The 118,706-nt window shown below is 38.2% G+C and overlaps 1 protein-coding gene across 5 annotated transcripts; it reads left to right on the top strand.

Moving 5' to 3' along the window:
* The first annotated feature begins 18,438 nt into the window (after nt 1-18,438).
* On the top strand, nt 18,439-90,268 carry LOC308702870 (uncharacterized protein). Of its 5 annotated transcripts, XM_081386005.1 has the most exons (20): nt 18,439-18,567; nt 19,237-19,356; nt 19,648-19,797; nt 20,453-20,602; nt 21,822-21,974; nt 27,461-27,610; nt 30,804-31,019; nt 36,717-36,932; nt 47,656-47,862; nt 48,501-48,650; nt 54,432-54,584; nt 56,341-56,493; nt 56,756-56,905; nt 60,580-60,732; nt 61,021-61,170; nt 62,751-62,900; nt 64,708-64,857; nt 65,227-65,376; nt 73,735-73,884; nt 89,699-90,268. In XM_081386005.1, the coding sequence occupies exons 1-20, from the start codon at nt 18,483-18,485 to the stop codon at nt 89,713-89,715; spliced, it is 2,973 nt and encodes a 990-aa protein (XP_081242131.1). In that variant the 5' UTR covers nt 18,439-18,482; the 3' UTR covers nt 89,716-90,268. The 5 variants fall into 5 exon arrangements, with proteins under 5 accessions (XP_081242131.1, XP_081242132.1, XP_081242133.1 ...); XM_081386006.1 differs by lacking the exon at nt 56,341-56,493; XM_081386007.1 differs by lacking the exons at nt 62,751-62,900; nt 64,708-64,857.
* Nucleotides 90,269-118,706: the final 28,438 nt, after the last annotated feature.

A 118,706-nucleotide genomic window follows, 5' to 3' on the forward strand; every position in this document is an offset into this window, starting at 1 on the left:
ATCTGACCACCAGGTTGTGTTTCCCAACTGACTGGCCAGCTATAGGAGTGTGGTATGCTGCCATGTATACTTTGAGTGTGGACAGGGTGCAACCGCCGTCCAACAGCTCCTGCAGAAATGAGAGAATGGAAGTGATCTCACAAGACATGGAGTCTATATACGCCAGGCTAAGCACTAGCCGGAAAAGATCTACCAGGCGTCTTTACGCACAAAAATGGTCTCAGGTGCCCTAGCCTCAAAGAATGTGTTCATGACCTTTTGGGAGAGACGTGAAGGCTCCTGTCAAGAGGCCACAGATGGAGGCTCCACAACTCGGGTTGGGGATGCCAGATTGACCCCTCTGCTGGGAAAGGTGGTCCATCCTCAGCTGAACTACTTCTGGGAATCATGGCTGGTTCTGCCAGATTGGTGCCACGAGTAAGACTGAGCATCTGTCCCCCCTGAATCGGATGATGACCTGAGGGAGCAGTGCTACTCAAAGGAAGACATGAAGGCACAGAGAGAGCCACCCATGGATAATGCATCATTTCCTTGTAGAATATCGGGCAGTGGTTGTTCTCTTTCGATGCAAAGAGATCCACTTCTGCCTAGTCAAAAATGCTCCAAATCATACAGACAGTCTGGGTGTGGAGTCTCCACTCCCCTGGAGGTGGTGCGTCCTGGGGCAGAATATCTGCTCCTATGTTCATGGTGCCCGGTACATGTGTCACTGAGCACACTACTGAGAGGAGATTGTCCTGTCCCCACAGGAGGAGGGGGCCTTCTGGAAACCAAGCCCAATTCCACTCCCATCTGATACAGATGGGGCAATTTCCAGAGGACTAGGGCTCTGGTGTAGCCATAGGCCCCCAGGAATGTGATGCGTTGGCTGGGGAGCAGCAAGCTCTTGCTCAAGTTGATCATGAACCCCTGAGATCTGCATGGAGCAGAGATCTGCATGGGGCTAGGGACAGTCCAAATGGTAGGGCCCAATCCCAGTCCCCTGGACAGATCATCAGGAGGATTTGTTTCAAAGTTAACATTCTGAACGGCCATCTTATCAGAGCGCGGTTCAGACATCTCAACACAAGGATTGTCCTGAGTCCGCCATCCTTCTTGGGGATGAGAAAGTAGCGGCTGTAAAGGCCTGACTCGCTGTGGGGACTTTTCCAGCATACCCTTTGCTAGCAGAACCTGTACTTTGGCTAGGAGAACATGAGCGTTGGCATCAGAGACCTAAGTGTGAGTCACACCCCTGAATCGGGGGTCTGCAAGCAAATTGGAGCGACTAACCCCTCTTTATTTTCAGCAAGAGGGGGTTTTCATTTCAACTGTGGCGGGGAGCTGACGCTTGCAGCAGGATTTGTGAAGGTGTTTGTTTTTTTATTTGACTCGCTTTAACAGCGGAGGGGTGGGGTGGGGTGGATTATACTCTCTTCATTGGTCCTAAATATTTTGAATGGTTTCTTTTATTTACATACACTTCCTGTCTTTTTATGTCATTTAACCATTTGGGTCAATGCCATAATCATATATCATTGTACAATGGAATTAATTTTTTAGTCATGCTTGGCTCATAAAGTTGCTCATTTATGTACTTTTGCCCATTTGTTACTTGTCTTCTCTACGTCTTTCTCTACTGGTAAGTTTCCTAACCAGTATATTTTAGCGTATATATTTGCTTAGCTCCCTTGTGATCGCGCCTTTTATTTAAACTTCAGCATGAGTTCTTAATCAGCATCAGACAGGCGCGCAGATGGCACTGGGGACGGGGGGGACATGACCCCCCCAGATTCATAGTGACCCGATCCGTCCCCCGCCCTCACTATCCCTACGAAACGCGACAAAAATCGGTAAAACAGGGGATTAATCAGTGTTTTCGCTATACATTATGTGTATACACTATAGCCTACATAAACGTGTTTTTGCCAAACGGATTTAAATCCGATCTTCAATTCCCGCGCTTGGTCCCGCGTCTGTGACTTACTTTCACTTTGATTTGCGATAGTTTGCTTGATGAATATGTTCAGCTTCTCGTCTGCGGCGATGCTGTTCCAGTAGCGTCGCCATATCCGGCTATAACATTACATATAGCCTATAACACGCTCTCACACGTTAATTTTTTAGCATTTTTGGAAGGAGTAAAATTTACATATATGGTTTCAACAACCAGATGCATTTACACTTGTTCAGTTTCGTCTGGGATCCGGACCAGACCTCCTCCTGAAGTGGTTTGAGCGATCGGATTCAAATCTGTCTCGAATGCGTTTCGGAGGGCATTTACACCTGGTCTTTTCACGATCGGATAGCTATCCCATCACAGAAAGCGCATGAAGTGGCCAGGTGTAAACAGCCCCTATTTCTGAGCTGAGCCGGTGATTTTCTGAACTGAAAAAAATTGACTGTATAAATGTCATATAAAGGCGATGAAGAGACAAAAAAAATCACCTCGTTTTTTCAAAAACCAAACAATTAGTATTATTATTATTTGCACATAGGTTCTTTGCTTTTTTGTTCATAATGATAGACTTTGTATGCTGAGATAAGCAAATGTTAAAAAAAAACATACTTTGCTAAAGACATGAAGTTTTGGTGGGTGATTGGCAAACTAGTCAAATAACAGTCTGATCATGCATTGCTAGTGGTGATCAGGTAGGCTTTTGTTTACCTTTGGTCATTGTTGTTTATCCATGATTTCAAATAACAATCCCCCAATGGCTTTTTAATGCAAATCATTAGCCCAAATTATGCAAAGTTACTACTTGAGCACTAGTTAAAGCCCAAATTACGAAAATAACGAATTGAGTTTAAATCATTTGCTGACAGCTTGGTCCCCCCCAGTTAAAAAATTCTATCTGCGCCCCTGGCATCAGATGATAGTATTAGAAGCGGAACCCTCCCCTTATGACAGTTATTTGAACTTCTTTTTCTCTTTTTGCTTCCCTCAGTTTGCTCTTACCCTGAATTTTTTTTTATATCAATGATTCTATTTCTCTGCACATATCTACATCAAGTGTTCCCTCTGCTGGCCATTTTGTGTTTTTAATATACTTCTCTTTTTCTTTTGGTTAGAATCACCTGTTAATGCTCTTTAAATTTTTCTTTTGTTGTTGGTTTGCTATTATCTTCTTAGTTGCTGGTTGGTTATTATTTTCCTTTTCTTTCTCCAGACTCTGACTTTATCCTCTCAGTTTGTCTAAGCCCAATTCCACTTCTCATAATTGTTACTATCAATTCACTTGTTTGAAAGTATCAACTTGGGTTATTTCCCCACTCGCTAACCTGTGAATTCACATCTTTCTTCTTCACCTCACTACTCGTGTACATGGAAATATGACAATCTTTGGATTGCACAGAATTGTTACTCTTCCTACTCCCTCTATCCTGTATCGAATTCCATTCCTTTATACTACCAATAGATCAACTGATATCTTTAGCTGATACTAAGTGTCTCCAATATAGTGATACATGCACACCACTCACACAGCATTACACACACTGCTACTTTCAACAGCAACACAGACACAAAAATGCAGACATTTATCTTATAACATCAACATCTACACTACAATGCACAATTTGATACATACCAGTCACACTTATAACCACAACATATAACATATAAACAGACACAACCCAGCCCAGGTCAATAGACTAACACATTAAATGTTCCAACACGTGACCTGTCCGTTCAGTCCTCTCCCATGGCGCTATTTCGAGAACAGTGGAGACGATCAAAATCTCCCCCTGTCAAACCATCAGCTGTCCCCAGCCAGCACACAGCCCCGGCCGGTTACTTCATCAACGCTGGTGTCACCACAAGAGGGCGGTATCCACAGGATTTTGCATGTGCCCTCTACACATAAACTGTACAGCTCTATTCACTTATTGTGTGTCAGCAATTAAAAGTAAGGTTAACCTTATTTCTGCATAACTTAATTCTTAATATAGGCTTAAGCTCTGAATTTTTGGATTGTGATTTACTTTAGTGCCTTTCAAGTAGGCTACATGACGGTGCACATGTAAAGTTGTTGACTTCTATTTTAAACTTTAAAAGAGACAAATGGATCTAAGGAGAAAATGTGAGCCTAGTGTGTGACGTTGTTGAGGTGTCTTCTGAAACTTTAAAGGAGACCATTGTGAGAATGTTATTTATTTATTTATTTTTGTCTCAGGAGACAAGTGTTAGAAGCAGGAGACTCAAGCTAAAGTCTCCATTTGATGTTAATGTAACCTAATTTATGTCAAGCAGAAAATGTGATGTGAAAGACCACTTTTTTTTCTTCCCTCTGGGTAGTTTCAATCTCATTCATCCACACCATTTCAGTCAAACACAATACATGCATTGTCATATTTTAAGTTTTTTGTTGCACAATGATTTACGTTTTTTCTCGATTGCTAACACACAATTCATGAAACTTTTCACCATTTTCTCTCAACTATAAACACAATCTCAAAACTACACACCAGCTTGTTCAAACCTCAAACTTTCACTTCCAATTCAAATATTTCAGTCAAAAACATATTCTCTTTTATCAGAATCAAAACCTCTGATGACACACAAAACACAACAAATACATAGACTGCGTAAAAACACACCAGTGAGATCAATTCATAACACTGTTGCGAAAACCTTCTTTTGGCAATCAGGAATCATTTTACAGCTCAATGTCTATAACAGTATACAACATAAATAGAGGGGTGCAGATACACAGAAACTCAACAGTAAGCTTTGCGAAAAGGTTTTTTCATTACTTCTGAGCTATGAAAAGCACTACAAAAGAAAATTTCAAATACCAAAGAATTAAATGAGCTTGGTATGCAATACAATACAGTATACTGTCAATTATAGTACAGTATTAAATAAATAAATTCAGCATCCTCGGCCAAATTACATTACAGTATTGGTGTGCCATACAGTAGCCTATAACAGTTTCTTAGTCTTCTGAGAAGACTTTCTCTCCCTTCCCTGGCAGTCGTCTCGCAGTTCTGCAAAAATACCACATCCAAGTAGTACTTGGCTACAAATTAGTTTGACATTTATGAGTTTGAGGGTGTACAACATGTGCTACAGTATTTACTGTATAATGAAAGTTATCTCATCTAATGTACTGCTACTGTGTACTGTAATTATACTGTATGTGCAAGTAATTTAAAACCCTGTAGGCCAACTTTCCTCATGGTCATTCATTCACGCACAAGAACATGGTCAACTATAGTGTCCAACTTTGTATTTCATCAGGAACAAATGTCTTTTTATCCCATCCCTTTCATTTCCCATCCTCTTCCTCTTTGTTTCCCACCTAGGATTCATTTTCCAATGCACACAATCACCTGTGTATTATCCTGATATTCTGATTATAGTGTGTCAGTTTTGCTACTTAATGTTTACACGTGTGCTATTTGAGTTCACAGTGTGACACTTGAGGTAATTATATTGTGTACTTGTGTTTTCTGAATGAGAGCATGAACCTGGGTAAAATTAGGAAATTTTGTGTAGAGTCTTGAAAGAGATTGCAGCAAGACAATGCAATAAGAGATGTTCTTTGTTTCTTTTACCACAATCTCAGTTTTGACTATTTTTCTCTCAAATATTTATCATGTCTCATTTGTGTCTACTTTTATTTATCTTAAGGAATTTTAGGAGAAATACATTTGAAAGGCTGTCGATACTAAAAAGAGAGATACTTTATATGATATTCACAAGATCAGGGAAAACTTGAGCTTAGAAAAAGCAACCACTGAGCATTTTTTTTTCTCTGGGGTAGGCAATACTTCAACATAACAGAAACTCTTTTAAATGTCAAACATAACTGCACATGAAACATTAACAGGTCTTTCCCTTTTCTTGAAAAAAAAAAAAAAAAATCAGTCCTTATCCTTATCCCGTCCTTTAAAAAAGTATGCTGGGTATGCTACAGCACGCTAGATCTGCCGGCCTTCCAGCTGTTCAGAGCGGATCGCAATGCAGAATCAGGAGGGAAATTGCGTGGCGGTGGGACATGCTTCTACATCAACAAAAGGTGGTGTACATAAAAACATTACTAACTACAAGACACCAAACCCCAGCACTGTGGAGAATCAACAACTGGCCTGACGATTTTTATTGAAAAACCCTGTCTCACACCCCACACCCATTCTGACCTTCTCTACACCCATCAACCCCCCTCTCCTCCGTCTTGCACTTCAGGTCTGTGAAGAAGAAGTGTCGGGTCTTCTGGAAATAGAAGACATGGAAAGGACCGGGCCCAGACGGTGTTACACCAGCCTGTCTGAAATCCTGTGCTGTCCATGAGACAGGGAGTTCATAGACGACCTCCGTGGTTGTGTCAAGGCTAACAGGAAACTCAGGGACGACCCCCATGGTCATGTCAGGAGAGGCGGAGGGTTCTAGGGCGACCAGTGTGGCATGAGCATGAGCACGCTAAGCGGCTCAGATAGGCCAGCCGAAAAAAAATCATAAGGGAGATTTCCCCCATTTAAGTCAAATGGGTCAGCTCAATAAAGTCTCTCACGTAGGCCTACTCCTCGATAGGATGTTTTTCTTTGGCGGAGACGCATGATCCTCGCTGCTGTATTGTGGTCGGTTGTTCTGTTACGTGCAGGCAGGGATGAAGAGAGGTGAGAATCCAGTTGCAGCAGTATTTACTGAAAACAAAACAAAGATGATCAAACAGTGGGTTAAAACTAGTCATGAAGCTTCGAAACCTTTACGAATCTTTTGTTCTGAATCAATGGTTCAGAGCATGTATCAAACTGCCAGAGTCATGTGATTTCAATAAATGAGGCTTCGAAACACTTCAAAATTTCAATGGTTCACCGCTGGGGGCGTGATCTCTGAGTCACTAAAGGCCTGTTCACACCGGGACGAATTTCGCGCGCGATATTCGCCGACATTTAACGCCTCGTGACTAAACAAAGGGCGCCAATGTGAGTGTGCACACCGACGCGGAAAACGTCACGCGTAAAAGCGTAATTTTTTTCAAAACGCCTCGGGTTCGTTTTTTTGGTTTGACGCGCCGCGTCAAAAAACTATCCGACTAATGAGATTGGCGCTTTTGCTCACGTGTCTGGAGCTTCTGAAGTTACAGTAAAACACAACTTGAGGGCGCTCAAACACAAAACGGTCTTGCCAAGCACACATACGTAACGGCGAAGAAGATATAAGCCGAGTAGCGTCTAAACACTGCCGGGAAGAAATAAGACGAGGAAGATGCAAGGCAAGATGAATGTAGAGCTGCTGCTCTCGTTGGTGTCGGAACATTAAGAACTATATGACAAACGTGACAGCGACTACTAAAATCTTGATAAAAGAGAACTGTTATGGAGTGGTATTAAGCGCCATCTAATGTAGGGGAATGAATTTGCATGTTCACTCAGCCAATCAGCAGCGAAAATCGCTTGGGTGTGAACACAAAAAACGCGTTGAAAAACGCTGGCGAATAACGCGCGCTGGTATTCGTCCCGGTGTGTACGGCCCTTAAGAACCAATGAACTAGTGTCTGTGGGTTTTACCCATGGTTTTACCTGATCTCTGATCTTTTTATAATTTTTTTTGACGTTTTAATTAGACATTATTTTAATTAAAATTAATAATGGTAGATAATAGTCTCTTATTGGCCTGTTCAGCTGAGCCTTTGTGTTGTGCATGTCTGCATGACTTAGGAGCAGGTTGGCAGCAGAGAGATTTTCACACAAATAGGTAAGACTGAAGGAAGAACCCTGGCTGACCAGGCAGCAGCAGTTGCCATCGCATGAACGGCAGAAATCTTCACTGCTCAGGCATGTCATTTGCACGTTAAATCATCTCACTCACAGCTCACAGATAAACCCAAAGTGCAAAATCTGTGGATTTGGATTTGATCTAAATTATCAGATGGATAATACACTCCAAACCTTGCTTCCTTATGTAGTCACATAGATATACAGTGTGTCAGACAATTAGGCGTTTTTAAATGTGTTCTTGTTTAAATAATATGGGCGAAGGGTTTTTAGAGGAATGTGAAAGAAGTTAACACATGCGTGATGTCAAAACTTGATATGTCATCCGATTCCATTTTGTTGGGAAAAACCCTGCACCCTCAGGACGGTTTTTAGAATTGCAATGACATGTTATGACTCTTTCTAAAATTCAAGGGTTATCAGAATGTTTTAGTAGTTAATAAACTCTTAATGTGGGAAAGAGTTAATCATACTCTGAAAACAAGATTGGCAAACTATGGAATAACAGGACCAGCATGAGTAGATGCTCTTCCATTAGTTCTGCGAAGTATCCGTTCATCAGCTAACAAAGAAACTGACATTTCGAGATTAAAACAGCTTGAAGAGTGCCATTGCCAGGCACTCCAGATTTTGCTGAGGCAGATGAATTTAATGTCAGATTCTCTTTTGATGTATTGTATGGTTTTGACTGAAGCAATACAAAAGGCACAAAATCAAGGATGCATGGAAACTGCCTCTAGAGGGGGAAGATAGTATTGTGCCTGGGAAAATGATTTACGGAAAAATATTGCAGCATTCAAGTTTAGAACCATGATGAAATGGTTCCTATGTAGTTTTATTAGTCACCACTTCAGCTGTGAAATTGTTAGGTAAGACTAGATGGACATTAGTCATTATAAATGAGTTTGTACGCCCAAATTTTAAATGAGACCGGCGAAATGCTGTGGATGGAGACATTGGGAAGAACCTTGTCTTTTAGTGACTTTAGGGCCAACCTCATGATGAAGATTTGGCAGGTGGGGACTAAGATGTTTAGCCTACAGTTTGGTCGCCAGCTAAAAGGTCTATGTGGTCTTTGTTTATCTCTAGATGGAGACAAAATAATTCCAACAAAGTTTAAACAAATTTATTATTATTATTATTATTTTTTAAAGAGCAGACTGTTCTCTTTTTATGTTTTCGCAGATCGATGTCGGTGGCCTTCAAGAAGTTTGCTGAGAGAGCCCTATCGAGGTCCGAGGACACTGTGGAAACAACACTGGCAATCAGAATAGCACAACTTCAGTCAGAGAGACAAACTTAAAAATCTTCAACTTCAAAATGGTTCCTCTGTAGGAACAGACTTATGTTCAAAATATGACCTCAACTCCTGCGAGGACTACAGATGATGCAAACTCTGAAACTAGGACTAATGCTACATTTCTATAAATTGTAATCATTATGTTCACAACTTGTAATAATGACTTAAATGAGCTCAAATGAATACATTGTTAGCTAACTTTGTGATTTGCACTTGGACACAGTCACCTCTGATAACAGATCACTCTAAATTGTAATGTAGACACATGCATTTTCTGTAAAGCTGCTTTGAAAAGATATGTATTATGAAAAGCACTACAAAATAAATGTTAATTGAATTGAATGAACAGAGATATTCTGGCCTTTAAGGTCACAATTAGAGACACTGAACATTTTGTCACATGACAGAGCAATAAGCAATGGGCTTTACATCCTTTTACGTTTACGTTTACATCCTTTTAAGTTGTACTCTAACTATGTGCACTCAATATTTGTTTTTTGCTTTCAATCCACATACTTACAGGGGTCCTGAAGTTCAAATCACATAGCTGCCATATAGGGTTTAAGCCTGAATCTAGATTAAAGCCATATTAATAATGTTGGATAGCTATCAAACTGAATGGTGAAACCAGCTAACATGATGCTTTTCTTTACTGTGTTGGTTCCGACTGATAACTGAGCTACTCCATGGATGGAACTTCACAGTGGAGATGTTAATTCGCCATTGTTTTAGCTCATAAGTCATAATGCCAAGGTGCTCAATATATCCAATTGCTAAGTATGTTAATATTTCCCTCAATCATCTAAATCATGGCCGCTGTATTACCACTATGTGATTTGTTAGTTGGACAAGTAACATGGGCAGAATTAACAGCACGGTAACTGATTTGGTGATGGAAAGCCACCCTGCCATTCAACAATCTAGGCTGCGTTTCCCATACAACAACGTAACTCGCTGCTTAACTACAATAGTTCGAAGTAATCAATTAGCTGGTTACAAATATTTCCTGAAACCATACCGTCGCAAATTTGTAGTTCAACCACGTTAGTTTATGTTGTCACGCCGAAAGTTGAGTACAAGTTCTTTTAATTAATTCGTTTGAGTTTGAATTAATGCCATATGATCAATTATGGACATGGCTTCTAAGGATTAATTCTCATTTTGCTCATTTTTTTCAGTCATAGGCTTCTTCTTATACTAGAGCACGTACACACATGTGCACCCCTTCAAAACAGGCCATTTAAATTTCTTGACAAACTAAAAGACATGAATGAAATTTGGAAATATAAGTGTTACTGTATTTGGTTTATCTTGTTAATCCGGAGGTCTATGGGTTGATGGTAATTCACTAATCAGTACTTGACACTTACTTATTTAGTGTCAGAGGATGGTTATGTGATGGTTACACAAATAATTAAATCTCAAACTGTTAGGAAGGTTTTTATCATTTTAATGAGTGATCAGTTTACAAAATGAAGTACAGGCACAACACAAGACATTTGAGGCCATAGCAAAAACTACATGTTCTATCCCTAACATTTCAGAGAAAGTGCAGGTAACGAGGAAGATTGTTTTACAAAATCTAATGGCTCTTGATATACTAGCCTCCCAGAGATAGGATGTCCAGATTTCTCATGGTGGAATAGGGGACGGGATGGACAGCCCCTCCCCCTATCACATATTTCATATGATACATTTTATGTCACAATCTTCAGTCACCAGACCAATGACCTTGTACTACATTTCACATAATCCCTCCTGGCTCATACCAGCACACGCTTCACAATCATTCACACCTGCCATCAATCACCTTCATCAGCTCCAATCTATTTAAGCCTGCTTCACTCACTCATCAGGGTCTGGTCTTATTATTCTATCCTGATTACTTACCTGTGGATTATGATCTGTACATCAAACGGTCTCTTCTTCAGTCTTGTGTGTGTCACTGTCTGCCAGTCCTTCAGCCACTTCTCTCCATAACCTGCAAAAGATAAGACGTTCATTCACATGAATGAATGAAACGGTATCACCAGAGCTATCTGAAATCCAGATACTCACCTGTTTATAACCTGTCTTTCAATAATCTTGAAATCTAATGCTATCTTCTGTTCCTTGACTATATCATATTGTTGTTTTATTTTTGTCATTTAAAAAAATAGGACAAATATTATAGTTCCCAATTAAATAAACTACATTTTTAAGGTACAGTATAGATTTATTTAACATGTATACATTTATTGAACATCTTTTGTTGTTTGATTAACATTAATGACACAGACAGGTATTTTAGGCTTATCTCACGTCACGTTAAAGGGTAACTCTCGCCAAAATGCAACCTAGGGTCTTTTTGTTAATCTACCCGAGGCAAACTTTTGTTTAAAAGCATAATTAGAATGGAAACGCCACTTTTAAGTTTGACCGTATTTTCATTTTCGGTCAAATTGCCTTTTGAATGGGAGTGATTGGGGCATGACTATGATAGCATCAAAAATCGCTATTTTTAAAACACTAAGAAGGCTCGACACAACATGAAACTTTGCTCGAAGTCTCACCAGGGGCTCGACTATTTTTGACTGTCGAAATGCCGGCGGACACAGCTAGTGAGTTGTTCAAAATCTTTCTTTTTAGTAAACTCTGTGTGCACAAACAATGTTCTCAATGCTCAAGTTCATGTGTAGAGCCCCTGGTGAGACTTCGAGCAAAGTTTCATGTTGTGTCGAGCCTTCTTAGTGTTTTAAAAATAGAGATTTTTGATGCTATCATAGAAGTGCCCCAAGCACTTAGCCCGGGTTTCCCCATGCTGCCTTGCGCACAACGCGATTTTATTCAGGCTGCTGCTAGGCAGCCTGGATGCCATGGACCAGATTTTCGCCTCAACGAGGGGACCAATCACAGAACGGGGAGGGAGCAGCAAGACAATGCCGACGTCTATGCGACACACCGGAGCAGTTTGTTTATATCTATGGATATACCTTCTACCCTCATGTTTGTCTTGCACAAACGGCAATAGTCGCTGAACGCCATTGTGTACACATAAATCTCTGACCCATCGTCTTCTTCCTCGTTGAATTTCTGTTGCTCTACATACGTCATCTGGTGTAATTGAAACGATTGGCTATGAGCGTACAGGCGCATTTGATAGACATTCGTAGCGCCCAATAAATGGCTCTTGGCATTCGTAAACCACGCCTCAAATACGAGAAAATGAACATGTGGTTCCCAGACCATGTCTCAGTGAGACGAGGTCTGACGTTAGCCAGGCTATCAAGCAATCCCATTCAAAAGGCAATTTGACCGAAAACGAAAATACGGTCAAAATTAAAAGTGGCGTTTCTATTTCAATTATACTGTCCCCTGGAAAAATGAGACATATGGTCACCCTACCCAGGGAGGAACTTGCAACTGAGTGTTGTTCACATATCCCAGACAACACTGGAAGAGCAGTGCAAAATTTAGCTTAAGTTCTGCATGATTAGGTAGCTAAACTTAATAATCATCATGGTCTTTTCTCCTCTGAGTGGGACACATGGTTTGGGTAAAAATTGGGGCCACTTTGGTATCATTTGAAAGGGCGTTTATTAGTAACAGTTTCAGGAGTGTTTCTCATCTTACTCTTATACATTACCATAAGAGTGTTGATTTGTTTTGAGACACTTGACTGCCGTAAGTCTCTCATCCAATGTCAGACACATCACCTCTACTGACGCTGGTATGCGATATGACAGAAGACCTGTTCTTTTAAAGAGCATGTGTGGGTGTAGGTAAGGGTGTGGACTGGCCATCCAAACTTTTCAAAGCATGTTTTGATGATGATGATGATGATGATCATAAAGGTTCGGTTGCATTTACGCAATCTATGTAATCAAATGTTTTCATATATGATTAAGAGAGGGGGGATTTAAGGATCTAAGGGTTTTCAATAACCTGTTTTATTTTAAGAAAGCAGCCATAGATATTGATGTTTTATTTTCTTTGTTTTTAATTTAATTTCATAATCATTTATAATCATTAGTCATTTATGTAGCTGTCATTTGATTTATCATTTATTCATATTATTCTTATTTGATTAACATAATTTATTTATTCATGTTACTTTACATAATTTATCAATAATTTTATTATTCATAATAAATTATAATTATTCATAATCATAATTATTTTATTCATTTGTCACTTGTTTTATATTATTTTATTTGTGTCCTTGCTCTTGTTGTCTAATCTTATGATTGTGTGGTTTGAAGGGATGTTTTTCTTCATGAGTTAGAGATAAGAGAATGTCTCCATTTCAAGGTTTTTAAAGTCACAGGACGATGTTGTGAAGCAGTAATTTTCCACTGTATTCCCTTTGTATAATAACACTTGTTGGAGTTGTACTCCGATGAAGATAGAGCATTGAGTGGTGTAACATCTAGACGAAATCTGAGCATTGACAAAGCATTGAAACATCTAAGATTATTCAATAAACTGAATAATAATTTTATTATCACTTTGTCTCCTGCTTCTGCTCTTCCCTGGTTTACTCAGTCAAACTCTCAGGCTGATAGATAAAATATCACAACACAAATCCTATATTATAAAATCAAAAAAGTTAAAAGTTAGTTTAAATTAAAGTTTTAATGTCTGAGCCAAATCATTTTTGTAAAATCTTGCAGACCATTTTACAAATCCATTGCACACAAATTCAGATACTTTTGTATAGTTTAAACCGTAGAAGTCGAACGATTGATCAGTTTTGCCGATTAATCCACACCGATAACAGATTGCTGGAACAATCAGTTATCAGCAAAAAATACTGATTGTTTTTCCAGGTTGAGTCTGTTGCTGGAGAAGATGGTCAAGAAGGGTTCACTACAGGTCAATTTACAATATGAGAGCTGCCTCTAGAGGTGATATGCCTTGTGGTGTTTGTTTTGACGGGAGTCTGTCCGCTGCACAGAGCAACACTTTTGATTTTAAACATAGACAACGAAACAATATGTGCTCAGTACACTACCGTATGTGTTTTCATATCATTATAAAGTAATTAAGTTGTTGACTAGATGCTGCAGTGGAGACTGAGAGGATGCTAACATTATAGCCTACCTCAAGCGGTTAAAACTATGTGACAAAAACACACAAGCCGACACAAATGTTTAATGTCACGATTGATACCATCTACTTGAATTAGTTTATATCATGCTGGTCGCTTTTATGCATTTGTTATTCAGTAAAGTTGCATAAAGCTAGTGACATGAGAAAGCAAACTATCAAATCAGAAATGCACTTGATTTTGGTTATTTTTTATTATCACTATAATACTTTTTTATCGTATTAGATAATCAAGTGTTCTAAAATAGAAGCAAATGTGTGGGGGTATAAAAATATAGATATGTGTCTAACATCAATGATATGGCCATTTTTAAGCATGACTTTTCGGACATTCCATTTGTAACATTAACTAAGGTTAATACAAGTTTTTTTCATTATTAATTTCAAAATTTACTAATACATTTTAAAGTTGTATCTCTTAGCATTATTTAAAGCACTATGAACTAAAATGAATGAAGATATAATTAATATAATAATATTTATTCATTTTAAAAATGTACAGTACATTTTCATGGTTCAGTACTGTTTTAAATTTTTGTAAAAAAGTTCAGCACTATTTTATGCATTGTTTGTTTTCATTCTGTATCAATTTTAAAAACTATCGGTTGATTAATGGTTCTTGGTCAGCATGGTCCAGCCCAGTTATTGTCATCTGTAAAATCCACTATCGGTCGACCTCTACTAAACCGATTACTATTTTTCCCTCTGTGTTATTTACTATATTTTAATTTGAATATATTTATTTACTCACTTACACTCACATTCACACACACACACACACACACACAGGGCGTGCTTTTCACCCATGCAGACCAGCGCCCCTAGTGTAAAGCGAGCGGCCTCGTCCTTTTTGGATGATCTGAAGAGGATCTTCACGATGACAGTCTGTCGTTGGCGGCTTCTGACGCGGGGGATTGGATGGGCTCAGTGGATGACCCCGCCCTCCCGGCGTCTAGAGACACGAGCGACACCAAGACTGGTATCGACGTCAAACTTTTCTGCCTCCTATCAAAAGCTGTTGAGGAGCTCGGACTCGAGGGGTCTGCCTCAAAGGAGCCCACACGAAGCCGCCTGGATGAATGGTTCCTGCCAGGGCGCCAGCAGGCCCCTTGTCAGCGAGCAGCGCCGTTCTTCCCTGAGGTTCACGACGAACTCACCAAGTCGTGGCACGCCCCCTACTCGGCCCATCTACGCACTTCTACATCCACCACTCTCACTACCATTGATGGCGCCGTTGAAAAAGGCTACGAGAGGCCCTTCCCTCTCGAGGAAGCAGTGGCTGTGCACCTCTGTCTGCCCACTACCAGTGGATGGAAAGCCAAGGTGGCTCACCCATCAAAGCCATGCAGGAAGACTTCAGCCCTCGCCGGCAGGCTTTCGCGTCCTCTGGGCAAGCGGGCTCGGCTCTACATACCATGGTGGTCCTCCAGGTATTCCCGGCCAAACTCCTCCCAAATGCAGCGAGTTGTCTCCCGAAATGATTCAGCCCCTAGCCACCCGGGCCGAGGCTTGGAAAGACGAAATTCAAATTCAACACAAGTGATTACGGTGTCTGCTCTTCCCGATTCAGAAAATGAGCGTCAACTACACTTATTCTGCGCTGTTTGAGCCTTATGCTCTGGCAATTTCAGGCAGTCAGAGCAGCTCTTCATATTTTTCAGTGGCCGCACCAAAGGGCTTCTGGTCACGAAGCAGAGACTATCCCGTTGGATAGTGGACTCTATCGCGCTGGCTTATGCTTTGGTGGGCCTTCATAGCTATCCGATCACAGAAAATGCATGAAGTGGCCAGGTGAAAATAGCCCCATTGAGAGTCAGCATATTGAGGTTATCAAAAGGCCTCCATCTTCCTTGGTCATGGCTCTTGAATTAGAGTATTGTTAGGCCTCCTCTCGCTATAGAGTCATTCTATTAGAGGCCTCTCCTCCTTTGAGCTCTGCCCATTATTGTGTCAGGCTGCAGGCCCTGTTATGTAGCTTTATTGACAGGTGTAGGATGTAGTGTATTCATCCTATGAGCTCAGCCATAGGCTAAGTGGTAAGGCTCTCTGTGAACCTCCTTGGCTACTGCGAGCGTTGCTAGGCCTCCTCTCGCTAGAGAGAGTTATCTTACTGAGGCCTCTGCTTCCCAGAGCTACGCTAGGATAGCAATTGCGAGTGGTAAGCTCTCTGTGAGACTCCTTTCAAGATGTCCTGAGCATGGGGCATCGTTAGGTCTCTCGATTTAGAGTCTCGTCATGCTGAGGCCTCTGTTACTAGTGCTCAGCTAATGTTTGAACTCCCAGTGCGAGTCCCCTTTCGAAAGGGAACGTCTCAGTTTACGCATTGGTACCATGGTTCCCTGAGAAGGGGAACGAGATGCTGTGTCCCTTTGCCATGCTTCCGGTATTCCTGCACACGTCTCCTTCAGCTGGATGACGTATTTCACAGGTGCCCTTTTATTCTCTTTTTTTATACACCAGCCATCTAGTGGTCATACAAAGTTATGCATTCAACTAGATGCACATTACTGTTAATGCATGATCCGTTTACACTATAAAGCAATGTATAGTGTATTTTATATATTACAAAGGGTTCAATTGAAATCACATGGTGCTGCTAACAAGCATGACTGCTGCCAAATATTTCTGTTTACACAATCAATTTCAATTTCAATTTATTATTAATGGATAGCCCCTTGAGATGCAACATCTCATTTTCAAGAGGGTCCAAGTACACACAGACATACAACAACGACGACAACAACAACGACAACAACAACAACAACAACAACGACAACGAAACCATTACCAGCTTACACCATTACCTAAACCTAAGACACATCATAGCTCTGACATGTTATAACTGTTTCAAAAAACACATCACATTTACCTCATTATACAATTGGAACCATAATGCAAGAAATTCAGTAAACAAAAGGGTGTCACATAAGAAGGACCGAGGTTGAATCCACAGGAGGTAGATCAATTAAACAGTTACATGAAACAAAAGACAATTCCAAGCATTACTATTCAGTCCAACATCAGTAGCATGCACACACATTGTTTAGATATTGGAATAAAGTTAACTTGAATATACGAAAAGATAAGATGGACCTCAAGGAAAGAGGAAGATTATTCAAATCACTAGTAGCTTTGTAGTGAAAAGTTTTATGACCAGTGGCTGAAAAGATTCCTGTAAAGACGAGAGATTGCATATCTCTAAGAGGATACAAAGAACTACGTGGGACCAAGAGTTCTCTCAGATATGAAGGACATTCGAAGTAGGCACATTTGAAAATAAAAAGAAACCAATGAAAGTCTCTTCTTGAATTCAGCTGAAGCCAATTCAATGATGCATATTACGCAATGATGTGTTTTAAAAGAACACCTCAGAACAAATCTACATAGAGAGTTAAAAACAACATTAAGTGGCTTAAGAACAGCGTCACTAGTGTTCATGTAGATAACTGAGAAATTAACCTTTTCCTAACTTCCAATGTAAAACAATTAACAGATCTATAAAGTGTACTGAGACAACCATATATTCTCTTTGTTTTATAGTCAATGTGAGGTTTGAAGGTAAACTCAGAATCCATCCACAACCCAAGGTATTTAAATTTTTCGGATTTCACCATAGAGGACCCATTAGCAAAATACAGCTGTAAGTTAAGAGCACATGGTCTTCTGTGCCTCGTCCCAAACAACATACAACAGGACTTTTCCATATTCAACACTAGATTGTTACAGTGAAGCCATTTTTGAGTCATAATAAAGTCAGCTTGTAACTTATTCTGGATCTGGTGAATATCAGAGTCAGCAGAATAAATGACTGTATCATCAGCATAAAGATGAATCTTACTCATGGAGCAGATGTGTGATAAATCATTGATAAAGATCGAGAACAAAAGGGGTCCTAGAGTGGAACCTTGAGGAACACCCTTAATACTTTTCCCCACTGAGGAAACGAAAAAAGAAAAAAATCTTTCTTTCTTTCAAAATTACTTGTGCAAATGAAGGGTTACATTCAGTTTACTTTGGGGGAAATTATCATTGCTTAATTAGTTTCAGATTTGGGATTGTTTCAGTCCAGTGGGATTGTATTGGATATAATCTAAACTATTATGTGGGGAAAAGTATTTTACCCCATTGAGGACATTAAAAAGTAGTTGTTGTATTCTAAAAAAAAAAAAAAAAAAAACTTTTACAAGCAACATTGCAAATGTATTACACAGACCTCATTGGATCTTTACTTTTTTTTTTTTTAAGGTGCCCACGTGTTCTGTTATTGTTTGCCAAAACAGATCATCCCGCCCCAAACTCATGCCATTGGTTGAATGCTAACTCAAATACTTTCTCGTTTTAAGAAAAGTATACGATGTTCCAGCAGTTCATTGTGTGATCGCAGGTGGAGAGGATGACAGCTCGAGTGTATTGCGCTGTGTTATTGTGTCTGTCTGGATGCTGGAGCTCAACAGAAGCTGCTCCAGGACAAAACACAGGTGAGGAGATCTTTGTGCTTTAAACTTCATTACACAGTCTGAAGAGATCCATAAACCAGTGCCTTACAAAATATGGCATCTCAGCACATTATAATATACACACATACAGAACAGACTGTGTTTAATTTATAATTAAACATACAGACGTCCAGTGAGCTTTGTATGCTTTATCTATTACTTTTTTATATATATATATATATATATATATATATATATATATATATATATATATATACTTTTATACAGTTAAACAAGAACATTAATGTAAAATGTTTGTTTTATATTAATATGGTTACAAAATATTACCAGATATGTTTGACTTTAATCTGATTTTTTTAGTTTCCCATTTTAACAACTATAATATGTTATAACATGGGGAGCTAATTATAACTTAAAACTTAAATAAAGGTCTGAGTTTTTTTTTTTTTTTGTGGTTTAAAATGCTTAAAATGAATTTTGACATGCAATTGGTTACAACTCTTGTTACACTTTTTTTTTTTTTTATCTGACACTAACACAGTGGATAAAGTAGATTTCCAAACTAATTTAATTTGAAGCAGATAAATATGTGAATAAGCTTGAGACACATATTGCAAAACCACTGGCTTGCTGAAAGATGCTGAAACAAACTATTATAACTTGGTCTCCCCTAATGATGCTCTTCTGTAGTGGTCGATTACTCTTCAGGGAAGGTGACGATTGTGGGGTCCAGTGGAGGATGTGTTTCTCATAGAGACTGCTCTGGAGGATACAAATGCTGTGGGACTGTGTGTGTGCCGCCTGCTTTCAGTGAGTTTAAATTGTGTATAATAATATTAGAGGTCTTTCAAAAGGAACACTGAAAAAAAAAAATGGTGTAGAAACAGTTGTAGTTTAGAAATTGCTCGTAAAGTAAAAAAATAATTACAATGAAACAGCAAGTAATTGAATAAAACATGACATTTTAAAGTAGAAAGACTGATATAGTTCTTTCTTTTAAAAAGTCTTCCAATAACATACAGGTACAACTTTCATTTTTACAGTAAAAACTTCATTCAGCATTCAGTGATTTGGCTTCTCTGTCATGTGTCTGTATAACAGTAAATCCAGGAGTGTGTCCAAACACAAAATATGAAACAGAAGTGTGTGCCATGGTACGTTTCGTGTCGTGTGCCGATGACAGTGACTGTTCCAAGAGGGAGAAATGCTGCAGCAATGGATGTGGACGTCAGTGTATAGCTCCAGTTACAGGTATTATATTATATTATATTATATTATATTATATTATATTATATTATATTATATTATATTATATTATATTATATTATATTATATTTAGTGCTGTCAATCAATAAAAAAAAAACTAATTAATGATACATTTTTCTGTAATTAATCTTATTAATCGCACCTAACATTCAAGTACTTTATATATTTTTAATTTGTAATAATTTCACACTTAATCTCCAAATTAATGTAGTAACAACATAAAGACAGTAGCCAATATTTGAGACATTTGTTTAATGGCATCTTTCTATTAAAAAAAAGGCCATTAATTTTAGCCATTCATTATAGGCATTTAGCATTAGACTATAGTTCAAATCTATCAAATTTAAAGTAGTTTCAGGCAGGTCTTGACCACATTATGTACATGTCCATATCATTTCACTAAATAATTTATTTTAAAGGTCCTTACAGCAACAACAACAAAATAACCAAAACCCACGACGAATAAAACATGAAATTTTAAAGTAGAAAGACTGAAACAGTTCTTTCTAGTAAAACGTATTCCAATAACATATACCTATACATATATAAGTACAACTTCCAAAATATTTTTTTTTTCTACAGTGAAAAATTCATTCAGCATTCAGTGATATGGCTTCTCTGTCATGTGTCTGTATAACAGTAAAACCGGGAGTGTGTCCAATAATAAATGAAGAAATAAGGTGTTTCAGGAAGAATGACGATTTGTGTGCCGATGACAGTGAGTGTCCTAAAAAGGAGAAATGCTGCAGCACTCCATGCGGTGGACGTCGGTGTACGGCTCCAGTTACAGGTATTATATTATATTATATTATATTATATTATATTATATTATATTATATTATATTATATTATATTATATTATATTATATTATATTATATTATATTATATTATATTATATTATATTATAGTGCTGTCAATCAATAAATATATATACATTTATATATTTATATATCTTTATATTGTAATAATTTCACATTTAATCTCCAAATTAATGTAGAAACAACATAAAGACATCTTTTTATAAAAAAAACACACATCAATTTTAGCCATTAATTATAGGCATCCAGCATTACAGTATAATTGAAATCTATCAACATTTATTAGGCTTTAAAAATATAACAACTTTTAATTTAAAACTATCTTCACATAAACCCATTATAATGAATGTCACATTTACCAGCCTTCAATATATCAGAGCTCAATTTTTTATATTGGCCCAGTCAGACCAGTTTAAATTTTTACTTGCCCTGCTAAACTGCATAAAAAATGATTGTTTTCATTGTTTTTGACTCATGTAAACTGTTAAACAGTGCTTTAAGATTTTCATAGGTTTAATAGGTTGGATATACAGAAATTGAATAAAGTCATCAAACACTTCACAGTCTTCACTGCATAAATTATTAATTAAATATAGATTAATTCTTATTAAAGCTACAAAAGTTATTCAGTCAAGAACAGTAAAAGATTTTCTCTCTTTTGTTCTTTAACTAACGTTAATGACAGACATTAAGCAGCAGGTTTGTTAGGCTGCTGTCACTGTAAGTGCTGCCAGTACGCACTGCGTTCTCTTTTGTGTCTTATCGTGCTGAAATGTTTTAAAAGCATTTGCATGAATAAGAGCGTGATCATATATTGTAATGCAAGCCAAAGAATGATGGGGGGAAAATGGATTGCGGACTGGACTAAAATTAATCGCGTTAATGTGTTAACTTTGACAACACTAATTATATTATATTAATTATTATATTATATTATACACACCGGGGCTGTTAAATGCTTGAATCTGATTGGTTGACGAAGATTCTAAGGTGTGTAATTATTTTCAGGGAAACGCACAGCTAAAGTAGATCAGGTCTTGACTGCATCACATGTCCACATCACTTCACCAAATTATTTCTGTTATTTCAAAGTTCCTTACAGCAACAACAGCAAAAGAACCAAAAAACCCAGTGAAAAAGACATTCAGCATTCAGTGATTTGGCTTCTCTGTCATGTGTCTGTATAACAGTAAAGCCAGGAGTGTGTCCAAGCACAAAATTGAAACCAGGAATGTGTGCCTGGATACGTTTCGTGTCGTGTGCCGATGACAGTGACTGTTCCAACAATGAGAAATGCTGCAACAATGGATGTGGACTTCAGTGTATAGCTCCAGTAGTTACAGGTATTATATTATATTATATTATATTATATTATGTTATATTATATTATATTATATTATATTATATTATATTATATTATATTATATTATATTATATTATATTATATTATATTATATTATATTATATTATATTATATTAAAGCAATATCTCACTCTGGCAGTGCAGCATGGCTGTGGCGGAGTGCCGTATGTTACGTTCTATACGAATAATAATAAGAAACAACAATGGAGGGTCTTTAAACCCATCTTTTGTGCAGAACTGTTTCCCTCCTCCACGGATTCAAATCTCAAGTTGACAGTTTGACAGTTGAGCCCAACCCTCCATTACTAATTGTAAAATATGGGTTGAATATAGTGTCAAAATGATTAACACGCGCAAGCACACTTATCAATGAACTTGATACATGTTGCAGAAATGTTTTATCCATGCCTTTCAACTTGCGTGTGCAAAATTCAAAATTGAAGGAATGAGACATTTTTGTGAATACAGATGTTTTTCTGGTGCTAATTATTAATGTGTGCACAACTACCCATCTATTTGACAAATTCACAAATGTGCATCACTACATTTAAACTAATACAATACAACTTGTGTGTGCAAAATCCAAAATCACATGAATGTGTAGCATTTTGTATAAATAGAGACATAGTTGTTAATACAAAACCTCGATTTTGTATTAATGTAGGCCAGAATTTGTGCGTGCAACAAGTAAGATGTGTAGGCCGATTTGTGGATGAGGTGATGCGCGTGCATTCATTGACTCGTTTCTGAGTCCATCCTATTTGATTCATTTGGATTTTGAGACTTTCATTTCGCCGGTTTCGCCTTGCACGATCCACACACACAGATGTCTGAGAAAACCTGCTACCACTAGATGGCAGTTCTATTGAAGCACCAAATTTAGTACACAGTATAGGCCTACCTTATTAATAAAGCGTACTTTGTAGAGGCAAACAGATTAAATCAGATTATGAACAACACCCATAGAAAACCATTATAAAACGCTTAACGTGCAATAGCACGTTGCATGTTCAATAAGGTGTATAGGCTACTGAGTTTTAATATCACCGTCTTACTGCATTGACATTAAGCTTTTTCTTTATAATATGCTCTAATGTCTGCTAACTACATAGCCTACAGACAAGAGCCTATATGAACGTGCGGCGTTTCACGTTAATGGCATTTTCCTTCCTGAGCCTGTTAAAAAGAAAAAGCTTAACATGAAATTCTGCAGTTGCGTTTAACTTTGCATGTATATGGAAAAGCAACCGCAGTGAAGTAAGTTTTAGGTTTGATATTCGCTGCATTTTCTAAAGGGACCATTTGCGAAGTCCACACACAGTCAAAAAAATATAAACGTCCAGTCATTCATTCAAATGAACATACTTACAAGGTTATAGTAAATGCCTAGTGGGCAGACTGACTTAGCCTACTGTATGTCCAGCCAATATCTCGATTGAACAGTAAAAAAAAAATAAAATACTGTAAATTGTTTTGTAATTCATGTTCCAAAGGTTGTAATACGCTCCTAGTGATAGTCAGGTAAGTTTTTGCATTATTCACCTGTAGTAAGTCACCAAAAACCCGTTTGTTTAATTACAGTAATTTTTGTATAAAAAAATATAATTGTTTACTGTAAATAGTATACATGAAGGGAGATATTTGGACAATTTCACATGTAGTAAGCCAGTCTAGTCACTAGGAACATACTACAACCATTTTAAACATGAAAAAACCCTTTTGGTGAATTACAGTATTTTTCTGCAGAATACAGGCTACATACATGAAGGGAAGTATTGTCCAAATTTTACTTGTAAGTCAGTCTTACAGGAACCTTCTACGAGCTTTGGAATTTAAAATTGTCTATTTTTAAATATTAAAAGTAATTTGAATTAAAACAAGTTATAGGTTTTAACGCAGTTAGTGGAATTGGCAGACGTTCCCTTATGCATCATGAGCTGTGGTTAGCACAAAGCATTCTCATGTAGGCTATACATATGCAGCCATACACACGTAGGCTCAAGGAGATTTTTAGTTAATATTTCATGTTGATATACAATGGTTGCATATTGTTAAAACTCATCGTGCTATAGTATGACTATAGCCTATAACAGTGGCAAGGGTCAAGGGAAAACAAATGTCCTGCGAAAATCGTCTTTTTACATTTAAAAACAGACATTTTCAAATTCCAAAGCTTGTATACTATGTATACAGTGTGTAGTCAGATAAAAATAAGCCTATAATATGAATGCAACTGCAAAATTTCACGGGTTTTTTTTAACAGGAAGGAAAATTCCATTAACGTGAAACATCGCGCGTCGCGTTCCTGGCTCTTGTCTGTTGGCTATATAGTTTTCCTCCCATAGAGCATATTATAAAGAAAAAGCTTAACGCTATTGCACGTTAAGCATTTTATAGTGGTTTTCTATGGGTGTTGTTCATAATCTGATTTAATCTGTTTGCCTCTACAAAGTACGCTTTATTAATAAGGTAGGCCTATACTGTGTACTAAATTTGGTGCTTCAATAGAACTGCCATCTAGTGGTAGCAGGTTTTCTCAGACATCTGTGTGTGTGGATCGTGCAAGGCGAAACCGGCGAAATGAAAGTCTCAAAATCCAAATGAATCAAATAGGATGGACTCAGAAACGAGTCAATGAATGCATGCGCATCACCTCATCCACAAATACACATCTTACTTGGTGCATGCACAAATTCTGCCCTACATTAATACAAAATCGAGGTTTTGTATTAACAACTATGTCTCTATTTATACAAAATGCTGCACATTCATGTGATTTGGGATTTTGCACACACAAGTTGTATTGTATTAGTTTAAATGTAGTGACGCACATTTGTGAATTTGTCAAATAGATGGGTAGTTGTGCACACATTAATAATTAGCACCAGGCCTATTTATTTGTAGTTGTTTGTGTGTGGGTTGTGAAATGCTTAAAAACCGCGAAAAGAAAGTCTCAAAATCCAAATGAATCAAATGAGATTGACTCAGATGAGACGTCAATGAATGCAGGTGTGTCACCTGATCCACACATGCACATCTTCTTTGTTGCATGCGCAAATTATGATACACTAATTGCACACGCAAGTTGAAAGGCATAGATAAAACATTTCTGCACCATGTATCAAGTTCATTGATAAGTGTTAATCATTTTGATACTATATTCATCCCATGGTAAAACGTCACTTTAGAACTAGCAACGAAGGAACTCTGAGTCTCTTCATTGAAGCTTATTGTTTTATATAGAGTAGAGTATTATGAGAGATAGATCGTCAAAACGAGTGCATTACCTCCATGAAGCTAATATTCTTCAGGTCAATCTAATAGTAATAATCACAAATCAGTTTGAATGTCTGCTGAAGAAAGTGAAATCTTTGTCTTTGTCCTTTTAACAGTTAAGGGCATTTCCCATGACAGCGATAGTCAACAATGCATTTGTGTCTTATTGTTTACAACCTTGTTTCGACCTTTCACTATAAAAGTATTTGTACAATAGGAAATAAACACAAGCAAATAGTACAGTCAAAAGTACAAAAGCAGAGCTAGTTATAGTAGCTACAGGATTTCAGTTAAATAAAAATATAGTCATGAAACTACCCTCAGCCAAATCGATTTGCTCTGGAACAAGTAATAGATGAATAAATCTTATATACCCAAAATGAATTATACCTCATGTTTAAACATTATCTACATAAGAAGAACCAGTTGCAAATTCCTGAAGGACTGAATCAACTTGAATTCCATAACTTTTTGTCGCCATGGTCAGATCATTGATGATCTGGTTCAAATTTCATGAAAATCTGTGCCACGGTCTAGGTCTAGAAGGAGTTCGAAAAATAGTTTTTTCAGAAAATTCAAAATGGCGGAAAAAATTCCATGACGGAAAATTATGTAATAGGGTGCAATCGAATCGTCTTGAGCCAATGAATCAGAGGAACACAATAATTTTGTTTCTAGCCCTTGTGGTTCAAAAGTTATTAGCATAAACATGAGTGTAACTTTGGACAGTTGGTGGCGCTAGAGGGAATGAGTTGGAGACTCCAAATTTGCTATGCTGATAGTTCAGACTGTCCTCTATCAATGTGCCAAATTTCATAACTTTCTCGCAAGCGGTTCTTTGGGCTGCCATAGACTCCCAGTCAGAAAAATGAAGAATATTAATAAGAGCGGGAACGGATACAATAGGTGCCTCCGCACCTTCGGTGCTTGGCCCCTAATAAGTTCAAACGACTGATTCATTCAAGAATGAGGCAGTTGTTTATGCATGGGTTATTGAATCTTTGACTCAACAGTTTCGTTCAAAACAATGAATCATTCATTAATGAAAACACGGTTAAGTGTTCCTGTGATATATTGGTTCTGCTGTGATCTTTGTTTGGAACTATCTGTTTGGAACTAACTGTTTATTGAACTGTTATGTATGAAATCAATGCCACATTTTCAATCGTGATGGTATTCAGGAAAACAGCACTCGTCGTGTGAGGTTGCTTAACTGTATCATGTGTTAAAAACATAAAAACTCTTTAAACTTTTTTAATCGGCAGCATGTTGTTAACTGAGTTTCTTTGTGAGCTGCACTCATTTGTTCCCATATTTCTCCTCGAGGGGCTGCGCGAGCCTCTGCAGCATAACCTTGTTACCATTAGTAATAATACATTTATCATCCACTATCGATCGTAACTTACAATAAATGTAATAAAATCAGATTCATTCTCTCATTTTAGTGACTCCCTAGTTATGTATATATATACAGGGCCGGCTCTAGCCCTTTGGTTGCCCTAAGCAAGATTGAGTTTTTTGCGCACAGGTATAGTTTAGTAGTTTAATTACGGTTATTATAACGCATTTGTCATCTGCTTGTATGTATCCATTATTTATTAATAGCCTACAAGTCTGCTGTCTGAATGATGATCAAACATATACTGATGAGTTTAATAAAGTTTATTGTACATCACACAAAAGATGAAGCGTCAGTTTTATTTCAGAAAATCACCGTAAGAGCTGAGTAAACACAGTAAGTTATAAGAAGTGCGCAAGTACATAAACAAATTTCGGTAGAGTTGAGGGAGCATTCCTGTGGGCGGAGGTTAGTCAAAAAACTGTTCTAGTGACATCATTAAAGAAGGAAGTAGAGGGATGTAGTCCAAACGGGCCGTTCGATGTAGGCGACTTCAGTTAAATAAAATATCTCGCTTGGCATTGAACTTTGAGCTTTATAAATGTACAGATATTATTTATGCTCTAACAGCAACATTACACACTAACTTTAGTTTGAAACATGGGATCACGAAGAACAGGACCTTTAAATATTTGTTCAAAATGAACGAATCGTTCATGCACGTCACATCACTTCACCAAAGGTTTTCAGTTATTTCAAAGGTCCTTACAGCAACAACAGCAAAGGAACCAAAAGCCCCAGTGAAAAAGACATTCAGTGATTTGGCTTCTCTGTAATGTGTCTGTATAACAGCAAGCCCAGGAGTGTGTCCAATCAGAAAATATGAACCAGGAATGTGTGCCTGGATACGTTTCGTGTCGTGTGCCGATGATAGTGACTGTGCCAACAATGAGAAATGCTGCAGCAATGGATGTGGACTTCAGTGTATGGCTCCAGTTACAGGTATTTTTATTATTATATTATACTCTATTACAGGGCGGACTGGGGCTGAAAATAATCTTATTTAAACTGTGATTAAATTATATAAAGAAAGCGATCAAATTGGCCAAGCTGTCAATCAAACAGCGCGAGTTTATCTGGACACTTGCCAAAACTCATGACGCTGTTACAATGTACAGTACAACGAAACTCTTACTGCATTTACATTGTGTTTGCATTGTTGTGAAAGCCAGAGGTGTAAAGTCCAGGTTCAGAAAATAAAATTCCCAAAACAACACTGACCAAGCAAATAAATATTGTAAACAACAGGATAAAAATAAATTATTTCCATGTTTTTTTGAAAATAATGATAATACTGTAATTATAAGCAGAATAATTGACGGTGCATTGAACTATTAGAAATTTTAGATCAGAAATTGCTAGTAAAGTTCAAAAATAATTACAAAGAAACAGCAAGTTACACATTGAATAAAACATGACATTTTAAAGTAGAAAGACTGAAATGCACTATATTACCAAAGGTTTTGGGACGTCTGCCTTTACATGCACATGAACTTTAATCCGTAGGGTTTAATATGGAGTTGGCCCACCCTTTGCAGCTATAACAGCTTCAACTCTTCTGGGAAGGCTTTCCACAATGTTTAGGAGTGTGTTTATGGGAATTTTTTACCATTCTTTTAGAAGCACATTTGTGATGTCAGGCACTGATGTTGGATAAGAAGGCCTGGCTTGCAGTCTCGCTCTAATTCATCCCAAAGGTGTTCTATCGGATAGAGGTTAGGACTCTGTGCAGGCCAGTTAAGTTCCTCCACACCAACCTCACTCAATCATGTCTTTATGGACCTTGCTTTGTGCACTTGTGCACAGTCATGTTTGAACAGGAAAGGGCTCTGCCCAAACTGTTCCCACAAAGTTGGGAACATGAAATTGTCCAAAATGTCTTGGTATACTGAGGCATTAAGAGTTCCTTTCACTGGAACTAAGGGGCCAAGCCCAACCCCTGTAAAACCACCCCACACCATAATCCCCAGAATTTAGTCGTGAGGACATTTCAAAAAAAACTTACTTATTGCACAGGTGGCAACCTATCACGGTACCATGCTTGAATTCGCTGAGCTCCTGAGAGCGACCCATTCTTTCACAAATGTTTGTAGAAGCAGTAGGTGCTTGATTTTATACAACTGTGGCCATGGGAGTGATCAGAACACCGGAATTCAATGATTTGGAGGGGTGTCCCAATAATTTTGCCAATATAGTGTAGCTCTTTCTTGTAAATCGTATTCCAATAATATACAGTGGTATGGAAAAGTTTGGGCACCCCTGTAAATTTTCATGATTTTCCTTTTATAAATCATTGGTTGTCTGGATAAGAAATTTCAGTTAAATATATCATATAGGATACAAACACAGTGATATTTGAGAAGTGAAATAAAGTTTATATGATTTATGGAAAGTGTGCAAGAATTATTTAAAACTAAATTAGGCATGTGCATACATTTAGGCACCACAAAAGAATAATTAACTCAATATTTTGTGCATCCTCCTTTTGCATAAATAACAGCCTCTAAACGCTTTCTATAGCTTCCAATTAGAGTCTGGATTCTGGCGGAAGGTATTTTGGACCATTCTTCTTTACAAAACATCTCCAGTTCAGTCAGGTTTGATGGTTTCCGAGCATGGACAGCCCGCTTTAAATCACACCACACATTTCAATAATATTCAGGTCTGGGGACTGAAATGGCCATTCCAGAACGTTGTACTTGTTCCTCTGCATGAATGCCTTAGTAGAATTTGAGCAGTGTTTAGGGTCGTTGTCTTGTTGAAAGATCCAGCCCCGGCGCAACTTCAACTTTGTCACGGATTCCTGGACATTGTTCTTCAGAATCTGCTGATATTGAGTGGAATCCATGCGACCCTCAACTTTAACAAGATTCCCAGTCCCTGCACTGGCCACACATCTCCATAGCATGATGGAACCGCCACCAAATTTTACTGTAGGTAGCAAGTGTTTTTCTTGGAATGCAGTGTTCTTTTTCCGCCATGCATAACGCCCCTTGTTTTGCCCAAATAACTCTATTTTAGTTTCATCAGTCCACAGCACCTTATTCCAAAATGAAGCTGGCTTGTCCAAATGTGCTTTAGCATACCTCAGCGACACCGTTTGTGGCGTGTGCAGAGAAAAGGCTTTTTCCGCATTACTCGTCCATACAGCAGCTTGTGTAAAATGCGCTGAATAGTTGAACGATGCACAGTGACACCATCTGCAGCAAGATGATGTTGTAGGTCTTTGGAGCTGGTCTGTGGGTTGACTGTGACTGTTCTCACCATCCTGCGCCTCTGCTTATCTGAGATTTTTCTTGGTCTGCCACTTTGGGCCTTAACTAGAACTGTACCTCTGGTCTTCCAATTCCTCAGAGTTGAGACAGCTTTTTGTATCCTTCCCCTAAACCATGATGTTGAACAATGTTTTCAGGTCATCTGAGAGTTGTTTTGAGGCTCCCATGTTGCCACTCTTCAGAGAAGATGCAAAGAGGAGAAATACTTACAATTGGCCTCCTTAAATACCCTTTCTCATGATTGGATTCACCTGTGTATGGAGGTCAAGGGTCACTGAGGTTACCAAACTAATTTTGAGTTCTAATAATTAGTGCTAAAGGTATTGAAATCAATAAAAGGACAAGGGTGCCTAAATTTATGCACATGCCTAATTTATTTTAAATAATTCTTGCTCACTTTCCATAAATCATATAAACTTTATTTCACTTCTCAAATACCACTGTATTTGTCTCCTATATGATATATTTGAGATATGGATATATACTGAAATTTCTTTTCCAGACAACCAATGATTTATAAAGGAAAATCATGAAAATTTACAGGGGTGCCCAAACTTTTCCATACACCTTCCAAAACTCTTTTTTATTACAGTGAATAATTCATTCAGCATTCAGTGATATGGCTTCTCTGTCATGTGTCTGTATAACAGCAAACAGCTGCTCGGTTTCTGTGGACAGTAAATCCAGCCTTCTTCGATTTGATTGGCTATCAAACATTTCGACATTGACGAGCCGCTGCACTGAGATTGAGCACGCTAAATTTGACACAAGTGGGCCGTGCTGGCGCGGATCAATCTGGCGTGCGGAAATATAGGCTACGTACATTTTCTATAATTTGTTCTTTATATATATTTATGTAGCAATGGACCAGCGCAAGTTATACGACCCACTGGGAAAACCCCAGGTGAACCAGATGCCCAGTCTGCCCCTGCTAGGAGTGTGTCCAAGTAGAAAATATAAACCAGGAATGTGTGCCCGGATACATTTCGTGCCGTGTGCCGATGACAGTGACTGTGCCAACAATGAGAAATGCTGCAACAATGGATGTGGACTTCAGTGTATGGCTCCAGTTACAGGTATTTTTATTATTATATTATTATTCTATTACAGGGCTGACTGGAGCTATAAAGTGGCCCTGGACTTTCTGGCACACAGTGACCCACCACAACTGGTCCACAACAAATCACAACAAATATTTTTACACAGCTCTTTTATGTAGAGGCACAGTTTAATATCTCTAAAGTTTAATACATCGGTCCATATAACACAATGTTCTGGTATGGTCTAAAATAGCGGTTTTCAATCTTGGTCCCAGGGACCCACCGCTCTGCACTTATTATATGTCTGTCTCTCTATCTTAGTACAGTACAGTTCATAGAACTCTTATCCAATGAGCTGATGATCTGAATCATGTGTGTATATCACAATATATTCACATAGATTTTTACATTTGTAATAATATTTCACAATATTTTACTGTAAAGCTGAATTTATTTGATCAAAAATAGTATTCAGACTGTAGCTATTTTTGATGAAACAAATTCAGCCTTCTTTCAAAAACATTGATTAAGTCTTAATTATTTCAAACTTTTGACCCACCAGTGTAGGCTACATCCACCCGATAGCGCCCCGCCGACAGCTGTGTTACTACATTGGAATTTAAGATGACACAACTTTAAATAACGTTTTGTTTTTCAACATGTTTTTAATTTTCCAGCTTTATAAAAATTAATCTAAAGATTATTTTGTTTTTATATGTTACAATGTACAGTACATTCAGAAAATAAAATTCCCACAACAACACTGACCAAGCAAATAAATATTGTAAACAACAGGATAAAAATAAATTATTTCCATGTTTTTTTGAAAATAATGATAATACTGTAATTATAAGCAGAATAATTGACGGTGCATTGAATTATTAGAAATTTTAGATCAGAAATTGCTAGTAAAGTTCAAAAATAATTACAAAGAAACAGCAAGTTACACATTGAATAAAACATGACATTTTAAAGTAGAAAGACTGAAATGCACTATATAACCAAAGGTTTTGGGACGTCTGCCTTTACATGCACATGAACTTTAATCCGTAGGGTTTAATATGGAGTTGGCCCACCCTTTGCAGCTATAACAGCTTCAACTCTTCTGGGAAGGCTTTCCACAATGTTTAGGAGTGTGTTTATGGGAATTTTTTACCATTCTTTTAGAAGCACATTTGTGATGTCAGGCACTGATGTTGGATAAGAAGGCCTGGCTTGCAGTCTCGCTCTAATTCATCCCAAAGGTGTTCTATCGGATAGAGGTTAGGACTCTGTGCAGGCCAGTTAAGTTCCTCCACACCAACCTCACTCAATCATGTCTTTATGGACCTTGCTTTGTGCACTTGTGCACAGTCATGTTTGAACAGGAAAGGGCTCTGCCCAAACTGTTCCCACAAAGTTGGGAACATGAAATTGTCCAAAATGTCTTGGTATACTGAGGCATTAAGAGTTCCTTTCACTGGAACTAAGGGGCCAAGCCCAACCCCTGTAAAACCACCCCACACCATAATCCCCAGAATTTAGTCGTGAGGACATTTCAAAAAAAACTTACTTATTGCACAGGTGGCAACCTATCACGGTACCATGCTTGAATTCGCTGAGCTCCTGAGAGCGACCCATTCTTTCACAAATGTTTGTAGAAGCAGTAGGTGCTTGATTTTATACAACTGTGGCCATGGGAGTGATCAGAACACCGGAATTCAATGATTTGGAGGGGTGTCCCAATAATTTTGCCAATATAGTGTAGCTCTTTCTTGTAAATCGTATTCCAATAATATACAGTGGTATGGAAAAGTTTGGGCACCCCTGTAAATTTTCATGATTTTCCTTTTATAAATCATTGGTTGTCTGGATAAGAAATTTCAGTTAAATATATCATATAGGATACAAACACAGTGATATTTGAGAAGTGAAATAAAGTTTATATGATTTATGGAAAGTGTGCAAGAATTATTTAAAACTAAATTAGGCATGTGCATACATTTAGGCACCACAAAAGAATAATTAACTCAATATTTTGTGCATCCTCCTTTTGCATAAATAACAGCCTCTAAACGCTTTCTATAGCTTCCAATTAGAGTCTGGATTCTGGCGGAAGGTATTTTGGACCATTCTTCTTTACAAAACATCTCCAGTTCAGTCAGGTTTGATGGTTTCCGAGCATGGACAGCCCGCTTTAAATCACACCACACATTTCAATAATATTCAGGTCTGGGGACTGAAATGGCCATTCCAGAACGTTGTACTTGTTCCTCTGCATGAATGCCTTAGTAGAATTTGAGCAGTGTTTAGGGTCGTTGTCTTGTTGAAAGATCCAGCCCCGGCGCAACTTCAACTTTGTCACGGATTCCTGGACATTGTTCTTCAGAATCTGCTGATATTGAGTGGAATCCATGCGACCCTCAACTTTAACAAGATTCCCAGTCCCTGCACTGGCCACACATCTCCATAGCATGATGGAACCGCCACCAAATTTTACTGTAGGTAGCAAGTGTTTTTCTTGGAATGCAGTGTTCTTTTTCCGCCATGCATAACGCCCCTTGTTTTGCCCAAATAACTCTATTTTAGTTTCATCAGTCCACAGCACCTTATTCCAAAATGAAGCTGGCTTGTCCAAATGTGCTTTAGCATACCTCAGCGACACCGTTTGTGGCGTGTGCAGAGAAAAGGCTTTTTCCGCATTACTCGTCCATACAGCAGCTTGTGTAAAATGCGCTGAATAGTTGAACGATGCACAGTGACACCATCTGCAGCAAGATGATGTTGTAGGTCTTTGGAGCTGGTCTGTGGGTTGACTGTGACTGTTCTCACCATCCTGCGCCTCTGCTTATCTGAGATTTTTCTTGGTCTGCCACTTTGGGCCTTAACTAGAACTGTACCTCTGGTCTTCCAATTCCTCAGAGTTGAGACGGCTTTTTGTATCCTTCCCCTAAACCATGATGTTGAACAATGTTTTCAGGTCATCTGAGAGTTGTTTTGAGGCTCCCATGTTGCCACTCTTCAGAGAAGATGCAAAGAGGAGAAATACTTACAATTGGCCTCCTTAAATACCCTTTCTCATGATTGGATTCACCTGTGTATGGAGGTCAAGGGTCACTGAGGTTACCAAACTAATTTTGAGTTCTAATAATTAGTGCTAAAGGTATTGAAATCAATAAAAGGACAAGGGTGCCTAAATTTATGCACATGCCTAATTTATTTTAAATAATTCTTGCACACTTTCCATAAATCATATAAACTTTATTTCACTTCTCAAATACCACTGTATTTGTCTCCTATATGATATATTTGAGATATATATATACTGAAATTTCTTATCCAGACAACCAATGATTTATAAAGGAAAATCATGAAAATTTACAGGGGTGCCCAAACTTTTCCATACACCTTCCAAAACTCTTTTTTATTACAGTGAATAATTCATTCAGCATTCAGTGATATGGCTTCTCTGTCATGTGTCTGTATAACAGCAAACAGCTGTAATAATACAATACAAAATAATAGGGTAAACGTACCTATTAAGCTCAAGTACCCATTAAGCACACTACCATCTTGGAGCTCAGATTATAAAAAGAAACAGCAATGTATTATCCTATTTGATGTATTAACCAATTGATGTGTTTGTTACTATTTACCTCCTGTAATTTTAAACCAATCAGACCATTGCACACTGAGATATGTGTGTCCATGTGTTCACACTGTCTGGCGGCTATTTTCAAAGCTGTCTGAAAACTTTCACCAGAAGAGGAGCCCCTCAGATGTGCATTTTTTATATGTTTAAACATTTATTTTGAAGAAGTACATCTTCTTATTGCAAAATTAAGAGATTAATGTTTAGACTTTTGAATATTATAACCTGGAACCTGGATGTGGGAAATAATTACAGTTAGATCTAAAAGGTAGTTTTAGCAACATAGCCCAGATGCTACAAACATAGCTAGCTTACTAGCTGTATAAGATTGTGTGCTACATTAATATATTACTTCACAGGAATTAATGGCTTGTACTTTTAAATCCATAATATTATAATTTTACATTTTATTGATAGTCTGTGGTTTTAAACTGCTGTAATTTTTAAAGAATTCATATTATTGTTAGGTGAGCTTAAAGGGTGCACTACTATGACAATCACACAGCTTCAGTGTGACATCAATTAGAAAAAGCATAATTTCATAGATATTGTCTATAATAGTTGTTCATATTAAAATTGGTATAAACTTAATACATTACCTAGATTATTAATTTAGCTAAATATTTTCCTTTAAATTTTAATTTAATATTTATTAATTAAAAAATGATTTTGCTCCAATTAAGCACAGTGTGTGCTCCCTTTAAGCTCACCCACATTAAACGTCTATGTAAATACTTAATAATCAGAATTTAAATATTAACTGATGGTTGTCACTATGTTAATCTTCAAAAAAATGATTAATAAACTTATTTTCACAGTCTTAAGATGACAAAAGCTAGACGAAACTATAGTGTATGCCCAAAGATGAAAGAGGCATGTCATACAAAGAAGGAGCCATCAGAAACCTGTCGTATCTGTCCAAGAAGTTTGGAGTAGACAGGAAAGCTCTGACCCAGAGAGTTAAAGGGATACTCCACTTTTTTTGGAAATAGGCTCATTTTACAACTCCCCCAGAGTTAAACAGTTGAGTTTTACCGTTTTCGAATCCATTCAGCCGATCTCCGGGTCTGGCGGTACCACTTTTAGCATAGCTTAGCATAATGAATTGAACCGGACAAGACCATTAGCATCTCTCTCAAAAAAATGACCAAAGAGTTTCGATATTTTTCCTATTTAAAACTCGACTCTTCTGTAGTTACATCGTGTACTAAGACGGACGGAAAATGAAAAGGTGCGATTTTGAGAGTATAGTTCCTAGCCATATCAGCCTAGAAAATTGAAACTTTACATTTTCCGTCGGTCTTATTACACGATGTAACTACAGAAGAGTCGAGTTTTAAATAGGAAAAATATCGAAACTCTTTGGTCATTTTTTTGAGAGAGATGCTAATGGTCTTGTCCGGTTCAATTCATTATGCTAAGCTATGCTAAAAGTGGTACCGGCAGACCCGGAGATCGGCTGAATGGATTCGAAAACGGTAAAACTCAACTGTTTAACTCTGGGGGAGTTGTAAAATGAGCCTATTTCCAAAAAAAGTGGAGTATCCCTTTAAGGAGCTCATTGGTTTGTTTTGTTATTTGATTTTTCAATATGGGTTACATAGCTGAACGTGGACTAGTCTAGATGTTGCAATGAGTTTGAATGACACGTCACTATGAATAGGATAGGCTACCTGATCAAATTGAATGCCTTGTTGCTTGATTTTAGTGTTCTGTTTTTTTGTGATTGACTCTGTACCTTCAAATAAAACTTTTTTCAATTATTCCTTAAAAAGGTTGTTTAAAATAAACAAGAATTTTTAATAAAACTTGTTGTGAGCTTATTGGGAACAGGGGTGTGCTTAAAGGGTACAAAACGTACCCATTAAGCACAGCCAGACTTTTTATATTTAATGATGTACATCTTAATTGAAATACTTTTGTCATTTAAAATAAAATGAAATATTATAGTGTGAGAGATTAATATTTTATTTTAAAATAACTTCTTGTACTAAAACCAATATCTTGTGCACTAAAAATGTCTCAATGTAGATTTTGGTGAGCTTAATAGGTACGTTTACCCTACATTTTCTATAATTTGTTCTTTATATATATTTATGTAGCAATGGACCAGCGCAAGTTATACGACCCACTGGGAAAACCCCAGGTGAACCAGATGCCCAGTCTGCCCCTGCTAGGAGTGTGTCCAAGTAGAAAATATAAACCAGGAATGTGTGCCCGGATACATTTCGTGCCGTGTGCCGATGACAGTGACTGTGCCAACAATGAGAAATGCTGCAACAATGGATGTGGACTTCAGTGTATGGCTCCAGTTACAGGTATTTTTATTATTATATTATTATTCTATTACAGGGCTGACTGGGGCTATAAAGTGGCCCTGGACTTTCTGGCACACAGTGACCCACCACAACTGGTCCACAACAAATCACAACAAATATTTTTACACAGCTCTTTTATGTAGAGGCACAGTTTAATATCTCTAAAGTTTAATACATCGGTCCATATAACACAATGTTCTGGTATGGTCTAAAATAGCGGTTTTCAATCTTGGTCCCAGGGACCCACCGCTCTGCACTTTTTATATGTCTGTCTCTCTATCTTAGTACAGTACAGTTCATAGAACTCTTATCTAATGAGCTGATGATCTGAATCATGTGTGTATATCACAATATATTCACATAGATTTTTACATTTGTAATAATATTTCACAATATTTTACTGTAAAGCTGAATTTATTTGATCAAAAATAGTATTCAGATTGTAGCTATTTTTGATGAAACAAATTCAGCCTTCTTTCAAAAACATTGATTAAGTCTTAATTATTTCAAACTTTTGACCCACCAGTGTAGGCTACATCCACCCGATAGCGCCCCGCCGACAGCTGTGTTACTACATTGGAATTTAAGATGACACGACTGTAAATAACGTTTTGTTTTTCAACATGTTTTTAATATTCCAGCTTTATAAAAATTAATCTAAAGATTATTTTGTTTTTATATGTTGTCGAATATGGTTTTATAATTTTGAGAAATTAATATAGGCTATTTCAAAAGCCGATCTCACATAATGTGAGTGATGTGACTAGTCGTCAGATTTATCATGTTTTAGTGTAATTTTGAGAATGATCCATGTACCTTCTAATGTTTAATGATAATGTTTTCTAGTTTTTGACTTCATTTATTACATATTCGACCCTTCTCATGCCTTCTCATTCCCTAGCCTAAGTATTTGGCAGACCGCCTGTTTTATATAGCTAACCAACTCTCTAAATTTGTGTGCCGAAGCTGCGCGACGCACTGGACAGTGCAGAGAGAACCCATAAGCTACATTGTAGTGAAGCACAGAGCAGAACCGATTCAAGGGTAGACTATGATGACATAACACTTTGAATAAATAGTTTTTTTATATATTTATTCATACATCTATCTGTGTATGTAGATGTATGCATGAAGATGTATTCATACATACATACATCTTATTCATACATCTTTACACATCTATCACTGTCAGAAATTAATTTAGCCAAATACCTAGATTTTTTTTAATACATTTTGAATACAGAAATATGAAATAAATTACAAGATGAAAAGATTATGAAATATCGTAAACAAAATATAGTAAACAAACAATAGGATAAATAATGTAATAATAATAATAAAATAAATATAAATTATTTCCATGTTTTTTTTTGTAAATACTGTAATTATAAGCAGAATAATTGACTCCGGTCCGTTGAATTATTAGAAAATAATGCACACTCAAGGTGTTTCTTGTTTAAGATCAGAAACAGAAATGACTACGTTTGAAAATAACAAATAAACAGCAAGTAACACATTGAAAAAAAAAAATATTTTAAAGTAGAAAGACTGAAATCGAATCTGAATCGATTCACTCGAAACGCTGATTCATTCAGTAGTCTAATAATTAAAGATTGTATGGCTGGTGAATCACTTAACCTATTTGTTCAAAGACTCGTATTCATTCAGGAATGATCCACCCTAACTCTGTGCGCCTATATGGGCCCTGTCCCAAATGGCACACTTCATGTGCACTCTCGGTCTTGTGGGTTTACAATGGCTACCGCGTGCGCGTGTCCATTAAGTCCGTGAGACCACAGTGTGTCCCATTTGTCATTTTTAGATCTCAGAAGGGTGCTCGCGAGTGCCCCCATGTGGTCGATTTGCACCCTTGATACGCACTTTTGCCGAGCCCACACTGACGCGGATTCCGCAGCAGACTTCTTCCCGACAGTCAAAGTGGCATTACGTCACGAAAGTGTGGACTCGGAGGAAGGCCGCGAGTGCTTAGGGTTCCATTTGGGACAGGGCCATGCTGCGAGTCGCACAATGATCTGTGACTTTGCTTAGTAAAGAAGTTTAGCTGGTAAAGTTTAAAGTTTAGCTGGTTTGAGTGACTTTTAAACTCAGTGTTAATGAAATAAACTCAGTGTATTGCTAAAAAAAACAGTTAGACTACCGCACTTCACTACAATTTAAATAAATTTGAGTTTGAGTAACCCCAGAGTGCAGTCTGGATGTGTCGCCCCGCCAACACCCGATTTTATTGGTTTATAATACAGCAATCTTATTGGCGTAGACGCTTGAGGCATGAGTATGCGCATTCCTTCATGTACGAGGTTATGAATTATCTACTATGCTGTTTGACCGCACTACAGAAATATTAAAGAGCATCTTCGGAACCCGAAGATGCGTGCACTGAAGGAACCGCACCAGCTCTGAGTCTCACCCGGTTCTTACTTCGTATCGCCATCATATCGCCGGGACGATAATCCTCCGATATGAAGTGAACGCTACACACGACCGCGTTTTCCGAAGCATACGCGGAAGAGAAATCCCGTCTCTTCACCTGCACAAACCGCACCCAGGCACGAAAGATAGCACCGTCCTTTTTCTTGTTAGGAAACCGGTGGACTCGATGTCCTGACAGGCTGGAGTTTTTGCAAGCTCCACAAACACAAAAACTTACCATGACGATGATAAATTGAAATACAAAAACTACTGAAAACACACTGACTCACGACCGCTCTTACTGAATACCAACCTACTCTGCACTGAGCTGCGGCAGAGCACAGCACACATCTTCCTCGTGTGACGTAAAATGACGCGATGTTGAAAAAAAAGCGGTTTGTACGAGCAGTCAAAGAAAAGCTCACTTTATCTACTAAATTGGTGTCCTTATGTTGTTTTAAAACATTTTAAATCCTGCATTATCTTTTCATATGGTATTTTCATACATGGTTATATATTCATTTAGATTTTTTTTTTACCTGCAAGATCCTCTTTAAGTGATAACCAGGACGATTTCAGTAACGATCAATTGGATGATGTTTTGATGAATTCACACGAATCAAGTTAGATGAAGTTACTGTCAAAATTTATTTGTAAATCGCTCATTTCACATCGTTTCAAAGCAGCTTTACAAAGTCATATTGTATTGTAAGCTTTAATATTGAGCAGTTTTAGGGCTGGGCAATATCACGAAGTATGTTGCTGATATAAATTATACACTTTGATATTTAGCCTAGCTATATTATATTTAAAGGGACAGTAAGTGGGATTTTCTCCCATCTAGTGGTGAAATTGTATTTTGCAATCAAATGAATAGTGCTCTCTAGCGCCTCGCATTTTCAAATGTGTGTTGCATCTACGGTAGCCATTATGTACCAAAAAGCTATGACAGGATGTCCTCTAATAGCACTTCATCGAGTTTTCCTTCGGGTGAACTTTGTTATTTCAAACAAACTACAACTTGACACAACGAACAAACGAATGTTACAGTTTTGAACAAACAAAACTTACAACCTTGTTTATAGGGCCTTCTCTACTTTACTCAATAGTAGAGATACTACTTTGATACTATACCTTGAAATGTGCTGGGGTTTTTTTATTTAATTTTTGATGTGCACAAATAAATGACAGGTACCATAAGATTATCTACTTCCTGTTCCTTTTTTTTTTCTTCGTTCATGCATGTTACAAATGCATGCATGCATGAATGAATGAATGAATGAATGAAACATTTATGTATGACTTGAGCAATAAATAAATAAATAAATAAATAAATAAATAAATAAATAAATAAATGTATCAATTTTCAATACCACAGGGAAGAACTTATAGGCCTACTGTTATATAGATATTTTTATTTTCTTATTTTTTTTGTCCATCCATTTAAAATCTAGGAAATAATTACTTTCTTCTGAAGAGATCACTTTACATAATGACATATTCAATTAAGGCTTTTTATTCATATATCATTCACCTAAATGTTTGCTCACTCAGTGTATGGGATAATTATTGGGATAATAATTGGGATAATGTGATAATTGGGATAATGTTGTTATAATTGCACAAGATAGTTTGTTTTTACTATATTTTATGTAGCCTAATAATTTCACAGTAAATCTCCAAATTAATGTAGAAACATCATAAAGACAGTAGCCTATATTTCAAATAATTGTTTAATGGCATATTTTTATGAATGAAGTGTTATTTGATTCTGATGTCACTGCTGCACTGTCACATGTGGATCCCACACGCGTCCCATTTTCTCACAACTCTTAACGTTCATTTAAGACTTTATTTAACTAATTTAAGACTGCTCTCATGCGGATACTCAAAGCGAAAGCGCGAAAGAGAAGTCGAGTCTGGATGCTTGTCAGCATCACAGGACAGCGCATTCTCTTTTGTATTTTCTCGCTTGCATGGTTAGAAGCATTTGCATGAAGAAGAACGTGATTATATAATGTAACGCTATAGCCAAAGTATGACAGAAAAAAAAATGCTGCTTTAATTGCGTTAAATATTTGTAACATGTTAAAGTTAAAAACATTAATCGCACGCATTGCGTTGACAGCAGCACGGACATAGCATAGTTTATGTGAATACGCGGCAAGACGGACGTTGTGACAATGTTTTCGTGTGTATTTGACTGTAAGCGCATCAGGGTGGGAGACATATAAGCCTGAAAAAAGTTTTTATTTTTTACTTCAAATATTAGGCAAAAAAAATATTGAGTTGTGTTGTACTGACTCTTGCATTTCCCACAATATATGTGGTCTTTTAGATTTTGTATTTGAAATTGGATTTATTCACCAATTTGTTGCATTCGTGCCTAAAATTGTCATATGGTGTGACATAAAAGTTATTCTATATAAAATGAAAATGGGATATACTCTCCCTAAGTAACTAACTTCAACATAAATTGTTTTCATTACTATCTTAAGATTTAACATTTCTTTTATGCAGATTCATTAGATTTTGTATTGTTTTTCTAAACCATCATGCAAAGTAAGTCATCTCTCCTCAGCCTTTCCAGATATTTTAGATTAATTATGTTAAATCCGGTTATAAATCTATGAAAATGCTTGTGACTCTTGCTGATACTATTTCTCTTGTGTTCCGTTGACTTTTTTATGATTTATAATTAAGAAAGTATTTTTACTGGCACAATTCTGAATGTCACACCAAATTATATAGTGTCACGCTATATGATTAACTGCACCACTCCACAATTTGTCAATGCAAAAAACTGTATTTTATTTGCATTCAACATTCAATTAATTCAATTCAGTTAACATTAATCAAAAAACATACTAACATTGTTTTAAAACTTTTAAAACGATAAGAAACTCATAAATACACTCACCTAAAGGATTATTAGGAACACCTGTTCAATTTCTCATTAATGCAATTATCTAATCAACCAATCACATGGCAGTTGCTTCAATGCATTTAGGGGTGTGGTCCTGGTCAAGACAATCTCCTGAACTCCAAACTGAATGTCAGAATGGGAAAGAAAGGTGATTTAAGCAATTTTGAGCGTGGCATGGTTGTTGGTGCCAGACGGACCGGTCTGAGTATTTCACAATCTCCTCAGTTACCGGGATTTTCACGCACAACCATTTCTAGGGTTTACAAAGAATGGTGTGAAAAGGGAAAAACATCCAGTATGCGGCAGTCCTGTGGGCGAAAATGCCTTGTTGATGCTAGAGGTCAGAGGATAATGGGCCGACTGATTCAAGCTGATAGAAGAGCAACTTTGACTGAAATAACCACTCGTTACAACCGAGGTATGCAGCAAAGCATTTGTGAAGCCACAACACGCACAACCTTGAGGCGGATGGGCTACAACAGCAGAAGACCCCACCGGGTACCACTCATCTCCACTACAAATAGGAAAAAGAGGCTACAATTTGCACAAGCTCATCAAAATTGGACTGTTGAAGACTGGAAAAATGTTGCCTGGTCTGATGAGTCTCGATTTCTGTTGAGACATTCAGATGGTAGAGTCAGAATTTGGCGTAAACTGAATGAGAACATGGATCCATCATGCCTTGTTACCACTGTGCAGGCTGGTGGTGGTGGTGTAATGGTGTGGGGGATGTTTTCTTGGCACACTTTAGGCCCCTTAGTGCCAATTGGGCATCGTTTAAATGCCACAGCCTACCTGAGCATTGTTTCTGACCATGTCCATCCCTTTATGACCACCATGTACCCATCCTCTGATGGCTACTTCCAGCAGGATAATGCACCATGTCACAAAGCTCGAAATCATTTCAAATTGGTTTCTTGAACATGACAATGAGTTCACTGTACTAAAATGGCCCCCACAGTCACCAGATCTCAACCCAATAGAGCATCTTTGGGATGTGGTGGAACGGGAGCTTCGTGCCCTGGATGTGCATCCCACAAATCTCCATCAACTGCAAGATGCTATCCTATCAATATGGGCCAACATTTCTAAAGAATGCTTTCAGCACCTTGTTGATTCAATGCCACGTAGAATTAAGGCAGTTCTGAAGGCGAAAGGGGGTCAAACACAGTATTAGTATGGTGTTCCTAATAATCCTTTAGGTGAGTGTATGAGTAAATCAAACACCATCTCACTTCAAGAACATTAAATTAAGTATAAAATTTAAAAGAAATACATTAATTGTATAGGTAATTTAATGTTCACTATTAAACATTCACTATTATCATTGAATATGTTTTGAATAGTTATTTATTTATCATTAAAAAAGGTGCATGTAATATTGTGTGACAAATATATCATATGGTGTGACTTAGAAAAACAGTCACACCATATGATACCGTGTCACACCATATGACGTTTTGTTCAGTTAAGATAATCTCTTGGTTAACTAAAAACAGCTAGCTTATACTTAGCATGAAAATTGCCACATGGCAGGAATGATTTTTAAGAATTAATAAGTAAAATTCGTATAAAAGTGTTTCATTTTTATGTAAATAATGTCACACCATAAGACACAAAAAACTGACCACTAGTGAGCATATCAGATACAGAGCTTTTTAATTAAAAATTAAAAAGCCAGAACTCAACTCTTGACCTTGCAAACCACTCCAGAGATGGCACTGCAACTTCCTGGTTGAGTGTGGACCTCTTCATCATAATGATGTCCAAATTATTGCCCGTTCAAAATATAGATTGCAGTGTCACACCATATGACGCCCATTTTACGGACAAAATGTATTTGGCCAGAACTTGCTTTAAAATCATACACAGACATCAACACTTTCTGTGTCTGTTGAAATGGCCTAATTCTGTTACTTAAACTGTACATCTATCAATTATTTATACTTTGCTGATATATATTGTCATATTAGTAAGGTCACACATATCCCGGACAGTCACACCACATGACAATTTTGATGTTTAGATAAAAATTTGAAGTAGAGGTCTTTATACACCAACTACAGCTATGGTATGCTGTAATAATATCTTGTCAGAGGAACAACATGAAGATATATATTTTTAACAAATATCCATTTTTATTAGGTTATGACATCATGGACGGGTAGAATTGCATGTCATGTCTCCCACCCATCAATGAAAAATAGGCAGCTTTATGTGGACGCACTGGGAATAAGGCACGGGAATAAAATCACACGCAAGCGCAACCTCCGCAATTCAACGCCGAAAACTTATGATTTGCATTTTTATTATAAATTTGTGCGCATTATTTGTTGTTATTAGAGACTTCCGACGATCCGAGATTGATGGTAAAAATTGTTTTTTTACACAGCACCCCTGCTCTCGCCAGAAGCACCCCAGGGTGTCGCGTCACCCCGCTGGGAAACGCCTGTCTATATAGGCTAATAAAAAAATAAAAATAAAAAGCCTGCAATTAAGACCTTAACATTGACTTACCTGTCGAGAAGAAAGCAGCCAACTTCAGCGTCTCTTTTGAAAGCTTTCTCCTGCATTAGCTATCCCGACATTATTGTTTTTGTAATCTCCGATCACGTTTCCTTTTACGGTCTTATTGTGGAGTTTTTCGACTAAGAGGACTCGTTATCCTGTGACTTAACCGTGCAGTGCAGCCTTTAAACTTGCCGGGGCAGTGACAAAAGCGCCTCTCACTGCTCTGCTCCGTTTCTGCTGGTTTCAGTCAGGTGACCCGGGCTCTGAACGAAAACGCGTTGTGGAAACGCGTTGGCCTAGTACTTTTTGTCCCTCTCTGCTATTATAGTTTTTTTAAGATGGCGGAACTACATGGAAGCCTCCGTGGACCTACCCTTACCATGTATAAAGACAATAAATTCTTCGTTTACGAGGATAAGTCAGATCATTGGCAGAGGTACAGTATTTGTACACCATTGAGGACATATTTATGAATAAAAATATTGATTTTAGATAATAAAATACCTAAAAAGTTACTTATTGTCCCTTTAATAATTTACCAGCAGATAAGTTAGTGTCACTTTTAGTGGGCAATGAGCATGACTTACTGCCATTGCAAAGGGGAGATATTATATGGGCTGATATAGACAATATTTTCCGCAAGTCATGCAGGGCTCCATAATTTTAAATAATTCGTTTATGCTTCTTAATTTTTCCATTAGGCTCATTGAATAAACAAACTCGATATTTTACACAAAATTATAACAATTCACTGTATTTCAGTAAGACATCGGATAAATCCGAAAATGTGTTTTGTTTTATTTTAGCTACTGTGACAAATAAGACAAAAATAGGCTACCAAATAGCCTACAAGCCCTGGCCATTGGGTTTTGTGCGTGCTGGGAATACAAATTTATTTGTTATGGTTATGCAGCTATAGTCTATATGTGAGTGTTAATATTTTAAAGTATTTTTATCCCATATATACGCAGATTAAAACATGAACGTTGTGGGGGTGGATAAATAAATAATTGGATTTTGAATAGCCTACCTGATGTCACAGTCACAGATAGTTGTACATGTTAACCAGTTGACACTTATTAGAAAACATGAATCTTTAAAAACTATAACGTAGGGCTTTACAGAACCAATATATAAGCCCTCACATTTTATTAACAGGTAAACGACAAGGAAACATGAGTTTGCCAATAAACATTTTATTTGCACTCTGTACCAAATAATGCAAGCATTGGACAACAAATCTCGTTAATAAAAGTCTCTAATAAAGTGTCTTTAATACAGTGAATTGTCATCTTATGCGTAAAATCCCATGTTTGTTCTCATCTACCGATCTTTATGGAAATTTGAAGAAGCCAAGTGAACCAAGGTGCTGTCACCAAGCGTGCTTTTTTTAAACAATAACTTCATCTCTTCCGTGTCTTAAGTACAAAAAAACATTAGCCAGTATATCTGTTCTAAAATTACCATGGTAAAACAATAAGATACAATTAAAGTTAGCATTTAATATTTCTTTAATATGGCCAAATCATTCACAAAATCGTACATAAAGAATGCGCATGCTCAGACCTGATAAAAAAAAGTTAATCAAAGTTGTCCTAAGACAAGAATAGGTATTGTACAAAATTCATAACTTTGATGAAAGGTTTTGATCCACTTCAAATGTTGACCACTGTAGATTAAATAATAAAAATAAAAAAACTGAGAAAGAACAGCATGGCTTGATCTTCACTGTAAATACATTCTCTCCGCGCTGTCCAGTGTGTTGCGCAGCTTCGGCACACAGATTTTGAGAGTTGGTCAGCTAAATAAAAGGGGTAGTTATGAGAGCAGATGCCACGTAAATGATTTAATACGATAAATTAGTAGGCTATTTCATGCCATTCAAATTTATGTGTAGTGTACACAGAAGAAAGCTCTAGGCTCTGCCCCGGTACGGTTTGTGTCGATCCATTTATTAGTCTGGCTCTGAAGAGAAAGAGATTAAAGTTGCAATAAACTCTGTAATAATCCATTCAACTGTATCAGATGACTATTATTCTGGTGCGCAAAACAGAGAAAGAACTGATGAAAGCTTGGCTTAATTGATGTTTGGTTGACCAATCAGCGGAAAGGGTGTTTTATTCCTGCCCATGTAGAAATCGAATATTCAAGCTGTTTATACATTTTGTTTTTTATTGTTTTTCCATTTGACGGATTAGAAGTGTGATTAAAGACAAAAAATAAAATATGAAACAATGACGCAAGATTTGTTTGTTCCGTTTAGAAGTCAAAAACGAGATAAATTATCCAAAGGTACACGGACCGAGAATGATATTTTGAGTTTTATTATTTTCTTAGACAGGTGAAATTACTGAAGAAAGCCTGGAAACAGATACATTCACTCTTATCTTCTGTCTGATATGCTGAAAACTGTAATGTTTCTTTGTGCATTAGTGACAAATAATGCAATGGCTTGAGCTCAGAGAAATTCAGGTCAGTAGTAGGCCTAGTTTGCATCCCTGGAAATTAATGTCAGTCATTAAACTTTTTTCTTTCTTTTTTTTTTTTTTTAATAGTAACCAGTCGGCAAATATTGATGTATTGTCTCGGCGTGTTCAGCTGCTTATCTTAATACCACAGCTCAGATTCTTCAAGCATCAAAAAGTGTTGCGCTGCTCAGTTTCTGTGGACAGTAAATCCAGCCTTCTTCGATTTGATTGGCTATCAAACATTTCGACTTTGACGAGCCGCTGCACTGAGACTGAGCACGCTAAATTTTTGACATAAGTGGGCCACGCTGGCCATTCGTCTGGGCTGACAGAAAGATAGGCTATGTTCATTTTCTATAATTTGTTCTTTATACATACATTTATGTAGCAATGGACCAGCTCAAGTCGTACAGCGACCAACCGGTGAACCAGATGCCCAGTCTGCCCCTGCTAGGAGTGTGTCCAATCAGAACATATGAACCAGAAATGTGTGCCTGGATACGTTTCGCGCCGTGTGCCGATGACAGTGACTGTGCCAACAATGAGAAATGCTGCAACAATGGATGTGGACCGCAGTGTACGGCTCCAGTTACAGGTATTATATTATATTATATTATATTATATTATATTATATTATATTATATTATATTATATTATATTATATTATATTATATTATATTAGCTATATATAGCCTACTAAATTACATTACAAGATTACATTACATAACACTATGGAGCTGTAGAATGCTTGAATCTGATTGGTCCATATCACTTCGCCAAATGATTTCAGTAATTTCAAAGGTCCTTACAGCAACAACAGCAAAAGAACCAAAACCCACGACGACACTGACCAAGCAAATAAATATAGTAAACAATAGAATAAAAACAACAAATTATTTCCATGTTTTTTTGTAAATAATGTAATTATAAGCAAAATAATTGACTCAGGTCCATTGAATTATTAGAAAATAGTGGACACTCAAGGTGTTTCTTGCTTTAGATCAAAAAACAGTTTTAGATCAGAAATGGCTAGTGAAGTTCAAAAATAATTAAAAAAAGAAACAGCAAGTTACATATTGAATAAAACATTATAAAGTAGAAAGACTGAAATAGTTATTTTGTAAAACGTATTCCAATATTTTATACAACTTCCAAAAACCTTTTTTACAGTGAGAAAAATTCATTCAGCATTCAGTGATTTGGCTTTCGCTCTGTCATGTGTCTGTATTACAGCAAACCCAGGAGTGTGTCCAATCAGAAAATATGAACCAAGAAAGTGTGCCCGGATACGTTTCGCGTCTTGTGACGATGACAGTGACTGTGCCAACAATGAGAAATGCTGCAACAATGGATGTGGACTTCAGTGTATGGCTCCAGTTACAGGTATTTTTATATATTATATTATATTATATTATATTATATTATATTATATTATATTATATTATATTATATTATATTATATTATATTATATTATATTATATTATATTATATTATATTGCTAAAAAGTGTCCCTGGACTTTCTGGCACAGAGCGGCCCACCACAATCGGTCCACAACAAATCACACCATAAACCCACCAGCTCATTATGCACAGAGCAATTTTTAACAGCACTTACTAAAATAAAAATATAACACAATACAAAAATATAAATGCTATTTAATTTTTTTTTTTTTGATTGAAATGCTTATCATTAACATTAATGAATAATATAAATGTGTCTTTGGTGTATATGGCAAATAGTATATGCTCTGGTATGGTCTAGAACAGTGTTTCCCAACCTTTTTTCAGTCACCCTTTTGAAACTTGTGGCAACCTACACTAGTTTTGTCACGATACTAATTTGATGCGATACCTTGAAATGTATACATTTTCAATACCACAGGGAAGAACTGCCTAATGTCATATAGATATTTTTAATATTATCTCTTTTTTTTGTCCATCCATTGAAAGTCTAGGAATTTATTCTGAAGAGATCACTTTATATGATGACATATTTGATTAAAGGAACCGTATGTAAGACATGTATTTCAATTAATCATAAAATGGCCCTGATATGTCACTAGACATTAAGAAATCATGTTCATTTCAAATACTTATATCACTGACAACAGTAGTCCGGCCAGGATATTGTCATTTAAAAATGAAGTTGCAGCCCTCAACTGATGTTGATGTTGTCATGTTGTGTTTTGGCCTGATGCGCCACCCTCCACCTATCTACTAATCACGAAGTCAGTTTTCAGTTTCATACACTGTTCTACAGTAATTTGAAAGTGATTGCAGTACCAGTTTTGGCCACAATATTACATACAGTTCTTTTAAAGGTCCCGTTCTATGCCCCTTTTCACAAGATGTAAAATAAGTCTCTGATGTCCCCAGAGTGTGTATGTGAAGTTTGAGCTCAAAATACCCAACAGATCATTTTTTACAGCATGTTTAAATTGACATTTTTTGGGGCTCAGAAAAACGAGCCGTTTCAGTGTGTCCCCTTTAAATGCAAATGAGCTGCTGCTGGACGACACAGGGGGCGGAGCTTCATGAGCTCGTGCTCAGTCTGTCAGGAAAAATTCATCTCACGGAATGATGATAATATCAGAAACTCTCAGTAACGGCGTTCATTTCGAGTCGGACAATAATGCCTACAGAGTCAGATTGCTGTATAGAGATGAAACAGGTTTGGTTTAGTAGTTTAATTACGGTTATTATAACGTATTTGTCATCTGCTTGTAGGCTATGTATCCATTATTTATTAATAGCCTACAAGTCTGCTGTCTGAATGATGATCAAACATGTACTGATGAGTATAATAAAGTTTATTGGACATCACACAAAAGATGAAGCGTCAGTTTTACTTCAGAAAATCACGTAAGAGCTGAGTAAACACAGTAGCCTAAGTTATAAGAAGTGCGCAAGTAGCCAGTAGAGTTGAGGGAGCATTCCTGTGGGCGGAGGTTAGTCAAGAAACGGTTCTGGTGATGTCACTAATGCAGGAAGTAGAGGGGTGTAGTCCAATCGAGCCGTTTTTTGTAGTCAACTTCTGTTAAATAAAATATCTCGCTTGGCATTGAACTTTTGAGCTTTATAATTTTACAGATATTATTTATGCTCTAACAGCAACATTACACACTAACTAAAGTTTGAAACATGGAATCGCATGCAACGGGACCTTTAAAGGAGAACTCTGGTCAATTTTAACATTGGGCTCATTTTTTTGTACATTTGGAGTGCTGTCAATACAGAGAACAACAACAAAAATCGGTGTTGCCTACACCGAGTTATTCTATTTTTAAAATTTGCACCCTGTTGACTTCAATGGGGCAAGTACTAAACCTGCTTTTAGCCTCTTAAAGCTAGGGTAGGCAATCCTGTAGAGCTAGCCAGATTTGAAAGTGGCACCTCTTCTAAGCTCCGCCCCCTCCTGTCAGTGCTCCGTCCAAAGCCACGCCCCCCCACAAACATGAACGCGCATCCACATTTGGAGTCAGCTGCACTTCACAGGAAAGCCGAGTACTTCAGCACATTATGGGCATCAACCAAACTACGTCATGTCTCATTCACCTGTAAGTAAACTATATTATTATTAAAATGAATGCAAAAAAAAAAAAAAAAAAAACATGGCTATTGTTAGTAATGTTACTCGCAGTTTTCAGGCTAACGTTACACGTTTGGTGTTGTATGAACTCGGAAATGTAGCTACGTCTCTTTGGATAAAAGCGTCTGCTAAAGTAAATGTAAAAAATTAACGTTTTGTTTTGTTACTATCACTGGCAAACGTGAATTTTATGTTTTTATAAATCTTCGTTATTTTGGTTGTTAGAGCTTCCACGACGAGAGCATTGGATCTGATTGGGCTAATACAAGCTACAACAGTAACTACGTTGCCTAACATAACATATATCATGGAAATAACAAATCCCCCCGAAGCAAAACAAATAATTACCTGTCCAGCAGAAAGACCGCAACCTCGGCATCGCTTTTTAGGCCCTTCAGCTTCCTTAGTTGTCTCTAGCGTTCAAAGGATGAACCGATGTTGACCCGAGTTTGTCCTCTGGCTTTATCAAGCGCCAGTTTCGTTGCAGCCTTTTCTGCCTCAGACTTTCTTTTTTTTTTTCAGACTTTCTTTTTTTTCTTTTTTTTTTCTTTGGTGTATATGGCAAATAGTATATGCTCTGGTATGGTCTAGAACAGTGTTTCCCAACCTTTTTTCAGTCACCCTTTTGAAACTTGTGGCAACCTACAGTAGTTTTGTCTTTTTGTCAGGGCGAGTAGTTACAAGCAAAGCTGGTATTGGTAATTTTGGCTGCATTTTATCTGCCATTGTGCCGCAAACTCCTGCTTAGTCGGTGTAGTGAGCTATATGTTTCCGGAAACGGTGACATGTGATGAGCGCACGTAGGGCAGCGCACGCAGTGGGGCGCGGGCACGAGACATGAAGGCATCTGATTGGTTCTTTACATTCGCACCGAATGGCAGTGATTGGTCAGAGTTTTTACTGTCCTGCAGCTGCTACAGAGGTCAGATTTTTTTAATTCCTTTTTCTGAACACATAATGTATTGACTACTATCAGAATGGAAGGACCATTTCACCCAGTATAAAAAAAAATGCTTCTGAACAGGATCGCCTACCCTAGCTTTAACATCCTTGATGTGTCATTACAAGTGCACAGCCAATGTGAGTGATTCCTTCTGAGTGAACACGAGTGAGTCTGACTGCAGTAGATGTGAAAGATATGTATAAAAATGATGTTATTTAAGCCAGCGCAAATACCTTTGTTTACATCCTGTTTTTCGGTTGAAGTCCAAAGTAGTCGATTGCCGAGTTCACGCGCGTGATCATAGGTATTAAACCTATGCGTGTGAACTCTGCAATCGACTACTTTGGACTTCAACTGAAAAACAGGATGTAAACAGGTATTTGCGCTGGCTTAAATAACATCATTTTTATACATATCTTTCACATCTACTGCAGTCAGATTCACTCGTGTTCACTCTGAAGGAATCACTCACATTTTCTGTGCACTTGTAATGACACATCAAGGATGTTAAGAGGCTAAAAGCAGGTTTAGTACTTGACCCATTGAAGTCAACAGGGTGCAAATTTTAAAAATAGAATAACTCGGTGTAGGCAACACCGATTTTTGTTGTTGTTCTCTGTATTGACAGCACTCCAAATGTACAAAAAAATTAGCTCAATGTTAAAATTGACCGGAGTTCTCCTTTAAGGCTTTTATTCATATATAAACATTGTTCAATTACCATTGCAAATCTCACCTAAATATTTGTTTACTGTGGTTTGTGTTTTTATATGGGGATCATTTTGTTATAATTGCTCAAGATAGCTTGTTTTAATATATTTTTTTAATGTAGTAATTTCACAGTTAATCTTCAAATTAATGTAGAAACAAACAACATAAAGACAGTATATTTTAAATAATTGTTTAAAGGGATACTCCACTTTAAAATGAAAATTCTGTCATCATATACTCACCCTCATGTTGTTTCAAACCTGTATGAATTTCTTTCTTCTGCTGAACAGAAAGAAAGATATTTAGAAGAATGTCAGTAAACAGACAGTTTCTGGTCTCATTGACTTCCATAGTTTTTTTTTTTCCTACAATGGAAGTCAATGGGACCAGAAACTGTCTGTTTACTGACATTCTTCTAAATATCTTTCTTTCTGTTCAGCAGAAGAAAGAAATTCATACAGGTTTGAAACAACATGAGGGTGAGTAAATGATGACAGAATTTTCATTTTAAAGTGGAGTATCCCTTTAATTGCATCTTTTTATGAATGAAGGCCAGTATCACTGATACCAATACTGATACTGATGTCTTCAGTTATTTATTTATTTTGAATTTTAAACATTATTATCGCCATTCAACACTACAGTAGCCTATAATTGAAAGCTATAAATTTTAACATTTATTTGGCTCCAAAAAATATAACAACTTTTAATTTAAGTGAACTTAAAACAATCCTCACATAGTCCATAATAAATGTCATATTTAACTGTACCCTTCCTACCTAACAGGTAGGAAATACACAGAAATTTAATGAAGTTATCAAATACTTCACAGTCTTCACTGCATAAATTATAAATTAAATATAGATTAATCCTTATTAAAGCTACAAGCGTTCTTTAGTCAAGAGCAGTGAGTGATTTTCTCTGTTACCTGCATGTGCTCTTTGATGCTGTCACGGCTGCACATGTGGAGCACGCGGCCCATTTTCTCACAACTCTTTGCGTTCCTTTAGGACTTATTTAACTAATTTAAGACTGCTCTTATGAGGATACTCAACAAAACGGACATTTTGGCATAATTGTGTGTTATTATTCGTTCAAGCGCGAAAGAGAACTCGATTCTGGCACGCATCTATCTGTGTGCCCTGTGTGTGAAAGGACATTCACGGGCAGCGCGTTCTCTTTTATCTTTTCGCGCTTGCATGGTTTAAAAGCATTTGCATGAATAAGAACATGATCAACGCTAGCCAAAAGATGACAGAAAAAACGGATGTTGCGTTAATAACACGTTGATCTGAAAAACATGACTCCACATACCGTTGACAGCACGTACATAACCGGACATGGAAAACATACAATTTGCATTTTTATTATAAATTTATGTGCGTAATTTGTTGTTATTAGAGACATCCGAGATTGATACACCTTTTTAAATTTTTTTTTTACACATTTTAGAAATGTAAAAATGTTTGATGGCATTTTTACAGGACACCCCTTCTCCCGCCAGCCACCCTGGTTGGGAAACGCTGGTTTTGAACAGGAGTTTTCAATCCTGGTTCTCATAGAGACCCACCAATCTGCACTTTTTATATGTCTCTCTATCTGACAGTCTTAGAACAGTTCTCATCTAATGAGCTGATGAATGCTTGAATCTGACTGGTTGACGAAGATTCTAAGGTGTGCAATTATTTTCAGGGAAACGCACGGCTAAAGTAGATATACCACTTCGCCAAATTATTTCAGTTATTTCAACGGTTCTTACAGCAAATTATTTACTTGTTTTATTTACTTGTGAGAAAATAATGCACACCCGAGGTGTTGGTTGTTGTAAAACGTATTCCAATAATATACACAACTTATATTTTTTTTACATTGAAAAAAAAAAAAAAACATTCAGCATTCAATGATGTGTCTGTGTAACAGAAAAGCCAGGAGTGTGTCCAAGCACAAATCATGAAGCAGCAATGTGTTTCATGATGGGGTTAGTGCTGTGTGCCGATGACAGTGAGTGTCCCAAAAAGGAGAAATGCTGCGGCACTGCATGCGGTGGACGTCAGTGTACGGCTCCAGTTACAGGTATTATATTATATTATATATATATATATATATATATATATATATATATATATATTTTTTTTTTTTATTTTTTTATTTTTTTTATAAACTTTATTTCAGACCCAGAGGGATCCATAATACAATACAAAACACATACATAGTAATACACACACACACACAACCCCCCCCCCCCCAAAAAAAAAACAAAACAAGTAAAATAGGCCTTTCACAGTGTTCAGTGTCTAACATACAGACATGTACACCAATGGTTCCACAGTCAGGACGAAAATCTTACAGAACTTCGTCCAGGGTTAGCCAACACAGCAATTATGTCATTGTTTGGCTCAGACACCCTACCCATAAATCTATACATTAAGTTACGCAAGACAGCAGCACAGGTAGGTACCCCAGCACTAACAAACATGGCTTGCACTGGAGTCTCTTGGAACTCTTAGCAGCAGCCTCATGCTGTCATTATAAGCCACTGTGAGCTTTCTAATGCTACCTTGCTTATAACGGCACCACAGATAGGCAGTGTACAATGGTGTACAGTATGTTCTAAAGAGAGAGATCTTCACAGGGACAGAGCACATACTAAACTTACGACACAACATGTTCGCTTGCACATACAGCTTACGACGCTGCCTATAAATATCCTTGTCATCGGACAGGTCATTTGCAATAATATGGCCAAGATATGTAATATCTGTGCATACATCAAGTACAGTACCAGATAGATAAAAATCAGGAAAATGTGAATGTCTATCTTCTCTACTTCTTATAGTCATAATTTTACTCTTTTTTGGATTATACTTTATATCAAAATCTGCACCATACTGTGTGCATAGTCTCAAAAGCTGTTGTATACCAGCACTATATGGGCTAAAAATGACCAAGTCGTCAGCGTACATAAGGTGATTAATTAGTGAGTCACCAACCCTACAACCTGTACAAAAAGCATTTAAAATCATAGACAAATCATTTATATATACATTAAAAAGGAAAGGAGACAAAATTCCACCCTGGCGAACCCCATTGGTCACTTTAAAGGGAGCCGTTGTTACACTCCCCCATTTAACTCTCATTGTCTGATGAGAATACAAATAGACCAAGATTCTAATAAAAAAACCAGGGACCCCACTTTTAATCAATTTTAAAAACAATTTTTGATGATTAACACGCTCAAATGCTTTAGAAGCATCAATGAAGCACAAGAACATTGTGGAATTTTGTTTATTATATCTATCTAAAATTTCCTTTAGTGCAAAAATACATAAATCAGTACCATGCTTTCGTTTAAAACCAAATTGATTATCCGTAGACAGGACGTACCTCATATTATATTATATTATATTATATTATATTATATTATATTATATTATATTATATTATATTATATTACAGGTCTGTTGAATGCTTGAATCTGATTGGTTGACGAAGATTCTAAGGTGTGCAATTATTTTCAGGGAAACGCACGGCTAAAGTAGATCCAGGCAGGTCTTGACCGCGTTACGTGTCCATATAACTTCGCCAAATTATTTCAGTTATTTCATAGGTTCTTACAGCAAATTATTTACTTGTTTTTTGGAAATAATGATAAGCGGAATAATTGACTCCCCTTGCATTTTGAGAAAATAATGCACACCCGAGGTGTTCGTTGTTGTAAAACGTATTCCAATAATATATAAAACTTACAAATATATTTTTTTTACATAAAAAAAACAAAAACATTCAGCATTCAATGATATGGCTTCTCTGTCATGTGTCTGTATAACAGTAAAGCCAGGAGTGTGTCCAAACACAAATCAAGAAGCAGCAAAGTGTTTCATGATGGGTTTAGAGCTGTGTGCCCACGACAGTGACTGTGCCAACAATGAGAAATGCTGTGGCACTGCATGCGGTGGACGTCAGTGTGTGGCTCCAGTTACAGGTATATTATAATATAATATAATATAATTTGAATGCTTTAATCTGATTGGTTGATGAAGATTCTAAGGTGTGTAATTATTTTCAGGGCTAAAGTAGTTCCAGGCAGGTCTTGACCGCATTACATGTCCATATCACTTCACCAAATTATTTCAGTTATTTCAAAGGTCCTTACAGCAACAACAGCAAAAGAACCAAAAACCCCTGTGAAAAAGACATTCATTCTTTTTAAACAGCTTTCGCTCTGTCATGTGTCTGTATTACAGCAAACCCAGGAGTGTGTCCAAGCAGAAAATATGAACCAAGAAAGTGTGCCCGGATACGTTTCGTGCCGTGTGCCGATGACAGTGACTGTTCCAACAATGAGAAATGCTGCAGCAATGGATGTGGACTTCAGTGTATGGCTGCAGATACAGGTATTTTTATATTATATTATATTATATTATATTATATTATATTATATTATATTATATTATATTATATTATATTATATTATATTATAAAATTTATTTCTATTACACATTTAAAAGCAACTTGCACCAAAGTGCTGTAAAATAAAACATTAAGCATATAAAAAGCATAAAAAGAAACCATGGAGCATATAAAATATAAACACATTAAACAAAATACAATAAAAAATAAAAACCTAAAACTAAACTAAACTAATCTAATCTCTGGAAAAGCATGGTAAGTTTGTGGAAAGTGGAAAGATTATCATATTGCATGAGATACAGTTTCTCATATCCGACAATGAAATGTGCTCAACCTTCCATTTTCATTTTGAAATAAATTGCAAATAGAGTGGTATAGAGTGCAATATATTATAATAAACGGAGCAATTCCAAGAGGGTCCTCACACCTCGGTGCTCGGCCCCTAATTATGCCTCAGATGACAATTGGACAGAATTAAACAAGCAAAGTGTTGAGGTTGTGTGACAGCTTACTGGATAACATCAGTAGGTAGGATCATTCACAGCTGTACGGATCCCTTGTTCTCTTGTTCCACTGATGACATCACAGTAGCATTCTAAGCAGAAGCATATAGCTGATGCACCTCAGAGGCTCATAACAGCAGTAGTTGAGAAAGGTTATCAGTGTTGCCTGGGTACTACCAAAGTCCTTTAAGGCAAGTCGTGCCACTCGGCCGCCATCTTGGCAACGCCTCCGGGCAGCTATTTCGGACTAACAAGACCAGGCTCCTATCTAAATGAATGGGCAGAGAGTCAGAACTGCACTTTCACTGGTCACTGGGACATAAAAACTGCATGTATAGAAACAGCAGTAAAATATGATAAAAATCGCAGAAAAAGTTTAATGACTTTGCCCCAAAATAAGGTTTAAAATGCCTTTTTCCCCACAGGTTATACCTTTACTACGCATGCGCAAGGGTTCACGTTCAGGACATCAAACTTCATTAAGAGCTGGTAAGTCCCGCCCCTTCCGTAAAACCCCGCTGGACCTCAAAGTTGAAAAACCGTCAATGCAAGTGAATGGGAGAAAATAATTATTTTCTGATCCCGTTAGAATTGTGCCATGAATTGAACATATGTTGTCTGTGAATTTTTTATATAACTTTTCATGTTACGAGTTTGACAGTACATGGTATGATTCTTCGGCTAGCAGTTGTGGAAAAGGCATAACGAGAAAGACTACATATCGCCTATGTGACGTCATCCCATAAAGTTGACTTACCCGTGGTTATCACCAACCTCAACGATTTTGAAGTGCACCAAAGACACAGCCATGTTTAGCGGGATCCGTGAGCTAGTCCGTGTGCTAGTGGTGTTGACGTTTCAAACGCGTCGAGAGTTGTAGTCCACAAAGTGCTCTCACACAAAATCTAACCGTATCAAACTTCTACCCGCTAAATTGTATCATTCTTTACACAAAAAGTTATATAAAAAATTCACAGACAACATATGTTCACATTCATGGCACAAAACGGGACCAGAAAATAATTATTTTCTCCCATTCACTTGCATTGACGGTTTTTCAACTTTGAGGTCCAGCGGGGTTTTGAGGAAGGGGCGGGACTTACCAGCTCTATCCAGAATGCCGGTGTTGTGCCAAGCACTTAAACAATTATATGTATTTAAATGTCTGAAACCTAAAATAAACATTATGTGGTTAAAACACTGAACAGTTGTGATAGAGCCTATGACAAGCGCTGAGCGCGTCCGTCTTTGGCTCAGCGCCAGCGACAGCGTGAAAGCACAGGTTGAATATGGCAGTTATGTCACGTCACTGTACATTCGCTCCTTAGTGGTCAGCTGCTGACTGTTAAAAGCAGATGATTGGCTTTGCAGCGGGAGGGGCGGGACATGTGCATACAACCGCCATTACTTCTATACTCTTTGGTTGTATTGAGGATTGAGGAAGTGGCATGTCTCTAATTGTCTCTGGTACTACTGATCAAATACCAGTTTGTAGTTAAAGGAGAACTCCGGTCAATTTTAACATTGAGCTAATTTTTTTTGTACATTTGGAGTGCTGTCAATAAAGAAAACAACGACAAAAATCGGTGTTGCCTACACCGTGTTATCCTCTTTTTAAAATTTGCACCCTGTTGACTTCAATGGGGCAATGTTTAAACCTGTTTTAGCCTCTTAACATTCTTGATGTGTCATTACAAGTACACAGGTCATGTGAGTGATTCCTTCAGAGAGTGAACACGAGTGAATCTGACTGCAGTAGATGTGCGATTGCCGAGTTCACGCGCGTGATCATAGGTAACTAAACCTATGCGCGAGAAGTCGACATTCGACTACTTTGCACTTCAACCGAAAACAGGATGTAAACACAGGTCTTTGCGCTGGCTTAAATAACATTATTTTTATCCATTTCTTTCACATCTACTGCAGTCAGATTCACCCGTGTTCACTCTGAAGGAATCACTCACATTTTCTGTGCACTTGTAATGACACATGAAGGATGTTAAGAGGCTAAAAGCAGGTTTAAACATTGCCCCATTGAAGTCAACAGGGTGCAAATTTTAAAAATACTCAACACCAATTGGTGTAGGCAACACCAATTTTTGTCGTTGTTCTCTGTATTGACAGCACTCCAAATTTACAAAAAAATTAGCTCAATGTTAAAATTGACCAGAGTTCTCCTTTAACTGTACGGTTCAGATGGCTCAAGGTGAACCTTTTGACGGTTCAACATCGCTGAAGATGTCATTCAGGCCGACAATTTGATTGAGTTACTTTTTATTGAATTGAGGCCAGAATATGTGATTCAAGCTACAATTGTAGAAGATGATGTCCAGAGGACTCTTCTAGATATACGCATACCAGGCCACGTTTTTATATTGAGTTGGTTCAAAGATCTATAAATGAACAATAAAGTGAATCTGATCTGAATCTGACTCCGTATTCCCTGACACATTGTCCTGAAAACAATCCATTGTTCTCCATGCTGGCCTGGAATGCAGATTACTGCATATATATATATATATATATATATATATATATATATATATATATATATATATATATATAGAGCAGCAGCAGTCAAACACACCAGCGTACGCTCAAACAAGATGCAACTAATCACAGGTATCGCAGCGTTCTGATATACAGCAGCCATATTGCACGGCTACAAGTGTAATATTGGGTGATTGGAGAAAAAGCGTTCCACAGGGCATCGCGATACGACCGAATAGGGCACTTTCACTTTCACGAATATAGGGGCAGGGGCTCAAGCCTCCTCAGCCCCCCACCATGCTCTTGCCACTGAGCAAAAGAACCAAAATCCACGACAACGCTTACCGAGCAAATAAATGTAGAAAACAATAGGATAAAAACAACAAATCAAATTATTTCCATGTTTTTTAGAAATAATAAGTGGAATAATGGACCCGAGGTGTTTGCATTTTAGATCAGAAACATTTGTAGATCAGAAATTGCTAGTAAAGTTAAAAAATAATCAGAAACAGAAGAACAGCAAGCAACAGTAAATTAAAGACTGAAATAGTTCTTTTGTAAAATGAATTCCAATAATATTTACAACTTCCAAAAATATTTTTTACAGTGAAAAATTAATTCATCATTCAGTGATATGGCTTCTCTGTCATGTGTCTTTATAACAGCAAAGCCAGGAGTGTGTCCAAGCACAAGCTATGAAGAAGTGATGTGTATCATGAAGGGTGAAGAGTTGTGTGCCGATGACAGTGAGTGTCCCAGAAAGGAGAAATGCTGCAGCACTCCATGCGGTGGACGTCAGTGTACGGCTCCAGTTACAGGTATTATATTATATTATATTATATTATATTATACTACATGACTGTTGAATGCTTGAATCTGATTGGTTGACTAAGATTCTAAGGTGTGCAATTATTTTCAGGGAAACGCACGGCAAAGGTAGTTTCTGGCAGGTCTTGACCGCATTAGATGTCCATATCACTTTGACAAATGATTTCAGTGATTTCAAAGTTCCTTATAGCAACAACAGCAAAAGAACCAAAAACCCCAGTGAAAAAGACATTCAGCATTCAGTGATTTGGCTTCTCTGTCATGTGTCTGTATTACAGCAAATCCAGGAGTGTGTCCAAGCACAAAATTGAAACCAGGAATGTGTGCCTGGATAAGTTTCGTGTCGTGTGCCGATGACAGTGACTGTTCCAACAATGAGAAATGCTGCAACAATGGATGTGGACTTCAGTGTATGGCTCCAGTTACAGGTAATATATTATATTATATTAAAGCAATATCTCGCTCTAGCAGTGTGATATGGCTGTATAACAGCCTGGCCGTGGCGGAGTGCCGTAGGTAATCACAGCGTTCTGATATACAGCCATATCTCACGGCTAACAGTGTGATGTTGTGTTTGTGTTTGTAAGATAGCCCACAACAATGGAGGGTCTTTAAAACCCATCTTTTGTGCAGAACTATTTCCCTCCTCCACGGATTCAAATCTCCAGTTGACAGTTTGACAGTTTAGCCCAACCCTCCGTTACTAATTGTAAAATGTCACTTTAGAACTAGCAACGAAGGAACGCTGAGTCTATTCATTGAAACTTATTGTTTTTTGTAGAGTAGAATATTATGAGAGATAGATCGTCAAAACGAGTGCATTACCTCCATCTAGCTAATATTCTTCAGGTCAATCTAATAGTAATAATCACAAATCAGTTTGAATGTCCACTGAGGAAAGTGAATCTTTCAAATGACTGATTCATTCAAGAATGAGGCAGTTGTTTATGCATGGGTTATTGAATCTTTGACTCAACAGTTTCGTTCAAAACGATGAATCATTCAGTAATGAAAACACGGTTAAGTGTTCCTGTGATATATTGGTTCTGCTGTGATCTTTGTTTGGAACTATTTTCGCCGCTGAAACAACAAAAACAGTCAATATTTCATCTAAAATGTAAGAGACTTAATTTTAACTGTTTATTGAACTGTTGTATGAAATCAATGTCACATTTTCAATCGTGATGGTATTCAGGAAAACAGCACTCGTCGTGTGAGGTTGCTTAACTGTATCATGTTAAAAATATAAAAACTCTTTAAACTTTTTATCAGCAGCATGTTGTTAACTGAGTCTCTTTGTGAGCTGCGCTCATTTGTTTCCATATTTCTGCTTGATGGGCAGCACGAGCCTCTGCAGCATAACCTTGTTACTGTTTGTTAGTAATACATTTATCATCCACTATTGATAGTAACTTACTATTAATGTAACGTTAATGAAATCAGAATCATTCTCTCGTTTTAGTGACTCCCTAGTTATTTTTTTGTTGACGTTTTAATCAGGCTACTTGTCCGGTCAGGCAAGTAAAATTCTCTTTTGTCCCTTCAAAACTTTTTTTGATGTGTTAATTAGTGTTAATTGATGTGTTAATTAGTGTTAATGTGTTAATGTCGAGCCCTAATGTCGAGGCCTATATTATATTATATTATATTATATTATATTATATTATATTATATTATATTATATTATATTATATTATATTATATTATATTATATTATATTATATTATATTATATTATATTATATTACATTATATTACATTATATTATATTATATTAATCTGATTGGTTGATGAACGTTCTAAGGTGTGTAATTATTTGCAGGGAAACACACGGCTAAAGTAGTTCCAGGCAGATCTTGACCGCATTACCTATATGTCCATATCACTTCACGAAAGGATTTCAGTTATTTCAAAGGTCCTTACAGCAACAACAGCAAAAGAACCAAAAACCCCAGTGAAAAAGACATTCAGTGATTTGGCTTTCGCTCTGTCATGTGTCTGTATTACAGCAAACACAGGAGTGTGTCCAATCAGAAAATATGAACCAAGAAAGTGTGCCTGGATACATTTTGCGCCGTGTGCCGATGACAGTGACTGTGCCAACAATGAGAAATGCTGCAGCAATGGATGTGGACTTCAGTGTATGGCTCCAGTTACAGGTATTTTTATATTATATTATATTAGCTATACTAATACATTACATTACAACATTACATTACATTACATAACACTATGGAGCTGTAGAATGCTTGAATCTGATTGGTCCATATCACTTCGCCAAATGATTTCAGTAATTTCAAAGGTCCTTACAGCAACAACAGCAAAAGAACCAAAACCCACGACGACACTGACCAAGCAAATAAATATAGTAAACAATAGAATAAAAACAACAAATTATTTCCATGTTTTTTGGAAATACTGTAATTATAAGCAGAATAATTGACTCCGGTCCATTGAATTATTAGAAAATAGTGGACACTCAAGGTGTTTCTTGCTTTAGATCAGAAACAGTTTTAGATCAGAAATGGCTAGTGAAGTAGTGAAGAAAACATTTACATTTAGTCATTTAGCAGACGCTTTTGTCCAAAGCGACTTACAAATTAGGACTAAATTAAGCGAGTCATCGTGAAGAGGCAAGAAACAACGCAAGAAGTGCTCAAAATACGAAGTTCAGGCATTGTTCAGAGTAGCATAAGCCCGATAAGCGAGGATTTAAAGGATTTTTTTTTTTTATAAGTTTAAGTACTCATGGAAGAGATGAGTTTTCAGCTGTCTTTTGAAAGTTGCCAGGGATTCTGCATTCCGAATAAGGGTGGGGAGAGCGTTCCACCAGCATGGAGCCGGGAATGAGAATGTTCTGGAAAATGATTTTGTGGCTTTCTGTGATGGAACCACGAGACGTCGCTCGTTGGCAGATCTTAGGCTTCTGGTAGGGATGTAGACTCGTAGGAGTGAGTGAAAGTAGGAGGGAGCAGAGCATGTGATAGATCTGTAAGCAAGCATCAATGCCTTGTACTTGATGCGAGCAGCGAGAGGTAGCCAGTGCAGAGAGATGAACAGAGGAGTGACGTGTGCCCTCTTGGGCTCGTTGAAGACAAGACGAGCTGCAGCGTTCTGGATCATCTGTAGAGGTTTAGTTGCACATAATGGAAGTCCAGCCAGAAGAGCATTGCAGTAGTCAAGCCTAGAAATGACCAGGGCCTGGACGAGAAGTTGTGCTGCATGTTCAGTTAGGAAAGACCTGATCTTCCTGATGTTGTGCAGTGCAAACCTGCATGATCGAGCTGTCTTTGAAATGTGATCTGTGAAGGTTAGCTGGTCATCCAATTACTCCAAGATTTCTGACCGATCTTGATGGGGTGATTGATGATGAATCTAGCTGGATGGTGAAGTCGTGCTGTAGAGACGGATTGGCGGGAGGACGAGAAGCTCAGTCTTTGCCAGGTTGAGCTGCAGGTGATGTTACTTCATCCATGCCGAGATGTCCGCCAGACAGCTTGAGATCCGTGCAGCTACTGTGGGATCATCTGGTTGAAATGAGAAGAAGAGCTGTGTGTCATCAGCATAGCAGTGGTAGGAGAAACCATGTGCCTGTATGATGTGTCCCAGTGATGTGGTGTAGATTGAGAAGAGCAAGGGTCCAAGAACTGAACCCTGAGGAACCCCTGTGGTCAGTTGATGTGCTTTGGATACTTCGCCTCTACAAGCGACCCTGAAGGACCTACCTGTGAGATAGGACTCGAACTAATGGAGGGAAGTTCCTGTGATGCCCAATGATGAGAGGGTGGACATAAGGATCTGAAAAGACTGAAAATCTGGTTCTGAAAAGACTGAAATAGGTCTTTGTTGAAAAACGTATTCCAATAATATGTACAGTACATCTTCCAGAAATCTTTTTTTTTTTACAGTGAAAATTGCATTCAGCATTCAATGATTTGGCTCCTCTGTCATGTGTCTGTATAACAGTAAAGCCAGGAGTGTGTCCAAACACAAAATATGAAGCCGGAAAGTGTGCCCGGATACGTTTCATGTCCTGTGACGATGACAGTGACTGTGCCAACAATGAGAAATGCTGCAGCAATGGATGTGGACTTCAGTGTATGGCTCCAGTTACAGGTATTATATTATATTATATTATATTATATTATATTATATTATATTATATTATATTATATTATATTATATTATATTATATTATATTATATTATATTATATTATATTATATTATTATTTTATGTCTGTTGAATGCTTTAATCTGATTGGTTGACAAAGATTCTAAGGCGTGCAATTATTTTCAGGGAAACACACGGCTAAAGTAGTTCCAGGCAGGTCTTGACCGCATTAGATGTCCATATCACTTTGACAAATTATTTCATTTATTTCAAAGTCCCTTATAGCAACAACAGCAAAAGAACCAAAAAGCTCAGTGAAAAAGACATTCAGCATTCAGTGATTTGGCTTCTCTGTCATGTGTCTGTATAACAGACAATCCAGGAGTGTGTCCAAGCACAAAATATAAACCAGGAATGTGTGCCTGGATAAGTTTCGTGTCGTGTGCCGATGACAGTGACTGTGCCACCAATGAGAAATGCTGCAACAATGGATGTGGACTTCAGTGTATGGCTCCAGTTACAGGTATTATATTATATTATATTAAAGCAATATCTCGCTCTAGCAGTGTGATATGACTGTATAACAGCCTGGCCGTGGCGGAGTGCCGTAGGTAATCACAGCGTTCTGATATACAGCCATATCTCACGGCTAACAGTGTGATGTTGTGTTTGTAAGATAACCCACAACAATGGAGGGTCTTTAAAACCCATCTTTTGTGCAGAACTATTTCCCTCCTCCACGGATTCAAATCTCTAGTTGACAGTTTGACAGTTTAGCCCAACCCTCCGTTACTAATTGTAAAACGTCACTTTAGAACTAGCAACGAAGGAACGCTGAGTCTATTCATTGAAGCTTATTGTTTTATGTAGAGTAGAATATTATGAGAGATAGATCGTCAAAACGAGTGCATTACCTCCATCTATAGCTAATATTCTTCTTATATACCAAAAATGAATTATACCTCATGTTTAAACACTATCTACATAAGAGCCAGCGACAAATTCCAGAAGGACTGGCCAAGATAAAGCTGTTCTCTGCGGGTTCATGAGCGCTGAATGGCCGCTGACGGTCTGGAACTCAATCTCTAAAAAACATTTAAACAAATGGTCAAATATGCACTATGTTTATATATAAGTCACATATTTCAGGTCTAAATGACTACAATCTCACCTAAAAAAACATTATATTATATTAATCTGATTGGTGTGCAATTATTTTCAGGGAAACGGACGGCTAAAGTAGTTCCAGACAAGTCTTGACCTCATTAAAAACAGAAAGAACAGCAAGTAACACATTGAAGAAAACATGACATTTTAAAGTAGAAAGACTAAAATAGTTCTTTCCTGTAAAAAATATTCCAATAAAATATACAACTTCGAAAATTTTTTTTTTACATTATACTACAGGTCTGTTGAATGCTTGAATCTGATTGGTTGACGAAGATTCTAAGGTCTGGAATTATTTTCAGGGAAACGCACAGCAAAGGTAGTCTATATTTTAGGTAGTCTCGCACTGCAATCTATATTTTATGGAATAGATTGTGTAAAAGTGGAAAAATTCTTATAAAAATGACAAATGCAGTAAAAACAGTAATATTGTGAAATATTGTTAAAAATTGAAAAAAATCTTTTTTTTTATTTGAGCATTTTGCAAAATGTATTCCTGTGATCAAAGCTAAATTTTCAGCATCATTATTCCAGTCTTCAGTGTCACATGATCCTTCAGAAATTATTCAAATATGCTGATTCAATGCTTAAGAAACATGTCTGATTATTATCAATGTTGAAAACACAAACAGTTTCCACAAAAATATGAATACACACATTTTTCAGCATTCCAAATAAAAATATTTCTGATTTCTGAAGGATCATGTGACACTGAAGACTGGAGTAATGATGCTGAAAATTCAGCTTTGATCACTGGAATAAATTATACTTTACAATGTTCACAAAGAAAACAGATATTTTACATTGTAATATTTCACAATATTTTTACAGGGTCCCCGCGGATTCTTAAAAAGTCTTAAAAGGTCTTAAATTATTATTTTTTTAATCTAAGGCCATAAAAAATCTCAAAAAATATATATTTTTAAAAATGTCTTATTTTTACTTATGAAAGGTCTTAAATTTTAGATGACACTTTGACTTAGACTTATCTAAATGGTTTCGAAATTAAAACTATCTAATTAGCATAGGCCTACGTATTATTTTTTTAATTCTATCTTGGTGGATTTGCTTGTTCACGTGACAATTCGCATCACTTACGGCAGCATATTAGCCTACGTCTGTCTCCTGCACGCGAGAGGAGAGAAGAAAACGAGTAAATGTCAGTTCAGTTGTAAGTTCTTCATTCTTTATGTGCTTAGGAGTGTGCGATATTGTCTGTGAACTATGATGATATTGTAATCATTGTTTTAACTCTCTACGAGGCACTGCGAGTGCGAGCTGACATCGCGTTTGTCTCTCATGCTTGCTGTCACTGCGTGATGTGTCAGTTAATAGATGTCCCCAAATGAGTTTTTGTCTTATATTTATATCATATTATGTTGTTATATTAGAATATCACATGAGCAAGAGTGCCGTTTTCTTTTGCACAATTGCAAATGTGCTATTTATTTAATACAACAGTTAAATTAACAGTAAAGTTAACATTGTGAGTCAATTTTCGCTTTATATTGCCGACGAGAATTTCATAATGAGGCTGTGGTCCAACAGACAGCGATGAATTTTTTTTTTTTTTTTTTTACTGTAATCCGCATTTTGAACGAATCATTTTAAAGGGGGGGGGTTAAATGCTCATTTTCACTCAATCTCCTGTTAATCTTGAGTACCTATAGAGTAGTATTGCACCCTTCATATCTCCAAAAAGTCTTTAGTTTTATTATATTATATTAAGAAAGATTGGATGTACCGAGTCTTTCCGGAAAAAAACGAGCGGCTGGAGGCGGGCCGTGTGGGCGAAGCTAAAGCTGTGCTAACGCGCCGAGCTAGTAACAACACACAGAGACAATAGATTAGAAGCAGTTTTACTCACCGGACCTTTATCATTGTGACTGCTCGATCCTTAAGCATTAGACGATCTGCAAATCCATCGATCTGGGCTTTGTTTATAAAACAATCATCGTCGAAATGCAGGGAACAACAGTCTTACACAACTCCGTTTATGCTCAGGAAAAACAAACTCCATCCACGGGTCCCTTAACGCCGGGTACTTTGGGAATCTGTGCAGGGTTGTCTTGCCCTGGCAACCAAAAACACACTTCTTTGGTGACATTGGCTTCCCAAAAGCCGGGCAGGGCGCTTTGATGGCGAACTGCTTTCGCTCTCTTGCTCTGGTCTACGGTTGCGCGCGCGCCCGCGATCTTACCGGAGAAGTGCCCTTAGGACCCATATAAGGAAATTCCACTCTATCTTACGTAAGACAGAGCCATACTCGAAAAAAACTTTCCGAAACTTGTGACAAACCGGAAGGACAATTTTTGGCACAGAAATACTCCTTCAAACGTGCAATTAAATTTATGAAACTTTGTCCATGTTTAGCATGGGAATCCAACTCTTTAACAGTGTAAAAAACTCAGTATGCATGAAATAGCATTTCACCCCCCCTTTAACGATTCAATGAACAATCACTTGTTTTTCTGAACGAATCAGCGTTGAATAACAAATCGGTTGAATAACGTTAAATGACTCCAACAACTCGCTTATTAAGACTGTGACTTGCCGCCACCTAATGGTTTTAGTTTCATATTTAAAGTATCCTTTAATTAAAACGTTAAAATGATAAATCATTTAATATTTAAATATCGAATATCTTTATTTATGCAATTGTAAACGAATTGACAATATAGTAGGCTAATGCTAGTTTTGATGCCGCTTCTGTGTCACCTCTGCATTGCAAGGATGGATTTTACTCTTGTGCATCCTTGAGGACATTTTTGGCTTTTTCAGTTTTTTTTTTTTTTGATCACTTTGCCTTTGTTAATGCTAACTGCATAAAATTTGGCATGGGTGTGTATTTTTATTGGAATTTTACTATTTCATCATCATTTTCTTTAAAAAATCTATTTTGCACTAGTTACACAAAATACTTCCTCTCAGCGCCTCAAGGACAAAAATGTCCCCATTGAAACCCATTAATTAAAACTGCATTTTTTAATCCCTGTGCCGTTTAACTATAAAATGATGCAATCTTTTTTAATAGGCTTTCATTCTGTTGGCAAGGCTTCAAAATTGACATTTTAAAAAAAAATTATCAAATGGTGCCATTTTTTCAGGTTAGGCCTATAAAGCAAATACTCGCTTTATTCCTGTTTTCTGCTTCGCCATATTATAGAGCCAATTGGATAAATTATGCAAAGATAATTCCATATAAAAAGTGTGTTTGTGTGCTTGTAATATTTGAGAGAGAAAAACTCGACTGCAAATCGAAAATTCAATCACTGTGTTCACCAGTGGAGTTTTGCTGGCATCCAATGGGGAAAGTCTGGTACTGCGCCCAAACAAAATCTTACTGAAAGCTAATTTTTTTAGATATCATCCTCAAATTCGGAACACAACCTGTTTAGATTTATGGCTTTGAATGTATATCAGTTTTAGAGTTCTAAATGTTTCATAAAATATATATTTTAGATAAAATATTTATTATAATGTTCATAAATATTTTTCATAAACTTAAATTTCTATAACATTTTTTTGGTTGCACTTTTTTTTTTAAATGTTTCACTTCAACAACAAGATAAAAAGTGTGATATGATGATAGTTTCATCAAGTGAAACGCTGGTGAAGGGACTCTCAGAGCAAGTCTGGAGATGAAGTTCATGTGTTCGTGTCCTGATATAGTGAGACAGCAGTTTTAAACGCTAAAAAACACCATGAGCGTCTCGCGTGCTTGAGCATGTGTACAGATGAAACCGCTCATTCACACAGAGACGCTCAGAACATGCAGAGTTCATATTTAAATAGCAGTCTTTCTGCTCTTAAATATTCACAGATGCTAGTGCAGATTGCAATTTGATAAAGTGTACAGTCCTACTTTTGATTTGTTAATCCAAAATTGGCTAAATTCTGTGACATTCCGCGTTATACTGCAAATTCCATTTTTATAACTGGATTCCGCGACTCCGTCCGCGTTTTCCGCATTGCGGAAATCATAGGGCCCTACATTTATTTTGAGGACTCCCTGGCTGAGGGGCGCGGACCCCACTTTGAGAACCCCTGCGATAAAGGATCCAGTCTCTTTAAACCCCTCCTTTCCGAGAGCCTGCTCTGCTCTGATTGGTAAGATAGCTCAGAGTCTGTTGTGATTGGTCCACCAAACGAAACGCACCATATCTGAATTTCGGTTCCGGATCATCCTTCGCACTTGATACACAGTGAGATAAACAGTAATGATGGTGTCTTTTTTATTCGAGACCAGAGTCCTCATCCTTTGAAAGTTCATGCAAATTGGATTTGCTTTGGTAGCGCAGAAAACAGTGTCTTCTCGACAACACAAACTCTTTCAGTCTCAGCTACAACTACACTGTTTGAGGGTCAAGGTAGATGCTGTTCACGGGCAGCTAATGAAGACTATAGGCTGGCATTATGCAAATTTCTTACAAACCTACGTAGGTTCTAGCAGGAAGTAAGACTGGTATTACTAAAGTCTCATTTCAGGCAGTTCAGAATCGTTTCTTTTGGAGACAGAAACTTTGCAGACCTTTTACATTCTCAAACAGCTATATTACACATTACATGAAAGGTAATGTCTGAAAAAGCATAACAGTGTACGAAAACTTTGAGACAGGAAAAGTCATGTAAAAATGACTTTTATTTGGACAATCTTGTATGTCATTGGCCCAAATATAAAATGCTGTTTTGAATGTTTGTATATATATATATATGTGTATGTGTTTTAAAATTGCTAAAAAATGATTGAAATGGTTCACAGTTGTGTCTTGTGTACTTACCACATACTTGGAATTTGTATCATGGACAACACTGGCATCTGTCACCTCAAAAATGAGTTTTTCAGGAATGCAACGAGTTCTTGAGCTCTTGTAGTTTTCTTGTAGTTGTCTGGTGATCATATTTGAGGTTTTGGGGGAAGGACCTATTGGGCTGGTCTCTATAAAGCAAAGACAAAATTAACTACAAATGTGAAGTATCGAGTGAACTAAAAGTGAACCAAAAAGAAGAAGTGAAATTTGCCAACAAAGAGATTAGTGTAAGTTCACAAACACCATGTACATATGCTTAAGCTAGAAGGAAGAGCTCATTCCAAATGCTGTTTCTAAAAGAATGGGTTTTTTTTTCCATGCAAACTCTTTTTCCATTCAATAGCAGTTCATAGTAATGACAGCTTTCAAGCTCCAAAAATAATACACCATCAAAGCGGTTCATTCAACTTCTGTGCTACAATACAAGTCTTTCAATTGTAAGCTGCTGTGGAAAAAAGCGTCAGCTAAATCAACAAATAGATGTAAAAAATGTAACTGTAAATCTTCTGAAGCCATGCGATAGCTTTGTGAACAGAAACTTGTTCATCACTAATGAGGTTCCATATCACTGAGGATCTGAAATCTCATTCATATGTAGATTAAAATATAATCATTGTCACCAAAAGTTACTTCCATGTGTCGATGTTCCATGTTCCATGTTTAACATGTTCCATGTTACTTCCATAAGCCATAGGTCAATTAGCATACATGCGCAGGGAAAAATAAATGTAGAAATGTGGAAATACATAAATAAATAAATGTAGAAATGTGGAAATACAGAAATAAATAAATGTAGGAATAAATAAATGTAGAAATAAATACATATATAAATATATAAATAAATATATAAATACATAAATATATAAATAAATGTATAAATACATAAATAAATACATATAGAAATGCATAAATAAATAAATACATGTAAAAATACAGAAATAGCCATTTATATTACCAAAATGTATTTATTTTCACTATTATTTCTGCGTTTATTTATTTATTTCTACTTTTATTTATTTATTTATTTATTTATTTATTTATTTTTCGTTCTGTCATTTTTAGTCCTTCATATAACTGTGCGTTCACACCGGACGCGAATAGCGCGTCAAATTCAAAAAGGGATCATATGTCTGCCGCGTCTAGTGATACGCTTGACCACTTTGTATCAATTCGCGCGTAAAGAGCGAAATTGACGCGCGTAAAAACAAATGTTTGAAGTGGTGTGAACGCATCATTAAAGGCTATGCGTGTGATGTGATAATGATACCATACTTGCCTTTGCCCTTTTCTCTTCAGAGAACCTGTTGCTATCCACCGAACCAATGTTGTGGTTAACGGCACTGAACTTGAATGTCACGGCCGAACACCACTAGGCTTTTTTAGTAATCACACAATAACTTGACAATTTAATTAAAATGTTATATCAATATAGGCCTACATATTCTTTTTACTTTTTTTTAATGTGAATTTCCTGGTAAAATGAAGGTAAAAAAAAAAAAAAATTATATTTTATTTTGCCTTTCCACGGACCACCTGCAGTACCCTCACGGACCACGTCTATCGCGTCCTATTCGCTTTGGACGCGCGAATGGATTCAAAATGTTTGAGCGTAGAACTAGACGCGATAGACGTGAATTTGACGCTCTATTCGCGTTTGGTGTGAACGCAGCATAATGAACAGGCTGCGATGTCAAGATTGCAATGCTGGAATGTGTGTGTCAGAGAGAGAGAGAGGCACGGGCGCGATCGAACAGTGGAAACATAAAAACATCATTCGTCATTATAACATCAACGTCAATTTGTTCATACAGGACATCATTAAAACTGCAAAGTGTTTAGCCTACTTATATTTGTGTAAAACATTGTGCTTTTGTCAAACTGTAAACTCTTGTCAAACTGTAACCTACAACTGTCACCCAACCAAAATCACACACACACACTGTGTACATTTTTTAGCGCAATTTTCCACCGGACAAAATTGCGATTGTTAACTCATGATTTCTGTTCTGTCTGTGCGCACCAATCTTGCACTTCTATCTACTCCTCAACCAGACCACCTAGAGACTTCGGGTTTTCGGCATTATGTTAAGGAAGGTCTAATCTCGGGAACGCACAAAAAAAAAAAAAACACTCACTGAGTTTTTATTACTTGTTTTAATAAAATTATCAAAAAGCAAAAATTATCTCATCTTTTGGAAATTCATCATATTGCATTGGATTTCATTTCTTGTCCTAAAACAGAGCATTAATCTTTTTATTTTTAAGTTACACATTCTACATTGATTAAAAAATAAAATCAAATGTGTTTTTAATGGTAGTTTTATTTTATACAGAAATAAATTATTTATAATTCAGATGAGAAGTTAAAGTTAATAAAAATTTAAAAGAAACAAATATAGTGATCTGAAATATAGCAAATTAATTTTAAATTCATTCAGGTTACCAAACATATCTCAAGGCCTTTTGAATAAAGGGTGGCAGTCTTTCATTATCATCAGTTGTTGTGGATATACTGGAGAAGTATTTGTTCTCCATTTTATGTGGCTAATTGAGGAAAGTGCTTCCATATATTTTATTATTAGTAGTATTAGTTCAAGAATAAAATAAAGATATCGGATTGATATCGGTATCGGCAAATAGCCAAAGCTGTGGCATCGGTATCGTATCAGAAGTGAAAAAGTGGTATTGGGACATCCCTAACTCTTTCATTAGAAAAAATAACCGTGAACGTATTTACAGTATAAGCCTTGCCAGTGACATAGGAATTTTTTTTTAAATAATCGTTCAATAATCGTAATCGAGGTAACTTGTTTGATTAATTGCGATTATGATTTTAGCCAAAATCGTCCAGCCCTATTCAGCATTCACTGATATGGATTCTCTGTCATGTGTCTGTATAACAGCAAACCCAGGAGTGTGTCCAAGCACAAAATATGAAGCAGCAAAATGTGGCCTGATACGTTTTGTGCCGTGTGCCGATGACAGTGACTGTGCCAACAATGAGAAATGCTGCAGCATTGGATGTGGACTTCAGTGTATGGCTCCAGTTAAAGGTATTTATTATATTATATTATATTATAATATATTATATTACTGTATATTAGATTAGATTAGATTAGATTATTCTGATTTGTTGACAAACGTTCTAAGGTGTGTAATTATTCTCAGGGAAACGCACGGCTAAAGTAGTTCCAGGCAGGTTTTGACCGCATTAGATGTCCATATCACTTCGCCAAATGATTTCAGTTATTACAAAGGTCCTTACAGCAATAAAAGCAAAAGAACCAAAAACCCCTGTGAAAAAGACATTCAATGATATGGCTTCTCTGTCATGTGTCTGTATTAGGGGTGGGCAATATAGCCTTAAAATGATATCACAATATTTCAAGAATATTTGCAATAATGATATTTATGACGATATAGAAAAAGAATCTAGACAATTTTTTTTATTACATTTACACAATTTTTTTTATTACACGAGTTTACACAACATAAGGAAGCTTGATTTCAATCTTTGAATTAAATTGAAAAAAGTAGCAAAAAATATATACAAAATAATAAAAAATACAAATAAAGAGAAAAGTTTTTGGCTAGGTCTAACACTAGTATTCAGATATACTACAGAAACTGAACAAGGTAATCAAATGTAAAATAACACTAGTCCTGAGTCCTGACTAAATTAAATACATAGGCTATTAATTCTGATTCCTTACAATTAAAGCTATCTTTTGTTGTTTTGTCGACAACATTAATGACAGACACATATGGCTGCTGTCACTTTAAGAGCTAGTGCCCGAATCCATTACTGTTTTCATGATACTTTCTGTCACACTGTCATGCGCGTTTTATGCTTATTTCAGACATAACCAACTGTTTACGAATATACTAACCATGACCGGAATTTTTACACAATTTTGCGTGTTTTCCCCCCCGGTTAAATCAATATAATCCGCGAAAAAGAACTTTTGTTACTCGCGAGCTGTTTTTGAGACGGCTTTACTGTATGGGCTATGCACGCAGAGTAAACATCTCTCAGAGAGCGCGTGCGAGTACTGAATAGTTAAAATAGCAAATGTTTAAACTGATAAGACTTAAAAAGAAGTGAAAATGATAAACTTTAGTTAGGGCCCGAGCACCGATGGTGTGAGGACCCTCTTGGAATTGCTCTGTTTATTATTAGGGCCCGAGCACCGATGGTGTGAGGACCCTCTTGGAATTGCTCTGTTTATTAGGGCCCGAGCACCGATGGTGTGAGGACCCTCTTGGAATTGCTCTGTTTATTATTATTATTATTATTATTATTATTATTCTTCTTCTCCGCATTGAATTGCATTTTTGAGGGCCTAAACATGCGCGAAAACTCACGAAACTTTGCACACGCGTCAGAACTGGCGAAAATTTACATCTGATATAGGTTTCAGAATTGGACGGGGCAAAACGGCTCGATAGCGCCACCTATAAAAGTTCAACGGAGTGCGCCTCCCGCAACGTTCCACGTACGTGCACGAAATTCGGTACATACATGTAATGACCTAATACCTACAAAAAAGTCTCTTGGAGCATAGCCCTAAACCCAACAGGAAGTCAGCCATTTTGAACTTCCTCCCAGATTTTTGTGCAGTTTTTGACATTTTCAGGCCTCATACTTTAACGAACTCCTCCTACAGTTTTAATCTGATCATCTTCAAATTTGGTGAGTGTAATCTTAAGGCCTTTGCGACGTTAAATTGCGAAGATCTTGAGTTTTCGTCGAAGGGCGGGTCCTCGGCGGCCTGACAAATTTTGATGTTTCGCCATGAAACAGGAAGTTGCTGTAACTCAGGCATGGAATGTCCAATCTGCCCCAAACTTCATACGTTTGATAAGAGTTCTGTCCTGAACACATGATCATGCTCATATTCAGTTATAGTCATAGCGCCACCTGCTGGCAACAGGAAGTGACATGTTTAACACTGTTATGGACTCCTAATAACATATAAAAAAGTGCCAGCAAGTGCTAAACATGCTAACAACATACTAGAAGCATGCTAAAACATGCTAGCAAACTCTTAGCTAAGTGCTAAAGCATGCTATTATTGCAATTAAATAGGAATTTGCTGTAACTCAGGCATGGAATGTCCAATCTGCCCCAAACTTCACACTTTTGATAAGCGTTCTGTCCTGAACATATCTACATGAGAATATTCAGTTATAGTAATAGCGCCACCTACTGGTAACAGGAAGTGTCATGTTTAACACGTTGATGCCATTCTAGCAACATGTTAAAAATGCCATTGACTTCTAAACATGCTAGAAACATGTTAAAACATACTAGCAATACTTAGCTAAGTGCTAAAGCATGCTAATTCAATGAAACAGGACTTTGTTGTTACTCAAGAAGGCAATGTACAATCTACCCCAAACGTCACACGTTTGATAAGAGTTATCTCTTGAACACATGTCCATGCTCATATTTAGTTATAGTCATAGCGCCACCTGCTGGCAACAGGAAGTGACGTTTAACACTGTTCTTGACTCCTAATAACATATAAAAAAATGCCAGTAGGTGCTAAACATCCTACCAACATACTATAGACATGCTAAAACATACTAGCAAACACTTAGCTAAGTGCTAAAGAATGATATTACTGCAATTAAATATGAATTTGCTGTAACTCAGGCATGGAATGTCCAATCTGCCCCAAACTTCACACTTTTGATAAGCGTTCTGTCCTGAACACATGACCATGCTTATATTCAGTTACAGTCATAGCGCCACCTGCTGGCAACAGGAAGTGACATGTTTAACACTGTTATGGACTCCTAATAACATATAAAAAAGTGCCAGCAAGTGTTAAACATGCTAACAACATACTAGAAACATGCTAAAACATGCTAGCAAACTCTTAGCCAAGTGCTAAAGCATGCTATTATTGCAATTAAATAGGAATTTGCTGTAACTCAGGCATGGAATGTCCAATCTGCCCCAAACTTCACACTTTTGATAAGAGTCATGGCCTGAACACATCTACATGAGAATGTTCAATTATAGTAATAGCGCCACCAACTGGCAACAGGAAGTGACATGTTTAACACGTTGATGCCGTTCTAGCAACATGTTAAAAATGCCATTGAGTTCTAAACATGCTAGAAACATGTTAAAACATGCTAACAATGCTTAGCTAAGTGCTAAAGCATGCTAATTCAATGAAACATGACTTTGTTGTTACTCAAGAAGGCAATGTCCAATTTGCACCAAACTTCACACGTTTGATAAGAGTTCTGTCCTGAACACACATCCAAGCTCATATTCAGCTATAGTCATAACGCCACCTACTGGCAACAGAAACTGACATGGTTAACACAGTAATGCAGTACTAACCACATAATTATTGTGTACTAAGCATGCTAGAAAAACACTAAACATGCTAGCAACACTTAGCTGAGTCATGAAGCATGCTATTATCACCATTATACAAAACATTTTGTAACTGACTTTGACATACTCTTACTATATATACCTCCTTAAATGTACATTTCCCAACCATGCTCTGTCTTCCTAAAGCCACCGAGTGTTGATGGCACGGGTGCGAGGGCCCTTTCATCGCTGCTTGCAGCTTTAATTATTATTATTATTATTATTATTATTATTCTTCTTCTCCGCATTGAATTGCATTTTTGAGGGCCTAAACATGCTCGAAAACTCACGAAACTTTGCACACGCGTCAGAACTGGCGAAAATTTACATCTGATATAGGTTTCAGAATTGGACGGGGCAAAATGGCTCGATAGCGCCACCTATAAAAGTTCAACGGAGTGCGCCTCCCGCATCGTTCCACGTACGTGCACGAAATTCGGTACATACATGTAATTACCTAATACCTACAAAAAAGTCTCTTGGAGCGTAGCCCTAAACACAACAGGAAGTCAGCCATTTTGAACTTCCTCTCAGATTTTTGTGCAGTTTTTGCCATTTTCAGGCCTCGTACTTTAACGAACTCCTCCTACAGTTTTAATCTGATCATCTTCAAATTTGGTGAGTGTAATCTTCAGGCCTTTGCGACGTTAAATTGCGAAGATCTTGAGTTTTCGTCGAAGTGCGGGTCCTCGGCGGCCTGACAAATTTCGATGTTTCGCCATGAAACAGGAAGTTGCTGTAACTCAGGCATGGAATGTCCAATCTGCCCCAAACTTCACACTTTTGATAAGAGTTCTGTCCTGAACACATGACCATGCTCATATTCAGTTATAGTCATAGCGCCACCTGCTGGCAACAGGAAGTGACATGTTTAACACTGTTATGGACTCCTAATAACATATAAAAAAGTGCCAGCAAGTGCTAAACATGCTAACAACATACTAGAAGCATGCTAAAACATGCTAGCAAACTCTTAGCTAAGTGCTAAAGCATGCTATTATTGCAATTAAATAGGAATTTGCTGTAACTCAGGCATGGAATGTCCAATCTGCCCCAAACTTCACACTTTTGATAAGCGTTCTGTCCTGAACACATCTACATGAGAATATTCAGTTATAGTAATAGCGCCACCTACTGGTAACAGGAAGTGTCATGTTTAACACGTTGATGCCATTCTAGCAACATGTTAAAAATGCCATTGACTTCTAAACATGCTAGAAACATGTTAAAACATGCTAGCAATACTTAGCTAAGTGCTAAAGCATGCTAATTCAATGAAACAGGATGTTGTTGTTACTCAAGAAGGCAATGTCCAATCTGCACCAAACTTCACACTTTTGATAAGCGTTCTGTCCTGAACACATGACCATGCTTATATTCAGTTACAGTCATAGCGCCACCTGCTGGCAACAGGAAGTGACATGTTTAACACTGTTATGGACTCCTAATAACATATAAAAAAGTGCCAGCAAGTGTTAAACATGCTAACAACATACTACAAACATGCTAAAACATGCTAGCAAACTCTTAGCTAAGTGCTAAAGCATGCTATTATTGCAATTAAATAGGAATTTGCTGTAACTCAGGCATGGAATGTCCAATCTGCCCCAAACTTCACACGTTTGATAAGAATCATGGCCTGAACACATGTCTATGCTCAAATTTAGTTATAGTAATAGCGCCACCTACTGGCACCAGGAAGTGACATGTTTAACACGTTGATGCCGTTCTAGCAACATGTTAAAAATGCCATTGAGTTCTAAACATGCTAGAAACATGTTAAAACATGCTAGCAATACTTAGCTAAATGCTAAAGCATGCTAATTCAATGAAACAGGACTTTGTTGTTACTCAAGAAGGCAATGTACAATCTACCCCAAACTTCACACGTTTGATAAGAGTTATCTCTTGAACACATGTCCATGCTCATATTTAGTTATAGTCATAGCGCCACCTGCTGGCAACAGGAAGTGACGTTTAACACTGTTCTTGACTCCTAATAACATATAAAAAAATGCCAGTAGGTGCTAAACATCCTACCAACATACTAGAGACATGCTGAAACATACTAGCAAACACTTAGCTAAGTGCTAAAGAATGATATTACTGCAATTAAATATGAATTTGCTGTAACTCAGGCATGGAATGTCCAATCTGCCCCAAACTTCACACTTTTGATAAGAGTCATGGCCTGAATACATCTACATGAGAATGTTCATTTATAGTAATAGCGCCACCTACTGGCAACAGGAAGTGACATGTTTAACACATTGATGCCGTTCTAGCAACATGTTAAAAATGCCATTGAGTTCTAAACATGCTAGAAACATGTTAAAACATGCTAGCTAATGTTAAAACATGCTAGCAATACTTAGCTAAGTGGTAAAGCATGCTAATTCAATGAAACAGGATGTTGTTGTTACTCAAGAAGGCAATGTCCAATCTGCCCCAAACTTCACACTTTTGATAAGCGTTCTGTCCTGAACACATGACCATGCTCATATTCAGTTACAGTCATAGCGCCACCTGCTGGCAACAGGAAGTGACATGTTTAACACTGTTATGGACTCCTAATAACATATAAAAAAGTGCCAGCAAGTGTTAAACATGCTAACAACATACTAGAAAAATGCTAAAACATGCTAGCAAACTCTTAGCTAAGTGCTAAAGCATGCTATTATTGCAATTAAATAGGAATTTGCTGTAACTCAGACATGGAATGTCCAATCTGCCCCAAACTTCACACTTTTGATAAGAGTCATGGCCTGAATACATCTACATGAGAATGTTCATTTATAGTAATAGCGCCACCTACTGGCAACAGGAAGTGACATGTTTAACACATTGATGCCGTTCTAGCAACATGTTAAAAATGCCATTGAGTTCTAAACATGCTAGAAACATGTTAAAACATGCTAACAATGCTTAGCTAAGTGCTAAAGAATGCTAATTCAATGAAACATGACTTTTTTGTTACTCAAGAAGGCAATTTCCAATTTGCACCAAACTTCACACGTTTGATAAGAGTTCTGTCCTGAACACACATCCATGCTCATATTCAGCTATAGTCATAACGCCACCTACTGGCAACAGAAACTGACATGGTTAACACAGTAATGCAGTACTAACCACATAATTATTGTGTACTAAGCATGCTAGAAACAGACTAAACATGCTAGCAACACTTAGCTGAGTCATGAAGCATGCTATTATCACCATTATACAAAACATTTTGTAACTGACTTTGACATACTCTTACTATATATACCTCCTTAAATGTACATTTCCCAACCATGCTCTGTCTTCCTAAAGCCACAAAGTGTTGATGGCACGGGTGCGAGGGCCCTTTCATCGCTGCTTGCAGCTTTAATTATTATTATTATTCTTCTTCTTCTTCTTCTTCTCCGCATTGAATTGCATTTTTGAGGGCCTAAACATGCTCGAAAACTCACGAAACTTTGCACACGCGTCAGAACTGGCGAAAATTTACATCTGATATAGGTTTCAGAATTGGACGGGGCAAAATGGCTCGATAGCGCCACCTATAAAAGTTCAACGGAGTGCGCCTCCCGCAACGTTCCACGTACGTGCACGAAATTCGGTACATACATGTAATGACCTAATACCTACAAAAAAGTCTCTTGGAGCATAGCCCTAAACACAACAGGAAGTCAGCCATTTTGAACTTCCTCTCAGATTTTTGTGCAGTTTTTGCCATTTTCAGGCCTCGTACTTTAACGAACTCCTCCTACAGTTTTAATCTGATCATCTTCAAATTTGGTGAGTGTAATCTTAAGGCCTTTGCGACGTTAAATTGCGAAGATCTTGAGTTTTCGTCAAAGGGCGGGTCCTCGGCGGCCTGACAAATTTCGATGTTTCGCCATGAAACAGGAAGTTGCTGTAACTCAGGCATGGAATGTCCAATCTGCCCCAAACTTCACACTTTTGATAAGCGTTCTGTCCTGAACACATGACCATGCTCATATTCAGTTACAGTCATAGCGCCACCTGCTGGCAACAGGAAGTGACATGTTTAACACTGTTATGGACTCCTAATAACATATAAAAAAGTGCCAGCAAGTGCTAAACATGCTAACAACATACTAGAAGCATGCTAAAACATGCTAGCAAACTCTTAGCTAAGTGCTAAAGCATGCTATTATTGCAATTAAATAGGAATTTGCTGTAACTCAGGCATGGAATGTCCAATCTGCCCCAAACTTCACACTTTTGATAAGCGTTCTGTCCTGAACACATCTACATGAGAAAATTCAGTTATAGTAATAGCGCCACCTACTGGTAACAGGAAGTGTCATGTTTAACACGTTGATGCCATTCTAGCAACATGTTAAAAATGCCATTGACTTCTAAACATGCTAGAAACATGTTAAAACATGCTAGCAATACTTAGCTAAGTGCTAAAGCATGCTAATTCAATGAAACAGGATGTTGTTGTTACTCAAGAAGGCAATGTCCAATCTGCGCCAAACTTCACACTTTTAATAAACGTTCTGTCCTGAACACATGACCATGCTCATATTCAGTTACCGTCATAGTGCCACCTGCTGGCAACAGGAAGTGACATGTTAAACACTGTTGTGGACATAAAAACATATAAAAAAAGTGCCAGCAAGTGCTAAACATGCTAACAACATACTAGAAAAATGCTAAAACATGCTAGCAAACACTTAGCTAAGTGCTAAAGCATGCTATTGCTGCAATTAAATAGGAATTTGCTGTAACACAGGCATGGAATGTCCAATCTGCCTCAAACTTCACACGTTTGATAAGAGTCATGGCCTGAACACATCTACATGAGAATATTCAGTTATAGTAATAGCGCCACCTGCTGTCAACAGGAAGTGACATGTTTAACACTGTTGTGGTCTCCTAATAACATATAAAAAAGAGCCAGCAAGTGCTAAACAGGTTAGTAACATACTAGAAACATGCTAGCAAACACTTAGCTAAGTGCTAAAGCATGCTATCACTGCAATTAAATAGGAATTTGCTGTAACCCAGGCATGGAATGTCCAATCTGCCCCAAACGTCACACGTTTGATAAGAATCATGGCCTGAACACATGTCTATGCTCAAATTCAGTTATAGTAATAGCGCCACCTACTGGCAACAGGAAGTGACATGTTTAACACGTTGATGCTGTTCTAGCAACATGTTAAAAATGCCATTGAGTTCTAAACATGCTAGAAACATATTAAAACATGCTAGCAATACTTAGCTAAGTGCTAAAGCATGCTAATTCAATGAAACAGGACTTTGTTGTTACTCAAGAAGGCAATGTACAATCTACCCCAAACTTCACACGTTTGATAAGAGTTATCTCTTGAACACATGTCCATGCTCATATTTAGTTATAGTCATAGCGCCACCTGCTGGCAACAGGAAGTGACGTTTAACACTGTTCTTGACTCCTAATAACATATTAAAAAATGCCAGTAGGTGCTAAACATCCTACCAACATACTAGAGACATGCTAAAACATACTAGCAAACACTTAGCTAAGTGCTAAAGAATGATATTACTGCAATTAAATATGAATTTGCTGTAACTCAGGCATGGAATGTCCAATCTGCCCCAAACTTCACACTTTTGATAAGCGTTCTGTCCTGAACACATGACCATGCTTATATTCAGTTACAGTCATAGCGCCACCTGCTGGCAACAGGAAGTGACATGTTTAACACTGTTATGGACTCCTAATAACATATAAAAAAGTGCCAGCAAGTGCTAAACATGCTAACAACATACTAGAAACATGCTAAAACATGCTAGCAAACTCTTAGCTAAGTGCTATTATTATTAGCATGCTATTATTGCAATTAAATAGGAATTTGCTGTAACTCAGGCATGGAATGTCCAATCTGCCCCAAACTTCACACTTTTGATAAGAGTCATGGCCTGAACACATCTACATGAGAATGTTCAGTTATAGTAATAGCGCCACCTACTGGCAACAGGAAGTGACATGTTTAACACGTTGATGCCGTTCTAGCAACATGTTAAAAATGCCATTGAGTTCTAAACATGCTAGAAACATGTTAAAACATGCTAACAATGCTTAGCTAAGTGCTAAAGAATGCTAATTCAATGAAACATGACTTTGTTGTTACTCATGAAGGCAATGTCCAATTTGCACCAAACTTCACACGTTTGATAAGAGTTCTGTCCTGAACACACATCCATGCTCATATTCAGTTATAGTCATAACGCAACCTACTGGCAACAGAAACTGACATGGTTAACACAGTAATGCAGTACTAACCACATAATTATTGTGTACTAAGCATGCTAGAAACAGATTAAACATGCTAGCAACACTTAGCTGAGTCATGAAGCATGCTATTATCACCATTATACAAAACATTTTGTAACTGACTTTGACATACTCTTACTATATATACCTCCTTAAATGTACATTTCCCAACCATGCTCTGTCTTCCTAAAGCCACCGAGTGTTGATGGCACGGGTGCGAGGGCCCTTTCATCGCTGCTTGCAGCTTTAATTACATTTACATTTATTCATTTAGCTGACGCTTTTATCCAAAGCAACTTACTATTGCTATATATATATCAGAGGTCGCACGCCTCTGGTGCAACTAGGGGTTAAGTGTCTTGCTCAAGGACACATTGGTGTCTCACAGTGAATTCGAACCCGGGTCTCTCACACCAAAGGCATGTGTCTTATCCATTGCGCCACACCACCCCTAGTTATGATGCAAGTGACAAAAGACAATTCCGTCATGTCCTGACTGCTAAACACAAGAGTGTGGTATCGACGATTGACTTGTGCAACCCATTTTGAGAGCGAGAGAGAGAAGACACGGCACCGCTGAACACTCACGCGGTTGGTAAAATTGCGTCTTGGAGAAAGTTTTAAAATTATTGATTTGATTTAATAACCTGTGTGGATTAATTTAGGCTACTCATACAATGTACATGCTAAAGCGAATCAATGTTTGCGGGGGAATTTCCCGCATTATAAGTGGTAGACCTGCGGGAATTATTAAAATACTATTGAAGTAGCTCCTTTTTAGGTACTGTAATGCGCCAAACGTCATTGCGTCGCTATATCAGTGATATTGCTATTTTTTTCAAAACCACATGAGCTCATATTTATTTTAATATCAACTATCTAAAAAATGTGTGTATCATGCAGTGGCGGAACTAGAGTTTTATACATGGGGTGGCCAGGGGGTGGCCACTGCTGCTTGCGGGGGTACACAGTACACATTACACTTATTAAAAATATTTTTATTTTAACTCTTTCCAGTATAAAAAAAAGAGGTGTTTTTGGTAATTTTCACAATTTCATGGCACCCCAGAATATTTTGTTGTATGAATATCTGAACATACCAAAAGAAAGAACTGTGCTTTAAAGGTGCATTAAGCAACTTTTCATGTTAAAAATACCCGTTTTTCTAACCCATACATGCTTAAACAATTGCCTGATGGGCTGAATGAGCCCTTCTATGATCTCTGCGATTGCCTCTATAATCCGGTACAGTAAAATAAATAAGAGGGATTCGGGACGGAATCGACTGGGCGTGACGTCATGCGCGTTCACGCTCACCTGGCTATGTCTGGCAGGTTTGTGTATTCGCCGCCATTATCCGCATCAGCGAAGACAACTCAAGCGACTTTGGCAAAAGTAGAAGATGGATTCAAAGAGACCGGCTTCTAGTTCATCCCAAACCCCAACGCAAACTCCACGTAACCGCGTGCACAACTCTGGTTGCAGTTTCGCGTGTCGCCAGAAGGGGGCATAGTTCTGCAAAAACTCAGAGACTTGCGCAATGCACCTTTAAAAAAACAAAAAAAAAAAAACGTTTTATTCTAGCTTCGTGCGTCTTTTTTATCAAAAAATCGCATTTTTATCAAAGACTACATCTAGATCAGATTTAATGAGGATCAAAACACAGTAGATCGAGTCCATCAACACCCTACACCCATAAAGCTTCACAGTCCTAGTGATCACATTATGATATCGCTTGTTTCTGCTCTTCTTTGCCTGCGTTTTGATCTCCTATCCTCACATTAGCTAGAACATTTGTATACTGTAACGTACACACGGCAAGGTAGCCTACTACTGTATATGCATGTATTAGGCCGAATGTATTCGGAGCAAACCCCCCTGATGCTAAACCTTAAAAACTTACTTCAAATATTATGTTTTCTTATTCGGTGAAGTTCAGTATCTTGCAACTATCTCTCGTCCTCTGCTCGTCCGTTTGAAAACTGCGCGTGCGACGCGCTGGTGGCGAACGTAATTGAAAAAAAAAAAATTTAAATCAGCATCAGAAACTGCCAGTAGCAAATAAAATTTTGGGGTGGCACCCACCCCGGACCCCCCTCTGGCTCCGCCACTGGTATCATGACACCTACATGAACACTTTTACGGTGTTCCCATCCCTGCAGAATTGTCAAAAACAAGATTACTGTTTCAGAATGACTGCTTAAGGCACACCAATATATACCGAAGAGCAGAGGTGGGCAGTAACAGTACATTTACTTGAGTACTGTACTTAAGTACACTTTTTGAGTATCTGTACTTTACTTGAGTATTTTTTTTTTCTGGAATCATTTTACTTTAACTTCACTACATTTGAAAGACAAATATCGTACTTTTTACTCCACTACAATTCTGTCACAGTCCTTGAGTAGAAAGTAGTAATGTCAGTCAGGGGATGATTTTGGTTGCAGGGGTTGCATTTTGGTTGGAAATGAAAGTCGAATTGACGTCAGACCCTGACTGATGTTGGTTTCTGACGTCAACACGATTTTCATTTTCAACCACAATACAACGTCTGTCCAACATTGGAGATTAACATCAATCTGATTTTCATTTTCAACATTGGGTTTGGTCTTCTAAATGCAAATTTTGTCATTGTTTTGGAGCACACTAGCTTATAACAGTAAGGCTAACATATTCATACTAAAAGCCAAAAAACTTTAAATAGTGGACGTTATTGAGTGTGTTATTTTGGTTAGTCAGGCTTATTTTTGGTAGATTCGGTTTCATAAAGCAAACTTAAAATAGTTCAAACTCAGTTACCCTGGCAACTTATGCTGGGAAACTAGCCTGGTCCAGGGCAGGCTAACTGTCAGGCTAAGCCTCAGTTGTTACACAGATCCTCTAACACTGACCAATAGGAACAAAATGATATTACCACTGACACTCTCTCATACCATTATTGGACTTTATTAACCACTTTATTAACCACTAATGTAGGCTAATATATATTCCTTTGTTTTATGGAATATTCTTTGATTTTAGAGTTGCACATATCTTTTCAAAATGTATACATTTGCTCTTAATTTCATGTTATCCTCTCCATAATGTACTTTAGAAACTTAATCTACTTTAAAACTGGGGATTCTTGCTTTCTCCAAAAAAATATTGCATTAAAAGCTGTAATTCTCAGCATTCTAAATAAGTATACATCATCTTTATTAAGTAGCATAGGTCCTATACCCAGAACTATATTTTGTATCTTTATATATTTAGTTTCTTAAAAAAAAATCTTCCCTGAATTATAGGCTACTTCACTGAAGTACTTCTGTTCGCTAGAAGTTCACTGCAACTTATCCAACATCCTAAAGATAAATTATTATAATGTTATAAAATATTGCATATTAATTTTCCACGCAAAATGTATATTTTAGTCAGAATTATTGCGCTCCTATTTGGCGCGCATGCGCGCAGCAGCGCTCATTCAATATGAAAATTAGCAGCAAAATGGATACATTTGCATGACTTTCGAACATTTACAGATGGAGAATATAACTGTAAAATGTCAGTTTTGAACTAAGGGGGGAAAAAACATACCACAAACGCATAAAACAGCACAAAATATACGCTGTTTGATGGTGGATCGATTTGATCCACGATCGACCTCTAGGGCTGCTTAAGAAACGCGTGCACACGCAATTATCTAGACTAGATAAACCTGGATCAAATTAGTGAGATTGCGTGAGCTTCAATTACCTTTTATGGAACCACTTTAGCCCCAACTCATTTGTTAGGCTCATTCAAGTCCGGTTTTGGAGTTTAATCCCCGCTTTTCTAAGCGGCTTTTATGGAACAGCCCCCAGATCTCATTTCACTTTAGCTTTCTTTGCTGCTGCAAATGTGTTTGACAAACACACTGTCACAGCAGCCAAAAAAGACAAGTTAAGAGCCCAACTAATGGAAACACTAATCACTGTTATGGCGATTTCAAATGAAACACATAGAGTTAAACCTCTGTTAATTCTCAATAAAACTTTTGTAGACGTCTGACAGAAATAAAGTCAGTCTGGTTAGTAATAAGTGAAGCTGGTAATGCTGTTTGTGGAGTTGTTTAATCCTCCTCTGCTGAGATCTTCACATATTTAATGTCTTCTTTTCTCTTCAGTTGATTTCATCTGAGGCTGTGGCTGAAATTACTCCATATTTAATATACACAGATTTTTTGGCTACGATAAGGTCCAGTTCTGGTTTATTTCGTTGCTTTTGGCTGACATGTGGCATTGATATGCAGAGGTGTAAAGTCTAGGTTCAGAAAGTCCTCCTCAGTATTTTGTTCCAATCACCTGGATTTGCTAATTCAGACGGGAGAGAACTAATTAGTGAAATCAGCTGACTGAGTTCATGGGTGGAATAAACATATGGCAGAACTTTTACTCTTTGACCCCTGGATTACCCACCTCTGCCAGTATCAATGTTGCTCGTAGTTCTTCTGTGCCTGGCTGGGGGGGTCTGTTGAAGTGTACAGTCACGGCCTCCGATCAAAAGATTGTGTGCATGTTTTTCACAGACAGTTCAACTGTGACGGACGTTTTTTTTGTTTTTTTTTTCTCGAATCCTTTATTTAAAAAGGTCAGGTCAGAGGGCGGGATCTTCAACTCAACATGTGCATGTGCAAATCATGCTTAATCTAATAAAAATGCTTTGATCAAATGAATAACTTCAGTTTAATGTCCCCCTGCCAATTTATATTGTATTCATGTAAAAAAAATGGATTCAACCATAAATATAAACTAAAATGTTTACTTTAAATGAAAAAAAAAATTTTTTAAAGCTATTTTAACGAGAAAATGGACATTAAAGGGACACTTCACCCATTTGCATTAAGCTTTGCATTGTTAGAAACCCAGTCATACTATTGAATGGTCATGCAACATTTTTTCATTTTCCCCCGAGACGAGAGAAATCTGTATTTACCTCTTTACACTTCCTCCTACAATGACGCAAAAATCGTCATTTTGCGTCATTGTAGGAGGAAGTGTAAGAGGGGGGGATTTCTATTAAGACTACAAGCACTAGATCTACCCTTTCAAACCCGCCCATCGGGGGTTGGACCTAATGCGCTAACAGACCTATCACAGATCAGTGCGAGTGCGTTTGATTTCAACGGCAGAAACCTGCAGAAAACAGGGACGAAGAAAGCTGAGTAGTAGGGGTTACCATACTCTATTTCCCGGACATGTCCGGCCGTCGAGATCGACAAAAATGTCCGGGATTCAGCTTTTGCTTTCTGCGGTCGCCATCCATTGTTTACATGCTCACCTTTTGTTTCAATCTAACTGAATTCACCCCGATTGGTGAATCTGAATGTAATGTTTACATGAATGCTAAACAAGTGATCGGTTGATTTGCGTTTTAACATTGCTAAGAAAATACCCACACCTCCGTGAGAGATAGCCCATGAGACCGGTGCATCTCACAGGCAGGACGAGGCTAGCGCCGCGGGAGAAAGACGCGAGGCCGGTGGCGTGATCGGTTGAAAGACGCGAGGCCGGTGGCGTGATCGGTTGAAAGACGCGAGGCCGATCGGTTGAAAGACGCGAGGCCGGTGGCGTGATCGGTTGATGTGTGTTTTACCATTGCTAAGAAAATACCTGCTCCTCCGTGCGAGATACGAGAACAGTGCCTCACAGGTGTCGGTCGTCAGTAATCACGCCACCGGCCTCGCGCCGTTCTCCCGCGCCCCTCAGCCTCGTCCTGCTCGCCACAGTAAACATGATGATGGCGACTGCAGAACGCAAAAGCCGAATCCCGGACATTTTGGGCAAACTCGTCACGGAGACTCACTCGTAGCCTAGCTTCGCCTTGTTGTTTTAAACTGCGCTCTCTTACCGGTAGGCGTGGCTTGGGAGTGGCCTTGTAGGGCAGCGAAGCAAGTGCATTCTGGGAGTTGTTGTCTTTCATCCACATAAGCCAAAAATACATTTTCTGGGTTTTCTCAGTCTAGAAAGCTCCAAATTCAAAAATAATTTCACATTTCTTCTACATAAATGACCCACTTTCAATACACATTCATGTCTCCACGGGTGAAATGACCCTTTAAATGAACAACAGCAATGTTAGACTTCTTTCAGTGTATTCATGCCTTGAGTGTCTTGTGCTGTACATCTGACACTTAATGTCACTAAATGGCCAGACTAAATCTGAATCTCTATCCACACAGGCTATATGCCCTACTGAAGGGAATCCAGTGTGTGCCGAATACTGTTCCCATGATGGTCAGTGCCCTGCCGGACAGAAATGATGTTCAACACCTGTGATCATGCATGCAGAGAAACTTCTGATTTAACCAATGGATAGAGTTGTGAGAATGATTTAGCATAGTACTTTCTTTTACTTGAATCAATTCAGTGCTTCATTTTTTTTCTCTTCTCTTGCATGCTTAATATTTGTATGCTTTTGAGGAAAAAAATGTACAAAAATTTTAGTCAAAATTGTTGTGTGTAAAAAATAACGGAAGCATATGGACATGGCTAGCCGGCTAATTAAACATAATAACCCCATGACCTAAGTAACAAGCTGAAGTAATAAAAAAATAACTAATTTGCTTTGCCGGGTGTGTTTCTGAATTGCACATATGTAGAACTAATCATATTAGAGAAAGATGATGTAATGAGTCATGTTACCTTTGTCATGTACCTATCCCATATAAACTGTTGTATTATTTTTGCTGGAAGGATTCTCTGTGATTGATATGAGGTCCTCCTGGCCGTGATTAAAGCATATTCAGAGGCATTGTTTGGAGTCTTTCTGATCACTGCTGGGTCTCAGGCTAGACACTAGAGATCTTACTTCTATTCTCTAGTGATAGTGCTGAAGTGGAACAAGTGGAGAGACGTCTAGTAGAGTACAAATCTGTAGGTGGGTCAATGACGTGACACCTAAATTTTCTGTCCGATTGCATTTTTTCAGGCAAAAATGGGTTTAAATGCATAAAAAGATACTGTATATTTGTAGTACCTCTCCCATGTATGTACTCACTTTAACTTTTCAAAAACCTTTACTTATTTGTTATTTTTTTGTTATTTAAAGTGTCAAAACATCAAGTGGTGCGACCGTCCGGCCATAACTTCTGTTTTGAAAACGTCTTTGAAATTACCTTGAATTTATTCAAATTTATTTTCTGCACTATTTGGCATGATTTTCAAAATGTTTTGTAATCCTTTAAAAAAAAATCAAAGCATTTGTATTTATATTTCCATCATAATTTACAAACAAACTTTGTCCGATGAGGTCCATTTTATGAAATATCATGTGGTGCGACCATCAAGGAACTACCATTTTGGGACTTTTATGTTGAAAAGTATTCAAACACAGGAAGTTACATCATAAACCAATTTGCCAAGGACCCATGAAAGCAGCAACAGAGCCCGTCTACGGAGAGCCTGCCCAATCCCTATTAAGCTCTATTGTACCGAATTTTGGTTGTAGTACCACCAGAGTTCCACTGGGGGCGATCGCCATGAGTGCAAAATGAATGGGAGTCTATGGGGCTATACGGCTAAATGTATCTCTTTCACCCGATTGCCGTTGATAAATCTCAAATCTGATTGTAGATTTTGCAAGTTCAACATGGGTTTTAGGTCGAAAGTTGAATGAACGAGTACCTATGTCCTTTTGATTTCTTACAGGTTGAGTTGTTGTTGCCCATAACACGCTAGCATTCTGCTAATGAACGCTGATTGGTCAGTGAAGGACTGATTACGACCAGAGATACCGCTTGATGGCATCGTGTCATCCGCAGTGGGACCAGAAACAAACAAAACAAAAACTCTTCTAGCAAGTGTGTTTACCTGTGTCAGCTGTGTTTTCGATGCCTCGGAGTGAAAAGAAAGTGCAGAGCGCGAACGCACCAGAGTGACTGAAGGATTGACTTGACTTGATTGCCATAAAGCAGTATCTCTGGTCGTACATGTATATGACGTCATTGACACTTTAAAAGACTTTTTAAAGCAAATAAGTGACTCAAAAAAATCTAACACCCAGCAATGTGTAATTTATTTGCATCTCCTTTCGAATACAACATTCAAATTACTAGACAAAAAATTATATCCTGAGAAAAGTGGATTTTTATTGGTATAGCGCCATAGACCTCCATTCATTCTGCACTCGTCCTGTGAGCGCCCTCATATGGAATCAGAGTGGAACTGCAACCAGTTCAGAAGCCGGAAGTGTACTGAGAGTGAAACTTCTCGCCATATTAGACATTCTCTGGCAGCAAGAAGGTTTGTAATTAATCCAATTCTGTGCCTGTAAATTTTTACTGAATATAAATTGATGTATTCTTTTTTGCGGGTGGGATTCTCTGTGATTGATATGAGGTCCTCCCGGCAGTGATTAAAGCTTATTCAAAGGCATCATTTTGAGTCTTTCTTATCACTGCTGTGTCTCAGTGCTGAAGTGGATCTCTAGTGTCTAGCCTATCACTTGGGAATTAAAAGATATCTAGAGACCTGTGGAGAGACGTCTAGTAGAGTGTAAATTTGTAGGTGTCTAGAAGCAGACGCCAGGTTGACTTAAAGGGTATCAATAGACTGGTTTCTTGTATACAAACAATACTGGAGGTGTGCATTCAGAGTTCTGCATGCACCTCACGGGAGGTAACAGTCATTTATGCTGAGAAAAGAGGTAGATGCAAATATCTGCAGGTAGCCTAAAACATCTGTTCTGCCCAATTATTATCACCCATTAATGAACCCCACAAAGAATATTATATATATATATATATTTTTTTTTTTTTACTACTTGGAGGTGCATGCAATTCTTGGCATGTAAAGTTATGCAGAACTTAGAAATTAAAGGGGGGGTGAAATGCTAATTTTCACTCAATCTCCTGTTAATCTTGAGTACCTATAGAGTAGTATTGCATCCTTCATATCTCCAAAAAGTCTTTAGTTTTATTATATTTATAAAAGAAAGATAGGCTGTACCGAGTCTTTCCGGGAAAAAACGAGCGGCTGGAGGCGTGCCAGGTGGGCGAAGCTAAAGCTGAGCTAACGCGCCGAGCTAGTAACAACACACAGAGACAATAGTTTATAAGCAGTTTTACTCACCGAACCTTTATCATTGTGACTGCTCGATCCTTAAGCATTAGACGATCTGCAAATCCGTCGATCTGGGCTTTGTTTATAAAACAATCATCGTCGAAATGCAGGGAACAAACAGTCTACACAACTCCGTTTATGCTCAGGAAAAACAAACTCCATCCACGGGTCCCTTAACGCCAGGTTCTTTGGGAATCTGTGCAGGGTTGTCTTGCCCTGGCAACCAAAAACACACTTCTTTGGTGACATTGACTTCCCTAAAGCCGGGCAGGGCGCTTTGATGGCGAACTGCTTTCGCTCTCTTGCTCTGGTCTACGAGTGCGCGCGTGCCAGCGATTTTACCGGAGAAGTGCCCTTAGGACCCGTATAAGGAAATTCCATTACATCTGACGTCACACATACCCATACTCGAAAAAAACTTTCTGAAACTTGTGACAAACCGGAAGGACAATTTTTGGCACAGAAATACTCCTTCAAACGTGCAATTAAATTTATGAAACTTTGTCCATGTTTAGCATGGGAATCCAACTCTTTAACAGTGTAAAAAACTCAGTATGCATGAAATAGCATTTCACCCCCCATTTAACGTAGATTTCTTATTGTTTGTGAATTCCTGTTGACTCAATTCAAAATTTCAGAGTTGGATCTGTTTGTGTGTTTAAATAACATTTATGTAAAACGTTAGCTAACAACAGTTAACTAGTAGGTTAAGTTATAACGTTTATCAGGTCTCTGAATGATATTGTCCAATTAAGTTTGCTAATCATAAAAACCTGACGCACCCTATGAATTTATGAACTTAGCTGTAATGAGTATCTAGTGTGATGAGTACTGATTTAAGCCTGCAGGTGGCAGTAATGTGGGGTATAAGATGAAGTGCATTCCCTAGAGGAAGAGGTTGTAATGGAGACATGCTTGGTGTGCCACATGGAATAAAGAAGCCAGTACCACCTATTCTTTTTATCTTTATTTGTTGTCTCTGGAACAATACATGGTACCAGGAGTGGGGTCTGAAAAACCCAATGGATGCCATTAAACCACCGGGATCGCTGAAGTTGTGTGGAAATGTTGATGCACATTGGAGGACTTTCAAACAGCAGTTTGAGTTGTATGTTGTTGCTGTTGGACAACAAGCGGCTGTGGATGAAAGAAAAATCGCCCTGTTACTTACCATTGCTGGAGCTGATGCCGTGGAGGTCTATAACACCTTTAATTTTGATGAAGAGGCAGACAAGAAGAAACTGGATAAGGTACTGGAAAAATTTGATGCTCATTGTTTGTCAAGGAAGAACGAGACATATGAACGATATGTATTCAGAACACGTGTGCAGCATGAAGGAGAGGCTTTTGATTACTTTCTGACTGATCTCAAGATAAAGGCAAAGACTTGTAACTTTAATGAATTGAGAGATTCAATGATTCGTGATCAGATTGTTTTTGGTATCTATGAGAAGAAACTGAGAGAAAGATTGTTACGAGAATCAGAACTCACCTTGGAGTATGCTGTCAAATTGTGCCAATCCAGTGAAGTAGCGAGACAGCAAGTGAAGCAGTTTGATGGGACTAATACAGCCGCTATGTCATTTCAGAGTGTAGAAGTTGACGCCATTTCCTTCAGAGACAAGAGAAGAGGTAACACACGAGGTTTCAGAGACAATGATACAAGAGGTTTCAGAGATAATGACAATGAAACATTCTCATGCAAGCGCTGTGGGACCAAACATAAGTTCAGACAGTGCCCAGCTTTCGGAAAAAGATGTTCTAAGTGTAATGGCCCCAACCACTTTGCAAAAATGTGTTTTTCAAAAGACATGAAGAAGGAAAATAAAGTGCATTTAGTGGAGGAGGCAGATGACAGTGATTTGAGCGACTCATTTTATGTGAACATGGTTTCTGAAAAGAAAGTAAATCTGGATGCTGAAATGTGTGTATCAAGTGATGATTCAGTCAAGTCTTCGATGTGGATTGTACCTCTTGTGGTGAATGGGACTGTAGTACCCTTTAAATTAGATACGGGTGCAAAAGTTAATTTAATTAACATCAGAGATGTGAAAGCACTGAAAGAAAAACCTCTAATTAAAAAACGTACAGTTCCCCTCAAAGCCTATAATGGACAACCAATTGAAACACGAGGAATATGCAGACTAAACATACAAGTAAAAGGAAAGATGAAGAGTTTGATGTTTGTTGTAGTTCCCAATGGTCATGAATCTCTTTTAGGAGATAAAGCGTGTGAAGACCTTCATTTGGTTAAAAGAGTGTATCAAGTCAATAAGGAAACGGTAGTCTTACAGCCTGTCTGTGACAATATAACTGACATTGTCAAACAATTTCCAGATGTTTTTGAAGGTCAAGGCACACTGCCATTTACCTATAAAATACAACTGAAAGATGATGCTTCTCCAGTCATACATGCTCCTCGGCGGGTCCCTGCACCTCTGCGTGAGGCCTTGAAAAAGGAATTGGATCGCATGACCCAATCAGGAGTAATCCAACGGATTGATCAACCTACAGACTGGGTAAACTCCATAACATGTGTGAAGAAGCCTAATGGTGATTTAAGAGTGTGCTTAGATCCTAAAGACCTAAATGATAGCATCAAACGAGAACATTACCAGATACCCACCCGTGAAGAGATCATTAGTGACATGTCAGGAGCTAAGTTTTTCAGCAAATTAGATGCATCTCAAGGATTCTGGCAGATCCGATTGGATTCTGAGAGTAGCCAGTATTGTACATTTAATACTCCCTTTGGGCGATATTGTTTTCTTCGACTTCCTTTTGGAATCAAATCAGCTCCTGAGATTTTTCATCGAGCCATGGAAACCCTTATTGAAGGTCTAGAAGGTGTTCGAGTATATATTGATGATATTGTGGTGTGGGGGTCCACCATTCAACAACATAATCAGCGATTAGTAAAAGTGATGGAAAGAGTTCGAGCACATGATTTAAAGCTCAATCAGAAAAAGTGCCAATTTGGAGTTACAGAGATCACGTTCTTAGGGGACAAGCTGTCCGCAAAAGGTGTGGAGCCACATCCAGCAAAAGTGCAAGCCCTCCTTGATATGCCTCCACCTACAGATAAGAAGGGAATTCTGCGTGCTTTGGGAATGGTGAACTTCCTGGGAAAATTTCTGCCAAATTTGTCAGCTAAAACTACCCATATGAGAAAGTTGTTACAGAATGATCAGGAGTTTGTCTGGACTTCAGTACATGATCAAGAATGGAAGCAGTTAAAGGAGACTCTTGTTACTGAACCTGTCCTTGTTTTTTTTGATCACACACGACCAACTAAGATCTCTACAGATGCCTCTCAGGATGGATTGGGGGCGGTGCTTCTTCAGGCCTTTGAGGATTCCTGGAGACCTGTGGCCTATGCTTCTCGATCTATGACAGAGACTGAAAGACGATATTCACAAATAGAGAAGGAGACTTTGGGTTTAGTATTTGGCTGTGAAAAATTTCATGGATATGTCTATGGATTACCTACTTTTACAGTAGAGACAGATCATAAACCATTAATCTCCATCATTCAAAAGAACTTAAATGATATGTCACCTCGAATTCAACGCATGATGATGAAATTACAGAGATATGATCTGAATCTAGTCTATACACCGGGAAAGTATATCATTGTGGCTGATGCACTGTCTCGAGCACCAGTAGCTTCGGAGATCAGCAAAATGGACGAAGTTGAGAGACATGTGAGAATGGTGTATTCAGCATTACCAGTTTCAGATGAGATGTTAAAGCTGATCGCAGAGGAAACTGCAAAGGACGCTGAATTGCAGAGGGTTATTGCACACCTTCAACATGGATGGATCAAAGGCAAGTGTCCACAGTACTTTCCTTTAAGGGCAGAACTGAGTGTGGTTGAGGGCATGCTGTTGAGAAAAAACAGAATTGTCATTCCAGTATCAATGCGCCACGACATGCTTCGTAGAATTCATGAGGGACATCTTGGTATCGAAAAATGTAAGAGAAGAGCTAGACAAGCTGTTTTCTGGCCTGGAATTAATGTGCACATTGAGAAATACATCAATCAGTGTGACGTCTGTCTGAGTCATCATTATAAACTGGCCAAAGAACCTATGATGATAGCTGCTCATCCTACTGAACCGTGGCAAAAAGTAGGAACTGATCTTTTCCAGTTGAATGGTAAGGATTATCTGGTGGTTATCGATTATTATTCCAATTATCCTGAAGTTGAACAGCTCCATCATACAACATCGAATGATCTGATTCAACGCATGAAAAGCATCTTTGCAAGGCATGGAATTCCTCATATTGTGCAAAGTGACAATGGTCCTCAGTACACTAGTTGTGAATTCAAACTGTTTGCGGAACAGTATGGTTTTAAACATACTACTTCAAGCCCATTTTATCCAAAGGCAAATGGTAAAGCAGAAAAAGGGGTACAAATTGTAAAAAGACTTATGAAAAAAGCCGCAGCAAGCAGGTCTGATATAAATCTGTCTCTTCTGAGTTACCGTTCTTCTCCACTCAGTTGTGGATTGTCTCCTGGTGAGTTATTGATGAACCGAAAACTGCGTGATACACTGCCAAAAGTATCCCTGAAAACAGAAAACAACAGTCTATCATTGAAAGAGATGCAACATCTTAAAAAGAAGCAGAAAGAATATTATGACAAGGGAGCTCGACATCTGAAACCTCTTTCTGAACGAGATACAGTTAGAATTGCGGAGCCTACTGGATGGAAGAAGAAAGCTACAGTCCTAAAAGAGGTAAACCCAAGATCATATCTGGTTCAAACAGAAGATGGACAAACATTGCGGAGAAATCGACAGAGCTTGCTTAAGACTGCAGAGAAATGTCCTCTTGTTGATGAGCCAACCCTGTCTGCAGAACTGCAGTCTTGTGAAATGCCCCCTGTTGATCTGCAATGTCATGAAATGCTATCTCCAGGTATGTTTAATTCTGCAGAACAAATTCCTGAACTCGAATTATCTGTACCAAAGACTGACATGCCTCTCTTGCGGAGAACTAATCGAGTTCGAAAAGCTCCTGTTCGAATGGACTTATGAAAAAAAAAAAAATGAAATGAATTGATTGTTGACATTTTTTACAGTTGGGCTGATGTGAATTATTAGTCATTGTGAATCTAATGTGTTAAAAAAAAAAAAAAAAAATGTGTTAAGATTGTGTAAAAAAAAAAAAAAAAAAAAAAGGAAAAAGATGTAATGAGTATCTAGTGTGATGAGTACTGATTTAAGCCTGCAGGTGGCAGTAATGTGGGGTATAAGATGAAGTGCATTCCCTAGAGGAAGAGGTTGTAATGGAGACATGCTTGGTGTGCCACATGGAATAAAGAAGCCAGTACCACCTATTCTTTTTATCTTTATTTGTTGTCTCTGGAACAATACATGGTACCAGGAGTGGGGTCTGAAAAACCCAATGGATGCCATTAAACCACCGGGATCGCTGAAGTTGTGTGGAAATGTTGATGCACATTGGAGGACTTTCAAACAGCAGTTTGAGTTGTATGTTGTTGCTGTTGGACAACAAGCGGCTGTGGATGAAAGAAAAATCGCCCTGTTACTTACCATTGCTGGAGCTGATGCCGTGGAGGTCTATAACACCTTTAATTTTGATGAAGAGGCAGACAAGAAGAAACTGGATAAGGTACTGGAAAAATTTGATGCTCATTGTTTGTCAAGGAAGAACGAGACATATGAACGATATGTATTCAGAACACGTGTGCAGCATGAAGGAGAGGCTTTTGATTACTTTCTGACTGATCTCAAGATAAAGGCAAAGACTTGTAACTTTAATGAATTGAGAGATTCAATGATTCGTGATCAGATTGTTTTTGGTATCTATGAGAAGAAACTGAGAGAAAGATTGTTACGAGAATCAGAACTCACCTTGGAGTATGCTGTCAAATTGTGCCAATCCAGTGAAGTAGCGAGACAGCAAGTGAAGCAGTTTGATGGGACTAATACAGCCGCTATGTCATTTCAGAGTGTAGAAGTTGACGCCATTTCCTTCAGAGACAAGAGAAGAGGTAACACACGAGGTTTCAGAGACAATGATACAAGAGGTTTCAGAGATAATGACAATGAAACATTCTCATGCAAGCGCTGTGGGACCAAACATAAGTTCAGACAGTGCCCAGCTTTCGGAAAAAGATGTTCTAAGTGTAATGGCCCCAACCACTTTGCAAAAATGTGTTTTTCAAAAGACATGAAGAAGGAAAATAAAGTGCATTTAGTGGAGGAGGCAGATGACAGTGATTTGAGCGACTCATTTTATGTGAACATGGTTTCTGAAAAGAAAGTAAATCTGGATGCTGAAATGTGTGTATCAAGTGATGATTCAGTCAAGTCTTCGATGTGGATTGTACCTCTTGTGGTGAATGGGACTGTAGTACCCTTTAAATTAGATACGGGTGCAAAAGTTAATTTAATTAACATCAGAGATGTGAAAGCACTGAAAGAAAAACCTCTAATTAAAAAACGTACAGTTCCCCTCAAAGCCTATAATGGACAACCAATTGAAACACGAGGAATATGCAGACTAAACATACAAGTAAAAGGAAAGATGAAGAGTTTGATGTTTGTTGTAGTTCCCAATGGTCATGAATCTCTTTTAGGAGATAAAGCGTGTGAAGACCTTCATTTGGTTAAAAGAGTGTATCAAGTCAATAAGGAAACGGTAGTCTTACAGCCTGTCTGTGACAATATAACTGACATTGTCAAACAATTTCCAGATGTTTTTGAAGGTCAAGGCACACTGCCATTTACCTATAAAATACAACTGAAAGATGATGCTTCTCCAGTCATACATGCTCCTCGGCGGGTCCCTGCACCTCTGCGTGAGGCCTTGAAAAAGGAATTGGATCGCATGACCCAATCAGGAGTAATCCAACGGATTGATCAACCTACAGACTGGGTAAACTCCATAACATGTGTGAAGAAGCCTAATGGTGATTTAAGAGTGTGCTTAGATCCTAAAGACCTAAATGATAGCATCAAACGAGAACATTACCAGATACCCACCCGTGAAGAGATCATTAGTGACATGTCAGGAGCTAAGTTTTTCAGCAAATTAGATGCATCTCAAGGATTCTGGCAGATCCGATTGGATTCTGAGAGTAGCCAGTATTGTACATTTAATACTCCCTTTGGGCGATATTGTTTTCTTCGACTTCCTTTTGGAATCAAATCAGCTCCTGAGATTTTTCATCGAGCCATGGAAACCCTTATTGAAGGTCTAGAAGGTGTTCGAGTATATATTGATGATATTGTGGTGTGGGGGTCCACCATTCAACAACATAATCAGCGATTAGTAAAAGTGATGGAAAGAGTTCGAGCACATGATTTAAAGCTCAATCAGAAAAAGTGCCAATTTGGAGTTACAGAGATCACGTTCTTAGGGGACAAGCTGTCCGCAAAAGGTGTGGAGCCACATCCAGCAAAAGTGCAAGCCCTCCTTGATATGCCTCCACCTACAGATAAGAAGGGAATTCTGCGTGCTTTGGGAATGGTGAACTTCCTGGGAAAATTTCTGCCAAATTTGTCAGCTAAAACTACCCATATGAGAAAGTTGTTACAGAATGATCAGGAGTTTGTCTGGACTTCAGTACATGATCAAGAATGGAAGCAGTTAAAGGAGACTCTTGTTACTGAACCTGTCCTTGTTTTTTTTGATCACACACGACCAACTAAGATCTCTACAGATGCCTCTCAGGATGGATTGGGGGCGGTGCTTCTTCAGGCCTTTGAGGATTCCTGGAGACCTGTGGCCTATGCTTCTCGATCTATGACAGAGACTGAAAGACGATATTCACAAATAGAGAAGGAGACTTTGGGTTTAGTATTTGGCTGTGAAAAATTTCATGGATATGTCTATGGATTACCTACTTTTACAGTAGAGACAGATCATAAACCATTAATCTCCATCATTCAAAAGAACTTAAATGATATGTCACCTCGAATTCAACGCATGATGATGAAATTACAGAGATATGATCTGAATCTAGTCTATACACCGGGAAAGTATATCATTGTGGCTGATGCACTGTCTCGAGCACCAGTAGCTTCGGAGATCAGCAAAATGGACGAAGTTGAGAGACATGTGAGAATGGTGTATTCAGCATTACCAGTTTCAGATGAGATGTTAAAGCTGATCGCAGAGGAAACTGCAAAGGACGCTGAATTGCAGAGGGTTATTGCACACCTTCAACATGGATGGATCAAAGGCAAGTGTCCACAGTACTTTCCTTTAAGGGCAGAACTGAGTGTGGTTGAGGGCATGCTGTTGAGAAAAAACAGAATTGTCATTCCAGTATCAATGCGCCACGACATGCTTCGTAGAATTCATGAGGGACATCTTGGTATCGAAAAATGTAAGAGAAGAGCTAGACAAGCTGTTTTCTGGCCTGGAATTAATGTGCACATTGAGAAATACATCAATCAGTGTGACGTCTGTCTGAGTCATCATTATAAACTGGCCAAAGAACCTATGATGATAGCTGCTCATCCTACTGAACCGTGGCAAAAAGTAGGAACTGATCTTTTCCAGTTGAATGGTAAGGATTATCTGGTGGTTATCGATTATTATTCCAATTATCCTGAAGTTGAACAGCTCCATCATACAACATCGAATGATCTGATTCAACGCATGAAAAGCATCTTTGCAAGGCATGGAATTCCTCATATTGTGCAAAGTGACAATGGTCCTCAGTACACTAGTTGTGAATTCAAACTGTTTGCGGAACAGTATGGTTTTAAACATACTACTTCAAGCCCATTTTATCCAAAGGCAAATGGTAAAGCAGAAAAAGGGGTACAAATTGTAAAAAGACTTATGAAAAAAGCCGCAGCAAGCAGGTCTGATATAAATCTGTCTCTTCTGAGTTACCGTTCTTCTCCACTCAGTTGTGGATTGTCTCCTGGTGAGTTATTGATGAACCGAAAACTGCGTGATACACTGCCAAAAGTATCCCTGAAAACAGAAAACAACAGTCTATCATTGAAAGAGATGCAACATCTTAAAAAGAAGCAGAAAGAATATTATGACAAGGGAGCTCGACATCTGAAACCTCTTTCTGAACTAGATACAGTTAGAATTGCGGAGCCTACTGGATGGAAGAAGAAAGCTACAGTCCTAAAAGAGGTAAACCCAAGATCATATCTGGTTCAAACAGAAGATGGACAAACATTGCGGAGAAATCGACAGAGCTTGCTTAAGACTGCAGAGAAATGTCCTCTTGTTGATGAGCCAACCCTGTCTGCAGAACTGCAGTCTTGTGAAATGCCCCCTGTTGATCTGCAATGTCATGAAATGCTATCTCCAGGTATGTTTAATTCTGCAGAACAAATTCCTGAACTCGAATTATCTGTACCAAAGACTGACATGCCTCTCTTGCGGAGAACTAATCGAGTTCGAAAAGCTCCTGTTCGAATGGACTTATGAAAAAAAAAAAAATGAAATGAATTGATTGTTGACATTTTTTACAGTTGGGCTGATGTGAATTATTAGTCATTGTGAATCTAATGTGTTAAAAAAAAAAAAAAAAAATGTGTTAAGATTGTGTAAAAAAAAAAAAAAAAAAAAAAGGAAAAAGATGTAATGAGTATCTAGTGTGATGAGTACTGATTTAAGCCTGCAGGTGGCAGTAATGTGGGGTATAAGATGAAGTGCATTCCCTAGAGGAAGAGGTTGTAATGGAGACATGCTTGGTGTGCCACATGGAATAAAGAAGCCAGTACCACCTATTCTTTTTATCTTTATTTGTTGTCTCTGGAACAATACATTAGCCTACCTGGTTTTGTTGTTTGAGCCTTTCTATCCTAAATGTTTACGACAAGGCTACGTCATGTCACAACACAACCCACCACATTTGAAAGAAATACTGTAAGCATACTGTACAAGACATGAGATATGTGACAGCTAGCTATAGGTGTGTGACTGAGGAAATGGCTAGCATCAATTACTTTTGTGTAATTCTTTGTGTCTGTTCATGATAATACAAGAGATAGTTTATGGATAAGACTTTAATGCACACTTTTTAGTACTTGTACTGTGTATTTAGCTGTGATTTATCTGGAGTGAAAATGGACGCTTCATCTTTTGTGTGATGTACAATAAACTTCATAAAACTGATAAGTAAAGTTTTGGCCATCATTCGGACGCGGTCCGCTACAACAGGCTTGAAGTGGATAAAAGCAAGGTGACAACACAAGTTATAACCGTTATTAAACTAAACTATACCTGTTCCATCTCCTTGCAGCATATATTCTCTGGCGCTGTAAGCATCATTGTCCAACTCCGGTTCGAAAAGTACAGTTTTGTTGCCACCGGAGCATGAACTCTTGAAGCTCCGCCCTCTTCTTGAAAGGGAGCCGGAAGCAGCAGCTCATTTGCATTTAAAGGGGCACACAAAAAAGGTGTGTTTTTGCTCACCCTCAAAAAGTGGTACATGCTTAACATGCTGTAAAATATTATCCATGGGGTATTATGAGTATTTTACTTCATACATACTCTGGGGACATCAGAGACTCCTTTTACATCTTGTAAAATGTTGCATAATAGGTGCCCTTTAAGTCAGGTGTGTAGGGGAATTTATATCACTATATACAGTTTATATATAATTGTACAGCTTCATCGGAAGGTTATGATACTTGGTGACTTTTCTGGGATTAGATCAAAAATGACCGACCCATAGGAAATGAATGGGAAATTTACAAAAACACAAAAATTCTCTGAATTTTTGTCTGTACAATCTACAAATCGGACACGATTCTAAAAAAAAGTACACCGCAGTAAAGGGGTGACACTCTACAACATCAAGAGTGCAAAAAATTCACACCCACCCACACACACACACATACAAACACACGTTTATACACATACACACCAATAAATTCAGATTACAAAAATCTGTTTTGAATTTTTAAAAATCACAGCTTCACCAGAATGTTACGAAACTTGGTGACTTTTCTGGCATTAGGTATGTGAACACACAAAAAAATTGAGTTCATGATCCGAGCATGCTAAGTGGTCGTAAAAATTTTTGTTATGATTTTGGTCTTCGGTCAAAATTACCCCCATAGGAAATGAATGGGAAATTGACAAAAACACAAAAATTCTCTACAAATCAGCCACGATGCAGAAAAAAAATGCTCAGCAATGAAGGGGTGAAGCTCTAAAACATCAAGAGTGAAAAACATAACATAACTAATAATTATAATTAATATATGTATATATAATTAATATAATAATTATTAAAATTATTAAAATAATAATTAATAAAATATTAGAAACCTTGGCAAAAAGTATTATTTGAGAATTTCTAAAATAATACATTACAACCACATCTTAAAAGTAAGTAATTTGGTCCAAAAACAACTAGAATTCACAAACAAATCTCCATTTAGAGCTATACAGGCATCTAGTGGTAAACCCATGCAATATCATGTTTTATTTAATTTTATGATTAATAAATTGATGAATTTTTTTTAATTTTTTTTTTTTTTCTGAAAGCCTAGTCTCTATTTTACCCGAAAATACTGCAAAGAATTTTTTTTTTAAATAATTTTTTTTTAAAAATAAATCATTATTTTCAATGGCAAAAAATGGACTATAAATATTGCATAAATATTAATAAGTTCAATCAAATTGTCTCAAAATTCTAAATTAAAAAGAATAAATATTATAGAACAAAAATAAATTGCATTGGTTTTTACTGGGATGGGGGAAGTTTCATTTTTAGGTGTTCGGTCATTTATGACCGGGAAGGCCCCCAGTGTGACTGCTAAACGAAGACCATCAGAGGGTTAAGTCCTGGTTATCTTTCGTAATCACTGACTGGACAAGTATAGGTTTTTAAGCTAGCTTTGAATAACTAGTCTAGCTGCTAGGTCTGCTATGGAAGCTTGTTTTCGCCACAGGATAAAACATTTTAAAAATTGTGACTTTATTTCTCAGAATTGCGAGATATAATGTCAGAATTGCGAGATATAAACTCGCAATTATGTGTTATAACGTCAGAATTGCGTGAAATAAAGTCGCAATTGCGTCTTTTAAAGTCAGAATTCTGACCTTTTTTCTCGCAATTCTGACTTTATATCACGCAATTCTGACATTATAACACATAATTGCGAGTTTATATCTCGCAATTCTGACATTATATCTCCCAATTGCGTATTAAGTCGGGAAAAAAAGACAGACTTTTTTTTTTTTACCTCACAATAGTTTATATCTCACAATTCTGACTTTATAACACGCAATTGCGACTTTATATCATGCAATTCTAACTTTATATCTCCCAATTGCGTATTAAAAAGTCAGAATTTTTAAGTATATTTCTCACAATTGCGAGTTTATATCACGCAATTCTGACTTTATAACCTGCAATTGCGACTTTATATCACGTATTTAGATAAAAAATCAGAATTGTGAGATGTAAACTCGCAATTGTGAGAAAAAAGAGTCAGAATTGTGAGATTATAAAGTCTCACTTTTTTATTTTTTTATTTTTCACTCTGTGGCGGAAACAAGCTTCCTGCTGTTAGCTGGCAGATCATTTGGCTTCATACCGCTTCATACACATACAGCTAGCAAGAAACGTTGACAAACGTACTCTTCTAATCATTACACTGAGTATCTAGTTAATGCAACTTTTGATATAGAACTTGAACTAATATTTTACTATAAGCAATTATGGAGATATAAACATAATCGAAGCACTTACAGGATTTTCATTCAGGATTTCACTCTTTGTGAGGTTTCGTTTTGCCTCGTTCAGCTACAGTGCGTGTCTGCGGGAGCATCACAACAACAATCTGTGTGACGCTGTATAGCAACTCATACGGCTAATAGCTACCCTGATTACTGCCTCGCGCTAGGAAATAAATTAATTACTGTTATAAATATAAAACGTCACTAAAACGTCATTTTTAATGTTAAAATATATTTGTCGGGACCCCCCAAAATCCAAAAATAAATTCTTATGGGGGGTCCCTAATGACTTATGGAGGGTCTGGGACCCCCCCAGACACCCCTCATTTCGAACCCTGGTTACAGTCGCCCAAACCAATCAATTGTTTCGTCCCGAATGGAAATAATGAGCTGTGTTTATTGCAGATTAAAAGGTCTACAGTCACTCGATTTTTATTCTCTCTTTTTCAGAGCACTTACATTTTAATTATGTATTGGTATATAAAGATAGTTTAAACAAATTTGAAAAAAGTTTTTTATAAAAATCCTACCTACCCTACCTTTAACTCATCTACTTGTCTGGCCGGTCGTCCTTGATGAGTCCTTTGAAATTTCATTTTAAACAGTAACAAGACAATACTTTTATACATTTGGAACAGAATCAGTTCTGTTCGATGGGATCCATCATGACATCCTGCAAAAGGAAAAATTTCATTTTTAGGTAGACAGGGCAAGCTTGCTTGCTCTCTGCCTTCCCAAAGTTATGCGCTGCGCAGGTGTGGCATTGTTTCTTTTTGCCACAACAATAACCCAGCTCAGGATAGTTAGCCAAAACCATCCATGGCCGTTATTTTATTGGGCATATTTTACCCTGTGGGCCCACTTAATAAATTTAGATACAGCTGTTTTGATTGACATAATTTATTTTTCTTGGTGTCTCTCAGAACACCATATTTCATACACTCACTTTCACACACCCCTTTCTGCCCAGAGAATCATACCTTTTTAACTGTGTCCCAATTCAGGGGCTGCATCCTTTTAAGGCCGTGTCCTTCGAAGTGCGTGGCCGACGCGGCCCTCGGAGGACGCACAGAGACTCGTTTAAAGGGGAAAGTATAGCCGATTGCGTCACCACGGCGTGACGAAGGCTCTCCCAATGCGAAGGTCCTTCAAAGGCTCCTTCAAAATGCGGCCTGCAAATGCGTCCTTCTTTTCCTGTGAATGCAGGATACATCAGAAGGATCTTGCCTACACCAGAATTCATTGTGCACTGGAGATGAAATTGTCAGATTACACTTTTAAATGTAAGTATTGGGTTTCAATTTTTATTGAAAAATCGAATGTATCTAATGATTAAAATGAAAAATAATAATAAATACAACAAAAGTTCAAATGTTGACTTATGTGTTACCAGTATGTGATTTTACATAGGCTATACACTTTAGAATTTATTATGTACATAAATTGACCTGTGAGCATTTTTAGATTACATTTAGTTTTCAACCCCGTTTTTGTTTTTAGGCAGTTATAACTATTTATACCATGGGCTGTTTAAATACTCGATTCTGATTGGCTGGAAGGTGTGCAGTAAAACCGTTTAATGCACAGGTAGTTCCAGTCAGTTTGATTACAGTTCGAAATTAATCCGCTACATTGGTAACCATATTAACACAGTTACACTTGCAAGCAGAGTGAGAGATACATATGAAAACGTTTATTTAGGTAGGCTACATGGATGATTTTTGCATATCGTTTAATTTGTATGGTGAATATGGCAATTTTGAGAAATGGGCCCAGGCACAAGACGAAATAGAAGACTTGGAGAAGACGTTGAATTTTAATTTGAGGGGGGAGTTTAGACTTTTTTTTTTAATTACATTTATCTCGCCTAAATGTATGCTTACTCATTGCATTTTTACAATGGGGTCATTTTGTTCTTAAGAATTTACACAACTCAAGGAAGCTTGATTTCAATCTTTGAATTAAATTAAAAAAAGTAGCACAAATAAATACAATAGAATAAAGATACCAATAAAGAGAAAAAAAGAGAAAAGTTTTTGCTTAGGTCTAAAACTAGTATTCAGAAATACTACAGAGACTGAATAAAGTAATCAAATGTAAAATAACACTGGGTAGTATTTTAGTCCTGACTAAATTAAATACATAGGCTATTAATCCTGATTCCTTAAAATGAAAGCTTTGTTTTGTTGTTTTGACAAACAAATGAATGACAGACACATATGGCTGCTGTCCCTTTAAGAGCTAGTGCACGGATCCTGTTTTCATTATATGGTCACGTGCGCTTTATGCTTATAGAGCATCACAGTCCCGCCCACAGCCGGTTCCGGAAGTAAAAATTCAATACAATTTCTCCATTGACAGTTGGGATATAAGCCATAAAAACGTAACCATACATGGTAGACTTAAAACCAGCTACGGCTGTACTAAGCGATTGTATATGCTCATATAACCGCCAAAAGTTCATGGGGCACTAACCTTGTTTTGGGATAAATGCCTTTTATTCGCGATGTCTTGGAGAAGTACTTCATTACCCACAATCTTGAACAATCCCACAATCCCACAGTGATGCATCTGATTGGTGGAGCTCGTGTAAACCCCGCGAAAGTCCGTGAAGACTCAAGATAAATAGAAAAAAAAAACTGTGTTGCGTTATTTTGCACGGTATCACTCATGTGACATTTGAACCGAGGAGTCTTCATATATGGTATGAGTCATATCAAGCATTTTATGATGCCACTGTCAAAACAATATTTAGCTTAGGCATACCCAGAGCCATGGAGAGCTCTTCATGCATTTACTGAACATTTGTGTAATAATTCATGGCAAGTTAATAAACTGAATATGATGCACTTTCTGGTTTGCTGACCTTCACTTTTTAATTTTCACTTGTTGTTATTAAGAAAATACATTAAATGTTATTAAAATTAAGGATGAACTATAACTTCATGAATAAAATGAGCATGGACCACAAGTGGGAAATTGTTGAGGCATTTGTCAGCAACCTGCCCGTGGGCCGCTGAAACTGATGCAGCACGACGCGGACCGCCAGATCTGCACCCGTGAGCCGCGGACCGCCAGCCATGCTTTCCAGTCTATTCACACGATTTCTACTGAAAGAACTGCTAATAAACGGCAAATAAAACTTTTTTTGGATTTTCTCGTCATTTTTTTCACTCGAAGTGATATGTTGTATGCCTATGAGTTCAGCCGTAGCTGGTTATCCTCAGACATGCTCTAAAACTCTTTAGATACGGATTTTCCAAAAAGTCAATGGGAGAAATGAATGGGAAATTTACTTCCGGAACCAAAGCGCTCTCGGGCTGTGGGTGGGACTGTGATGCTCTATTCAAGACATAACCGACTGTGTTAGATGATACTCAAGACCGAAATCGACATAATTTTCTTATGTTTTTGACTGTTAAAGCGATATAATCCACGAAAAATAACTTTTGTTACCCGCGAGCTGTGTGTGAGGCGGCTTTACTCTATGTATGTGTGCAGAGAAAAAAATATCTCTCAGACAGCGCTCAAGTACCGAAGAGTTTAAAATCGCGTGAATGTTTAAACTGGTGAGACTTAAAAAGACGTGCAAATGGTAAACTTTAGTTACTCGTGATGCAATGCTGGCCCGATTATGCAAGTGACAATTCCGTCTCGACTCCCGAAATGCGAGAGTGTATTATCGCCGCCTGCAGCACGCTTAACGATTGCATTGTGCACCCACAAAGACGAGAGAAGACGCAGCGCCGCTGAATCACTCACGCTGTTTGAGAAATTGCGTCTCGCAGACAGTTTTAAAATGACTGATTTGATTTTATAATCTGTGTGGATTCATTTACTACAACCAACATGCTAAAGTGAATCAATGTTTGCGGGAATTTCCCGCATTATAAATGGGAGACCTGCGGGAATGATAAAAAATATGCGCAATACCCGCGCCGAAATTCAAGCCCTTCTATAGGCTATGCTTAGCAACGAGGGGGGGACTGTAGCTGCTAGACTAGAAGAGACGCACACAGGTAACTCGCGCACGCATCTCTCAATCTCTCTCTCTGTTCCTTCTCTTTCAGTTCTCTGTCTCCCTCTTTTAATAATGAATTTAAATAAATGTGATAATTCATTCAAATAAAAGCAATCTGATGGCTCTACTTTATTTAAAGCGGACGGAGTGCTAGAACTAACGAGCCGTAACTTAAAGGTGGTATCAGCGATTTCAGGCCCAAACATAAATGATCACATTCATCTAATATTTCGCTAGCTGCACGCCCCATAAGCATGCTGTCAAAAAAACGCGTCTCTCTAGGTAGCCTAGGCTCTGAGATCTGCACACAAAATCAGCTGTTTTCAGTCTGTTTGGCCAAACAATCAAAACCCAAACAGATAGTGTTCCAACCAATCACCGACAGGGGCGGGTGTTGTGAGATTTTCGCGTGCAGCCGTCATAGGCAGCCGTGCACGAGCGCAAAACCTCACAACACCCGCCCCTGTCGATGATTGGTTGGAACACTATTTATTTTGGTTTTGAATGATGTTGAGACCAACTGTTTTTGTGTGCAGATCTCAGAGCCAGTGGCGCCTCCAGAAATTTTTCATGGGGGTGGCCAGATGGGGCCACTTAAAATCTTGGGGTGGCACACCAAAACTATAAACCATAATTTCAGATTTTTTTTCTACTGTTGTAGTAAACCGGCCTGTAGAAAACAGCCTAGGCTACCTAGAGAGACGCGTTTTTTGACAGCATGCATATGGGGCGTGCAGCTAGCGAAATATTAGATGAATATGATCATTTATGTTTGGGCCTGAAATCGCTGATACCACCTTTAAGAAAATAACCGTCATTTTTACACGTCTGTTAAAAAATGACACTGTAATCAGTTACAGCTTTAACTTGATTTTAACTTGGCAAATAACCAAGGTATAAGCGGGATAATCCACGGCTAGCCATGCATTAAAGAATTTGAATGCACTTCGTGCAAAAATCGTTTAATGCATGGCTAGCCGTGGATTATCCCTTACGTATATTATAACTCATTTAAAGTATAAGACCAGTAGCCTACATATGGTACTGCCAACATGGCAGTACCATGGCAGCCCACACCCGAGTTAGCCCTACAAACCTGTTGTGCAGGTGGCAAGTCATATGATCAAGACAGCATAAATGGTTGTTGCAGCAACAGATGTTGTTTTGTTGATGTTGTGCTCGACGTGCAGCCTCTGTAACGTTACCCTTTCAGCAGAGGTGTGGACTCGAGTCATGTGACTTGGACTCGAGTCAGACTCGAGTCATGAATTTGATGACTTCAGACTCGACTCGACAAAATGTACAAAGACTTGCAACTCGACTTGGACTTTAACATCAATGACTCGTGACTTCACTTGGACTTTAACATCAATGACTCGTGACTTCACTTGGACTTGCGCCTTTTGACTCGAGAAGACTTGCTACTTCCCATGAAAACTGGGGAAAAAAATGTTTACATGGCCGCGCCGCTCTCAGTTTATCTGCATCTGTGAAAAAAATGTGCACCACCTGCATGCAGAGAGCGTGCGCGCTGCCTGCATGACATCCAATCACTGTAGTCCCACGTTGTTTTGATTCGACAGCATCTAACGCCCGTTTCACACATACTCCGTTTGCAGTGCGTATGCGCCAGCGGTGCGTATTTTTTTCCGTACCCATGTTAACAGGTTAGAGCTTTCACACTGCACGCGGTTGCAGTCCGTCGATCTGTTCCAGGTGCGGTGCGTATACAGCAGTGCAGAGATCGTTTCCGCACAGAGTCTATTTCTGCTGTGCCGCAAACGCTGAATTAAAGTGACAGCGCATGTTTCGTGGTCAAAATGAACAGATTGACCTAAAAATGTAGTAATTTCACCATAAATGCGACTAATTAAATAAAATGTAGTAGTCTCACCATAAATGTATTTAATTAAATACTATTTTCACTTTAAGACCAGGGAAAGCAAGGAAAACTACAATTTACCTCAACAAGGCGACATAATGAACGACACTCATTCGTGGAGGTGGAAAAACATGTTCCTTGTGACATGCGAGATTTATTGTATTAATTTAAATATAAAAGAAAAGGCATGAGAGTCGGCTGTTTTTTATATAAGCAGCCTACATGGTTAAATATTTGACCACTTGCTTTAGGAACTTAATATAAGTAGAAGTAATGCAATGAATAATAGGCCTACGTTGTTTAAATTGTGTTTAAACGTGCATACGTCTATTAAAGAGTGTATATGTGTACAAAGAGGATCGCAATGCTGAGACTTTAAGACCGGGGTAAATCAAGGGAAAATACATATTTCAACAAGGCAACATAATGAACACTCGTCTCATTCGTGGAGGTGGAAAAACAAGTTCTTTGTGACATGCGAGATTTATTGTATAAATATTTAAATTATGCAAAAGAAAGAGTATGAGTCTGCTGTTTTTGTCAATTTTAAGTTTTAATTTAAAATGTAGGCTATGCGATTTTAATATAAGTACATGGTTAAATATTTTACCACTTGCTTGAGCAACTTAATATATAATTATATAAGAGTAATGCATTAAATAATACATTGTTTAAATTGTATTTAAACGCGAATACGTCTATTAAAGAGTGTATACGTGTGTACAAAGAGAATCGCAATGCTGACAAAAAAACTTTTTTAAAATTTTTTTTTAAATAATAGTTGCTTAACTTCTGGATTTGAAATACAAATAGTGAGTAGGCTATGTATTTGTGGTACAGCCGCGGATCACGCACTGCAAACGCAGCATATGTGAAAGCACTATTGCGCGTGCTGGTCTTCCACCGCATACGCACTGCAACACGCACCGCTTACGCACTGCAACACGCACCGCATACGCACTGCACAGGGAGTATGTGTGAAACGGCGTAAGCAGGCCATTTCAAGACAACCAATGAAGCGCAACAAGCAACAACGCGCCAGTAGGCAAAATGATACCGAAGGTAGTTTCATTTGGCTATAAAAATTACAAGGTAGTCGACAAAAAACGAGTTGCAATTTGAAGTTGCCTGAAGTTGCACAAAGAAAGGTAAGTTTTGAACGAATGCTAAGCACCTTATCGGATGTACCGTAAAACTTCAAATAATAGCCGAGTCCCCAATAGACGCCTGTCTCTTTTAAACTGTCTTCTCTCTCTCTCTCTCTCTCTCTCTCTCTCTCTCTCTCTCTCTCTCTCTCTCTCTCTCTCTCTCATACACACCAGTCTCTATGGAGGCATTCCAATTATATTGGTTGGTCCAGTTTTTCAGAAGTGATAATTTTGAGGAGTGAGGATTTTATTGATGACATGTTTAAAAAGGTTTAGGCTAAAACGACCCATGTCTATTTGAAAGTTAAACTGTTTTGCAATATGAGGTCAATACAATACAGGACTGAAGAGCTGCATGCTGTGCATTGTTGTAGTGCAATATGCTGTTGAAATACAAGCATTTTTTGTGTTTTTTACTGTATTTAATTAATGTCATTGTATAAAAAGAGGTTTAAATAAATACAAATCTTACAGACATACATGATTTGTATAAATTTTATTTCTGTGGTAGAGGACTTGAAATGACTCGAAACTAAAATGGTAGGACTTTGGACTCGACTTGAGACTTGTTGGCTTTGACTTTTGACTCGACTCGGGACTTGCCTCATCTTTGACTCGACTTGACTCGGGACTCGAGGGCAAAGACTTGAGACTTACTTGTGACTTGCATAACAATGACTTTGTCCCACCTCTGCCTTTCAGATAAGTAGGCTATAGAGCTGGTAAGTCCCGCCCCTTCCGCAAAACCCCGCTGGACCTCAAAGTTGAAAAACCGTCAATGCAAGTGAATGGGAGAAAATAATTATTTTCTGGTCCCGTTTGAATTGTGCCATGAATGTGAACATATGTTGTCTGTGAATTTTTTATATAACTTTTCGTGTAAAGAATGATACAATTTAGCGGGTAGAAGTTTGATACGGTTAGACTTTGTGTGAGAGCACTTTGTGGACTACAACTCTCGACGCGTTTGAAACGTCAACACCACTAGCACACGGACTAGCTCACGGATCCCGCTAAACATGGCTGTGTCTTTGGTGCACTTCACCGCCTTCTTTCAGGGAGAGGACAAGATCGTTGAGGTTGGCGAAAACCACGGGTAAGTCAACTTTATGGGATGACGTCACATAGACGACTTGTAGTCTTTCTCGTTATGTCTTTTCCACAACTGCTAGCTGAAGAATCATACCATATACTGTCAAACTCGTAACATGGAGAGTTATATAAAAATTCACAGACAACATATGTTCAATTCATGGCACAATTTAAACGGGATCAGAAAATAATTATTTTCTCCCATTCACTTGCATTGACGGTTTTTCAACTTTGAGGTCCAGCGGGGTTTTGCGGAAGGGGCGGGACTTACCAGCTCTATTCATTCGATTCACATGACGTCACTGTAGCTTTGCGCCGCCATCTTTGCGACCAAGGCGGTCTCAGTAATGCAATATGTTGTGCAGTTGGCTACAACAACAGCCGAAAGAGGAACCCTGAACTGGTATTTTATTCTATACCAAAAGAAGAGAGAAGAGAGAATCATTTATTTAAAAGACTTGAAGTCTCATGTTGGTTTGTGGTTAATTATATTTCCATCCTATACTGCAGTGGCCAACATTATACAGACAGATATCGACAGATAATGTTTTGTCTTCATTTTATTGTTGGATCTGTTTAAATGCACTTTATCATGGTAAGTTAGTAAGATTTGGGGTTGTTTTGAATATAACTGTCTGTCTGTCTGTCTGTTAGTTAATACCTACCTAAATCTAATAAATATTTTTCTGAAGTTCATAAAGATATTGTCTTCGTCACATGCGCTTTATATGTTATTTTGTGTAAGTAACGTTAACGTTAGCTCTGCAGACGATGCATAATCTCAGCCTTGAAATGCATATTAAAGGACTAGTTCTTCCAAAAATGATAATTCTGCTGTCATTTACTCACCTTCATGTGCAAATCCTTAAGTTTACTTTCCGTGGAAGACAAAGGGAATATGTAGCCTAATGGAAACTCTTCTTGTCGATGTAATGGAAGTGAATGAGTAACATTAGCCTACTGGGGGCTGTCACGCAAAAAATAATAATAATAAAAGACAAAAAAAAAAAAAAAACATCACAAAAGTATCATAAAAGTGATCTAATACGACTCGTCCGTTATATTAATATCGTTATTTATTCATATGATAGCTTTATGTGACGAACAAACTGCAATTTAAGTCCTTATATTATAATCACTGGGCTTACCTCTTGATAGCTTTTAATCGCAGCCGAATCATTCAAAAAGATTCGACTCGAAAGATTCTTTCATTTCGATATTTGTGTGTATTAAACCTTCTCTCTGTAATTGAACATCTGTTCTTTCGGACAGATATGGCAGTCTTTTATGATATTCGGCTGATGTCTCTGGCTGTGCTGATGGACGGATTAGATAGATTCATTCATGCCGGCCGAACAGCTGCAGATTCATAGATTCATTGATGACATCGCCTTGACTCTCATGAACGCGCGCCATGAAGCTCTATGACTTAAGTATTTCTATATTATGAAAGGCCAATTGGGGCAAGCCTGGGGCAGATAATAATGGACTAAAAAAAACTGGGAGTAAAAAATGAGGATCGGAGCCTAAAATAGAAATTTTCTCCAGGTATCTCTGTCTCTCTCTCTCATTCAACTGGGCAGTTTGGGCGGCCATACCGTGCGAGTCGGTCGCAAATATGGCGGCGTTATATTTGTAGTGACGTAGGTGGCATCTATGAATAGTTGTGTGCAGAGCCATAGAGAGAGTTTTCTCTACCACTCTGGCGGTGTGGATTTGTTTGTGTTGAATGACTGCGCCTTGATGGCGCAATTCCATCTTTGTGATCTTTTCTTTTTTTAGACTGATTAGGTTCCCTTTCAAGGGAACTCCCGTTGCGTCGAGAATGACGCTATGGGGAACGCTTTGCGTGATGACGTCTTGAAGCACATGTAAAATCAGTCCAATGGTGTAGCGGGACGTCAGAGGCGGGTGACGTCACGTACTATAAAAGCCGGCCCGAAACAGAAAACGAAAGCTTTCTGAGTCTTCAGTTGCGCTCTGTGTTGAAATCTGTCTGTCTTATTTGGTGTTGTCTGTATATATTTATATTATATTCAGTATGGCGAGCAAGCAGCAGTTTAGAGTGTGTGTCCATCCCTGCCCGCGTTATTTAACGGGAGGTGACACACACACTCTTTGTGTTGTTTGTTTGGGAGAGGAGCATGCCCAGTCAGCACTCGAGGGTGGTGACTGTGTGCATTGCTGTGCGCTTCCATTGCGTACGCTCCGATCCCGTTTGGCTCGGTTCAATCCCGACCACGTTCCCCAGGGCTCGGGTCCCGCCGCGGCTGAGGCTCGGCGGCGATCTCAGACCTGGGGTTCGCAAATGGATCTGTCAGTGGATGTTGAGACGGGCTCTGCCTTATCTCAGCCTCTTTCTGACAGATCCAGTGCCTCTCATCAGGGTGTGGAAGCACGCGCTGCGGTTACTTCCCCCCCGATAGAGGCACCAGTACTGCAACTATCCAGCTCTGAGGAGTTGGATGTTGTAAGTATTGATGCTGAGTCTGAGGATTCGCCACCTCAGTCTCATGCTTTTGAAGAACTGCTCGATGTGATCACGAGAGCAGTTGACAGATTGTCTATTGAGTGGCCAGAGGATAGGCAGGACGTTCGTTTAAAAAGCAAACTCGACGAACGCTTCCTGCCATCTCGTGCTCAGCCCCAGCGTAGGAGCCTGCCGTTTTTCCCCGATCTCCACACCGAGGTGTCGAGATCGTGGGGGAGACCAGTCTCTTACAGAGTTTACACACCACACACCTCTCTATATTCCACCATTTCACAATATAAAGAGCATGGTTATGGGGAGATGCCGAAGGTGGAAGAGATGCTCGCGGGCTATCTCTCTCCAGCAACGGCATCTTCCCTGAAGGCTCCTACACTTCCCTCAAAGCCAGTAAAGTTGACATCCACCCTGATTAATAAGTCGTATGCAGCCGCTGGTCAAGCTGCAGCGTGTCTGCATACGATGTCCATTTTACAAGCCTATCAGGCAGAATTATTGGGGGATTTAGAGGAGGGCGGGGGAATCGGTCCCGACACTGTGGCTGAACTGCGCAGAGCCACGGATGTTTCTCTCAGAGCCACCAAGGAGACCGCTAAATCTATCGGGCGGTCTATGGCAGCCCTGGTGGCCACTGAGAGGCATCTGTGGCTCAACCTGAGCGATATTAAGGACAAAGAGAAGCATGTTCTGTTAGACGCTCCGGTTTCCACTGCCGGGTTATTTGGGGATGCAGTAAATATTGCGGTTGCAAAATCACAAGAAGCCGCTAAACAAGCATCTGCTCTTCAAAAGCTTCTTCCCCGCCGTTCTTTCTATGAGGCTGCTGAGCGGGAGCAGCCTCACTCCTCTAAAAAGGGTGCTGAGCATCGTGCCACTCAGAAGCAGAGCGTGTCCTCTCGTGCTCCCCCACAAAAATCTCGGGGACACGGAGGGCGCGCTCAAACCCAGCAGTCTTCGAGGGGTAGAACGGATCTGCGGACCGTTATTACCGCCAAGAAGGCTGCTGGGAAGAAATCCTGATGTCCGAGGGCTCAGGATTAATGAGGGTAGTTCCCCCCGAAGCAGAGCGGTTAACACCTCTTTTTACGGTGCCCGTCTCTCTTCGGTACCCTCAGGGGACCGTTCTGCCAACCCTGCCGCCATCGGTGTTACAGGGCGCAGCGGTCTCCGGCGAGCACATATCTCAAGGACCACCCGGAAACGTAGTGGCCTCGGGATGCCCGCCCCCTCCGAGGAGGGTGTTAGAGCAGTCTGTTCGGTCGCTCCCTGCCGGTGCGCCGTTACAGGGCGTCGAATTGACTGCTCAACAACAACAAAATCCAGAAACCAGTCTCGAGAGGCTGGTACCTCTAGTAGAATCTTTGACAGCGTGGAAGCTACTGTCAAATGTTTCTCGTTGGGTCCTGCAGACCGTAGAAAAAGGGTATCAGATACAATTCAAGAAACGCCCACCTCGGTTTATGGGGGTCCTGCCCACAGTGGTGGGCCCCGAGCAGGTTCTGGTTATGGAACAGGAAGTAAACACTTTGTTAGAGAAAGGGGCCATAGAATATGTACCTCCCTCCGACAGGGAAACCGGGTTTTACAGCCGGTACTTCATAGTTCCAAAAAAGGACGGGGGATTGCGTCCCATTTTGGATCTTCGAGTTCTGAACGAGTCAGTCATGCAGCTCAAGTTCAAAATGTTGACATTGAGACAGATCGTGCCACAGATCAGGTCCGAGGACTGGTTTGTCACGATAGATCTCAAGGACGCATATTTCCATATTTCCATCCGTCCGTGTCATTGGAAGTTCCTGAGGTTTGCTTTCGGGGGCAAAGCATACCAATATCGTGTTCTTCCATTCGGCCTAGCTTTATCACCCCGCACTTTCACCAAATGCATGGATGCAGCTCTGGCGCCACTGCGCCTCCAGGGCATTCGCATTATGAACTACATCGACGATTGGTTGATTTTAGCTCAGTCGCAGCAGATGGCGGTTCAACATCGAGATGTTGTTCTCGCCCATATGAAAGAGCTGGGGTTACGGCTGAACGCCAAGAAGAGTGTGCTTTCTCCACTACAGAGGACCACTTTTTTAGGCGTGGTGTGGGATTCAGTGTCGATGCAGGCGCGCCTGTCACCGCCACGTATAGAGTCTATTCTTGCAGCTGTGAAAAGTGTAAAGCTAGGCCAGCTACTCACTGTCAAACAGTTCCAGAGACTGTTGGGTCTCATGGCAGCAGCTTCCAACGTGATACCTTTTGGACTGCTGCACATGAGGCCCCTGCAGTGGTGGCTCAGGACCAGGGGGTTTTCCCCGAGGGGCAACCCATTTCGCACAATCAGGGTCACGCGGCGATGCTTACGTGCCCTGGTTATGTGGAAGAAACCTTGGTTCCTGTCCCAGGGCCCAGTGTTGGGAGCTCCTTGTCGTCGCAAACTGCTAACGACGGATGCTTCCCTCACGGGTTGGGGAGCGATCCTGGAGGGTCGCTCATCTCAAGGTCTGTGGGAAGACCATCATCGTTCCTGGCATATCAATCGCCTAGAGATGTTAGCTGTCTTCTGGGCTCTGAGGAGCTTTATCACAGATCTCAGGGGACACCATGTGCTAGTACATACGGACAACACTTCGGTAGTCGCCTATATCAACCACCAAGGGGGTTTGCGCTCGCGCCCGTTATCCAACTTGGCACGCCATATCCTCTTGTGGTCCCAGGGGAAGTTACTGTCACTCAGGGCAGCTTACATCCCCGGGGTCCAGAATATAGGAGCAGACACTCTGTCGAGGCAGGGGCCGAGGCCCGG

Source organism: Scardinius erythrophthalmus (genome assembly GCF_964197995.2).
Source record: "Scardinius erythrophthalmus genome assembly, chromosome: 15".
Lineage (NCBI taxonomy): Eukaryota > Metazoa > Chordata > Actinopteri > Cypriniformes > Leuciscidae > Scardinius > Scardinius erythrophthalmus.

What these genes read in the sequence shown, in the direction of transcription:
- LOC308702870 (XM_081386005.1), top strand. Translation starts at nt 18,483, where the DNA reads ATGACAGCTCGAGTGTATTGCGCTGTGTTATTGTGTCTGTCTGGATGC. An exon ending in GTGTACGGCTCCAGTTACAG is followed by an intron (nt 54,585 to 56,340) that starts GTATTATATTAT and finishes TCTGTATAACAG; the next exon opens with TAAAGCCAGGAGTGTGTCCA. An exon ending in GTGTATGGCTCCAGTTACAG is followed by an intron (nt 62,901 to 64,707) that starts GTATTTTTATAT and finishes TCTGTATAACAG; the next exon opens with TAAAGCCAGGAGTGTGTCCA.